This window comes from Macrotis lagotis, chromosome 2 (assembly GCF_037893015.1).
Source record: "Macrotis lagotis isolate mMagLag1 chromosome 2, bilby.v1.9.chrom.fasta, whole genome shotgun sequence".
NCBI classification, from domain to species: domain Eukaryota; kingdom Metazoa; phylum Chordata; class Mammalia; order Peramelemorphia; family Peramelidae; genus Macrotis; species Macrotis lagotis.
Window position 1 is genome coordinate 189,708,999 of NC_133659.1, and position 120,112 is coordinate 189,829,110.

The 120,112-nt window shown below is 40.2% G+C and overlaps 1 protein-coding gene across 7 annotated transcripts; it reads right to left on the reverse strand.

The window, feature by feature from the left end:
- Positions 1–23,292: 23,292 nt before the first annotated feature.
- CDK12 (cyclin dependent kinase 12) lies at positions 23,293–118,839 on the reverse strand. Of its 7 annotated transcripts, none has more exons than XM_074224038.1 (18): positions 117,655–118,839; positions 111,574–112,461; positions 101,235–101,411; positions 96,003–96,142; positions 95,077–95,247; positions 93,491–93,680; positions 87,673–87,729; positions 86,990–87,091; positions 82,748–82,825; positions 81,631–81,747; positions 80,918–81,049; positions 78,423–78,634; positions 76,941–77,393; positions 72,480–73,283; positions 59,267–59,392; positions 57,919–57,949; positions 34,332–34,452; positions 23,293–30,330 (listed from the first exon to the last, which is right to left on the reverse strand). In XM_074224038.1, the coding sequence occupies exons 1-14, from the start codon at positions 118,722–118,724 to the stop codon at positions 72,571–72,573; spliced, it is 4,500 nt and encodes a 1,499-aa protein (XP_074080139.1). In that variant the 5' UTR covers positions 118,725–118,839; the 3' UTR covers positions 23,293–30,330; positions 34,332–34,452; positions 57,919–57,949; positions 59,267–59,392; positions 72,480–72,570. The 7 variants fall into 7 exon arrangements, with proteins under 7 accessions (XP_074080139.1, XP_074080141.1, XP_074080142.1 ...); XM_074224040.1 differs by having other exon boundaries at positions 23,296–27,469; XM_074224041.1 differs by lacking the exons at positions 23,293–30,330; positions 34,332–34,452 and adding an exon at positions 44,774–44,999 and having other exon boundaries at positions 72,480–73,256.
- Positions 118,840–120,112: the final 1,273 nt, after the last annotated feature.

Consider the following 120,112-nt stretch of genomic DNA (forward strand, 5'->3'; position numbering starts at 1 on the left):
AGGTCTGATTGTCCAAGAACTAATATCGATTCTCTAGCCGTATTATAAACCCTGACTTAGACGCCAGTTTGAAAGCCGTGTGGCATGTTCTACTGTTGGGGACATCGCCATAGCATATGAAACTAATGTAATATCCTTGAAATAATTCGACGTGGCTCAGTCTCTCCAGCTCTCTTTTCCGGAGAGCTCCGGGGCTCCCAACCGTGGCTACCCTGCGCTCCGAGTGAGTAACTGAGATAGCAGGTTGGGTCCTGGCCGGAGCTTGGATTGGGCACCCCATCCTTCTCCACGACCATCCCCTTTGGGGACCCTCGTGCCAGTTCCTATCCTGAGCCAAGTCACCGCCAAGGGCACAGCTGGGCGGGTCTGGGCAGCCAGCCCGACTCCGGGACATCTGTTCTCGCCAGAGCCGCATTAAAGAGAAAGCGGACTGCGTTGGGAATGGGGAGGGGGGTGCGGGGAGTGGGGGGAACGGTGAACCAAGACCCAGAAACTCCCAACTTCAACCCCAATCCCCCAATCTATACATCGCGGAATAAGGAGAGAAACGGGGTGACTTATATTTACTTTCATTCCTCAGTCACCCCCTGGGGAAGGGGGGAGAGAGAACTGAGGTGGGGAGGGCTTGTGAACCATATCTTCTCACACCCCCAAACCCCATGACCGGTAGTTTCCCAGACTTAGTCTATCCTTCAAGGGGAAGTCAGCTTTATCCTGTTTTGGACTAGGTTGCAGCTTGAAGCAAATTCCCGAGGGAATTAAGGGAGCCGGCAGACCGAGCTGGGGACCTGGCCCTGCTGGGCAATGAATGAAACCCGCTTTCAGCGAACTCAGGCTCTTGCAGGGGCTAATAAACAGAGGGGGGAACCAAAGAAAGAATTGGGATGGTAGTGATAAGGGGAGTCGATCGATCAGTATCAGCTCAGTTACCATCACTGAAATCTTGGCTTTCAAGTTCCGAGGTGATGAGGTACGTGAATTGGAGTGTGTCTGTGAGCACGTGTTTTTGTCGGTACTGACCTAGGAAGAAAGCTCTCAAATCCTGAGTCACTTTGTAGAAAATAAAAATCTCTCATACCCTCTTCACCCTGCAGCGCCTTCCCCTGACTATCGCCCCCCCCATGCCCCACCCCAGAACCCTGGCGAGAAGCCTGGGTGCCCCGTGCCCACCCTTCGTCTCGGTGGCTGTGCCAATTGATGCCACTCAGCCGGTGCCCAGTGGCCGGTGCCAGGCGCAGGGGGAAGGCGGGGAGGAGCCGAAGCTCCAGCTTAAATTCCATGGCATCTGTTCATTATTATACAGTGAGGATTTTTATATGGACAGCTAAATTAAAGACAGATTTTTGCCAGAATTGCAGATCCCATAAAAATGATGACACAGGATAGGGGGGTTTAATCTAAAAAAACAAAAAAACAAAAACTGAACATCAAACAAACAAAAAATAAAAACAAAACAAAAAACCATCATAAGGAACTGTGAACCCAGAACCCTTTCGTTTCCATCATGCATCCTTAGAGATATCACCTCTATATAACATCCTACACCTCTCCCAGAATACTAAGGGTTGTATGATAGGGACCAGACCCCCTTTGGAGGAGACAGCTACCTTCTCCAAGAAATGCATAAGAAGTCAGACTGGAAAGCAGTGTACTAAACCTCCTGGCAAAGGGTAAGAGAAAAGCGATGGGAGGACAGAGATAAGGAAGGTCTTTGGCGAAAAAGGGTTTGGGAGTAGTGAAATTGACCTCCTCTTGTTTTTAATTTAAGGGATGATTTTTATTGACAATCCTACTCATACTCAGGCTCCCATTGGACAGCACTTGAGATCCAGGAACCTAAGGCCCTCAGCTCTTATGATTCTTTGCAAAGATGTCTCTGCTCTCCACCGGTACAAGAAAATAGAGGATTCGGCTATACCGCAATTCTGATCTCACACGGTTCCCCCGTACTCTCCAATTGTCAATTAGAGTTCTCAAATAAAGAAATTTTAGAATCCTAAAATCATCTGGTTCAGACTTCCTGGAATTTGCATTTTCAAATGAGGAAATTCTAGGAATTCTGATATTCTTGAATCCCGAAATTCTCCAGGTCGGGAATTTGTACACTTTGAAATTCCAGAGTTTTGTGCGTTTGTGGAATTGTGTGATTTCACTGTTCTCCGATGTTGATATTATGGAATTATGGGCTTTGAATGAGGAGGAGGAGGAAGTAGAGTGATGCTGGTAAAAGTCTCTGGAAGTGGATGAGAGAAGCAAGATTTAAGTGGAAAGAAGAGGAAAAAAAGATCAGAATGTTAATGATCTACACCAAGAGTCTGAAGAGACTTTTTTCTTTCTTGGGGAGAAGGGGGTAGGAGAGAGGAAATCCGTCTGGTCCTGTTTTCTTCAGGCAATTGTTCTATTTCATTCCGTTTCTCTGTCTCTATCTCTGTCTATCTCTGAGTCTCTCCCCTCTTCGTTTCAGAGCTGACAGAATTCATATCACAAGAGTTAACGCAGGGACATCTGTGTGCGGAATGACTGTGCCTATCCGAATCTGCCAATCGCTGCTGGCACCAGCCGGGGAACAAATGCCTTTTACCTCGGAATGCGGGGGCAGGGGGTGGGAGGGGGTGGCCAAGCCCGGCCGGCCGAGCTCCTGCCCGGGGCTGGGCATCGGTCTCCTCCGGTTCGCAAACCGGAGTTCAACTGGATTGGATTATTAATTAACTAACTAACGCTGATTAGGTAAATGCGGTGTTTCTTTTCCCGGCCTCATTCTCTTGTCCCCTCCAGTTCTCTTTATCCTCTTCTCTCCCCACTCGCACTCACACCTCAGTCTTTTCAGTCCTTTAGAGCCAGTAATGGATTGTATCCGAGGAGGTAAGGGACACCAATCCCCTAGTACCAAGGTAAAAGGGGGGGGGGGGTTAGGAGAAATTTTAGATTAAAGGAGAAGGGGAAGGTATATGGAAAGAGGAGATCGGCTGCTGCTCAACTGCCTGGAGGTGAGGGCCCTACACTGTCGCATTTGGAGAAATCTGACTTCTCTCCGCTACTATCTGGGCACAAGGGTGGAAGCAGAGAAAAGGAAAGACAGAGAGAACCACCTGGGTAGGAGAAAAAGAGACCGAGAGACAGAGAATCAGGGGAAGACTAAAAGAGACAGAAACCTAGAGGTAACAGAGACATTCAGAGAGAAATAGACAGAGAAACAGCCATGTACAGAGACCGAGACCTACAGAGTTCGCGTAGCTGTCTGGATCCGCCCAGAGGCCTATCTCCAGTTCATTCCCTCCCTCCTGGTCTAGCTGAGCCCTGCAGCTACTTCGACCCCGCCCCCGGGTCCCTCCCCGCCTCTGGCCGGAGTTCCTGCCCCAGCCCCGCCCGATCCCCTCTGCCTGCCCTCAGCCAGCCCAGCTAGCCCGGCCGCCTACTCCGTCCGTCAGCCAGTTCGGCTGCCAGGGCTCCGGGGGGAAGCAGAAAGGGGGGGGGGGGAGTGCCACGCCGCAGCCGGTGCCAGCTGGGGGGGGTTATAGCGAGGAGGAGCGGGGAGCGCATCTAAAATTCCGAGACATCTGTTCACCCAGAGAGGAGACACAGAGCGGGAGAAGGCTCCGACAGTTTCCATACACCCCCCCACACCCCAGCCCTTTTTTCCACCTTTGAAGGCCAGGGACCCTCACCCAAATTCTCCACGCCAGTCCACAGACACAGGAGTCTTACACTTTTTGCCCTAGCCAGGCACGTTTGGTTTAGGGAACAGAGAAGGTGTGGAACAGGGAATTGTGAAGGTAACCTGGACTGGGGAGGGAAGGGACTCTTTCCTGAACTGGGGAGAAACAGGATGCCCTCCCTCATCCATGCTAAGGGTCACTTTTGCCTCCCAGACCAATGCGGAGAAAGAAGGCTACTAAGGGAAAATGGTTGACTTTGAGGAGCTGAAACGGAGGTTGGGGAGTGGGCAGATAAGGGGGGAGGAGGGATGACGGGTTGTGACAGAACAGGGTTCCCAGCCCTTCACACACACACACACACACACACACACACACACACACACACACACATACACCTCATACATCCATATAGACAGTTATCCCTATTCCCACACAGTGCTATACTTCATAGGATTACACAGGTGCCCCCCATAGATATAATGAGATATATATGCAAACAGAAAAACAAATTTATTATCACATAAATCCCTCCCCAGTCCATAATATAGAAATTTCAGCTACAGTGGTACATTCTCCTCCCTACAACCATGTGTTCAGGAATCACTGGCATGTCTCATTTTAAATGTTCATGTAATCAATATCCCCCCCCCAACAAACGCATAGACCTGCACACATACCCTCCTTTCCCTAGGCACATACAATATATATATATATATATATATATATATAATATATATATATATATGTTATGCACAGTGGCATATAATCTCACATTACTACTCTATCTCTAAATCAAAGACATACAGACGTGAAATACTACTCTCTCCCCCTGCTCCCTTCTTCAAGTATCTAATACCACAAGGTCTTTCCCAGTTCCAGACAGGTATAAACTTACACACACAAACACACACAATCATACAAATTTCCTCACCTGGTCTATACAACCCTCTCCTCAAATATGGGCACACCTATACACAAACAACCCTCTCATGCCTATTTCCAATCTGGAGGGGCAGTAGGATGGAGGAGCTGAAGGAAAACAATACCTCTGAGCCAATTTACTAGAATTCTTTATTTTTCAACAGTGGCCTCTGGAATAGTTGAATTTGAGCCAAAAGTTCAGGAATAAGAAGGGTCTGTGGATTCAGGGTTTCTGAAGTTCAGATTGAGAGGTTCTTTCGCCTTCTTTCATACACCTGTTGCCCCACCTTTTTCCTGCCTACTTATAGAAGTCCCTAAATCACCTTTAGCTCAAGCTTGAAATCAGCTTCCCTACCTTCCTGATGGAGCTGGGCAACTCCCTCTCTTAGGAAGCCCCTGGCCTTGGAACTGCATCCCCCTCCCCCAAACTTCTGCCAGGCTTGCTCCTGCATAGGGCCGGCAGAGGCTTGGGCTCTCAGCTGGGAAATGTCCATTTGGTTGCTACTTAAAAACTGATTTATGAGGCCGCCGCGGCTGTGGAGGTTTGGCCTGCGGTCCTGGTAGTAATCAAGGGCATATGCCCATCTCGACTGGCACTGCCCAGCTCATGTGCCCAGCTCTGGCCTCTCCTCTCCTGTTGGGAAGACAGGGTGATAAAGAAATATCAAGTCTCCTTTCTATTCAATTTATCCCTCTCCTCTTTCATCTCCTGTTCTTCCTCCTCCCTTTTTCTCCCTCTTTTCCTTCCTCTGTTTCTCTCCCTCCTTCTCTCCCTCCCTCCCTTTCTTTTCCTTCTCTCCCAAGTGGCATGGACCAGCCTGTGTGCCGTGCTGGCGCTCACAGCTGCAACCCATCTGCTATGATTGAATGGTGACAGTGATGAGACAGGAGCTGGAGAGAATGTTGGAAATATGAGGGGGGTGCCTTTGCCCCCATGGCCCCCCTTACTTTTCAATTGCTGAACCAGGACACCCATTTCATCTGAGATCTCTCCCTTATAGTATGTGAACACTCCCTCTCCCCCTCCACCACCCCAAAGTCTAGAATTCAAAGGGGAAAAGATAGAGAAAACAGGGTGATAGGAGACATTTGGGGAAAAGAAGAGAAAGGGGAGAAGAGAAAGACGGTAATTGGGAGGTTGGAAGGAGTCTGGGGGTGAATACCAAGTCAACAAAATTTCCATTAAAAAGTTGAGGTGTTGGCTTCAAACTGGGAATTTGAACTCTGGTTGAAATATGATAAAGTGTAGACCAGTTGAAAGTCAAAGACTGAAAATCTTCATTAATCATGGGGCACACACATAAGCAAACATACAAACACACACACACACACACACCTCTTCCCAAAAACATCCTAGATCTCAGTGGCAATTCTTGCTCCTCTATGTTGGTTTCCCTCTTGCCTCCTTCTTCCTTTCCTCCCACCAGACAGTCCCCATTGACCCAGGGTTGAAAGAGAAGTGTGGTAGCATGAGTTACATTAGGAAGTCATGACCTCCATGATCACAGCAAGCTGAAAAAAGTGATGGGTTGGGACTCAAATAAGAGGGTGAGAGGTTAGATAAAAATTTACAAGTCATGAAAAGTGTGATATGTAGACTAGGTCTAATGCTGACCTGCATACTTTTAGAAATACAGGCATACACATTAAGAAAGTTTCATTCTCATGTATTTGAACATGTGCCCACATATGTACTTATGCACATGAAAAAATACTTTCAGATAAGTTCACAATTTGCCACATAAAGGTATTCATACTATGAGATGAACCTATTGTCACACATGCCCACATGATCACAGAGAGTTATAATCATGCCCCATCTTAGCCCAGGGCAGCTGCTCCTTTACACCCTTGACCACTAAAACTGGCTGGGTCAACTAATATCATATGAGAACCTGGCAACACCATGTGTCCACCACATATCTGACTGATGGAGGGTGTGGTCCCAGTCTTCTAGTTCATAGATTTCCCAATGCATTAGAATCTCCTCTCAGCTCTCCCCTTTCTCTTTTCTCTCTATTTCTCTCATTTGCTCTTTCCCTCCTACCCCTTTTCTTCTATACTTTTCTCTTTACTCCTCTAATCTTCCTCTCTATCCCAATTTTCCCCCTTTCTTCTGTCTTCCTTTTTCCCACCTTTTTTCTTTCCCCCCCATCTTTTTTTCCTTTTCCCCTCTCTGCATCTTCCCTTCTCTCTTTTCCTTGTCAGAAGAGCTCCGAGGCACATTCTCTCTCTACTCTCTAAAGTGTTAAAAAAAACAAACCCAAATGTCTCCTTTCCTCTTTTACAAGACCAGGAGAATTCACATTTCCCTATTCTCAGAAGGTTAGAAATTTTTGTTTTGGAATTTTTACAAGGCAATGGGGCTAAGTGATGTGTCCAAGGTCACACAACTAAGTAAGTATTCAGTGTCTATGGCAGAATTAGAACTCAGGTCCTCCTGACTCCAGGGTTGGTGTTCTATCTACTTTGCCACCTAGCTGCCCTACATTGAGGATTTTGATATAGGTTGATTGGTTGTTAATTGATAGATAGATGACAGACAGACAGATAGATAGATAGATGATAGATAGATAGATAGATAGATAGACAGCTAATTCCAACACAAGAAGAGTAAATCAACTAACAAGTCAGTATTGTATAACTAATTAGCTTAACTCCTTAATCCTCTACAAAACAAATCTATATCTATAGTCTTTCTTATTTAGCTGTTATAAATGAGAATAAGGAGCACCTCTTTGCAAGATTTGTCTTATCAGACCTCAAAATTTGCCCCTTCAAGGTAGCACTGGTGGAGAGGAATGGTTTTGGAAACAGCATATAAGTAGGCTGTCTTTGAAATTACATCCTTTTGATTAAATTGGACCAGTATTTACTGATTCCTTAGTATGTTTTGGATATTGTGCTAGACACTATTGGGGGATATAAGCATGGATGAGACAGTCCCTGTAAGACTCCAACCTCTGGATATGGGATGGGAAAAGACAAGACAAGGACACAAATGGTTATAATTAGAGTCAGAATGTGAAAACCTCTGTAAAAAAAGTAAATGTGAAACGTAAATTTCTTTCAGAGAAAGAGAAATCCTATCTAGTTGAGTTGGGTTCTGAAGTATGGGTGCTCATTGACAATACCATATGCAATAGACCCTTCTAATCTCTGGCAACATAGAGTTCCCCTACTCGCCAACCCCAGACTTTCTCCCAGAATCTCATAGAATTGTTCATTCCTATTTTCTATATTTACCCCTTTGTCCCTTCCTCCATCTATTCCTTCTTCCAAATATTTTTTCTTGTCATCTTATCACACATCACTCATTTATTCTCTTCTCTTCCTTTTCTTTTGCCTTTCATTTCTCTCTCTCTCTCTCTCTCTCTCTCTCTCTCTCTCTCTCTCTCTCTCTCTCTCTCTCTCTCTCTCTCTCTCTCTCTCTCTCTCTCTCTCTCTCTCTCTCTCTCTCTCTCTCTCTCTCTCTCTCTCCTCTCCTCTCCTCTCCTCTCCTCTCCTCTCCTCTCCCCTCACCCTTTTCTGGAGAGAGCAGTCTGGCGCTCCGTTTTCAGCACAACGGACAGCGACAGAGTAGGCGTCTGCTTGGTCGTGGGAGCCAGTAGTATCTGTGTTTTGCTCTGTGCATGCTTTTGGGGTGTGTGTGTGTGTGTGTGTGTGTGTGTGTGTGTGTGTGTGTGTGTGTGAGAGAGAGAGAGAGAGAGAGAGAGAGAGAGAGAGAGAAACAGACAGACAGACAGAGACAGAGATGACAGAGAGACAGAGACAGAAAAAAGAGACAGACAGAGGGAGAGACAGAGAGAGAAAGAGACAGAGACAGAGAGAGCCAGAAAGAAAAATAGAAGGAGAGAGAGAGAGAGAGAGAGAGAGAGAGAGAGAGAGAGAGAGCATGTGTGTCTGTCTGGTTCTCTGTGTGTACAAGCACGTGTTTCTGTGTGTGTGTGTGTGTGTGTGTGTGTGTGTGTGTGTGTGTGTGTATGTTGGTGTTTGTGCTAGTGTCTCAGCTTGCTTCCCCCACATATCTGGCTTAGGGAGAGATCAGGAATGGGGACACTCAGTTCTGGAGCTGGGAGAGGCATGAGTCCCCTAGCCAGGGTCTGGGGGCGTCGTCCTTGCACAGACGCTTCACAGGAGCAATGTGGCATGTGGTGCCAAGTGCACAGACTGAGGGCATCTTGCCCGGCTCTGGGGGTTTGGGTGGAATAAGGGAGGAAGCACCGAGTGAAGGCCAAGAGAACTGTGTGGATGAGTCTGGAACTCAAAGTCAGAGCTAGTTATTCTCTCCTTTTCACCCCTGATTTTATGAGCAAACACACATTGTACACACTTCATTATACATACTTCATGCATAAATCCAAGTGTACTTAGTGAGCATGACTCATCCAAATACCTCTATCCTTTCTCCATCAAATACATGTGGAATGCACATGCAACTATGAAAATAAACAAAGATCACAGGATTTAGAGATGGAAGACACTTTAGAGGTCAGCTGGTTCTACCCCCTCATTCTGTAGATAAAAAGATTGTTTCCAGAGATATTGGATTTTGTCAAAATCATATAAGTAGTAAGACTTAACTCAGGGCTACTGACTCTGAATCTGGGGTTGTTCACTACACTGTTCAGAATACATCAGTCTCCAGATGGATATGATCTTATCCATAAGAACATCAACACCCATGTATCACATGGGTGCTCAGTCATCAAATATTCACAATTGAATAGGTGCCTTTAAAAAAAAACCCAAACTATCATTAGGAGTTGAAGGATTTGAGTCACCCCTCCCACTTCTCTTCCACACATTTTGTAATCCAGACTAGGGTCACACTTGTGGGAACTATTCATTCCCCCCTGCCATAATTTCCAGGTCAACACTAACAAGAGTATTTTGGGGTTCAATTCATTCCTGTTCACATTCCTTGAAGAGGTATTATAGTAGAGTGAAGAAACTGGTGGATTTGGAGTCAGAAAACCTTGGTTGAAATCCCAGCTTTGCCACTTACTACTATGTGAATATGGATGTCATTTAACCTCTCTGAACCTCAAAATATAAAGTGAGGGGTTTGGACTCCAAGACTCTAAGGTCCCTTCAAGCTTGAAATCAGATCCTGACAAATCTTGAGCAAAGGAAAACAGGACAGATTTTGCCCAAGGCCTTACCACTGTGGCCATATAGGGGTTGGGAATTTTTTATAATTGAAAGCTGGGAAGGAACCTTAGAGATCATCTACTCAAGTTTCATTTTACAGAAGATGATGATGCTGAGGCTCAGTGAGCTCAAATCATTTAGAAATTAGTAGTAGAGCCAGGATTTTAATTCTGATCTTCTGATTTCAAATTCACTGAATTCCCATTGCACTATGAAGCCTTCTAAGTGATAGTGCCTCATGAGAGTAGAGATTAGAAACTCCTTTCCCCCACCCCCTTCAACCAACAAATATTTATTAAGCTCCTGTTATATTCCAGGAATTGTGTTAGGCCGTGGGGAATATAAGTAAAAATAATTAAATGATTCCTAATCACAAAGAATTTATATCCCAGGGATCCAGAATAACTGAAAATGGTCTTATAGAGCTCTGGAAACTGCTTTCTTAAGTCAAGTCCCTCTTTATCCTCTGGAAAATGGGAAAGAGAGAAAGACAGGAAGACAGAACTAGTCAGAATTAGAGAATGGTAAGAAATACAGTTGGGGGGGCAGCTAGGTGGCACAGTGGATAAAGCACTGGCCCTGGAGTCAGAAGTACCTGGGTTCAAATCTGGCCTCAGACACTTAACAATTACCTAGCTGTGTGGCCTTGGGAAAGACACAACCCCATTTGCCTTGGAAAAAACCTAAAAAAAAAAAAAAAAAAAAAGAAATACAGTTTGGGAAAACTCCCCATACCACATACCCAACCGAAGTGATTTTTACAATGACACCAAAGATCACAACTCCTTAGCCTCAAAGAAGTGGAAGGTGAAGGAGCATATAGGACAAGGAAAGCATATAAGATAAGAGGGCTCCATGGAGTAAAGCAGAGTCAATGGTAGACTGTGAAGAATCAGGGAGAGACTTGGATCTCTGCTCACAGAGAGGATAGTTGACAAGATGATAAACAACAATGATGCCTTATCAGCTGAATGCCAGTTTTCAGCATTGTGAGGGTTTTTCTAAAGTATTTCCACATTGATGATCCCATTTATGTCTCACAAACCTTGAAGTAAACAGAGCAAGAATTTTTTTTTCCTTTTTCTCCTATTTTACTTATAAGGGAACTGAAAATCAGAAATGTTAAATAGCTTGTCCCAGAGTCAAAGCTAGAAGATAGCAGGGAATGGCCTGGAATTCAGGTTTTCTTAAAATCTGAATCCAATATGATCTTTCCACCAGACCATACTTCATTTCTCATGAAGCTACCTGAGCACAGAAAAGAGATAGTTGGGATCTGGATGAAGTGGGGTTTTGCATGTGATTTCTTTGGCATAGAGGGACTCCCAGTGAGGAAGCTCTCTGTCAATGTACTTTGGGACCTTCTCTTCAATTTATAATCTTAGGGAGCACGGAAAGGTTAGATGACTTAACCAGGATCACACATGTAGGATGTGTTGGAAGCCGAACTTCAAATTCTGGCCTTCCTGATTCCCTGGTCAAGTTTCTTCTCTATCCACTGAACCATATTGCCTCTGCAAGCATTGTTGTTTCTAAAGTACAGAAAAAAACCCCAAACTTACAGATGTTAAGTGATTTGTCCAGGACCACAGGCTACTTTAACTTTAGAAGTGTTCAAATTTGAAGTTTCATGATAAAACCTTGCCACTAACTATATTTACAATTTCAGGGTATCAACTTCTTTATCTGTAAAAATGAGAGGGCTTGATTAGATGATCTCTAAAGTCGATCCTTCCTTACTCTAAATTTAAGCTCCTTCAACCTTAAGGAGGTATATCTATTTTTGTGAAGACTCCACCCATCATGGCCAGGCGAGTACCAGCTGCTTCTCTGTTCAAGTTCTGAGATGTACTGTGAGATCACAGAAAATAGGTGGGGGACATTTGAGGCTAGTTGTTAGTTGAGCTAAGTAGCGCAGTGGATAAAGCACCGGCCCTGGAGTCAGGAGTACCTGAGTTCAAATCCGGTCTCATGCACTTAATAATTACCTAGCTGTGTGGCCTTGGGCAAGCCACTTAACCCCATTTGCCTTGCAAAAACCTAAAAAACCCCAAAACAAAAAAAAAAACTAAAGAAGGGGGTCAGTGTGGTTTTCTCCATCCCACTCCCCTCATCCCCTGCAGAACTGTGTGTCTCAAGAGCTCTGTCCTCTGGCAATCTCCTAATTAAATTTCACTTGACTGTAAATCTTTTCGTTAAATATAATTGAAACACACACCTTTCATATCATCGAATTAACCCAGCAGCCACTTTATGGCAGTAATTAGGGGCTTTCCAAAGTTCCTTGATGGTTTGGGAAGGATGGAAATCTAGTTAATCTTCACCACCTCCTTAAGGCATAATAATGCCCTCTCCCCCAGAACCTGGGAGAAGAATATTGACCTGGACAAGACTAAAGTGGGGTGGTGAGGAAAAAGTGGGCAGGAAGGTGGAAGGGTCTTGTGGGTTGATATATTCTCCATCAGAATCTCTCCTGCCTCCATTACTATGGAACCCAGGGAATAGAAAATAAGGTTCCCCACTAGTTGCCCAAGGAAGATCACAGTTAGTGATCTATATCTCTCTTCACAAGCCAAGTCCCATTCCTTGGTTTTTCTGTTCTAATCCTCTGAACTCAGTAGAATGGAGGAAAGAGCAGTAGATGTAGAATTAAAGAGATTTGACTTCTACTCTGTCTGTATGTTAGTCAGTCATTAAACATTTATTAAGTGCATAAAATTTATTAAGTATAAAATAACACTAAGGATACAAAAGTAGGCAAAAAATAATCCCTTTCCTCAAGGAAGTAACAATCTAATGGGAGAGACAACAAGCAAATAAATATTTATAAACAAGTTACGTACAAGATATTTGAGAAATAATTAACAGGGGGGTAGGCACTGGAATTGAGAGGTGATTGAAGAAGATGGGATTTTTAGTTGGGACTTAAAGGAAATCATAGGAGCCAGTAGGCAGAGAAGAGGAAGAATATTCCAGATATGAGGGACAACCAGAAAAAATGTCCATAACCATAGTATCTTGCTTATGCATCGAAAAGTTCAGTATCACTAAATCAAAGGGTATAAGAAGGGTATATGGTGTAAGAAGTCTGGAAAGGCTGGAGAGGGCTAGGGTATGAAGGGCATCAGATTCTATCAGGATTTTATATTCGATCCTAAAGGTGATAGGGAGCTACAGAAGTTTATTGATGTGTGTGTGTGTGTGTGTGTGTGTGTGTGTGTGTGTGTGACATAGTCAGACATATATTTTAGGAAAATCACTTTTATGGCTAAATGGATGATGGATCAGAGTTCAGAGAGACTCAAGAAAGGCAGAATCCCCCAGCAAGCTACTTCAATGGTCCAGGCATGAGATGATAAAGGTCTGGACCAGGGTTGTAAAAGACTCAGAGGAGAGAAGGGAGCATATTAGACACATGTTGCTGAATTGAAATTAACAGGCCTTGGCAATGGATTGGATATGGGGACTGAGAGACAGGAGTTTAGGATAAGACCTAGGTTATCCCTGGAGTATGGAGCAACTTTGGTTGCTCTAATCAAGCCCATTTACTGTGCCACCTAGCCACCCCATTTCTTATCCCCTGAATTATCTTGGGTAAGTCTTTACTTTCAGAGAATTCCATTTTCTTATCTATAAAATGAGGGGTTTGGGGGTGTCTAGGTGGCGCAGTGAATAGAGCACTGTCCCTGGAGTCAGTAGTACCTGAGTTCAAATCCAGCCTCAGACACTTAATAATTACCTAGCTGTGTGGCCTTGGGCAAGCCACTTAAACCCATTGCCTTGCAAAAAGAAAACCTAAAAAATATATATATATAAAATGAGGGGTTTAGACTAGATGTCTAAGAACTCTTTCAGTAGTAACATTCTATGTTCTCTTCAGCTTCCTATTTTTTTCTTTCCTCTTCCTAAATCCATCCCTTATCTCACTCTAAGTTCCTGCTCCTAGACTATCCATCACTGCTTCCTTAATCTATAAGAAAGGATAGAACAAGAATTCTTTTGAATGCTTTGCAAGGTCATAGTCTCACCAGCCTTCCTTCAGGCAACACTCTGCTCTGAGCTCAACTTTGGGATGTTTGTGTGTGTGTGTGTGTGTGTGTAGGGAGGGGACCAGTCAAGAATCCACTAAGACGTGGGATTTATTTATTGACCTTTTTGATCTCCTCTCTCTCTTTTTTTTTGATGGGGGGGATTTTGCAAGGCAATAGGATTAAGTAACTTGTCCAAGGTCACACAGTTAAGTAATTATTGTCTGAGGCTGGATTTGGATTCAGGTCATCCTGACTTCAGGGCTGGTGAGCTATCCATTGTGCCACCTAGTTTTGCCCCCTTTATGATCTCTCTTGAGGAATCTGGTTCCATAGACAAAATAGACCACCTTCAGAATACTTAGGAAGACTGAGGAAAATCTCCCTTAACAGGGTGTTCCCAGCTAATAAAGTAGAAGGAAAAAACTGATAGAAGAAATCATAGACTCATAGATTTGGATTTGGAAGGGAGAAGAAATGTCTTGCCCTTTAGACCAGAACCAGAGAGTTACATTAGAAAGAGTGCTGAACTTGGAGTTGAAAGAATTGAGTTTGGTCACATCTCTGTGTGTTTCAAGTCCTTTCTTTTTCTGAATCAGACCTTAAAACATCTAATTCTATTTAATTAGGGGCAGCTAAGTGGTGCAGTGGATAGAGCACTGGTCCTGGAGTTAGAAGGACCTGAGTTCAAATCCAGTCTCAGACAATTAATTCCCAGCTGTGTGACCTAGAGCAAATCACTTAACCCCATTACTTTAAGTAAATTTTAAAAATTTAAGGAAAGAAAATTTGTTTAAATAAATAAATTAAATTGATAGGTATATAGTTAGAAAGAAAGAATTGGGGGTGGCTAGGTGGCGCAGTGGATAAAGCACTGGCCCTGGAGTCAGGAGTACCTGGGTTCAAATCCGGTCTCAGACACTTAATAATTACCTAGCTGTGTGGCCTTGGGCAAGCCACTTAACCCCATTTGCCTTGCAAAAAAAAAAACCCAAGAAAGAAAGAATTGTTGCCAAGGTCTGTTGATCTTATCTTTATAAACATATGTCCCACACATTGCCACCACCCTGGTACAAGCCTTCACCATTTCATGTCTAAACTGTAACAATAGCAAGTTGATTGATTTCCTTGCCTTAATTGCCCACTCCAATCTATCTTCTACTCAGCTATCAAGTGGCTCATCCTAAAGCACAGTTCTGGCCATCTCATCCTCCAGTCAATGAACTCCAGTGGCCCCCTATACCTCAAGGATCTCATATCTAATATTTAGGGGGTGTGTGAAGTGTTCAAAAATGACCTGCACCTCTGGTGTTAGGGCTTGTCAAATCCTTTTCAGGGCTAGTCATCCCCCTTTAGTGTCTACCTGGCACTCAACTTTCACCTGTGGCTCTAAGAAGCTGTAGCATGCACAGTGACCACACCCCGTAAATCATCTTGACAGCTGGCTTAAACCAAGTAGAGGATAACTGTAGAGCTTCTAATCCGTCAGTGAGTATCTATCTCAAGCATATGAAGACTATCCCTGGTGGAATGGGAGAATGGGGACAATTTGTTCCAATGACCATGAAAGCAACTGAAGGAGGAGCTATGGAACATTTAAGGCTTGGTCAGACATCAAAGACACTGGAGTCATTCACTGTATCACTGAGCATTACCAGTCATTCTGACTTTTGTCTGCCACTGGACTTCCATGACTTTGGAGGAAGAAGCAAAGCTGATGACTTTGTGCAACCTGCCTCACTTAAACACAATTCACAAGCAAGTCAAGACATCATCCTGTGATTTCATTGGTCTTCTTCAAAAACAAAGACAACAACAACAACAATATATAAAACCTTCTATTTGACATTCCAAGCCTTTCATAACCTGGCCCTTTCCTAATTTTCCAGTCCTCTTATACCTTACTCTATGCCACATAATCTGTGATTAGTGATACATTTTAATCTGGTTCTGGACACATTAGGGAGTGTTGTGGACAGCTTGCTGCCTGAAGGCCATATGTTTGACACTTCTGCTTTACAGGTTCAGAGGATTTTGCCCTTCCTTTCTCAGAAAGTGCCCCAAAGGGCTAAGAGTAGCATTCACACTCTGAACACTGGTAATCTGGACAGTTGCAACTCATCTCAGCAATGACTTCTATCCTTCAATAAATCTCCCTAGAATACATAGGAGTTGTATACTGGATTTTGCTTTTACCATTTAATGATTATCACTTATCTATTCATTTAAAGAGATGCTACATATTAAGGAATGAGCAGGAGGAAGCTGGATGTTTCAATGGATAGAGCGCTGGAATCAGGAAAACCTGAATTCAAATTTGGCCTCAAACAATCACTAGCTCTGTTTTCTCATCCATAAAATGGAGAAAGAAATGGCAAACCACTCTAGTAACTTTGCCAAGAAAACCTGAAGTGGGGTCACAAAGAGTCAGACACAATTTTTTTTTTTTAGGTTTTTGCAAGGCAGTGGGGCTAAGTGGCTTTCCCAGGGCCACACAGCTAGGTAATTATTAAGTGTCTGAGACTGGATTTGAACCCAGGTACTCCTGACTCCAAGGCCAGTGCTTTATCCACTATGCCCCCTAGCCACCCCTAGAGTCAAACACAATTGAAAATGACTGAACAATAAGGAAAGCCTGTTTCATGGTTCAACTCTTGGAATTGGGTTGAACCTAGAACACAGGTTCATTGTCAGTATGCATTGTCTATCCAAGATATATTTTGATTATGGCTCAGTGAGCTCTCTTTTGAACCCTTATATATTATCAGGACAATAGGTATTCTTCATCTGCTTGCTCTGTGCAAATTGTAACCTAATGGTATTGAATTGACTCTGATTTAAGGACTTGATATAATCAGCACAAAGAAATCTGCAAAGAGGAGCACCTGGATCTGGGAAACAAAATATTCAAGGAAGCTAGAGCACTGAACTTGGACTCAGGAAGACCCAAGTTCAAATGGAGCCTCAGATCCTTATTAACTGTGTGATCTTAGGCAAGTCACTTAATCTCTGTCTGTCTCAGTTTTACCAAGCATAAAATTGGGATAATAACAGTACCTACCTCCTTGGGTTGTTGTAAGAATGATCCTCACAAATATTTGTAAAATGCTTGACACAGTTCTGGGAATATGAATCAACACTTCCTTTCTTCTTCCATGAAATCTTCTGATTCTCTTATTTGTTACCACTCTCTCCTACCACTGGGTGGCGCAGGAAAAGAATGTTGCATTTGGAGTCAGAGCCTGCCTGTGTGATGTTAGCAAATCACATAACCTCTCTGGGCCTATCTTTGAGCTCCCCTATAGCTATCTCTATGGGCCTTAAGAGTATCTATTTTTTTTAAAAAAGAATGCTTTATCGGTGTACATGTATCCATCTGTTCCAAAGTAGAATATAAGCTTCATGAGGGCAGGCATCGTTTCATTTTTGTCCAGGAAACAGGGTATGACCTAATAAAGATTTGAAAATTAAATTGAAGGACTGTTGCAAGCATCAGGTTATAGGTCTCATGCTGGATTTCTTTTAAGTCTTTGTACTTGATTGTTTTTTCAGCCCCCAGTCAGGATAAGGGAAGAACTAGTGGCATTCTGAAGCCTACCCTAAGAGTCCTGTTCTCTGATGGAATGTCACAGCCACCAATTTTAGAGGGGCTTAATTGATTTTGTCTCCATGACTTTGTCATCTGACCTCCATGCTTAGGATGCTATCCTTTCTCATCTTCCAGATCCCCAGATTCATTCATGGCTTAGCTCAAGTAGAAGTTCCAATATAGAATATTTCCCAGTTGCTAGCCCTGCCCTTCCTCCATCATTTTGTACATAGATTGTAATTATTATCAGTATACTTGTCATTTCCCTGAGGCAAAATAAAATGCATGCTTTCTGAAGGTAGGAACACTTTGCCTCTTATCTTTGTATCCTGAGGATCTAGCATAGTGCCTGGCAGGTAGTAGTCACTGAGGAAATGCTTGTTGAGTTCAATTCCTTTTTCTAAGCAGGTCTTCTTTTCTTTAACTCCGGGCTGTCTTGGAAAATCCAGGACAGATGGTCTGTTCGTTGTAGGTATGGGGAATGAAAAGACAGCCTTTATGGGCCTGAGGAGGAAGGGAGGGAGGTAGAGAGGGAGAGAGGAGTCACCCAGATGACCCTTCCTCTTCCCTCCTTCCTCCCTCAGACTGGTAATGAAGGGGATGTTTTTGTGGTCTGAGGATGGAGAAAAGGTGAACCTTGAAGTGCCCAAATCTCCAATCATTTTTACACCCTAGGGGCCAATTCACTATTCCTATGCCACCCCCCTTTCCTGGGCCCTTTGCCAACCCCTCCCTCCCTCTTCTCCACTGCCCCATTGTCGAAAGAAGACAATGGCCAAGGACCCAGGCCATTGTGAGCAGGGTTAGGCCAATTAATCTCTGGGCTGGGCTACCAGGCAGAGGGGATGAAGAGGACAAGGCTGCGGGTGGGGGTGGGAGGAACTGGGGAGCAAAGTCTCCAAGCAGGCCTTGGGGAACATTTCCTCCGAATGTAGATTTGAGCTTCTATTAAACTTGCCAAAAATTTGTGTTAGCTAATGGATTCTTAATTCTGTCTAAAATGAGAGGGGGAAAATTATGCTATTCATCTTGTATTGGTTTGAAATTACATCTGACATCTAATCGATCATACTGTGGAACATTAACTCTTTGGAAAGGACCCAACTTTTCCCTCTCTCTCCAGTGCTCTCTTCTGCACCCAGCCCCCCCCCCCATTCCTTCTTTTGTATTCTATTAACTAAGCAAAGCTCTGGACTTGCTAGCTGGGGGCTTGGGGAGCAAGGGGGGGCCTGGGAGTAGGCATGTTTGGTCGAATTAAGGTGTGTGTGTATGGGGGTGATATGCTCCCTCTGTTTATTACCTATTTCCAACATAAACCTGATCACCCTTCTAACCTTCATGTGACCTCACTGACTCTGTCTTCCCTCTTCCCAGGACAGACAGATTTCAAGAAAGGCAGAGTGGAAGATCTGGGAGTGGTAGTAACATGGGATGATGGAGGGGGATTTTTTCCAACCAGGGAAATGGGGAGAGGGAGGAGTAAGCCTGGCAGTGGGGCATGAGACACAGTGGCATGTGAGGGTATATCAGCTTGGTGCCTGCGAGCCTCCATCTTGCCTGGCAGATGGGTGAGAGAGTGATGGGGACAATTCATTGTGGTTTGGCGAATCTCTGTGAACTCTTCTTGAAAAGTCAGCCCCAATTCTTTTATTTCCAGGAAGGTTGTGGGTTTTTTTTTCCTTTAAACAAGGTATTTCCCCTTAGTCCTGTGAACCCTTTCTCAATGCTCCCTCCACAGTAAAAAGCAGAAGCTAGAGCACTGGACTGGAGGGTGCAAGACCTGAACTCAAATGCTATCTCAGGCATTTATTAATTATGTGACCCCAGGCAAGTTTCAGTCCACCTCAGTTTCCTTATCTGGAAAACGGGGACAAAAATAATACCAGCCTCCCAATGAGAATAAAAGTGTTGTTATATGGAACATGAAGATTTGTAAAACTGTACTTGAGTGAATTTATGCCTTAGAACAATTCCAAAAGGAGACCAAAATTATGCTCATTTTAGAGAGTAGGAAGCTTAAGCTCAGAAAGGTAAAGTGATCAACCTATGTCCCATCGCTAGATCCCAGGTCTCTTGACTTCAGTTTCATCTTCTCTCCACTCCCTAGTGCTCTGACAATGAGTGTTAGGGTTCCTCCTGGCCTCAAGTCCTCTCTCTATGATCTCCTTATCTAGGGATCCCCCTTAGGGTCTCTCTTCTCTGTGGGATTTATCTGGGTCTTAGGTCCATTTTGGGGCCCACTCTATTTGGATGACTTATGTGAGGTTGCTACATTCAGGGCTCTTTGTGTTTGTTTTTTCTCTGAGTCTAGGGCCCCTTAGTAGTGTGTCTGTCAGGGACAATAAAGAATCAGAGTCAACACTTCTATGCTTTGTTCCATCTCAAGTTTTCCTTTATTTTTCCTCTCTCATGGACCATATCACAGACATGCAGCCACCACAATCCCAGTCTGCTTTTTTTTTTAATCTTCCAGGGCCCAGAGGCCTCCTGTGGGTTGTTCCTATCCTTCTCTATTTAGGTCTCTCCCTGGAAACCCAACTACTTCCCTTCCTCCTCCAAGTGGCAAGATTGCCAGCCTGAGTATTGGCAGGAGAAAAGCTGGTGCCCCAAGAAAATCAAATCCTGTGCCTGCTGAATTTATGAGAGGTTCCCACCATTCACCTCAAGCTTTGTCAGTCTGTCTATTTTGCCTGAGCCAGGGGTCTAGAGGAACTGAGGAAGGCAAGCAGAATCTTTTGTGAGCTAAGATACATAGGTGATGATTTCTAGATATGACAAAGCAGGTTGGGAAGAGGTAAAATCTGACTCAAATTCTTATTTTTGACTATGGGAAAGTCATTTACCTCTCTAAGCCTCAATTTTTTTCCATCTATAAAATGGGAATAATATCTGTATTACTTAGCTTCCAGAGCCACTAAGAAAGTTATATGCCCCAAAAGTATTACCATAAATGTCATCTTGAGGCTAATTCTGTTGAAGATGTAGGTCTTGGCATAAGAGATAGGGATGAGATTATAAACAAAGGATAGTTCCTATCTTCAAGTAACTCACAATCTAAAGGGGAAGACAACATGTAAAAAGAGATGAAAAGTCAAGGATGGAAGGCCTCCTGAGAGGGAAGTTGATGAAGTTCAATAACCAGCTGAGAAATGACTAAACTGTCATGGCCCTCTGTAAACACAGGATCGGGGAAGACTCTTTGAAGTCCACTTTTTTCCAGTTAGAGAGAAGATGGAGCTGCAGGAGAAGGATCAGTATTACTCTACTAGTTTGAAGCAGAAGGGTATGGTAGAGTCAGGAAACAAAAGAGGAAGAGAGGAGGCAACCAAGGACAGAGTTGTAAAGGAAAAGGAGTTGCCTGAAATCCATCAGAGTATCACTATAGTTCCAGTCTTGTAGTGGCATGGGTTGGGTGTTAGAGAGCTGGAGAAAAGAAGTTGTCAGGGACCACTAGCTCATAGACAGGAATTCTCCATAGAAGAGATGGAACTCTTTTGGGAGTGGAAATAGTTCAGATTGTACACTGCTAGGACTGGTTGAGAAGAACTTCAATGAACTCTTTGAATTTACTTTTGTACACATCTTGTATTTATTTATCTCTGTACATATTATCTCTCCCCTACTTCCAGAGGGTAGAGAATGATTCATAAGGCAAGTAGATGGCACAATGGCTAGCAGTCTGAGACTGGGTTCAGGAAGATCTGAGTTCAAGCATGCCTCCAGACACTAGTTGTGTGAACCTGGGCAAGTCACTAACCTCACTTTCCTCAACTGGAAAATGGAGAAAATAACAGCTCCACCTCCCAAGGTTATTGTGAGGAGCAAATGAGATAATATTTGCAAAGTGTTTGACAGTTTAATGATTGTTTTCTTCCTTCTCAGAACCTATCACTATCCCAGTACATTGAACATAGTAGGTGCTTAATGAGTTGAACTGAAGCCACTGCCTCATTGAAGGAATTGGGGAATTAATTTTCTACAAATCTTCAGCCCCTTGTAAGCACATAGAAAAGTCTTAATAAGTACTAATTGAAAGTCAGAATTAATTGATAAGGAAACTTAATCCCAGGAGCAATTCTCAATTATCCAAGGTCAAATTTTTTTAAATCCCCAGCACATTACCTAGCAGATAATAGGTGCTTAAAAGAAGCATTTTGAGTAACAATGCTTTCATTTTCAACATTAAGAAAACTTTTAAGTGGGGAGAGTCTGGAGTTGAAGAATGCAATAGGGAAAGATGGGTGGGTATGGGGGGGTCATATAGGGAAAGGGAGGGGTTTGGGGTTGATTGCTTAACCCTTTTACTCCTATTCCTCTCCCCACTGGCAAGCATCCTATTTCTAAATGCACTGCTGTATCCCCCCCACCCCAACAAGTCCTATTCCCCCAAGGACTAGGGACTAGAATCTTGCCCTTGCCAGGATGCTCAACAACCACTAGGTGGCTATTGCTGCTTCCCAAACAGAGACGGTTTTCTGCCTGGAGACCGGCCCCAGAAAGAGTCCCACGTGGTTTGTATTAATAGGAAGCAGAGCCTCCGCCAAGAGACACTGGGAACTGGGGATGGGCTGGCAGGGGCGGGGGAGAGGTGGGTGGCTGAGGAGGTGGTGGTGGTTGTGCTGGTGGTGGTGGAGAAGATAGATGGGGGTTGGAGGAGGGTCAAGGAAAGAGGATGACAGAAGTAGGGCCCAGGTCATGCCCTAGATTTCTTAGTTCCCCTCCCTCTCCACCAAGATGCTTTGAAACCACTTTCAATGACACAACAGACGTCTGAGGGGAACCCCCCACCACTACCACATTTTAAAAATTCTTAGCCCCAGGATTAACAGCACCCCTCCCCTTCCACCTTCACCCTGCTTTCACTTCTTAATACACAAGGCAATTAGCCTGTGGACTGGTGATGTCCTAGAATCCACAGAATGTCAGAGTTGGAAGATGAGCTGGACCAACCCCCTCCCATATGGCACTACCTTGTCTGGAAGTTATTTTGTCTTAACCTTCCAGCTGGACTGGAAGCTCCCTGAGGGCAAGGACTATGCCATTCATTTCTGTATCTTCTCCACTACTATATGCATAAAAAGAGGAAGAGAAAAAAAGTTTCTATGACCAGACTCAGAACTAAGCACTTTAAAAAAATCTTATTGGATCATTCAATAACTATATATTGCATGAATGATTTTATAGATTGTAAAATTTGTTACCCCAAAGTACCTTTATTTCTCCCTTGTAGCTCATGGTCTCACCTATGACTGTTTAGAGATACAGTAACCTAGGCACCAAAAATTTCAAAGTTGGACAGGAATTAAATTCATAGGTAAAAAGAAACTTGATCTCTAATTAGTTCAAGCTTCTCATTTTACTGATGACAGAACTGAGACTGAGAGAAGTTAAATGACTTGTCCAGGCCACAGAGAAGAAGCCTGAACTGGTACTGAAATCCTCTAGCCTCAAATGAATTCTGCCTTTAATATTACCAATAAATGTATTTCTAATACCCTCTTGAATAGTCACCATTGATGAGGAGCTCACTATCTTCTGAAAACAAACATTAAGAAAGTTTTTCCTTATATTGTGTTGAAACTCTCCTGAACCAGTTTAATTGAATTCAACAAACATTTATTATGGATCTATTAGGTACAAGACACTGTACTGGACTCCTGGGATACAAGGACAGAAAACTCCCTGCCCTTTAGGTCCTTATTTAATCCCAAAATAAATCTAATTCCTCTTATATGTGATTCTTTTTTTTTTTTTTTGCAAGGCAAATGGGGTTAAGTGGCTTGCCCAAGGCCACACAACTAGGTAATTATTAAGTGTCTGAGGCCAGATTTGAACCCAGGTACTTCTGACTCCAGGGCCAGTGTTTTATCCACTGCACCACCTAGCCCCCCCCCCCATTACATGTGATTCTTGATCAAATATTGAAACTTTTATTTCTCTCCCTTTCTCCCGGTCTTCTCTGCTCCAGCCTAAAAATTCTTGAACCTGTAGTACACTGTCTTTGGTCCCCTCACATTCCTGCAGGTAATTGCCTCAAGTTTTTCTCCAGTTTGTCAACATCCCTTCTAAAATATGGCACTCAGAAGTCCCTATAGATTTTATTTGATCATGACAGAGTGAAGGAAGATTCTATCCTCTCTCCAACTGTTCACTATACTTCTGATAATACAGCCCAAGGTTGAGTGAACTTTTCTGACTTAAACTGTTTGTAGTCCCCTAAGATCCTTAGATTTCTTCTAGGTCTAACATCCTAGATGTATCCCCTTCATCTTTTACTTGTACAGTAGAATTTTTTTCTAAATCCAAACTATAAGAATTAACATTCAGCACACAGCAAAATTCTCCTTAACTTTGGCTCATATGTCTTAGAATACAAGAATGGTTAGCCAATCAGTTCCAAAACTACATATCCACTATATCCCAGTCCACATCTATCCATCTTGTCAACAATGATGGCTGAAATCAAAGCTATCTGTAGTCAGATGAAAAATTGCTCGAAATTATTTCTGATATAAGAAATGCAAATTAAAGCATCTCTGAGATACCACCTCACACCTCTCAGATTGGCCAATGTGACTAGAAAGGATAATGATCAAAGTTGAAGGGGATGTGGGAAATCTGGAACACTAATGCATTATTGATGGAGCTGTGAACTAATCCAGCCTTTCTGGAGAGCAATTAGGAATTATGCCCAAAGGGCAATAAAAATGTGCATACACCCTTGGATCCAGCAATACCACTACTGGGTCTATATTCTGAAGAGATCATGAAAAGGGTAAAAACCTCACATGAACAAAAATATTTATAGCAGCTCTGTTTGCAGTGGCAAAGAATTGGAAATTGAGGGGATGTCCATTAACTGGGGAATGACTGAACAAAATGTGGTATATGTATGTGATGGAACACTATTGTTCTATTAGAAACCAGGAGGAATGGGATTACAGAGAAGCCTGGAAAAACCTGCATGAATTGCTGCTGAAATGATAAGCAGAACCAGAACATTGTACACCTTAACAACAAGATGGGGTGATGATCAAATTCCATGGACTTGCTTACTCCATCAGTGCAAACATCAGGGACAATTTTAGGGGTCTGTGATGGAGAATACTTTGTGTATCCAGAGAAGGAACTATGGAGTTTAAAAGATTTAAAATTATTTTAAAAAATTTTTTAAATCATCTTATATATTATATAATTTTGCTGTCTCTAATATTTTCTTTTTTCCTTAAGACATGTTTTTTTCTCTCAACACATTCAATTTTGATGTATGCGTATCATGGAAACAAATGTAAAGGCTATCAGATTAGGGGCGGCTAGGTGGCATAGTGGATAAAGCACTGGTCTTAGAGTCAGGAGTACCTGGGTTCCAGTCTGGTCTCAGACACTTAATAATTACCTAGCTGTGTGGCCTTGAGCAAGCCACTTAACCCCGTTGGCCTGGCAAAAACCTAAAAAAAAAAAAATTAAAAATGATGGCTGAAATGATTTTTTTTCAAAAACTTTTCATGTACCCACTCCAATCCCACTTCCTCTAAGAAACTTGCTCTGATTCCCTTGACCAGAAGTGTTATTACCTCTTTTCTCAAATGCCTCATAAGACTTTGTTTCTCTTCTATGCATTTGTTATATTGTAATTTGTATTATAGCTTCTCACTCCAATTATATATTTTTTTGATAGGTTTCTTATCTCATTCATCTTTGTATATCCTCACACTATACCTTTCTCATAAATGGTAAGCTGCATTTGAATTTGTCCCAAACTGGTATCCCAATCAAGTTATATTTGTCCCTAAATTCCAGGAGTAGGTGCAGTAGAACTCATAGGCTCTATAAAATTGAATGAGCTGGATAAGACTTGGTCTAACCAGTCTAATTTAGAGGTGAGTTAACTGAGGCCCAGTATGATTAATTTATTCAGGGTTACAGAGACAAAGAATTTGAGCTAAGATTCACATCTAGGCTCCTGGATTCCAAATCTAGCTTTTCCACTCTATCAGATGGCCTAATACATCCCATCCTCCTCCATTCCTCTCAATCAGTTGGTCAACAAACATTTATTTGTTTACTAAACATCTGTGCTAAATGCTGGAGATAAAAGGAAAAGTAAAAACATGATCCTTGTCTTCAAGGAACTCCTTTTCTTATTGGGGAGACAACAGGAAAACAAACAAACATACAAGCACAAGAAATATACAGTGTAGTCATTCAAAGGTGCAGGTTGTATGCAGCTTCAGGATCTTTGTAGGTCTAAAGGGGAAAACTTCTGTGGGTAGTAAAGGTAGAGATGATTTAAGCTTATTATATAACTGCAGCTCTGTTTCTTATTACCTGTGGTATCTTAATACCTCTGGGACTCATTTAGTCTCTCTGAATCTGGAGGGAGGGAGTTGAGAGTGTGTGTATGTAAGGAAGTGATGGGTAGAAAGATTTAGGGAATAGGGTATAGGACCTTGGAAGGTCCTGAGGATAGAAGAGTGCAGTCTGTACCTTAACAGGCACCCCATGCAAATAAACCACAAAATAAACCAGTCTGGTATAATGGGAAGATTACTGAGTTTGGAGGCAGAAGACATAGGTTTTGTATCCTTTATTTATTTAACATTCATTTTCAAACTGTTGAGTTCTAACTTCTCATCCTCTTTCCCATCTACTACTATTGAGATTACTTGGTCTGGAATCAGTCGTCTTTCCTTCCCTCTTCCCCATCTCCCAATTAAGAAGACAAACAATATGATATTCATTATATGTGTGAAGTCACGTAGAACATATTTCTATACCTAGATTTGAATCCTGAGCCTATCATTTACTAGCTTCAAGACTTTGTATTTAAAAAAATGTAAGTAATTTCTCTAATATTTCATTTTCTTCTTTAATAAAATAGAGATAGCAACATTTGTAGCAGAGATAGAAGAGATAGTGAATTGAAGTAGCCCTATGAGGGCTATAGAGAAATGTTGGCTATTATTGTTATGAGTTATGATTTGCTGCCAGACAATGCTTCAAGCACTTTTGGTGACAATTTTTGTTGTTCAGTCTTGTCTGACTCTTCATGACCCAATTTGGGATTTTCTTGGCAAAGAAACTAGACTGGTTTGCCATTTCCTTCTCCAATTCATTTTACAGATGAGGAAACTGAGATAGAGTTAAATGGCTTGCTCAGGGTCACATAGTAGTAAGTATCTGAGGCCAGATTTGAATTCACCTCTATCCATTTTGTCACCTAGATAGTGACATAATATATTTTTATCCCTGCCTTTAGGACCCAAGAACCTTGAATTTGGAGTCAGAGGCACATGGGTTCACATACTTTATCACTAAATTGTATGACTTTGTCTCTCTCTTAATCTCCTCTTCTGTAAAAGGAGAGGGTTGGTTGGTTGGTTGCTGTTTTCATTTTCAAAGAGGACCAAAACAACATTGCTATGTTGGAGTAAAGGTTTAATGTGCCTAACTGTGGCTGATCAGACCACAGACCAGATCAAAATGAGGACAGAAAACCCTACCACAGGTCAGGTACAAATGTTCTTTTCTCCATTTTGGGTATGTCATACTGAGCACGTTCTGTACCAGCATCTCCTGTGTCTCACAGTCAATACTAATGCTCTTCAGAAGACTTTGAGAGTGTCTTTGTATTGATTCTTTGACCTTGTGTGAGTTCTCTGGAAAATAGTTTTAGGCAACTGTACATTTGGCATTTGAACAATGTGGCCAGCTCATTGGAGTTGAGCTCTCTCCAGAAGAGTTTGAATGCTAGGAATTATATAACCTTTAAGGTCCCTTCCAGTGCTAAATAAATGATTTTAGAGTGAGAGATAGGGCATCTGATATTTCTCTTGAGAACACAGAAGGTATGCAGAATTATGGCAGGAGGGATTAGTTTAGTCACAAGTCAAAGAACTTTCTATTACTGAAACAGAAAAAAAATGACCAGGAATAATCAAGGTGGGGGGGGGGTGGTATCTCTTACTCCAAGGGTCTTTAAACAATGAAAAGACACTAAAAATCCTAGGATTTAGACCAGGAAGGGACCTTAGAAATCATCCAGTGGTGAGTGGAATGCTCCAATGATAAGCTCCTTGAGGGCAGGAACTATATAATTTTTGTTCCTTTATCTCCTGCTCCTAGAAAATTGACACAGAGAAGGTGATTAATAAATACTGAATACTTGTAATAAATATGAATAAATAAAATTGAATTGAATACAACTCCCCCTCATTGTACCTTGTTCTAAGTCACATTGTAGCCAGCCAAAAGGAAAAGTTTAGATGTGGTCATCCTTTGAGATAGGGACATAAAAATAATGATTTCCCAGGCCCTGGATTTTTTTCTCTTTTTTTAAAGCTCAATTCCCTGGCCTCTTCTATAAGGCCCTGGGAGAAGTCATTTCCTTGGCCTGGCTGGTGGCTATCTTACCTCCTTGCTTCTATTTTTAGGAGTCTTCTTGTAAATAAGATTGAGTGATCTTGTATAAGAAATGAGAACACCTCAGTCCTTGCTTCTCCCCAGTACTGGAAATACTGCACCCAGGAGATACCCTACCAAAGATACATGAGGCTCACAACAGCAAAGTGGTAAATCATTTCCCAGGAATAGAGGTAAAGGGATACATTAAAGAAGGGATTTGGAGTTGGATAGACTTAGGTTTGAATCCTGACTCTGTTGCTATCCTGATGTGATCTGGGGCAATTCATTTTTCTTCCAAGCTCAGTGTTCACTGAAACAGATGACTGCAGATCTTTTTTCAGTTCCAGACCTTGATGCTTTATCAAGTTTTAAATTTTGTTTGAAAGTCTGATCAATACCACCATGCAGGAATGTATTGGAGCCTGTCAGCTGATCATTCAATTTTCAGTGTGAGCATTTACACATTGTAAAGAGGCAAACAGTACAAATCAAGACTTGATTTATTATTCTGTTGATTGTGTAGGCTTAAGAAAGTGATGAAGAAAATGTTCATAATGCAGATTAAATTTAAAAAGTTTGTCTAGAATCCATTTCCACATACCCACCCCACCCCCAGAATCAGTTGGGAAACCTTTAACAGCACATCACTACCACCATGTAAATTCAACAATCAGCCTGTGGTCTTTCCTTTGACCTTGGATCTGACTCCCTCTTTTCTCCATTAGTCACATTTTTGACTCAATTTAGAGTTTGGACAATGCTTTCCTCATCACAAGTATTACAGTGCCCATTTTACAGAAGAACAAACTAAAGCCTAACAAAATGAAATGATTTTCCCAAGGGTACAGAGCTAACTAAATGGAAGAATCAAGATTTGAACCTAGGTGGGCAGAATTGGAGGACAAAGTGGGTCCCTGCTCACCCTATTAGCCATACCTGTTCTTCAGACAGAAGCTATTACTTTAGTACCTCACTTAACCGAAAAAAAAAAAGCCCCAGGCCAAGGCATTTCTCTGATGAAAAGATGGGTACATCAGGTTCAGAATAGGGTGAGGGTCGTGGGCAAAGTGGGCAGACCCTCTTTTTCCCTCTACTCGATGTCACCAGCACATGGCCCGTCTACCCTCTGCTCAGGTAGAGGGGGAGCCTGAGCGAAGCCAAGCCTGGGGAAGGTGGGGAAGGGAGGAGCCCACAGATGCCACCTCCTTTTCCTCCATCGTCCCCCTCCCCACCCAGACCATAGCCCCCATGGAGGGCGAGGAGCAGGAGGAATCAATCAGGGTAATGAAGCCACAGCCTGCCATGCACCGCGGGGGCACCGAGGAGCCGGGGACGGTGCCAACTCTGCCAGACGGTTTGGAGGAGCTGGCCCAGGCTTGGGCGGCGGCGGCGGCGGCGGCGGCGGCAGCGGCGGATGCAAAGCAGCCCCGTGCTGGTGGCGGCTCTGCTGAATGTGGATACCTTGATGGGCCCCCTAGCAACTGCACCTTGACAACACCGAGACTCCAAAGGGGATGATCTTAAAGGTGCAGGACTCGCTTTCTTTGCTTCCACTGCCCCCCATCCCCATACCGCCTCCAACCACTGGAGGAAGAAAATGGGATTGGAGTAGAAGGACTGGTGTCAGAGGGGCAAGGGGATGGGGGATCAATACAGACTCACTGTCTGCCCTCCTAGGAACAGAATGGCACTGGACAGTCAACTCAGCAGCATCAAGGGATGATGAGTTTAACTGTCCACCATCCCCTCTTATTTCAGCTTCCACGAGAGTCTAAAGAAAAAGTAGTGAGCTAGGCTCCCTCTTAGAAGACTGGAAGGGAAGCAACAAGAGGTTTAGGGGATTAGTCCTAAGAAGGAACTCCTCACTTCAGATGGTGGACAGGATGAGGGGGAAGCAGTCCCTGTATCAAAGTGAGATGCTTCTCTCCATTCTTCACTTCCAGCATCATCTTTGACAGGACTGTGGTGTAAGAATAACAATTCTCATTGTTAAATAGACCTGCCACTGAGCTAACTGTGTGGCCTTGAGCAAGTCACTTCACTTTGTTGGGCCTCAGTTTACTCACCTATAAAATGGGTTCACACTTACATATTTGTTTACAAAACAAAAAACACGTGAGGTAGGAAATAAAAGCATCATCACACTATTTTATAGAGCAGGGAATCAACCCTTGAAGAAGTTAAGTTGCTTGCCCAGAGTCAGGTCAGGAAGCTAGTGTTAAAGACAGAGATTTAAACCCAAGCATTTTAATTTTAAATCTAGCAATCTATCCTTTGCACTGGGGAGGCTGACATACAATACTTGAGGACCAAATTCATCTCAAGTTCTTCAAATAAGAATGATTTTTATATTTTAAAATACTTGTACAGTATGTTGCAAAAATATAGATAGCAGGTCAGATTAAGTCCAAGAGTCATAGTTATTGGACTTCTGCTTTACACTATGAAGAGATGACTTTTTGGATGTCCCTGGAAGTTTTGTGACTCTGCAGTCCTTTCCCATGGTTTCATCATGGCATCATAGTTTCCAGGCTTCAGAGGTTAACAGGGGATGTATTATTTAGGTATCTTCCAAGCACTGGAACAGGAAAAGAGGGTAGGGTGGGAATGGAAGGAAGCAGTGCTGCCAAGTGGTATTATGGGCATACTAATTTCAGAAAGGACAAATGGAGGGAAAGAAGCAGGCAAGGGTGGCTCTCACCACCAGCATCACCTCCTATGAGAGGTACCTTTGTGCCCTTCACTCTCTACCTTTCTTTCACCTAACTCCTCCACAAACTAGAGGTGAATTCTTTAGAAATTCCCCAAGGGGCTAGCTGGGGGGCCAGCTGGGGGGAGAAATACTGACCTTTCTGGCATCTCCCCAGGATTATGTGTCCAGTATCTCAGAGAGCCTGGCTCACAGCCTTGTTCAAAAAAAGTGCCAACACTATTGACTCCACCTAAAGAAAAGCTGATTTGCATACTGTTTGCACATTGCTAATTAAATGTGAAAGGCAGTTATTTCACCAGATCTGCCCCCACCATCTCTCAGTGTTCCCTCAAGCCCAAGCTCTTCTCCTCCAAGTCCCCATCACACTCTCCTTAGGGTCTGCTTAGACCCTGCCTCTCCTCTCTTTTGGAATTCCCTCAGCTTTAGCTCTTGTCCCCTAAATAATCCCCTAACTCCTTTCCCCTTCTCTGGTTCCCCTTACTCCCTACTGCACCAAAGGAAGTCTTTTCCCAATGAGCTTTGTGACCATGCATGGTTTGCTCCCATGGTTGAGAATTAACAGAAAAATGCAAATGTACATTAATTTGGGCATACATATATGTACATGAATGTGCATACATGCACAGAATCAAGTGTTCATACACAAACCTTCTCAAACCATTACACATACATGTAGTCAAAAATGAAGAAATAGTCCTGGGTGTATCCATGTCACTCAGCACTCCTACTTGCATCTAAACAAGTTGGGGCCTCTAGTGACCCAATGGTCCTTCACAATGATCATACACAACCTACTCCCCCTCAGCTGCCCCTGTTCCTTCTCTGGGACAGGCAAATCACATCAGGATAAATGCCCTAGCTGCTACCCAGTCGGAGCAACATCTAAGCTTCTAGACATATAATAATAGCAATAGCTATCATTTATATAGTGCTTACTGTGTAAGCCACTATATAAATGGGTGATATATATAAATACACACACACACACACACACACACACACACACACACACACACACACACAAACGAGTGAGCCAGCCACTAAGTTAGTGCTAAGGGCTTTATAATTATAGGCATCAGACCTGAGATTACTGTGATTCTCTGAACAAACTTCTGGCTAGTCTGTATCTCCTAGTGTTTGGTCTAGATTGAGATTAAAGAATTCTGGAGGCAGTTTTTGGAATGAGGAGGACAGAGATGGAGTGTGGGTTAGATTTTTAACTGTCCCTCTGCCTTCTTCTAGAGATTCTCTTCTTCCTAGCAGGGAAGATGGAAAGGGTGAATGTGTAGGGGAAGTGGGGGGGGGAGGTTGTTAGTGGGTAGTGTGGGAAAGAGGCCACCCTTTGGACCTCACCAACTCTAGCTTCCAGCTGGGCACGGTGAGGACCTATTCTCCTGGCTCTATCCTCCCACAACCAGGAGTCATTTGGGTGGGTGGGGGGGTCATCAGAGGGGGGAGGGTAATGGGGATGTCTGGGGGATCTGGCCAGCAAGTGCCAGCTGCACGCCCCAGGCCTGCCCCGAGCCTCTTGGCTGGCAGCCACACCAACCCCCAAAGGAACTGGCTTGTTTTTTGAGGGAGGGGGTATGGTGGGAGGGAGGTCAAGGGGGACATTTCCTGGCATGGCAGTCAGTAAGGTAAAGTGAAGGTCACCAAGTCAAAGGGTCTTTGCCTTTGCCTCTAGGGAATTGATGGGTACATTGCAATATGTCCCCCCCACAGTAACTATTGAGTACCTGTTTCTAAGTGATGATGACAATGTGGAAAGAAGCAGAGGATTTCATGGAAAGACAGGCCCAGATTCCCCATCCCCTGAACCTGAGGCCTGTTCTTCCCTGAGATGGTTGCAGGGACAGGAAGGAATTTGAGCCAGCTAGTTACCAGCTAGGGAAATCACACTAGGTTCAGGACTGATACCCAGGTCTGAATATATTTAGGAGCTCAGGTGCCACCTTACCCTGACAGGACCAGAGTACTGATCCTTATTTGCTCAGTCTTACCCAGAGAGGGAAAGGGGTAGCTGATGAACCTTGGGGAACAGAGCAGACTATGAACGGTCATCATGGAGATTCATTGGAAATAACTTTGGGTTGGGTTGGGCACATAGATGTATCGGCTTGTCTAGATACAAGCAGAGGTGGTGTGCAACATGGACACACCCAGGTCTGGTTTCTTTTTTTTTTTTTTCATTTTGACTATAGGCATGTTTGAGGATGTTTGTGCATGCATTGTAACCACTGATTCTTCCCATGCATGGAAATTCATGTGGATCTACATTTATGTACCTTAGATTCTTAACCATCCCTCTACCTTTTAGGGACTCTCTTTTTCCTCACAAGGAAGATGCAAAGGGTATATATAAGGGGAGATAGGGGAGGAGGAGTTTGATGGTAGGTTTGGCAGCAAAGACCTTTGGCAGCTGGACTACCAGCCTCCAATTCCCTCTTTAGGGCTGGATATTTGCCACAGCCATGGATCCCTTAACCCCAGCAGATCCCTTCTCCTGAGAGGAGGGGGTTCTAGATGTATTGGACCAATAGATCATATGCCCATGCCCCCTTTCCCCATAACAGATTCCCTCTCTCCCTTACAGGTCCCTCCTCCTTAGTTGCCCTTCCTCCCTCCAAGTTCTTCCAGAGCCTCCCAATCTTGTTAGGATGCACCCTTCCCATATAAGAAAGGAGAAGAGGCTTGAGGGGTGTGGGGTTGTTGGGGGTGGGAAGGGCAGGGTCAGATATTGTTCAGCTTTTGCTTGAGTCCCCCTGGAGCATGGCTGCTCATTTGAAATTCCGATTTAAAACCGAGCAAGCAAGCAGCTCTTTAAATTTCTGCATTAGCATGCCGCCCGGATGCCAGGCCAAGATGTTGGGATGGATTTGGCAGGAACGCCTCCAACAGTGGCAGGCGGTGGTGTTTGCCAGCAATAAAACAACGAATGAATAAAAGAAGGCTCGATTGGCAGTGACTGAGGCCCAGGTAGCTTGGTGAGGGAGGGGTGGGGGAGGGGGCACTAGCATGTACTGACACATGTATGTCTCTGTGTGTGCAGGGAGGGCTTCTGTCTCTGCCTCTGGTCGACTCCTGTTTGCTCACTATCTAATCTAGGGCTGCAGTGGAATGTGGGGTGAGGGCACCGGTTGGCTTGGGGCCCCTTCCAATTGGTTTCTTCCCTCCCCCGGGGGGAGGGGGTTGCGATCTGGATTGGAGGGGACAGATGCTGCTTTTGATGAGGACGTGGAAACTTGGCTAATGGCCTGGGCTGCCCCACTTCATTAGGGACCCAAGAACAGGTGAGGTCAGAGGGAGAGGAACATTCTGCCCATCACCCCCCTCACTCTCCCTACCCCAGTGGTTCCCAAACAAATAGCTCCAGAGATTGGTAGAGGCAGGCAGGGCAGTATGGAAGGGACATGATGGGGGAGGAGAGAGAGGTGATGATTGGAGGAGAAAGGCAACACCTTCACTAAACAGCCTCCATACCCCATAGAATTGATTCTTCTCTTTTGGGTTTTGGGAGGCCAAAGCTAGGGTTCAGAAGAATGAGAGAGACAGAGAATAGGGAGAGGTGGTAAAGTTGGTTGGAGAGAGGGTGGTATATCTGAGAAAAGAGGGAAAATAAAAGTGCCCACTGAGAAGGGGAAGATATAGACTAATCTGTCCCATCCCTCTCCATCTCACTGCACTCACCCTCCTCCCTACCCCGAGAGCCCACTCTTAATTGAAGGGTGTGTGAATGGGCGGGGGAGGCAGTTTGGGTTGACGGAGCTCAGACTATAGGAGCAGCAAGGCCTTGACAGAAGACTGGATGCCCTCCAGAGGTCATCTGATCTGTCACTGTGAAGGCAGCGCAGATTTCTAGTACTTACCTCCTTACTGATTCTCTATATTCCCTTGGCCTTCCTTCCGCTGCCCAGCTTGGGACTCAGTTCTCATCTTCCCAAACATCTCTGAGGCAACAGAGACAACTTGGAAGGGGGTGAGGCAAGGCTGAGAGAAAGAGTGAAATCTATAAGGCTCTGGCTTCTAGAGACCTCTCTCAGAGACCTCCCCTAGCATAGAGAGCCCTTACCCCCTACATAAGAAATAAAATTTGATTCAAATAAAAAATAAATAAAATTTGATAAGAAATCAAATGATTTGAGGGTTGAGATAGAAGGATTGATTAATTAACCTCAAAGATTTATCCCAGCTGAAGTTGCTTGGATCTCAGATTGTGCTCTCAGGATAGTCAGAGGGTATGGAGAGGAAAGAGAGATCCAGACTTTCCCCAATGGAGAGTGACACCTTTACTTTTTGAGAGAGAAGGGGGATTTGAAAGGAATTCATCTTATCTTTTCTTGGGAAAATGACAGATTCTTGATATCCTGCCCAAAGGCCTAGCCATCAAAGGTCCATTGAGTGGCCAGGTACACCTTGAGAGGCAGGAAAATGTGTATGTGGGGAGGGTGGGGTAGAGTAAAGGTGTAGGTTTAGGTCAGAGAGACATCTTTGTTCTTCACTTTATCTGACTGTTCCTGATATATATTATCCTCCAAAATATGGGAAAGATGGAATAAAAAAGGTAGTCACTGCTCTGAACTCCTCTCCACCCTAGACCCCAGGCTTAGGTCTCCAGTGTGATGGCCCTGCAGGAGGTGAGGTGAAGCTCTTGTTTCTTGCTGCCTCCCTGCATTAGTCACGAGGCATTGGGCACCATTGTCTCCTAACCTAGTTCCTGGCCCTGCAGGAGTTCCCTGCCTGAGTGTGGCACTGCCTCCAACTGGGGCCTAGTCCATCACAGACCCTCACCAGTGGAGAGCTAGTCCTCCCCTTCTCTGGGTGCTAGCTGGGGTGGAGAGCTGGATTTGAAAGCTGCTTCTAGTATGACTAGTAGGTCCCATGTGGATTTCAGTGCTTTGGGTGAGGAGAAGGAGTAGCAGGAAGATGGAGGGGAGCCCTCCCCACCCCAGGCGGCAAGGAGCCCAGAGCTTGTTCCATCACAGACACCCCATCTGTCTCCCACAGAAGGCTCAGCTTGGGGGAGGGGGTCAGACAGAGGAGGGGCATTGGGGGTATACACAGTTCTACAGACTGAGTGAACATAACAGTCTTGTTGCTGGCAAGGGAGAAGAACTTGATGGGTCGGGACCACCTCTGTCCTAAGTAAAGGTAAATGGATAAATACCAATTAGAGGCTAACAACCAGGATTCCAGAGAGTCAATGATGAAGCATGTTCTCTCACAGAGAGGCAATGCACTTAGGGTGTAGAATGAGACATATTTTGAAGCTATGGCCAGTGGGAGAATTTATTTGGTTTGGCTCTTCATGCTTGTTACAAGGGTTTTGTTTTTCTTGTTACAAAGGAGAAAAAGATTTTTGTTCATTAAAAAAAGTGAATTAAATTCTGAAAAAAATCAAATATCAAAAGCTGAGGAAGGAATTATTGTTGGGCATTACCAGGACCCTTCACTTACCAAGTAACCGTATGCTTGATTTGTTTCTCTCTGTACTCCTCAACCCCCATACACCCTGCTCCACATGTAAGTGGAAAATCCCTGCTCCCCATTTGCCAACAATTCTGATATACATTTGGCAAGAAGGGCCCAAAGTTTGAGCTTAAGAATGTTTGAGTTCAGGTCAGTGCTAGATTGATGTGGTCCTACCTCTCTTAGGATTCTATCCTCATTCATCATTTTTAGCCACCTCCTCCAGGCCAGCCCCAAAGGGCACAGGTTTTTAACCTAGCCCTAAGGGGTACAAGAATATATTTTAAGAGGTATGAACTTGGATAGGGAAAAAAATTATACTCTCATTTCAAAATAATTGGTTTCCTTTATAATCCTATATATTTTATTTGATGCATTTAAAACTATTATCAAGAGAAGGATTCCATGGGCTTCATCAGAATGATAAAGGGCTCTCTGAATAGAAAAAAATTAAGGACCCCAGCTTCAGGAGTTTTCTACAAAGGGCTCAGGAGAAATCTTAACCCATATTATATTCAGTAGAGAAAGACCACTGAAAGTATCAGAGAAATTGTGGAAAAACAGCCAATAATGTACTGTCTGGTAGAACTAGCAACCATTTCTGACCTTTCTGGGAAACAATTTTCTTTCTTTCTTTTTTTAAATTTATTCTCCCCCACCCCCCACAGAAGGCAGTCTGTTATTTTCAACTGTGCTAGAAAAGTCATTGAATTGTACAACCCCTTGATCCATGACATCACTTCAGGCTTTATATCCCAAGGAGGTCAAGGAAAGAGGAAAAGGTCCAAAATATAACAAAAATATGCATAATAGCACCTTTTATGATAGCACATAATTGGCAATAAAATGAATGCCAACTAGGGAATTGCCAAATTGTGGTATATGAATGTAATGTAATATTATTGTGCCTTACAAAACAAACAGTATAAAGGTGTGGCAGTGTGGTGTAATGGTTCAAGGGCTAACTGCAGAGCCACGATAATCCAATGATTTTAAGGTACTAAGGTTGTTTGATCCTGGGCAAGCTATATAACTTCTCAGTGTCCTGGGCAACTCTCTAAGACAAAAACTACAGAAGATTTGTTCAGCCTCATTGGTAAGGGGCGTTTCTTCCCTGGGACTTCCTTTTTACTTAGGAAAATCATAGGATCAGACAAAGGGGGAAGAAGACATTTACCAATATGAAAAATTGTAAAAAGTTTATAAAGACTTGTATGACCTGGAGCAGTAATCTATCCTGAGACCACAATGATGTCAAGGAAAACAATGTAGAAAGCTATCCAGAATCTGATCACTGCCATGACACAACTGTGACTTCAGAGGACTGAAACATGAAGAATTCTTTTCTCTTCTCTGCAGAAAGATGGTGGCCTATAAGTAAAGAATGAGGTATAAGTATTGCCAGTGTCCTGATTTGTTTTGTTTAATCATTTGTTATTATAATGGAGGATTCTCTTCAGTGGTAGAAGAGCAGGCAGTCATTGTGAAGCAACATCGATTAAAAAATGATAGCATTCATCATTTTTTTAAATGGTCATGACTCAAAGCCAGAAAACCCAGGTTTTAGTTCCAGCTTTGTCATTGTGTGATCTCTTAAGCAAGTTAGTTCTCCTTTATGGCAATAATTTTTTCATTTATAAAATAAGGTGGTTGGACTGAATAACCTCTAAGATACTTTCTGGATTTAAGAATCTAGATTTAATTCAGCTGCATCTTTCCACTGTAGGTACCCAATGACCATTTGATTCTTTGAACATAGCTTTGCTCCCTCATTTCTCTTAAGATTCTTGGAGGTCAGTGGGGAAGAGGTGGTCTCTATAGAAACAGATCAAAGATTAGGTGGTAGATTAGGTGGAAACAGAAGGGGAGAAGTGAAGGAAAAGAGAGAATAAAGAGGAAAGTACCTGATGCCTAGAACTGGTCTCCCTGTGGAGGTCAAATATTCCTCTACCACTTTGACTGAAGCATTCTCTCTTTGTTGTACACCAACTACCAGAGATAGAACCAGCTTTGTTGAATATTAGAGGACAAGGAGGAGCTACCAGAAGGACCTGAGTTTCCTCATTGTAGTCAAGTAAGGCCCTCAGCTCTTTATTGGGGATTCCCTTTTCAATGAAAACTATAGATTCAGACAGACAATTACAAATATGAAGGATGCAGAGAAATTTATGAAGATTGGTATGTACTGTAGTTCATTTGAAGACTACCCTAAGAAGAAGAATCTAGTTTTTCCCATTATCTCTTTCTTCAGTGTTTCCCACCATACCATTTTGGAAAGTTCTTAGTTTTAGACTCATTCCTTCATGCTAAAGCTTGAGCTCACCTTTGGGGGCACACAAGCAGATGCCTGTCAATACCTTCTGAAAAAAGTGCCATGTAAACCTGGAACAGGGACTTTATTAAAAATAGGTGGGGGTGGGGAGCAGAGTGGGTATAAAGAGATAGATATATCTCATGGTCCCTGTGAGTTATTAGAAAGAAGGCACTGGTGGTTGCTAAGCAACAGGTCTCTGAAGAGGACGAGGCACACTGTGTGGAACAAGGCACCATCAAATGAACATTAGAAAAATGGGGAAGGGGCAGGGGCACCTACTGGGACCAGGTAAAAGGACAGAATCGGTCAGGTCACTCTCAAGGCTAATCATTCCTAGACTTTAGGGGCTAGGGAGAAAATACCTAACAAGCTTTATCCCTACTATCCTTCAAGGATGATGGTGGAGGTGGTGGTGGTGGTGGTGGTGGTGGTAACCTGGTTTCCATAGATACTCAGATTCTCTCCAACATTGGCCTGTGGGGTGCTTATGGGTCTTTCCTATCCAATTCTGGGGTATGCATTTTTAGGATTACCCTTCCCTATATTTCCTAAATAGGAAAGGGAGGAGTCAGACTTCAATTGGGCTTGAAGGATCCTAAGGGGACCTATCTTTTAGAGGATGGAGGATGCTTTGTTAGAGGGGATATGAAGAGTTCCTTACAGAGACACCAGCAGTGGAGGTGGGGTGGGGAGGAAAGCAAGAGCAGGACCAAATGGTAGCATCAGATGTAAAGACAGATCTGATGGCTTTTCTTCTAGGGTGGTGTTTTAGGAGGCAAAGAGTAGGGGAGGGCATCGGGCAGCTTCTTCTGTGCCCCTTTGGCCCATCTAGCTCCAGTCCCCTGAACCCAAAGTCCAGCATTGTGGAGACCAGAGAATGAAGATATAGAACATTAACGTATGTCAAATATAAGTGAGTGGCACCGAGGGGCATAATCTGTTTTTCTAATATGACCACAAGCAGAGTGTTAGAAGAATTAGGCCGACAGCTGCTGTGGTTTTTTTTTTCCCCTTTCTCTCTCACTCTCCCTTCCTCCTCGGCGTTTGCACACACCAATGGCAGCAGAGCCCTGCTCGCGATTTCTCTTAATCTTCCTCCTCCATCCTGCGCTCTTTCCGCAGGCGGTGCTGCGAAGCCGGCAGAGCCCAGCGTCACACCTTACTGCTCCTCAAGATTGCTCCACAGAGAGCTGAGGGAGATGGCAATTCGGCGCTGACGCCGGCTGGCAGCAGTTGGGAGGGGGAAAGAGTGGGAGAGGAGGAGGGAGGGAAGGGGGAAGAAAGTTGGCACAGATACCAAGTTTTTCCCTAGAGAGAGATGGGGGGGGAAGGGGAAAGGAAAAGGGGAGGGAGGGAGTGGAAGGAGAGGGAGAGAGGGGAGAGAGAGAGAGAGAGAGAGAGAGAGAGAGAGAGAGAGAGAGAGAGAGAGAGAGAAAGTTCCCTCTTGATCTCTCACACACAAATGCATGCGAACACCCACCTACCTCCCCCCTCCCAACCCCAGGCTCCCTCAACAATGACTCTCCCTAGACCAAACTCTCTCAGGGTTCCATTCTATCCCCTGCCAGGTGCCTGGACACCCTCCCACATTCCCAATCACCCTGGAGTCTAGACTGACTCACACATGTTGTGTGTGTGCCCCTACTTGTGTGTGTGTGTATGTGTGTGCATGCGCGAGCGTGTGTGCGCCTGTATGTTGTCTCTGTTTTGGATCGCAGTAGAATGCAGTATGTAAATGAGATGGTTATTACCGCAATGTTCATCAAGCTGAGCCGAGAAGACATTAATAGCCTGATGAATATGCATGTGAATTTGTTAATTAAGTTAATTATTCTGCTGAAAATGCATTCGTCTTCCAAGGACATTTTCCCAATGATTTTTACATGCTCTAGCCATTAGTCATGCTATATTTTATCAGGGAAATGAGTTTGCTTAAGTTGTTAAAAAAAAAAAAGAGAGAGAGAGAGAGGGAGAAAGAGAAAGAAAAGAGGAAAAAATGGTAAAGGCCGAGTGCTGTTGGAGTTGAGCGTGGGAAGGTGGCAGAGAAGGCCAGCCCCAAGTCTGAGGCCCAGCTGGGCCTTTGAAGCCTGCCCTAGATTTTTATGGGCATTTCATTCTACATTTTTTGCTTTTTTTTTTTGATGACAAACTTTTTTTTTCCAGTGCCAAATTTCCAACACATTAATTAATTGTTGTAGCCAATTAACTGTAGTTGTGCAAATGAGTTTAGCACTAATTACCATGCAGTGCCTGTAATCACATAAAAAACTTGCTGAGAGAGAGGGAGAAAGGGAGGAGAAGATAAAGGGGGAATAGAAAAAAGGGGGTAGTGACATGAAAGGAGAGAACCAGGAAGAGATGTCAAGGAATGGGGTGGAAGTGGAGAGGGGAGAAAGGCTTGTCCTAAGAACATCTTGCCACTATTTAGAGTCACTGAAGTCTTTTCCAAGGAAATGACATTATTCTTGCCTTCCTCAAGATCAAGATTGCCTCTTTGGCTGGGGGAGGGGGATGTTGGAAAAACTCAAGGTGTACCGAGAAGGGGGTCTTTCCTTATTGATGAATATCTATTCAAAGAAATTCAGATTGGAGCTCTCTAGTTATGAAAATAAAGTGTCCTTTTTAAGGACTCTAGAAATCTCAACCCTTAATCCCCCAACCCCCCCCCTTTCTTGAGCAGGAATTAGAAACTATCAGGTTAAAGAATAATCATATTTATACCAATTGTTCCCTTCGTTTTATTGAGTAATGGCCATATCATCATTCTACATTGTCCCAGAATGATGCAAAGGGCTGGAGGTAAAATGATGTAATAACACTTAAGGCCTGGCTTCTGAGGCTACAAGTAATTTGGCAAAATTGGATTATCAAGTCTCCTTTGAGATTAAGGTGGTCCTCTTTTAGGCAAGGGGCAGACAGTTAATTCTAATGGTTAGAGTTCTGAGCCTAGAGTCAGCCTCAGATAATGTTTTAGCTATGTGACCCTGAACAAGTCACTTAACCCTTTTTTACCTCAGTTTCTTGATCTGCAAATGAGCTAGCAAACCACTACAATGTCTTTGACAAGAAAATTTCAAATGAAGTCATGAAAAATCAGAAACAAATGAATAACTTTTAGGAAAATTCAGAATGGATCTGTTATCTTTACTGATAAAACACCAGTCAATTAGGAATGCTCAAAAAGAATAGTGAAGCTATTCTACTTAGGATCTAACTCTATAAGAGTGTGGGAAGCAATGGTATCCGGACAACTAAAGATCAGGAGATAACTAGAATATGGTATCTCCATTTCCTAAGACACCAATGTCAATTCTAGGTTTTTCCCTATCAACTTCAAGCTATTCTCAGAGGCTTGGGGATGGACATGATGGTTTTCCTATTCCCTTGTAGCTTGACTAGCTTGCTTAAGACTCCATTTGTCATGGAAATTGGGGGGGAAGTCATAAATAGTAGAGCTAGATGTTGTGTTGGATGGTATGCCATTCACAACATTTAGGAATGAACAAGAATCTTCAACCTTAGGTTCCTTCTTAGTAAAGAGCTCCTCTTATCTTCAGAACCTACTCTAAATCACAAGTGAGTGGAATACTCAGGGATTTCTTCCTTCTTCCCTAGAAAAGAAAAAGGATTTTCTTCCACATTTTTAGATGTTTCTAATTGTCTTTTGCCTCTAATATAAGGCTATCTTTGCAGGGAGGGTCTGAAGATGTTCTATATTAGCCTATGCTATTCTCTGCTTATTTTGCTTGTGCCTACACATTCACTTCCCTTTCATCCTAGACAATAGGGAAAATGCTTATCCTCTAACTTGTCTTACAATCTTTATGGGACCGACTGGTCTGGAGGTATAGGAAAGGATAAGCTTATATTCTGAGCGAGTACATGTAAATAAGGTGCCTAAGGCATCTCTCAGTAGGGAGAATGAAGTTCTGAATGAGTGGGTAGGTAGGATTCTAAGCTACTAAAATCAGGGACTCACTGGGCTACTCCACCCCCTAGGGAGCTTTAAAAAATGACCAAAGGAAGCCACACTTATATGGGAGCTCTGTGCATTTGGGAAGGTTCTGGAAAGATCATCTCTATCCAGATAGTTCTATAACTAACCTATACCAGATAAAGAATCTAGAGAATGGAAAGCCACAGAATTCCATCAGTCTCTGATTCCCTGTATCTCATAACTGCTTGAGGCAATTAGAAGCAATTAAGTGGCACTGAAAATAAAACAATAGACCTAGAGCTAGAGTAGACCTGAGTTCACATCTAGCCTTGGATACTTGCTAGTTGTTTGACCTTGGACAAGTCACTTAACCCCTGTTCACCTTAGTTTCTTGCCCTTTTAAATAGGGGAAACAATGGCACTTACCTTCCAGATGTTTTTTTATTTTTATTTTTATTTATTTTTAGGTTTTTGCAAGGCAAATGGGGTTAAGTAGCTTGCCCAAGGCCACACAGCTAGGTAATTATTGAGTGTCTGAGACCAGATTTGAACCCAGGTACTCCTGACTCCAAGGCTGGTGTTTTATCCACTGCGCCACCTAGCCGCCCCCCAGATTTGTTGTAATGATAAAATGAGTTATATTTAGAAATGTGTTTCTTTATCTGCATATGAGCTAGCAAACCACTGCAGTCTCTTTGACAAGAAAATCCCAAATGAAGTCATGAAGAGTCAGAAAATTCAGAATGGAGATGTTATCTTTACTAATGAAACACCAGTCAATTAGGAATGCTCAAAAAGAATAGTGAAGCTATTCTACTTAGGATCTAACTCTATAGGAGTGTGGGAAGCAACTCTGGCCAGCTAAAGATCAGGAGAGAACTAGAATATGGCATTATAGTGCCATGTAAATCCTAGCTAGCTATCTACACATCTACCTAACTTGCTGTAATCTTACTATATTTCTTCTTTCTCTGTAGTGGAGGTAAGGGAGCAAGATAGCAGGTCATGATCTTTATCAAGATCCTAGAACTCAGTGTTAAGAGGAATGACTTCTTCCTCCCTTCTGAGAAGGCCATCTCCAAGGCTATAGGGCCTTCTTGTTTGCCAAGAGCATTAAAAACTCAAAATCTGTTCAAAATAGATTAGAGATGAGAGGTCCTCAGGTGATGATGGACCCAGAGGGATACAGAGAGTACACACCTTTTCCCCTAACCTAAAAGAAACAGTTGGGTAATGGCCTTAGATCAGCTCTCTCTTCACTGTTTTTATTTGGCCATCCCCCACAGTCCTGACATCAGACTTGGAAGAAGCATGAGTATAGAAAGGTCCAGTCTTGTCTGCCATGCTTGGCAGCAGGCCTTATCCATTCACTCTTTGTATTTAGCTAGCACTCTATGAGCCTGGTCCCTCCCCTTGGCCACAGGACCCTGGGGTAAAATGGTATCTCTAACCATTTCTGTGTTAGATTAAACCAAATTTAGATCATAGCCCATTTTATTCTTTAGATGCTTCTGGCTGGTTGTACCAGTCTCTGTTCATCCCTCCAGTTCTAACTGTATCCTGCCCAGGCTCACCTGGGCCCAGTGTTAAAGCCAGTCAGCCAAATTCAGATTGTTAAAGAGATTTCCCAGGGAGGTGACTAACCTTGTGAGGAGGACACTTGGGTCCTTTGCCCATTTAGTTTTCAAAGGAGCTAAGGAAGTTATTGGGAAAACCCTGGTTTCATCATTATGAAAACCTAAAAGAATGGAGAGTAGGCTTCCAAATACTAGAAACAGTATGAGGTTTAAGAGGATGTCCTTATTGCATCTCATCCCATTCTACCCAGGCTCAAGTGTTCCTACTGCTCACCTTAGCTTTCTTCTACAGACAAGAGAGGGTTAAAGGTATGGTATGGGCAAGCTATAAATTTCCCATCAGAGTGTGAGGAGAGCAGGACTTGGGGGGGGGGGTTGTTTGGGGTGGGGGTGGGGGGAACTGGGAAAAAGCCAGGAGGTTGTCTCTAGGTAACAATAAACACTGCGAGCTAGGAGCAGCTGTTACACTTACTCTCTCTGCATCACAATGCTGAAATAACACTAATAAACCAGTGTGCCCCAACGCATGGGCATACACGCAGACACTCAGTGCTCACTCTAGACCCAGGAATCTGCCCTCGGTCCCAGTTCTCTGGAGTCCCAGTTCAAGGCACACCAACAGCTAGACCACTCACTATCCTAAGTGATCTTCTGGGAATGAGAACAGACAGATCCCCTAGGACTGGAGTTCCCTTAGATGGGGGAAGGGAGAAGCTGCAAATTCTGTGTAGAGATCTTAGGGGCAAATGTTTGAGGGAAAAAGAAACAGGAGAGGTGGGGACAGAAGACAACGTATCTGTGTCCTGGGGTTGGGGAGTATGTGTATATAAGGTGAACTGGATGGGAATAGGATGAAAAAAGAATCAAAGAGAATTTGGACACTGGGTAGGGAGAAGGGTGGCATCCAGGAGTGTGAGTTCAATGCATTCCTGAGACTCAGGTTCTTCACTGCTGCCCTGATCCTACCTTGTTTCCTAGCAGCACTCTTTTTGATATTTAATGTTAAGTCTGAGGTTAGTTTAGGGCTGAACTTTATTCTGAAACCTCCACCCAGGGTTTGTGATCCTGCCAAGCCAAGTCTGGCAGCTGGCAGGGAGAGAGGAGATGGTGAGGGCTAGCCCCACTGTTGTGCACAGACAGGGAGTGGCTGGTCTGTTCTTCTCTCCACACTGAAGCCACCTCTGGATTTCTAGGAATGGCCACAGGCAGAAGTGCCCCTTGCCTCAGTTGGAGAGCAGAGCTGTTGACACAGAAAGGAACAAGAAGAGAAAAATGAAGAAGTAGGGTCATTGGCTGACTTAGCATCTTACCCACACAGTCTTCCCTTCCCAAAGCCCTCCCCTCTTCCTAGTTCACAAAGAACAGTCTCATGGACCAAGATGGGATTCCTAATTATTGTGAATATTTGGGGTAAATAATCAACGGGCTGGCTATATTTCCCTACATTAGCTCTCCATCAAAGAAAGCTAATAGCACAGAAAGGCAAATGGGGGAACTAGGCTTCATCATGGATGGGTATCTCCTGAATGGGCACTCAATTTGTCTTTTCTCTGATCAGACAAGCAGTCAAGGCCCTTTGAGCCTATGGACATCTAGATGGTGTAGTGGATAGAGCACTAGGGCTGAATTCAGGAAGATCTGGGTTCAAATCTGACCTCAAATGCTAAGTGACCAGAGGCAAATCATTTAACCTTATTTGCCTGAGTCTCCTCATCTGTAAAATAAGTTGGAGAACAACATGGCAAATCACTTCAGTGTCTCTGCCAAGGAAAAAATGGGGTCATAGAGAGTCAGACATAACTGAAATGAATAAACAATAACAAGGTCCTAACTTCTTAGCTACTTTCTCCTCTCAGTATCAGGGACCCTCATCTTGTACATAAATAAAAAAAAATAGCATAGATAAAAGTATTAAACCTGGGGTCAAGAAGACCTGGGTTCAAATTCTAATTTATTTACTAGCTGTGCAACCCTGGGTAAATCATTTAACCTCTCTGTCTCATCTGTAAAACAGGGATAATAGAAACTGCCTCACAGTGTTGTGAAGATCAAATGAGATGATATGTAAAGGGTTTTGAAAACCTTAAAGGGTCATCTAAATGATATTGGCAGCAGCAGCCTAATTATTAATGAGGGTAGTGTTTCTGAAAATGGAAAAGACCATTTCAGTCCTTAGAACACTGCCTAGGACATAGTAGTCACTTAATAAATGACAGTTGACTGGCTCACATTCGCAGGCTGTGCCATGAAGAGTCAGGTGGGAAGTGACAGGACTTTTTAAGAAAATACTCACTCATTTCTTCCTATTCTTAACTCTGCTGACTCTCACTACCTCTTTTTCTTCCATCTTTACCCTGAACCACTTAACCCCTCTAATTTGGGCACAGATAAACAGCCACCTTCACCCTCTTAGCCCTCCCCCTTGCTTTGGAGGACCCATTATATCTGTGTGAACCTTTCTCTACTTTTCCAGTCCCAATTCTGCCTCCTTTGGTGTTTATTTCCAGATAATAGACTGGCAAACTTGCTGGTAAACACTTTAAAAGCTGCCTTCTCTTTGGGAAGCCACCTCACCCTTCACCCAGCAGTCACAGTTCAGAATGGATGCACAGAAGGGAGCAGTTGCTACTCTTGTGGTAACCTTTTGTGAAAGATACTCTGGGGCCATAAGGCCCCAGAGTTGGAAGATATCTGGTGACCTCTATAATGAGATTTAAAAAAGAGCACACAAGTTCAGTCCTTCTCCTCCTGTACACTGTTCTCTCACTTCATGCAAGAATTTTCCTTTATGACATATCATCCTAATTCATATCCACCTTCCCTAACAATAAGGAGCTAGGGTACTGGATCAGGCCTCATCTTTTGGTGGTTTATGTTCACATGCTGCTTCTGCTGCTCTAAGTCATCAAAACCTTAAATACCATGGAACTACTGGCACCTTCATGGTCAATGGGCAGACAAGTACCTTACTAAAGAATCCTAGCCCCTAAAAAGACTTCCATTCCCAGGAATCTGTAATGCAGAAGCACCAAATGAGAATGAACAAGCAAGAGATTGTGAGAATGAGAGAGACACCCCAGCATGTGTTCTGTATTGGAGCAAAGCAAAACTCGGCTTGCTGGTGCTGTTTAGAGGGATAGCCAGAAAAGCTGGCAGAGGAGGGCACACAGCTTTGTTGGCATGAGAGAAGCACAGGGATGAGAGGGTGGAATAGGCTGCTCCAGGAGCAGGCGTCTCCTTCTGGCTCTTTCTGGTGGCTGTTTCTCCCTCTACCTTGGTCTTTCTCCCTGGGTGCTGGTGTGCAGAGTCATTTTGTTATTTCTACTCTCCTCTTCTCAGGCCTCTCTATCTCTACCACCTGCCTTCCTTTCCTTTCCTTAACTCTAGGAGTCAGTTGGAATGAGGAGTTGAGGAGAGGGGAAGGTTTCAACATTAGAAAGTTTCATAAATTCACTAGCATCTGGGAGTGAGGCTAAACTGAGGTAACAGGGAGGTTCATCATAATGGATAGGTCAGTAGGTTCCTTAGCTAATTCTGGGTCATCCAGGTGTCATCCAGTCTGGTCCTGAGGAAACTGCTTACTTCTCTGGCCATCAGGTTCCTTCTCTGTAAAATGAGGGTCTTGGACTATGAATGATATTTAAGATCCTTTCTAGTTTAGTATAAGATTGGGAGGGCATCATGGTTAAACAAAAATTGTTTGCAAAAAAAAAAAAAGGTCTTGGTAATCCAAACATTCTGGAAAGCAATCTGGAATTATGCCCAAAAGGCTATTAAACCATGCATATTTGACCTAGCAATACTGCTACTAGGGCTATACCCCAAGGAGTTTTTTTTTTAAGAAGGAAAAGGACCCATATGTACAAAAATATTTATAGCAGCTCTTTTTGTGGTGGCAAAGAATTGAAAACTGAGGGGATATCCATCCACTGGGGAATGACTGAACAAATTGTGATATATGAATGTGATGGAATATTGTCATGCTGTAAGAAAAGATGAAAAGAATGATTTCAGAAAAACCTGGAAAGACTTGTATAAACTGATGCAAAGTGAATTAAGCCTGAACTAAAAGAACTAAAAGATTATACACAGTAATAGCTCTGAAACTTAGTAACTCTAATGACCACAATGAATCACAATTCCAAAGGACTCTTGAAGAAACATTCTGTCCACCTTCAGAAAAGAATTGATGGGCTCAGAGTGCAGATGGAAGCATCTTTTTTTTTCTCTTTCTTGATTTTTTTTTGGGGGGAGGGAACATAGCTAGTATAGAAATTTGTTTTACACATCTTTACATTGTTTGTAATAGGTTTTGTTTTTCTTGCCTTCTCATTGGGGTGGAGCAGAAGAAAATTTGGAATTGGGGGGAAAAACCAAAAGGAATAAAAAATGTCTACTTAAAAGAAAAAAGATCTGGGATTTTTGTTGGAACTGTAAACTCAATATGGCAGGCAAAAATTAGCTAATTTGACTTTGAGCTTAATTAAGAGAGGTATAACTTCTAGGAATGAGGAGATTGCACCACTGTAGTCATATGTATCACAGAACTCTACTTTGATCTCTTATCAAAGATAATGTGTCCAGTTCTGGACATCATAATTCAGGAAGGACATTGATAAGCTATAGAATGTCCAAAGGAAAAACCCTGAGATGGTGATGGGCTTTAATTTCATATATATATATGTCTCACCAAGATAGAAGAAACTGGCAGTGTTTAGTTTGGAGAAAAGAAGATTTGGAATAAGAAAACTGTCTCCTAGTATTTGTAGGGCTGTCACATGAAAGGGATTAAAATTTGCTCTGTTTGGGCCCAGAATTAAGAAATAAGTGCAACTAACAGAAATGACAGAGGTAGATTCAAGCTTAATGTTAGGAAATAATTTCCCGACAATTACAGTTAAAAAAAAAAAGAACTGGTCAGTAATCAAGGGCTATTCTAAAATACTTGTGATGGAACATGCCATCCACATCCAGAGGAAAAAACTATGGAGTTTGAATGCAGACCAAAGCATATTATTTTCACTTTTTAAAACTTGTTTTATGTTTTTCCTTTTTCTCATGTTTTTCCCCTTTAGTTCTCATTCTTCTTTTATTACATGACTAATATGGAAATATGTTAAACATATTTAAAACATATATAAACATGTATAGCCTACATCTGATTACTCATCTTGGGGAAAGGAGGAGGGAAGGGATAGAGGTAGAAAAATGTGGAAAAGCTTATAAAAAGATGAATGCTAAAAACTTATCTTTGCATGGAATTGAGAAAATAAATTAACATTAAAAAAAGAACTGGCTACATTAAGGCACAGAAGTCTTATTAGAAGTCTACAAGAATGAACACGTCTATATATATATATATATTTTTTTTTTTTAGGCAAGGGTTAGACTAGACTGTCAATGAGGTTCCCTAAAAATTATGAAATTTTGAGATTCTCTTCTCTGAGAAAAAGCCATTCTGGCAGAATGTTTAGACCACTGAGTTTCAATCCCTACCTTGGTCTCCTGCTTACCCCCAAGGCTAGACTCCCCCTATAGTAGTCTTTCTTCCTGATGGTGACAGTCCCCTTATCTGAGTGGTAATCTCTGCTTACACAGTCTTTGTACAAACCAGGGAATCCAGTCAGGGTTGGGAAAGGATAAGGTTTGATTCTTAAAAGGAATGTGAGGAACTCAAATTGAAGTGATTTGGGTGCTTAGGGAATCTTTTTTGATAATTTCAAATATCTCTATGAAGGGTCAGGATATGAAGATGGTAGATGAAAGGGAGGGTGGTCTAGTGAAAATTTACTTTTCCCCTAGCCCCAACCTGTTCCTCCCACTAAGTCCTCTTCCCCCTTCATTCCAGAGCAGGAATCAGGCATTACCACCAAATAAATTCCCCAACCAACACTAATTATTAATGTTTTGCCCTACATTGAATGGCCAGCCCCTGATGGAAGCCTCAGGCTAAATAGCTCTCTCAGTCCTACTGGATGGAGTAGCTTTCACTCTTCCAATCTCATCCTGGTTTCCCTAGATGACAGCATTTCCCCCTGCCCACAACTCCTGGCAAGATTTTTCCTGCTGGCCACTGTCAACAGGCTGGAAGTGGGTGAGAGGGTACTTACACCCCTAAGTGGGTAGAGGTGGAGGGGAGGATGGGGCTTGTTGGTCTTGGTTTCTGATGGGCATTTCTTGAAGGCAGATTCTAGATAATCAAGGATAAGAAGGATTTAATAGGCAAAATTCTACTGCCAGGTAATAGTATGGTTGCTGGGGGGGGGGGGGGAGCCAGGACCTTGGAGCAGAAGGGCACATGGGATGTTGGGTCAGGAGACAAGGTTAGATTGGGGCAGGAAAGGGTTTTGGTGGATAGGTCAGAAACACGTGGTTAGAACTTCTGTCCAAGTAACCCCTGACTCAACACCCTGCTACCTGCCTACCTTATTTATTACTCTGACACCAACATGGCCTAATGAAGCAAAGAATGGAGAATGCTAATTATGTGTGGAGAGGTGGGATGATGTCAGGAAATGCCTCCCTCAGATTTCTGGCACTGATGGCTGGCCCCCCAAGGTGCCCTAGTAGACTGTTGCCAGAACCTGGTGGGCAAGCCCCCTTCTGTCCAGCTGGTAAAGGAGGCAAAGGATGGGCAATATTCTGTACTTTGCAAAATGCTACCTTGACAGTGCCAATAATGACACAGAGGACATTAACAGAGGGGTCAGAGCAAAGAGTGGGAGTGGGGGGGTACAGAGAGAATAAAGGTATTGATTTAGGATAAAACTTAACTAACTTTGAATTTGGACTCAAGGTGAGGGGCTGGAGGGTAGGGGCATGGGAGATACCCTGAGAGACAAGTTCTTTTCTTTCTTTCTCTCTCTCTTTCTCTCTCTGTCTCTCTGTCTCTCTGTCTCTCTCTCTCTCTCTCTTTCCTTCCTTCCTTCCTTCCTTCCTTCCTTCCTTCCTTTGCAAGACAATGGGGTTAAGTGACTTCCCCAAGGTCACATAGCCAGGTAATTATTAAGTGTCTGAGGTTGGATTTGAACTCAGGTCTTCCTGACTCCAGGGCTGGTGCTCTATCCACTTTGCCACCCAGCTGTCCCTAGACCAGTTCTTAACCCATAGTTTACTCTGGTTTCCTCAGATTCTTGTGTCGAAGCAGACTGGCTTATTGTGATATTTCAAGGACTTCTTAACTTAAGGTCATGAGGCATGAATGAACAATGGTAGCACTATGGACCACCCATAAGTGGTCAATATCAAAGTCAAGATTTGAACTTAGCTCTCTCCTGATGCCAAGCCTAGTACTCTTTCCACTGTGCCATGATATACTTCTAAGATTTCTCTTGGGGCTAGAATTAGGGTTCTTAACTTTTTTTTTTGGTAAAGTAGACCCCCCCCCTCTTCCTTTAGCAGTCTAGAGAAGTCTATGAACCCCTTCTCAGAATATTTTCTTCTTCAAATTCATAATTGAAGGAAATGTAGAATTTTAATTAGATGTTAGTGAAAATAAATATGCAATAATTTTCCCAATCAGATTCATATACCCCTTGAAATCTATCCATGGATCTCAGGTAAAGAAGCCCTGATGTAAGTTTTAGTAATAAATGTAGGGAAAAAGTGAATGACATCTGGAAATTGGCAGATGAGAGAAATGCCAATATCCTATAAGGTGTTCCACCATCCCTTTCCTTCTCTTCCCATCTCCATCTCTCCATCTCCTAATGCTTTTTAGACATTTTCAACTTGATGTCCCATTGGTCTGAAAGGTAAGATGTGCAAAATGGAACTCTTTTATCTTCCCTCCCCCCAAATCCAGACTTCTTATCTTACCAATTTCTTTCAAGGGCATCACTATTCTTCTAGACAGGTATTTTCACATTTTGAAACATCTTTAACTACTCACTTCTTTTTAAATGGCAGCATTGCATAAGATATAGAGGGATGTGGGAGTCACAAAGACCTAAGTTCAAATTTCATCTCAGATACTAGCTGAATGATCTTGAACACATCATTTAACTTTCCTTGGTCTTGGTTTCTCAAGTATAAAATGCTGGGGTTGGCCTAGATGGTTATCTCAGTTCTAAATCTATGACCTTATATCCAACCAGTCATGAAAGCTGAGTGATTTTCCCTCCATAAAACTTTTCTAATCTGCCCCTTTCTTTCTATTCACTTGGCTATAGTTTTAGTTCAGGTTGTTATCTCTTGCCTGGATGATTATAATAGTCTCCCAGCTCTCCAACTACCAAAATAATATTCTTAAAGCACCAGTCTATGTCTTTCACTTACTCAGGAAGCTCCAGTGGCTCCCTATTGTTTCTAAGATCAAATAAAAAATAACTGTTTGGCATTCAAAGCCCTTTACTATATAAGTTTATCTTTTGGGACATATATTACTCCTCTTCAAACATGCTATCTTCCAGTCAGACTGATTTACTTCTTGTCCCTCAGATAAAAAATTCCATTTCCCACCCCCATACTGTCCTGAACATCTGAAGCACATTCCATCCTCAATACTACCTCTTAGATTCATAAGACTGTAGATTCAGGTCTGGAAGGGACTACAAAAGTCATCTAGTTCAACTCACTCATTTTATAGATAAGGAATTCCAATTCTCCATCAAGTTTTTATATCCTACATGAGGGCTCTCATGATTCCTTCAGAGGCTGTACCTTCCCTTCCCAAAATTACTTTTATTTATATTTTGTGGGCAGCTAGGTGGCTCAGTGGATAAAATACCTGGCCTGGAGTCAGGAAGAATCATCTTTCTAGTTCAAAGCTGGCCTCAGATACTTACTAGCTATTAGTGTTTGAGTAAATCCCTAAATTCTGTTTGCCTCCACTTCCTCTTCTGAAAAATGAGCTGGAGAAGAAAATGGCAAACCACTCAAGTATCTCTTTCAAGAAAACCCCAAATGAGGTCACAGAGAATCAAACAGGACAGAACACTGAACAACAACAAAATATATTTTACACTTACTTAGATGTGTCTTTGTTGTTTAAACTAATAGAATGAAAGTAAGCTCCTTGAGGGAAGGGACTGTCTCCTTTTATAATACACAGCTAAATCTAAAAAATGCTTGTTGGTTGAGGGTTTGTGTGAGGAAGGGGGTGGGGCACTATAGGGAAGAAAATCTGCTCCCTCTCCTCTACCCCTTCTTCAATACACCCTCCATGAACATGTTCACTCTAACAGTACATAGGGCAATACTTTCATACCTTTTGTAGAAGGTTTAATGAGTAACTGTGGCCAAAAAAAGCTCATTACCTGGGGGTCAGCCTCTCTGAACTTGGCTGGTCAGGCCTGCTGATGACAGTGCATTGCTAAGTATGGACTTAGAGCCTTTCCAGCTTGGTAGGATCTGCCAGGACTCATCCTCCTCTGGCACAGCCTTCTAGAAGCCTGGGGTCACCTCCATGCCCCAGGAAGGCACTGGAGGACATTAGTGAGGAAGCTTCCCCTTGTATTTCTGAAAATGCCAGCAGCAGGGACTCAAAGCAGGCCCCAGGGACAGGATTTGCACCAAAAATGCCCATGTTGTAAAGTAAAAATGAATTGGGTTGGCCTCATTTGCATAGTGTTTTGCATTTAATCTCCATGGTACTCATTTCATGTCAAAATGCAACGAAATGTCCCCAGGCATCAAACCTCTCCCTCTAGAACCCTTCTTTCTCCAAATGCCCTTTCACCCTTCCCCGATGTCCCTGGACCTCAAAATTTTCATAACCTCCTTCAGGTCAGACTGGAAAGGCCCAACTTGACAGAACTCCTGACTGGGCTCTGTCCAGAAACTTGAACCCTGGATAACTTTCCTCCTTATCACTGTTCTGACTCAACGCATGAGATTCCTCCTGGGCCTAAACAAGCTGATACTCTCCCATCCTGACTGGAAAGGGGGTGGTGGGAATCCTGGCACCTCCTCCACCTCTTTGCTTTTGGTGCCAGAGCGCAAAGTGGCCGGTGATTGATGGGCCAGAGCTCCCGGTAACCGCACCCAGTGGCCCAATCCTCCTCCCTTCTCCAATCCCTCCCCTGTCCCTATTCAGAGATCAGATTGTCTCATGTCGGTCCCTAAGGTCCCATTAATTAAAAATACATCCAATTAAATGGCAGGTGAAAACGTGCTATTGGAGCTCTCCCCCCCCCCCAACATCTAGCCTAGGCTCCCCCCCCACAACCCCCCCCTTTAAGGCTCAGCTGTGCTTTGAGCTGAGAAAAAAAAATACAGAGATAGAAGGAAAGTGTGTGTGCATGTGGGGGGGGGAGTGTTTGAACCTCTGCCAGGGTAGCATGTGCCAGCCTGGGAGGGTGGCATCATGCCCTGGTGTCTAATTTCTGTGGGTGTGAGGAGGTCTCATCAGCTGGGCACCTACCTATTCATCTCTTAAAGGGGCAGGGGGGCACTAAAATTTAGAGTTTCCTTTAACTTGGTCATGGGCAACTAGGGGTGATGTGAATAGTGGGAGGGTTTGGAGGAACTGGGAAGGAACTGAGCATCATATCTTTGGCAAGTTCCCCTCTATTCCTTGTCGCACTCCACAATCTGGGAAGGAAATAATGAGGAGCCACCTAGGGACCCAGGTGGCAGAGTATGGTGCTGTTCCCATGTCCAGCTGTGCCTGGCCCCTGCCCTCTGAAAAGATGGGCAAGGAATGGGGGTGGGGGGAAGAATGTCAGGCATTGATCAGATAGCAGCACAAGACAAACAGAAAGCAGATGGATGGGGCAGGCAAAGTGGCTGGATGTGTGAACAGAACGTGGCTAGGGCTTCTTATCCCTACCCCAAGGGTAATGGGCTTTGTTCTTATTGGGGAATTTGCCCTTTTATTTGCCCTTTCCCCTGGGAGAAGGAAGCAACAGGGTCCTGAGCTTCTAGTCACTATGGATAGTGGCCTGGAATCCTGGAAACATATCAGGAAGGGTCTGGAGAAGGCGTCTCATAGTGATAAGCACTGCCTACCACATTATCCTTATTTTCTCACCCTGGTGAGTACCCTGACTCCACCTCTTGAGCACTATTAGCCTTCAGATGCCAGTTTCAAAGTCACATGGATGGTGAGGCAATAGACTTGAGGAAGGCTATCACCCTCTGGGCTCTACAAAATTGATGTGTCCTCTAGGACCACTGAGAGACCTTAGAGAGACTGATGGAGAAAGAGGCTGAGTAATGAAGATTCTCAGATTACAGGCTGGGGTTCCTGACATTTGAACCTATAGTCAAAGTCTGAAGCTTCTAGATCAAGAGATGGGTTGGAGAAAAGAGGGAACCCCAACAGCCTAGGGTTCCCCACCTAGCTTCCTTGGCATCCACAGTGCCTCTTCACTTTAACACTAATTGGAGATTTTAATCTGTGCTGCTGCTCTGCTCAGGGTGCTGGGGGGGGGGGGGGAAGAAGCGCCAGCTGTGCAGTAATTCCAACTGCACCGACTGTTTAATCAAGCTGTCCACCTGGGGAGGGGGCCATAGGTCTGGAAATGAGATAGGGATGGGGGGGTGGAACCTCTGTCCTCTCTACCTCCTGCTGCCTGGCAAAGCTCCACGGGTGTCTGGGGTCAAATGCAGGGTCCTTCCTCTATAAAGGCCCCATCTCTTGCCCAAGTCACAGCACAAAGAACTACCCAGAGTCATGCTTGGGCCTACTTTTTCTGGTGCTTTGTGGTGGGGCTAGTGAGGATGGGAGTTTCACGGTCAGTTAAGAAGTGGTTGGCTCCTTTCTCTCACTGTTATTTTTGTGGTTTGATCCCTGGAGATGCCCCCTTAAAATTGCTGAGCTCACAGATCAAGACCTAAGAGGAACCTTAGAGGCCACTGAGGTCAATACCCTTATTCGTGTTGAGAAAACTTGTGACACAGTCACTAGTGCAGGGTCTCCCAGCTAGCTAAACATCTGAAGTCAGAATTGAACCCAGTTTTCCTGACCTGGTTCAGCAGCAGCAGGTTTGAGCTGAGAGAGAATGAGATGGAGGATCACAAGACCCCTCCTCCCAATCTTCTCTCATTATAGTGCACATAGTATATAAGTGAAAATCCCTGGTCTCTCTCTCCCTACCAGGCCCCTTGACTAAGAAATGATCATTTAGGAAGTCTTTAGAAATCACTTTCAACATAGCCCTGTGAAGTAGGCTGTGTGTGTGTGTGTGTGTGTGTGTGTGTATAGATACATTATATGTATGTTGTATGCATATACACATATGTACATGGTATGGGTATGAATGTGTAAATCTCTCCATATATTCATATGCATGTATACATATACATGTGAAATTAGGCCTATTTTAGGGATATCATTAAGTCAGCTTGCCTAAAATTGGCTCTAAGGAAGAAACCACAGGAGTACAGTTATCTCCTAGAGAAGTAAAGCTCCACAACTGTCAAAGAGAAGACATTTGGGAGTCTCTTGGACAGAAAGGAGACCAAGTCAACCACTACGTAAAGAAATTAATTCAAACTATTTGGTTGGAAGTCAAATGCTGAAGTTTAAATATTTTGGCCACAAACTGAAAAACAGGACTTGGTAGGAAAGATTGAAGGGAAAAGGAAAAGGGGATAGCAGAAGATGAGATAGATAGGCAGGGTCATGGAAACCACAAACATGCACTTGGACGGATTCCACGAGTCACTGGAAGATAGAAGGGCCTGGCGTGCTATATGGTCAGTCCCAAAGAGCCAGACATTACTGAACAAAGCAACAAAGGTTGCTCTGTTCAGATGGGGTGCTCTCTGAAAGATCATGCTAATGAATTAATCTTAACGTACTGGCTTCAGGGAGGTTCAAGGCACTTGGGACCTGGAGTCAGAGGCAAGAGGAAGAAGAGTCTTTGATGCCAGGCTTTTGGAAAGTATCCAGGGACTCCACCTACTAATACTGTTTTTTCATGGAAAGGACAAACAGTGCTGACTATTCCTTTGGTTTTCTAAGAAGTGTTATATTTCTCTATGGGGGAATTCAAGTTGAAGTCCTCAAAAAAAGATATCCCCACCCCCCCCACTGCCCAGGTTCTGCCCTCTAAGTTCTGCCTGTGAGGAAGGCTTTTAAATTGGTAGGCAGTGCCCTCGTGTGGCAGAAATCACAACTGCATCCACCCCCACTTAATACTTACATCCCTTGTCCTAACCACCCAAGGCAGCAGCTCAGAGGTGACAGCTGGTCAGATTGCTTGGGCTGACAGGTGGTGCCAGAGGTGGGCAGAGAAATGAATTCTTTGTCCCTTGTGCCCCTTGGCACTCTGTATATAACTGCTGCTTTTCAAGCTCCAAGGATATCTTCTGACCCTTCAGCACCTGCCTTAGCACTCCATTAGGCCTGGCAGGTTCAAGATAGGATGCTACCTGAGAAGAATTTAGTCCACATGTGTGACACACACTCAGGACTGAAGCCCATATTGTAGGGATTGGTGGTTAACTAGAGAGGAATCAGAGAAGGAGGAAGTCTAGAACAAAGAATAATGACTGCTCTCCAACATATTCAAAAAAGGGGGAAATGCCCTGAACCTTTCCTGCCAGCTCTCCATAGGCCCTGGGCCCAGGTTGGCACCTGAGCTCTGATAGAGGGTGACATCTGGTGGCTGATTCCTCCTTATGGCCAACATACTCTCTAGTCCCTGGGGAAGTTCTGGGAATTAGTGGAATCTCACAGCCTCAATTCCTTCTCCATGGGGGCTTAGCCAAAGTCCCTTCTCCAAGCTGGTCATTCACAATCTCAAACTGGTAAAATGAATCCCTATGGATTCAGACCATTGATGCTTTCTCATCCACTGGAAAAGGGCAAATAGGGCAGGTTCATTACAGTCAGACCTTTTCTTCCCAACTTTCTTCCATCATCTTGTTTTACTAGCACCTTCTTCTCATAACCATCAAATGAGAGAACTGACTCTTTTCTATTTGTGGGATATAAAGCTGTAGCAGGAAGATTTTCTCAGTAATCAGGGCTGAAAGTCACTGAGGTATGGAATAGTCAAAGAGAAAAAGGCCTTTTTTTTCTCTTTGGAAATATTGAAGGAGGAAGAGAAAGATACTTTTACCATCATACTATTCTGAACTAGTTGACAGGTAATCCTGTTTGGAGGCAGGCAAGTTGATTTTTGTAAGGCACTTTGACTTGCCTGGGTCAGGAACTGGGAAGATAGTTGGCAAGTCTGTATAAATACTGGAACAGGATTTGAACTTACCACACAGGATGTACTGGATCTTCATCAAGACCTGAAAGGGAAGTCAAAATGTAAATTAGTTAAGAAGATGAGGATAGCTCTTCCCTACCAACTGATTTTCTATCTACTACATCAAGCTGCCTTTCTCCTGAATAGGAACATCCCTACCCCTTCTTCCTGGTATGAGGTATCTACATTTCAATTCTTCACCTAGAATAAATGGTCACATTCTGAGAAGTCTTCATTCAAAATGCCCCTCTGAATACCAAAGGGTACCCAAGGGAAATGTTGGTTTTAGAAGTTAAGTGATTTATCCAAGGTCACACTGTTAGATAATGAAAAAATGGTGATAAGACACCAAGTCTTTAAATTCCCAGCCCAGCATCCTTTCTTTCTTTTTAAAATTTTTTTTTTTATTTATTTAAGGCAATAGAGTTAAGTACTTGCCCAAGGTCACACAGATAGGTAATTAAGTGTCTGAGGCCAGATTTGAACTGAGGTTCTCCTGACTTCAGGGCCAGTTCTCTATCCACTGTGCTACCTAGCTGCCCCCATGTATCCTTTCTCTTAACCACTGTATGATGTCTCTATGGGGATGGTATCTAAATGGCAAAGACAGGCTATAGGTACCCAAAATGTGACCAAATGAAGGCTAAGCCCTGAGAGTTGGGGCTATTTCCAGTTGAATTTCCTAAGGCAGTTGTTCAGCTGTTTTGTATCACTAACCCCTTTGAAAGTCAGGAGAGGGAGAGGGAGAGGGAGAGGGAGAGGGAGAGAATGAGGAAGAGGGAAAGGGAGAGTTTGCCTTGGACACAGGAAGACCTGATCCAAATGTTATCTATATGACTATAAGCAAAATATTTAAATCCCTCAGTCTCCTGAACAATTCTAGAAGTTAATTTATTGCTCATCTGCATTTCCCAGCAATGAAATCCCAGACCTAACCAATCCCCTGCCCTTCCCACCAAACAAAAATGTGGAAGGCAGAAGGGGCAGAGGGCAAAGGATAGTAGGGTATGTGAAGTATGGGAACCTAGTATGGAGAAAAGAAAACTGAAGATTAATGATTGCTTAGTTGCTAACCCTTGATGGGTATCCAGAAGATGGTAAACAGTTCACTGATGGTGAGAATAGAACAATGAAAAGGAAATGGATTGCTTCATGGAAGTAGTTGTGAGACTTTCTAACTAGAAGTATCTGTGGTATCAGAACTAATGACCAAATTGGGGCTTCATCATCTCTTTCTCCAAAGATATAGGGAAAAAATTTAAAAAAAATCAGCATGTTAAGTCCAGTTCGACTAAGACACTGAGGCAAGACAAAGGAGAAAGTGAGGGGTATCCCACTAAGCTGTGAAACTCTCTCTTACCTGATTTCAGAATCCCAGAAACTTGTAGAAGGATGCCAAGAGGTTTGTCAGGGCTTTAAATGTGGTATTATTCTGTAGGCATGATGCCCATTCCTCAAGAGCCTTCCTTCCAATTATTAATTTGCTCTATAAAGAAAGAAAAGAAGGCAGGTCAGTATTATAAGCAAGAATCAAAGAACCTCAGATCAGAGAAGTTATTCCCAGCAGGGAACACTTAATTAATATGTGCCATCATTAGAAATTATGACAATCTTCCTATCTCCTTAAATACTATCTCCTAACACATGGAAAAACTGGAACTAGGTAGGCAAGTCTTTATTGATCTCCTGGTGAATAGTTTTAAACCAGAGAGGGTAGATACAGGAGCCAGTATATGCTGGGCAAGGTCACAATTGCTACCTTTGGAGTGAAGGAAAAAAAATCCAGGACCCTGAACCCAAGACCCTTGGGAATGGTAATGCCTCCAGCTCTGTGCCTCCAGTCATCATCCTAGGAAGTAGCCCCTATCCAGATGCAGCCTGGCAACTGGCTTATAGCCAGGACTACTGAAATTCCAGAAAACAAAGTTCTAGTCAACAAAAACTTTGACATAGTTATATGGTCCAATATCAGAAACAGATTATGATTTTTATCAGTGGAAATGATGCTAAGGAAGAGGAATTCATATCTGCTTTGCCCCATGCCCTTAGTAGCATAGGGACCTTTCCCACTGATGTAAAGTCGTTTTCCACATTAGAATGTACATGCTTTAAGAGGATAGTTTTTCTTTTCCACTTGTATCCTCAGCACTTAGCACTGTGCTTTATACTAAGTATGCCAATAAATTTTACATTCATTCACTCAAAGCAAACATTTAAGAGTACCGATGAAAGAATAGACACCATTCCCTAGAGGCATTGTGATATAGAGGAGAAAGAATACTGGCCTAGGAGTTCGATCACCTGGAGTATAGTCCTTATTCCATTACTGACTTGCTGTATGACCTCAGATAAGTCATAGTCTCTTACTGCCTGCTTCACAGGGTGAGGGTGAGACTCAGTTGAATTATTTATTATATGTGAAAATGTAAAGTGTTACACAAATGCAAGGTATTATTATTCCTAACCCTAGATAGCAACAGACACAGATTTTTTTTTGAAAGCACTAGTCTGATGGAGACAAGACAGACATGAATCAAAAGTAATAAAAAAAAACCCAATAAACCACAAAATTATACATGCAAATTTTGCAGGAAAAGTGAGTCATATATTGAGTTGGTGGGTGTGACTGTTGTGTGGACATATGGATCACAATCCTTTAAGAAGTGGGCTCTAACTTCTCTCAAAGATGGTTTAGTGGATAAGAAAAGGCTTTGAATATGTGGCAATTTATTTGCAGTGATTTAGGTGAATAAGAGATAAATTCTTTGTCACCAAGTTAGGGACCAAGTTGCATAGAGTCCAGTCCTATATTGTACCTCTTGCCTCACTCCCATCAACCTTGGGGTTGATAGGCCCAGATGATAAATATAAGGAAAAAAGACAGAACAACTGGATTCCACTTTATCAGAAGCCTTAGTGTTCACACTGTTATCTCCTTATACTCCTAAACTTAATTAATGACATTGCTATATAAACTCTTTAGCTGACTCTTCCTCACTTTTTTCTTTCATGGTTTAGTCCTATCTTGGAAAAAAAAAGCTAGAAATAAGGAGTCTCCCACTTTATCATGTTGGCACTTCTAAACTATGCATCCAAAGCAAAGTACTGGTCCAAAACCACAGTATTGAAAGGCTTTATCTACCACCAGGTGGAGGCTACCCCCTCCCCTAGGCACATGCATCAGAATACCCTCAAAAGGAGTCCTATCAAGCTGAGGGCTTACATTCTTTTTGCAAGCTTCAGAGACTATTTTGACTTTGGTTCCCTATCTGTTAAGTGTGTCTATTACCTTTTTTACCTTCTCCCTCCTTTAAATTTCAATGTGTCTGTATTATGGCTCAAAGAATTCAAACTTAGCAAGCTATCTCCTGATACTAATAATCTTTTTTTTTTTTTTGCCATGCTACTCCTCCATTGGAGGATGATGGTTGTCCTAAGACCACCACAACTTACAGATGAATAAGAATGGAGAATATCAGAATTCCCAGCCATGACCATAACTAGTCATATTCCCAAGTGCACTGGAGCTTGACTGTAAAAATGCCTTTCTCTCAATTTGGATGGCACTTGCATGTTATTCATTTAATGACAAAATGCATTAAAGCTTCTCAATGTCTTTTCCCTATTATTTCTCCACTCCCTAGACAACTGGTGTCTTATTCTCCTCTATTCTTCTCTCCCTCTCTCCCTCCATAAGTATGTATGCACATATATACATACACACATATATGTAGGTAATATGAAAAAAAGTGGTATAGTAGAAAGAACACTGGTCTTAGCACTCTGTCCTGATTCTTGGTCCTAGTTCCTCCAACTACATAGCTAGGATATCTGGACAAATCATCCCTTTCACTAATGGCTGAGAGGAATTCCCTTATCTTTTATACAACTAGAAGGCTGTAACAGATGATCTCTACAGATCCTTTATTTTCCAATATTCCCTGATTCTATACCTTGGCATAACTCAATTTGGAGAATACTCAGTAGGTGAAGCATCTAAGCCACTTGAAAATGACAAACCCCACCACTGCATCTCTTTGCTTGGGCTTAGCCAAATGGGACACCTGAACACTTAACCAAAGTGAGCCCTGTATAAAAGCCTTTCTAGAGCCTCTTTTCCTATCCAGAGAGTGAAATCTAAGAAAGCATATCCATTCGCTCCAACTCAAACTCTACTGAAGAAGAGTATAGACTAAGGTCACTTGGATGGAGAAAAGAAATGAGAAATTAATCTCAACACCCTATTCTACCTTCAATACTATTAGTAACCACCTAGTCTTTGTTCTTAGGCAGAAGAAGGGCATGTGATTATATCCACAGTATAAATATTTATACACTACTCCCTTAACAAGAGATACATTTTTTTGGCCTTGTTCATATTGTTTAAGGAGGCCCTTCAGAAGTATGTGTTTAGGGAATGAGACTACAATGACCCAGCCCTCAACTCTCTCCAAAGTCAGATGAGGAGAGAAAGACAGGAGCCACTTGGCTTCCTATAAATTGTTCTGTCCTTCCTCACAGCTGCAATCAGGAGCTAAGGGCTCCCGCAGGCCTTGTTCTGATCTGCTGCGGGCAAAGGAGAGTTTTTTGAAACAGAGAGGACTTGGCTGCAGCCCCGTTTCAGCTGCCGGTGGGGTTGGCTAATGGGCTCGTTCAGCAAGACCCCCGCCCGATTCACTAAAGAGTCCCCTGCTGGTCCCCTCCCCATTCCCAACCCAATTAATAAACAGCTCCCCCCCACTCTTTATGGCTGTGGGAGCAAAAAAGATGGAGATACAAATGACCCCAAGGGAGAGAGAGAGAGAGAGAGAGAGAGAGAGAGAGAGAGAGAGAGACCTACCAAGCATTGAGTAAGAATGTGCTGTATCCATAGACAGATGCTGTCACAGACTGGATACACCCTACTTTCAAAGCTCTAAGGAAAAAAAGAAAGAATTGGCAAAACTTCACATTTTTCTTTCCCACACCCAGGACAAATTGACCAAAACCTGTCAGGCATAATTTCCAAAAAGCAAGGCTATTGGGATAAAGGACACAAAAGCTACTACTGCTAATTCCTTTCTCTCATTTTCCCCTAGTTCACTCTTCAGGATTCCAATTGAGTCCTATAGTCTTTAGTGGGAGGATTGGGGCAAAAAACAAATAAACAAAAAAATGGTTTACAGATTTAGAGCTGGAAGGGATGGATCAAGTTAGTCCAAATTCTTCATTTAAATATGAGGGAAAATGAAGCTTAGAATGAGGAAGTGACCTGCCCAAGGTGACACAGATAGTAAGAGCCAGGACTTAGAACCTACTTCTTTCACCTTCAGATCCCAGGCTCTTGTCACTTGTGCTTAGCTTATGGAGCCTCACACCACATATGTTCCCCAATATTGAAGATGTAATGCCCTTTCCCCCTAAAAAATAAAACATACTGCAAAATCACCACAAAATCAGTTTCTGAAGTTGACAACATTGAGTTACCACCTTCATTTTTCCCATTAAAATTAGCACGTCTTTCTAGGTTTTCCTGATTCTGTCCTTTAGTCTCACCAGAACTTACTTTAATGTAGGTTCTCATCATCTACCTCATGGTTTGACAATGGCAATAGTTAATCACCAATCCCTCTCTGTTTCAACTCATGCTAGAATCATCTTCCTCAAATGCCATTTTCATTGTCATGCCTCTGCTCAAGACATATGGAACCCCTAAGTTGTCAACCAAACTTAATTTGAATTTGAAGCATTTCAAGGCTACTCTAACTCACCAACCTCAATCCTCATAATTTTGTTCTAATAATTTTACTTGTACAGGCCAGACTCATTCTTATTCACATGCCTTTGGCTATGCCAGACCAAGTATCCAGAAGGCTCTACTTTCTCTTAGCTCCCCCCTTCACTCTTTTTCTTCCAATTGTCTCAGAGCATGCTTCCCCTAAGAAGCCTATCCTACTTACTCTCACTTCCTTAGTTTTTTAATGTATACTCATTAACATGTCTGCTGAGAGGCATTGTGTCAGGGTTATATTTTAGAGTCAGGAAGATTAGGGTTTAAGTCCTGCCTTACTGGCTGTAACAATGGGATAACTTCGTAGTCCCAGGAAATTCTCTAAGAATATAAATTACTAAGACTAACACTGATTTTTATAAGTGGAGGGAGATTCCACACTGGGAGTACCCTCTCCCCCACATCAGTGAAATCACAGGCCTCATCTAAAAGCAAAACTATACATTTACTTATAAGTGTTGATGGGAGTTTCTTTTCATTGTTGTTAAGATTCTTGTCTGCCTCCCACAACCTTCCCCAGTAGGATGCAGTTCTTAAAAACTAGAACCATCTTTGATTTCTCTACAGAACGCTATTCAAATCTGTGGATAGTAGGCACTCAATGTTGAATTATTGCTTGTCCATTGAAATTCTAAAAACAACTAAGTCCAGAGTCCAGGAGAACTTTTAGTCTAATGTCCATTCTACCATATCATACTGCCTTTTCCCAGAGAGACTAGTTTCTTGCATCTGAGATCACCAGCTCAGGGGCCTCAAGGACTCTAAGTATCTTCCAAGAACTACTCTAGGGAGGAAAAGGAAGGAAGGAGAGGCACAGAGGTTAGTGTGTCTTCAGTATGCATGTGAATGTATGCACATGTGTATTCTCCAAATAACCAGGGTCATACATATATGCTAAGCCACCTATCAGACTATTCTCCTCACCAATATGGAATTGGATATAATCTTCAAAACCACAAATTCAATTGTCTGATTTCAAAGCAAGCTACAAAAAGAAAAAAAAATGCTACCCACCTATAAGCTATGTGCTTCAACTTTCAAATAAGCCCCAAAATATGTGAAGGTTCAGCTTCCTCACTTTGGTTGAGGAAGAGGTAGAATGCAGATTATTTCATTCCTTGTACTCATGATCAACCCTTGCATTCACAATCCTTGACCTGAATCCTTAGAATCTAAATCACAATCCCAGAGCCTTCATATCCTGGACTTCAGGTAAATCTGTGCCCATTTTTAAAGGTCTCTAAAGATAGAGATCTCACAACAACCCCTCACAAAGTTCCCCTTTTCAGTGTTTACTACTGGTAAGGCCTTCCTAATGTTTAATTTTTACCTTCTCAAGGTTGGTCCTCTATAGTAATAAAAATGCACATTTCACCATCTTCCACAATTCTTTTTAAATGTATAATTAAAGACAGTAAAAATAATTATGTGTAGAGGGTGAGCCACTCTTCCATTTCCTCTAGGACAATGATATCTTCAACCTTTTCTTTGAGTATTTGTATTGTCTACTCTTCTCTCCCCTAATCAGGTATTCAGAGCTACCCAAAGAAGAAAAAACCCACTGGACAGGTTAGGGATAACATAGTAAAACTTAACTTCTCCTTCCTTCTTATTCCTGAATTACTCACTTGGGATGCATAAAGAGGTTTAACCAGGATCATTACATGAGTTATGCCTTCTCCAGCAGGAATCTCTTAACCCTGACATCCAGCTGCGGCATGCCAGTCCTATACTTCTAACCTTAGGGGAATAACTATTGATCACTGAAACAGTGAATACCTAGAAAGTAGGAGCCAACCTATAATCTATGAACTTTTAAGAAACATCTTTTGATAATTATTTCAACATAGTAGATTTCTTAGTAATCATACACGTATATATATATATATATATATATATATATATATATATATTTAATGACAGTACTTTAAGTGGGGTCCATTGATTTTACCACAAGGAGATCCAAGACACACAAAAAGGTTAAGAACCTCTGCTTTGAAATGAGTCATTCAGTTCTCCCCAGTTCTCATCTACTCTAGAGATATCTGAATATCCCAAATTCTTTCTTTTATTCTATAGCTCTTACTCTCTCCTTCAACTTCTTTACCTTCAATCCTCTTTTAGCACTTCTGTCACCTAGCAGGAATTAATGGTTCTAATACCGTGTTGGTTAGATTCAAGTATTCTGAAGTTGGAAACAGTCTGGACTTTGGAGCTCACACTTTCTCATTCGCATTTGACTGCCCCTTTCACAGGGCTAAACACTAACAATTGCTTTTTCTAGAGAAGTGAAAGTTGAGGAAAAAAATTCTTGCTCCCATTCTAAATATCCACAGCAATGAGTCTCTCCTGAGTTAATAATGAGCTGATTTATGTTAAAGGCTAGCTACATAAGCAGGGTCCCCTCCTACTTTGCCTATCAACTCTTTCAACTTTACCTCATTCCTCTAACTCCTCTTTGGTCTCACATGTTAATGGGGCATAAGAATCCACTCCTGGAAAAAGTTCAAAAGACTTCTTGAGTCTCACTTAGAAGCCAAGGTCTTTTCACCCACCCTAGCCTTAAAACTTTTTCTCATCCTTTTGTAGCCTCTCAAGAGATGGAGAAACAAAAAAGTACTTCCTGACTCCCTGGGAAATGGTATGCTTTGAATAAAAAGTCTCTGGTTTCTCCTTAACTACTAGACAGGAAGGAACTTTGAGAAATCACTTTAACCATCCTTTTGTCTTCAAACCAAAGTCCACTTAAACCAATCCAAAGCAAAATTTCCAAAGAAAGGGATTCCTCCAAAAAAAGGGGGGGGGTCCTCAATTCCAGAGTCTTAACTATCTTGGGAAAGTTCTTTGTATTTTAACATAATTTTCCTATCATGAGTCATGCCCATGTATTCTTTTCCCAAAAGAATAAACTACAGTACAGATCTGAAGCTGACATAGGAAAGGTAAGGAAAGTCCCACTGAGAGAACACCCACCCCAAAGGAACCCTGCCTAGAGAGTAACTGTTCAACTCAAGCTAGCTTCTAACTTCCCTTTTTCATCTCCAGAACATTATCTCTGAGTCAGGCACATGAGAGAAATCAAGTGTCCAGGTACAGATGAAGGTGGCCCAGGGATCAATCACCTGGACACTGGAGTAGCCCTCCTATGCCTTATCATGTTCAATATGTTCCTTTCATGCCTTCCCCTTCAGTCAAAGGCAACAAGACCATCTACATCATTTAAAATGATAGGAAAGCCTCAGAGTTGGCTGGGGCTGACACAGGAAGACTCCCAGTTCCCTTCTTGCCCAGCTGGTGGGCACTCAGCAAACCAGATTTATCTTTTCTTCCACTCTACCTCTTCAAAAAATAAACAAAACTTCCTATACCCACCAGTAAAACCAAAGGCCATTTAAGATAATGGTCTCTTCTGGCTTCCTCTTCTCTATCCTACAAATCCCCTACTTCAAATGGCTGAAAATCTGTATATTGATCTATGGACAACCTTTTTAAGACCCTGATGTGCGCCTATGGAACCCCAGGGGCAACCTCTTGAATCAGAGGTGCCCAACAGGAAAATAGCACATGGAAAGTCTAAGGCATAGGCTGAAAGGGAAGGGGTGGATACAGATGTGGATATATGATAGTGTCAAAAGCTGTCACTTAAGTGGTACACATACCAAAGACTGCCTCTCCTTAGAAATATAAAACAAGAATTGAAAAGAATCTTAGAGATCATCTAATTTTCTCATTTCACAGATGGGGAAACTGAGGCCCAGGGATGTTAAGAGACTTGCTTGAGATCATGAAGATCTTTAGTAGATCCAACTCATTCCAAAACCTTTGTTCTTTCCTATTTTCTATGCCATGTGCCTTCCCTGATTTGGAGTAAACTAATCTTATCTGGAGAAGATTCTTAAGGCCATAAGCAATAGGGGAGAGAAAAATTCTGTACCTGGGACCAGCACCCAATTCTGGTGCTCTTAGACCCAATGCTGCCCTGCTTATCTCCATAATAAATTCTGAATAGAGGGGTCTCAGTCTCTCCTGGGGAAGAGGTCAAAGCATTTCATCACTCTCCTTACGCTCTTTAGAAAAACAGAAATGAAGCAGAACCAAAAAATGTATGCTAGAATTTTTTTTGAAAAAAAGGACCCAATTCATCCTCAATATCTTAGGCTAAACAATTCTTCTGACTACACTAGAGAAAAATCCCTATCACACAGGGAAAAGTCTAAGTTGTGGAAAATAAACGTCAAAGTGGCAGGGGAACTTGTGGAATTGAGTTGCAAGGTTCTATTATATAGAAAAATGAGGAATGGACTTATGAGTGGAAGTCTTGGAGAAAGGACCATAGAGCTGGAAGGGACCTTAGAGATCACCTAGTGGTCTTTTTATAGATGAGGAAACTGAAAATGAGAGGTTTGGGGACTTGAAATTGGTTAAATATGGGTTGGAGTACTCAGTTAAAGATCACAATTTTCTGACTTTCTGCTAATAGGATCAATGCTCACTGCTGTGGACAGGAGTGCCTTACTTTTACCCCAGCTTGCAACATAAACAGGTTATCTACAACTTCCCTGGGGTTTGGCCATCAGAATAAGGTAGGACAGTATTAGCAAATACGTCCCAAGAAACAGCTAGTAAAACGTCTCATTCTCCTCAAACACTTTTGCATTAGGGGACGACTGGGGTTATGGGCTAAACAGCAATGGGTCTTTAAGACTTGAAAGTTAAAAAAGGCAACCTTGTACAAGCTATATTAATTTCCTGATCTTCAACTCATGTTTTCATTCCTCATGTCCATGTCTACCTACCAATTCTTCACTGGCCAACAAGCATTTGTCTTCCTCATCCCAATTTCCTCAAACTTTCTGTTAACTACATCTTCTTTCCCTTCTTTTTGAATCTTATCTTTGTCATTAGATTCACAGGTTGGAAATGAACTTATTAGAAGGAAGAACTTTAACCTATAACCTTCTATTCCATGGGGAATGGGGATAGATTTACTCAAGTGGTTATATAAGAGAAGAATCTGACACTAACACAGCTTTCATACAGTGAAAATCTCTGATTTGCTTCCTGGAGCAAACTAGGAAAAATGAACAATATAGCAACTGTTCATACCTAATCCCTCTGATGGAGACATCACAGGAACTGGAGGTGTTTGGTTTGAGACCTATGCTATTTCTTCACTTCAAAGGATTTTCTACTTTATTTTCACTTTAGCTGCAGCTGAGCTCAAACCCACTTACCTCTCCTGCATGGAGGAGTCAGGGTACATGAAGCTCAACTTTTGTGGTTTGGCAGTGCTACAATTTGCATAATCATTTATTTGCATAACCTTGCATGGTTATGTTTCAACTGTGTTCTTCACAGACTTCAACTTCATTTTCTCTTTAAAATCACATCTCAATTCCAAATTTCCCCATCTTTGTTCTCACTCCCAAATTCTCAAACATCATTTGCTTCTGATTACCCCTTAAGTGAAGAACACCCAATTTTGTAGTTTCAAGTCTACAGTGCACTAGATTGAGAATACCTGATTTCAAATAAGAAAATGACTTTTGCATATTACCACACCTGAGTAGAGGCTACAGAAGAAGGAAATGCAATGGAGCAAAAGTGGTACAGTAACAAGGAAATATTTAATTTTCCAATCTCCACTTTCCATTTTTATAAACTGAAAGGAAAAAAAATTTAATATATTACAAAATATCTGTACATAGACAAAGGTACACCCGGGGGTGGGGCAGGGAGGGAAGAAGAAGGAACAAAAAATGAGAAAGAGGGAGTTTATGGTGTCAGAAACCCAACTCAAAGAATAAAATGGTCACTGACACTTCTCTGCTATAGCAATCTCTGTCAAAACCTGTTAACCATTTCAGCACTGTAATTTTATATGTATATTACATATATATACACACACACATATATATGTATACACATATATTTATATATTTATATGGAGGGGATGTTTAAGGTGGAAGCAGCCTAATGAGACCTACTCAACTTGGTGTTAACTGTCCTGTTTTAAGCACATATCCCTCATTTAAAAAAAAATCATTTTTTCCTATGGACAGAGCAACTTAAGAAATCTGGGTCAAATCTTCCCAAAACAACAAAAAACATTCTTGTCAAAACAGTTTTAACCCCTCCCCCCATCCCTTATTCATGACATGGATTTCTCATCTGCTCAAAATAATGTTTAATATGTTTCTCTTCTTCATGGTACCAAAAAAAAAAAAAACCAACAACTCATTTCCCATTTTCAATGAGGTTAAACTATGTTTTGTAATTTTTCTTTTATCAGCGAAAGTGAAATTCTATCCAACTTTAGTTTCTACCATGTTTAAATACAGCTGAACAATTCATAAGTTATTTTTTCCTCCACTTGAATGCAGGGTATTTAAGAGATTTTTCCCCCTTGAAAAATTCAAAAATCCCCAATGCCTGTTTTTCTTTATAAAGTTTAGACAATGAATGGAGTGAAGGGAAATCACACGTACATACACACATGCTAATACACCTGTTCCCTTGCCTCAGAAGGGGTACAGGTTACAACAGGAAAGAAGCACAATGCTTAGAATATTTGGCATAATTTTTTTTTTAAATGGCAATGGTGGTGGTGGTGGGGAGTTGAGGAAAAATACACACCAAAAAACTGTGATAGATGACAGTTGACAACCAAAATACAATGAAAATGTAGAGAGAATTTTATTCAGACTGGGTGGGGCAACCAATTCTATTTCATTTCAGATACTTGTGAAAGTATCCCAAGCTCAAGTTCTTTATCAAAGGCAGAGCAGATTGAAGCTAAGTGCTTCAAATTCAGATAATAATCCCAAGTATAAAGGCCCATATATGAGGACTCCAAAGTCAACAGACCAAGAAGCTCAAGTGACTTTTAATGCAGGTCACCAACACTGTGTTGATGAGGTTAGCTAATTCAGCAGGACATCTTGGTACTGAAATATGTCAGGACCAGAATAGTTTTAGAAGATTCTCTTTTCCAATCACTGTTGTGTCACCATGGGCAAAAATTAGACCAAAAACCAAAATAAAATAAACACACACACACACACACTAGAACTCTGCCATTTGCAATAAAGGAAAAACCAATAAGCATTATGTATGTCTTTGGAGGTTTCTTCTTTCTTTAAAAAAAATAGTGTATTTTTCTCTTATGGTACTGCTTTCATATTCTTTCATTTGAATTCTGCAAATCCTCTCCCAGACTGCTAAAACCAACAGCCAATGTTTGCCTTTATTCATAAAAGGGGTCTAACTTTTTAGAAATCATATATATATATATATATATATATATATATATGTATATGTATATATAATCTATGCAGATAAAGACTCATGTGAATGTATGTACCTTTCTGAAATACTACATAGGCTGGTACTCATATCTGTCCTTCAATATGAAGCGCATACAGGTATATATACCTTCATATGTATCCCTCTCCCTCCCCTACTTCGGAACATTTACCTTTTTGAATTCTTGTGATAAGGCAAGGTTCTAACCAGGCAATCACAATACAACCTGCTTTAGCAAAACCAAAATAAACATGAAATTTCTCTGCAGGAACCTTCAAAAAGGATTGGCAGGGCATAAGTATGTGTACATAGCAAATATGACTCCTTCCCCCCAGTTCCTTAATTTTAAACTTAATAACAGTAAGAAAGTACCAGGTATTGATACATCTCCAGGAAAAAACACCTATTCTACACCCTTTTACTTAGTCTGTCCCCCCCCCCATCTTTTTTTTCCTCTGACAATATTTCAATGCTCTGTGGGAACCAGAAAGATCTTTAAATACTTTCTGACATCAAAAATATATATGTGTAAACAGTACACTAACTGCTATATCTTTAGCTAAGTACAGAGGCACTGTCTGTAACCCCAGTCCAGCAGCAATATCCAGGGCTGTCCCCATTTACAAACCAAAAAACTCCAGTATGTAGCACCTTCCCCACTTGAGTAGGGTTTTATGAACATTTTTTAAACCTTTTTTTTGGAATTGAAGAGTTACAGAGAACAATGTTGGGGTTTCAATTTCCTTTCCTTTATTTCAAAAAAAGTAAAGAATCATCCTGGGCTCTTGAGCTTCTAAAAGGTTCAATTTCCCCACACATGTCTTGAAAGGTTTAAAAAAAAAAAAGCCCTTCCAAAATGGGGCAAAAAAGGAAGGGAGGAAAAAAGTCCATGTTTGCCCAAAACAATCACATTCTGCAACCTGTTTCAGATGCAGAGAGAAGGCATACATGGAACAAACTTTGGGGACAGGAAATTTATCAGAAAAAGAGATATGTCTAGCAGCTTAACAGAAAAAGAGATTCACTTAAAAGCAAAAAGTTGGGGTGGCAGATGGGGGGGGGGTGCATTTTCTTAAACCAGCCAATGCATTCACAATTCTGTTCAATGCAGAAGGCTGAATGTTCTGAACTTTATTTTTTAAAATTATAAAATAGAAGTGGGGGGGATCAATTAAGAGGTAGAAGGGTGGAGGGAACAAAAACAAAAGAGCCTCCTCTCTGATTTTTGACTCAGAGCTGTAACTATTTTTTCTTTCCTGTCCAAATAGGGCAGATTCTGAGCTGCTAAACATTTAGTTTCCAATTTAATGACCCTCCCCAAACCCTGTCACCAGCATCTGCCAGCTAGGGCTAAAGTTGTTCCTGCTCTGGCCTCAGCCCAGTGAAGGGGGTCTGGCTAGCAAAATGCCCACATCAGTACTATGTAGAAATCCCACTAGTAGCAACTGAGCAAGAAATAAGACAAATAGCTTTGTAGTAGCCAAATGCAGACAATTACCTCAATCTGGCAAACGATTTCATTAAAAGGTTCATAGGAGAGAAAGAAGGGATGGAAAGGGAAGGAGTCTTTCAGGAAACCAGTCTCTTGGTTAATAAGGAACTCCTCTCCCTCTTCCCCCTCTTGGTGGGACTCTCCCAGACCCCCGATAGAGCTTTCCATAAGCAGTAGCCTGTGCTTGGGCTCCCCAGTTAAGGCTGGCTCCTGAACCACTGGCCCCAGTGGCCCCTGGCCCAAGTTCCCCATAGTTTTGCAATTTGGCCTCTGTGTGGACCACTGTATTGTTGCTTCCCTCGGCTTTCAGGAATGGCTGCCCGACCACTGAATGTAATGCTAAGGGGACCCTGGCAAATCGGAGGTCCTGGTCCCCTGGGAACTGCACTGACCCTGTGCCCTGGTAACTGCTCGACTCCCCAAGGTGGCTCACAGAGCCTGAGAAAGTCCTGCTCTTCGCCAGGGTCTGGGCCAAAGGTTCTGACAAGGCTGGGCCGGAATTGCGCTCATCAGTGTCAGTAGCACTGAACCCTGTTTCAGGCACCTCAGTGCCTCCGTAAGTCCTGCTTGGATGGGGTCTGGTAGAATATTCCATAGGTCTCAATGCCTGGTGCTCATGTGGCAGGTGGCCAGAAGGTTCCGTTTCAGGCTGGGATAAAAGCTGTAGTAGAGCGGCTGTCATAGCTGGGTTCAACTCTTGGGGGGCGCTGGAAAGATCGCCTTCAATCAGAGGGGGTGGAGGTGGCGGCGGTGGAGGTCCAGGGGGTTCAGGGGGTCTCTTCTCTGGTGGAAGAATGTGAGGAGGACATGCTGTGGAAGGGTTACTTCTTTTAAACACCATCTTTAAAATCACGTGATTACACACACATGCGTGCACACATACACACATAGACAACCACACACCTATACAAACAACCCAGAAGTGGAAAAAAAAATCAACTCTTAAGATTAGACAAATTAAACTTGTATGGAAAATTTAAAAAGTAAGTAAAACAGTCGCATGCTACATCTACCAAAAAGACATAAATTATTAAACTTCAAGGCATTTTTCTGGTTCTCCTTTGGGAGGAGGCCCTCTCTCCCCCTTTGTTCTCAAGAGATCATTCTTCTACCTTGAGGGCCCTTGGTAGCCCATTTAAGCTGTTGAATCAAATGTTATTTTTTTTTAAAGCAAGAATAGATAAAGTGGGGAGAGAAAACACATTTGATGTTCAAATTTGGGCAAGAATATTTTGTACAGAAATTGAAGATACAATATTAACCTGAAATAGATCTTAAGAGTACACAGGTTAGATGTAGCAAACTGGCAAACCTTTTATTTTTGTAAATCAGGAAATCCATACCTGTATCCCCAACTTTATGCATTTTCAGTTTTAAAAGTATGGTATATTCTAAAGATTTATTGTCCCATTCCCAATTCAACATCCTATTTTATGATAGAATTTGACAGATATTTTTAAAGGCAAGTTATGAAGAATCTGTTTTCCTACTTGCACCACTTTTCCACTGAAAGCAGAATTTGACAGTGCCATGTACAGTCATGCACCCATTGGGCTCTTGAAAAAAATTTATTTACCACAATGATGATGAAAATTAAGTGTATACAGATGAGTTAATACCATAGGCTTACAGCTCTAAATATCATTATATTCCTTAGAATAGTCCCTATATACCTTCCCCCCACCCCCTTCCAACATTAGCCCAGTTGGCTTAGCCATAGCAATTAATTTCTGATAATGAATTTCTTTTGGATCTAGTGTAGGGTGATAGATCAGCCTATAAAATTCTGGGGGGTCACCATGCTGAAGAGAAAGGTTTAATGCTTTGTAATGGTGTATTATTCAAATGACCAAATGTTCCTGTCTGTTACCACTTTATGTATGGATTCTTATACAGTCAACTCTTGTTATCTGAGCTACTTAGAGGACAGCAGTTGCACAGATAAACCAAAAAGTTTTTATTTGGCTTTAGAATACAGCATGGGTTTTATTTATATTTGGCAAGGCTACTATTAAAATAAATATGAATTCCCTGAGCACACATGTGAAAGCACTTTAAAAAGTTAAAAACACTATACATATACAAGTTTGTGTTGGGCAAATGGAAAGAGTAGAATTAGCATGAGGTTTAGATACCAAACACAGAGTAGGAACTTTATAAATACTCAATGATTGGCTAATTGCTAGGTGGCAGGGATTAAAAATAATAATAATAAAATAAAATCCAAACCCAAAAAAAACACATCTTGCCATGGAAAAGTCACAAATTAAATAAGTATACCCCTAGATAACTGAGAGCTATTAACATAAGCACCTTTGTACAAAAATTTCAGAGGATTTCCCCATCAACCCTTTATCATTCTCTCTCTCTCTCTCTCTCTCTCTCTCTCTCTCTCTCTCTCTCTCTCCCCATCCATCCATCCATCCATCCATCCATCCATCCATTCATCTATGAAAATCCACAGTGCCAGTTATAAACATTTTTTGGACCATATATATTAAAAATAAAATATTTTAATTCAGGGAGCAAACTACTTTAAAAACTCATAACTGTAAAGGAGGCAAAACTAAATTCATATTCTCTCAGTTGTATTTCCTTTCACAATAAATTTTATCTTTCCTTTCACAATAAATTTTATCTTTCATGCAAATGAGCCAGTATCTTATACTATATCTTGAGAGGAATCACTTTTTTCTGTTTTTCACGTGTATGAAGAAAACACCCTACTGAGAAATAGCAAAGTGGCTGCATTGTAAATAATCATTAGTATGGTTAATAATATTCCTTGCAAGAATCAAAAATAAAGATAACATTTTCATCTAATATACTCTTATATGGCTAAAGAATTTGAGGGATTAGTAGCACTGTCAATTCTTGGTGATCTGTGCAGTAACAAAATACACAGATGATTTAAAAAGTTTACTCAGCAATTACATAGCAGCTCAACAATAGTTAACAGTCTTTCACCATCTCTGACATCCCCAGCTTGCCCTCTGCTGGAAATGCTAAAAACAGCAAAATAACTCAAATCAAAGGCAGCAGGAAGGAGACAAGAAGGGAGAGACATGGTTAAGACACCAACTGGATTATCCAGTGGTAGGTACAGTAATGAGCAAAGAGGCATTTACAGTCACTCTGAAAGCAAATCCATCAAGTCATAGCTATAAGCCAAATTTAATCTTAACTTACAATTTCATCATTTGGTGGATTACTTGTTGGTTTTGTTATCAGGTGGGATTTCTTCACTGTGTGTTATTTAAAATGGAACATACTTCCCTTTTCAACAATTTTAATTAATAGTTGAGGGAATGTGTGTATTAGTAAGCCAAGTACTTAATTAGCTTTCTTTACTTTCCATGAAGTAGAGCCCTCTTAATTTCCTTTTGATTAAAGCAACACTGGAATCACTAGTTCTTATCTTGGCTCTGCTACTAACTAGCTGTGTGATCTTGGGCAAGTCACTCTAGATGTTTTCTCCACTATAAAATGAGGGGGGATGGACTTCACTTTATAGTCACTTTTTAAGTCAAAAAATTTCTAATTGGCTTATGCTGGTGCTTTTCTATAGTGCATGTATATGCATGTGGAGAGCAAGTACACACATTCCAAATCACACCACATGAAATTTGAAATCAGGAGCCTAAAATAGGAAGGCTAGTGAATTGAATCCTTATGCTTCTTCACATTCTGGGGTCTAAATGTATAACTGCAACTGCTAGAGAGTTGAAGACATTATCAGATATGTTTGCATTTTTACAAAATAAATTCAAACATCTTCCTCCATTACCCAAAATCACATTCAAGGTCTATCTGAGTGAGTGAAAGAGTGTTAGATTTCTTTACTTTTTATCTTGAAAAAGGCTTACTTCCTTCTAGGAACCCTTTGCATTATCCATTGTAAAGGTAGAAGCTTAAAAGAATGAAGTTTATATGCTACTATTTTTGGTAAAGGAAATGCATGGTATAAATTGTCTAATTAGGAAACATTCCAAAATGCCTCTGATTTTCCTTGTTCTTTTATCTTACAGGTACATATAGCAACTTAAAAGTCCAATATGTTACAGGCATAGAAATATGAAATATGAAATATGAAAAGGCCCAGAGATTTGGAAGTCAGATTTTTCATGTGCTAGGTCTGATTTGGCAACTACATATGTATATGGTTGTAACAAGATGAATCATCAGCCACAGTTGCCATTTCAATGCTTAAACACAGCTTAAGGATCCTACTTACCTACTTCCTGGGGGTTTGAAAAATGTACAAAGTATTTTTTGAGAGGCTTTGAAAGTTTGGGATGAAAATGGACAGGGAAGCAGAATGCCATTGGTGCTAGACTCTTCTGTAGATAAAGTTACAGAAAAAACAAACCCAAAGCCATTGATGTAAAAAAGAAAATGGTAAGAGATTTTTTTTTTTAGAGGGCAACAGCACCTGAGCTCAATGAGATTCATGACTGGTCTGTTTACCTGCTGCCTCCTCCTGTGGCATTGTGGGAGTTCTTCGAGGCCCCTGTGGCCCACTGCTCTTTTCTCCATTGCTTTCCTCCAGGTTGCCTGTTGGTTCCTGGGTTTTCATCAGCTGACTCAGGAGGACTGCCAGCACATTCTGCACGTCACCTGGTGTGCCAGATGCTTCAGGGGTTGTCTGCTCTGCTGAGGGTTGGGCTACTATGGCAGGGGGGGGTTCCTTCACAGTCTCCTCCAGGGTCACATGCTCAGAGTCCTGATGTTGGGAAGTGGCTTCATTAAGGGCATTGATGGATTGGTTTAGGGCCTCTAGCTGCTGTTGCATCTCTGGGTTGGAATGGACATTGAGCAGCTGTGCCATCTGAGGGATGCTCAGGTCAGTCTGGCTCTGCAGTAGGTTCAGTAACACTGCCAATTCACTTTGATTCAGCTGCTGTGTGATATCACCAAGGCCTGTGAAGAGACAGTGGAACCATCACAGAAGGAGGAGACAGAAAAGAGGGGTTAAACCCTCCTGAAATAGCAAAACCAAAAATCTTCCATTCCAGTAGACACTTTGAATTGAAAAAGTCTCACTCTATATACCCATTTCCCATGATAACTGTTATTTGATAAACTGGGAAGCATCTAGACACACTTAAGTAATTTTAAAAAAAAATCTACTTACTGTGAATTACAATTTTTATGCCAAATGAATAGTTAGATAAAAATGCTGATTTAATTTACTTTATAAACTGTATGATTCCAGGTAGAGATGAAATTGGTTAAGAAGACTGAGGAAATATTTGTTGTCTAAGAAAAGTTACTATATAAGCAAGACCTTGTTAAAATAACTCATCATACATATGTAGATATACTCAATTCAGAGAATATCTTTGATACAAACAGCCAAAAGAAACCCACGGTTATTCCTTGTAAGAACTATTCACCTGACATCAAGGTTTCACAGTGTGTGGGTACATTATGTTAAAGACAGAACTAGTACTAGGCCAAATTTGGTTTACCTAGTTTGATTTATGAAAAATTAATTATCTAGCATTTAGCTAATAGTTTGCTCAGTTTCTTTAAATTCAGTAAAGAAAAATGATATTTTAGCTTTGCCTGACCTAAATGCACAAGGCTATGTATCACTCTCTCCTCTTTCACTAAGATAGATACCACAGTTTTTACTAATTTTTTTTTTAGGCTTTGTTTTTTTTTGTTTTTTGTTTTTTTTTGCAAGGCAAATGGGGTTAAGTGGCTTGCCCAAGGCCACACAGTTAGGTAATTATTAAGTGTCTGAGACCAGATTTGAACCCAGGTACTCCTGACTCCAGGGCCAGTGCTTTATCCACTGAGCCACTTAGCCACCCTTACTAATGGTTTAATGGAAGAGGTTTAAAGGTCAAGTATACCATGTGATTTTTATATGATCTTTTAATAGCGACTCTCATCAGAATGGGACCTGTAACAAACACAAAAGTCTCAATTCCCACTACTGACCTATTGCATCCCCAGCCCCAGGTTCCACCTTGACAGGAGCAGGCTGGGGTGGTACTGGGCTGTTGTTCTTCACAGACTCCACATTTGCTCCTGAGGTAGTTTCTTTTCGAGCAGTTTTGGACAAAGGTGGTTCCTCCACCACAATGCCACTCTGCCTCTGACGTCGCCGTTTCTTGCTCCATAGTTCATGGCAATCCTGCCAGTGAGGAAGGCTGGAAAAGACAAGGGGAAATGTGTGTGGGAGTGTGGTAGGAATGAGGGTAACATACGAGAGAAAAAAAAACACAAATATTGACCAGGAAAATGAATGGAACAAATTAAGGCTACACTTTGGATAGACAAGCAAGTAAAATAAGATTTAGAGTTGGAATGGACCTTACTTCATTTACTTCAAATTCTTTTTTTTACAGATAAATATTCTGAGACCCAAAGAAGTGAAGTAATTTTCTCAAAGTTGCAAAGATAGTAAGTGGTAGAGTCATGATTCAAGCATAAGTATTCATTCCAAATCCAGTGCTCTTGGCACAATCCATGCTGCCTCCAATTAAAATGACTAGGTCTTATGATAAACCTTGGTTAATGAAAACAAAAAAAAGGAGAACTTCCTAAAATCAGGCTTGAAAGTCTTCCTAATATTAAAGATCAAACTTTCCATTTCAACTTAGAAATTCCATTCAAAGTTTTATAACATATGATTTCCCTTACTTGGTTAAGAACTTCTACTACTCTAAAAGAATATCTGCTCAGTTTCAGTATAATCAAAGAAGACTGACCTGTTACTATTTGCAAAGATATCAAAAATCCAGTAATATATTCTTTTGGAAACATTTCTCAATGTTGATTTGGTGAGGGGGAAAAAACAGAAAGATAAGGTACTTTGCTGTTTTTACCCATGTTCTATCTCCTCAACAATATACCATCAATTTCTTTATCTGTGAGATTCAGCATTTTATAATTTGGGGTATTTTCAGTCACCTTTTTATACAACATTGCAAATAGCTTCTATGTTGAGTCTCATTAAGACATGACAAAAAATTCTTTGTAAAACAAAAAAAAATTTCAGTAAAAGAAATGAGCAAATCTCACTATATAATCCACTTATCTCAAAAAATATTCAAAATTACAAAATTCTAGAATGAGAAAACAATCTGTGGTCTCTTAGAGATCAAAGTTAAAAGAACCTAATATATTAATTACTGACCATATACATCTTTTTTTTAGGGTTTTTTTTTTTTTTTTAGCAAGGCAAATGAGGTTAAGTGGTTTGCCCAAGGCCACACAGCTAGGTAATTATTAAGTGTCTGAGATCGGATTTGAACCCAGGTGCTCCTGACTCCAAGGCTGGTGCTTTATCCACTACGCCACCTAGCCGCCCCAGAACATATACATCTTAGACATTTCTTTCCCTAAACATATTTCTCTACTGTACTCATGGCAGGGAAATACTAAAAAAAACTGGGTTTTTTTTGTTGTTGTTTTTTTAGATTTTGCAAAGCAATGGGGTTAAGTGGCTTGCCCAAAGGCCACATGGCTAGGTAATTATTAAGTGTCTGAGGTCGGATTTGAACCCAGGTAACTCCTGACTCCAAGGCCAGTGCTCTATTCACTGCGCCACCTAGCCACCCCGAAATACTAAAAAAATTTGAAGAAATTCTGTGACATGTCCAAACACCAGAGGACTTGCTATCTGTCTGTCACCTCTATGGGTTAACTGAATATCTATCACCATTCGGTGTATTATAAGAGCCTCTGGGTTTTCTCTACAATTGAAAGCATTATATATTAAGAGCTGGAAGAGGTATCAGAGGCCATTTTTGTCCAACCTATTCATTTTACAGATTAAGGAACCGAGGCCTAGAAAGGTTACAGGACTTGCCCAAGGTCACACAGGTTATGTTATATGTTAAAGGTGGGATTTGAACCCAAGTTCTCTGACTCCAGAACCAATCATGTTGAGGTTCTCAGAAGATACTAGAGAAGAGACATTTATAAATTAAAATGGGGAAAGAGTTAAATTGTTACATCAAGGATCTGTGATTTCTTCAGTGGCATCCCAATACAGGTTGCCATCCTTCTATAACTTAGTAGATAAAGTCCTAAAGAGTATCTTGAAGCTCAAGGAAGGTATATGACTTGCCCATAGTCATAAGGCAGGTGAGCTCCAGAGGCAGAGTGCAGAGTGAGAACTTGGTGCTTCCTGACTCTAAGCCTTTCACTCTATAGTGTCTAACTCCTTCTTAGATTGAGGATGGGGGGGGGGGGGGAGAAGGGAAAAAGGGGAGGGGTAGTAATTAAGAAGAAAAAATGAAAGCAGATACTAAGAAGAGAAAAAAAATCAGATAATATGCTGGGATCTATCAGGAAATAAGTCAAATTTAGCTTTGTAATTTTTGAGTTTAGTTATCTTTCATGTTGGGACACTGTAAGCTAGTTGAATTCTCCAAGAACTGGCTTGACATGTTCAGGGGTGTAGGGAAAGGACTAAGGATACTTACTCTGGAGGAGCCATTTTGCTGAGATCAACATCCCTAAGAAAGTCGCTTTGCAGGGCCTGCTCAGCAGTGCAGCGCTTGTTAGGATCCAGTGTCAGCATGTGGTCGAGCAAGTCTAGAGCAGCCAAAGGAATACTGTAGAAGCAGGAGAAAAAAAAGGGGGGGGTCATTCTAAAGTGACCAGACTGTTTTTCAAAGCTGCAGTCTTCTACTAGAAGGTCTAGGAATTATTAGTTCCATATACCTTGGACAAAACAGTAATACTAACATACTTCCTGGACTCAAGGAATAGTTAAGAACAGTAAAGGTAACAGAGACATGACTGCATAAAATATTTTTAATATCCTATAATACAGAAATACATATAAAATATGTGTCAAGAACAAAAGTGAATTTAAGAATTTCAAAATAGTGTTTATTCACAAACAAAATACTACCAATTTTATATTATAGAAATGACTGAATGATGACAGTAGTGCTAATATAGTAATAAGTTCATTAAATGTGAAAATACACATTAATAACTGAATCCCTTGAAATTTCAAAAAAGCTATATGGCTCAAAGAAAATTTTTATATGACACTGGACAGTATGAAATCACTGAGGAGGCAGATAGTTATATATTAAAAAATGCAGAATACTATAATACATACTAAGAGTAGCCAAGACTATGCTACCAATATAAGACACAAGTTGTCTACTTCTGTCAAACTCACAAAGAGAATTCCTCACGCAGACGCCTACGGTATTGCTTTTTCGGTTTCATTGTATTGAAGTAGGGTAGTTTAATAACATCAGGCCACACAGCTGGACAGGGGCTGCCGCAGAGTCGACTAGAAGCAAAAAAGAAAACGTGTAAAGGAATGAGTCAGCCATATGCTTTTTGAAAAATCCAGACACATAACTACCACCTCCTGAGGTTCTGGGATAAGATTAAATTCAAGGGCAAACTGGAAAGATGAGATTTTGAGATCTCCTTCACTTTCTGAAATATTTAAGAGGATGGGAGAAAGAAGTATCTGTTTCTGTTTTGTTTAGATATCAATAACTTAATTTACATTTCCTAACCTACAACCAATAGGCAGCTAGTGTAACAGTGGCTAGAGAGGCAAGACTCATCTTCCTGAGTTTAAATCTGGCCTCAGACACATTAGCTATGTGACCTGGGTAAGTCACTTAACTCTATTTGCCTCAGTTTCCTCATCTGTCAAATGCGTTGGAGAAAGAAAAGGCACACTTCTCTGGTATCTTTGCCAAGAAAACTCTAAATGGATTCATGAAGAATCAGTCATAACTGGAACAATTAACAATAACGTACAACCAATGTCAACCTAAAATAAACTAGATACCAGGAAGTCAATTTACGGCAGAGGAAAAAAGTGGTTCTGGACAACCAGGAATGCTATCACAAATATGCAGAGTAGAACTAGATGAAGACTGATACTTCAATCAGCTTTTTGTTGGAGATAAAAACTTAGTTCCCTTAATCATATTAATGTTATTTTAAATTTAGCCTGTACAGAATCTTACTTCCATCCACAAAGTCAGCATAAGATCATCTGTTCAAGAAATCATCTGTGTAAAACAGATCTCCTAAACCACAAAGCTTAATAAAACATATTTATTTATACTACCATAACAGTGTATTTTACAAAACTACACACTTTGTGTAGAATGTCCTAAAGACTGACATGCAGCAAGACGTAATTATTAATGATGTGGTTAAAACAACTGCATTTTTGACACAAATGGATTTTAGAAGGACAGATTGTCACATCAAGAAATGCATAGGCACAATACACTTTCCTTCCTTCCCTCCCTCTACAGTTTTACCTGATTAGTTCAAGCTGAGCCAGTTCCAGATTAGCTTGAAAAATAGGTTTCTTTGTAAACAGTTCTCCAAGGATGCAACTGGGAAGAATAAAAGTAAGAAGTCAGGAGAGTAAATGCTGAAACCAATTTAAATAGTATCTTTGCTTTATGGGACAACCTGGGTTTCCTAATGGAATGATAACTTTCTGGTAGCTAGGAGCATGATCAAGACAAATTAACCAATTCATCTAATCCTGTTTAGTCCTATTGTCCTAGTGCTCTGCATAGTTTAAATGAAATCAACTATTACTGGAACATTTTTTTATTTAATCTAACATTTAGTAAATAACAAGTATATGCAAAGCACACTGCTAAAAAGAGTGTTACTATTTAAATGAATAAGACTTGGCTCTAACTGTCCAGTACTTTACAATTTAAGAGAATAGATAAGAAGTATACAAGTATTTTTAATACAAAACAGAATGTGTCAAAAGTGAGTAAGAAAAAAGCCTCTATTAGGTTGAACTTAATTCTATAGATCCTCCACTAAAGGATTTGAGAAGTTATCAAAAAAGATTAATCCAGTAGAAAAATAAAGGATGAACTAGAAGAATGGCAAATAATGTCAGAAAAACCAATTGGAAAACTAGTAGTCCACATAATAAAAGATCTTAATATATAAGCGCCCCCCCATAGGGACAGTTTCATCCTTTGCGCATTTCCATTTCCATTTAATGGCATAAAGACAGTGCTTTAAAAAAATGCTTGTTGACTGAACCAAAGTACTAGCAGAGAGAATGAAAAAGATGCTTTAAGCAAGAGATATTGCAAAGGAGGAATCAATAAGTCTTGGTAAAAGGGGAATAGTAAAGAAAATGCCAAGGTTTTATGGAAAACAATGATGCCATAAATGAAAACAGGGAAGTTGGAGTGAGAGTAGATTTGGGAGCAGTTCAAGGTGGGTAAGAGCAGATAAATCTGTTTGAAGCATAGTTGGAAATGCTCATGAAATATTCACATGATTTTTAGTATGCAGCTGGAAATGGGAAACTGGCACTTAGAAAAGTATTGTAGATAGAGATTTGATAGCAGCCTACATAGAAGTGATCATTTCAGTCAAAGAAATTAATGAGATCAAGGAAGAGTATATGGAGGAAACAGGATTAAGGACAGTTTTGAGCACACCTATACTGGGGAAATGAGGAAGACAATACAGAGACAGAGGACCAACAGTCAAAATGGGAAGAAAACTAATTACTAAAGAGCCATGTATAAGAGAAGTCAATGAAGGCAACTTTATCAAGTGGGGACTAGTTAATGATTCAAATATAGGGGCAGCTAGGTGGCGCAGTAGATAGAGCACTGGCCTTGAAGTCAGGAGTACCTGAGTTCAAATCCGGCCTCAAACACTTAATAATTACCTAGCTGTGTGGCCTTGGGAAGCCACTTAACCCCATTGACTTGCAAAAAAGATTCAAATATAACAGGGAGGTCAAGAAAATTAAGAAAAGGTCTCTGGCTTTATAGGTTGGGGAAGTCAATCACTGATAAATTATAAAGAGCAGAGGTGAAAGTCAAATTGCAAGTTCAGACTCAAATGGATAGTAAGGAAGTAGGCCAGAAGTAATAGATTATAGGAATAGAATATTTTCAAATGTTATTCCTATATTTTTTTTGTATTTTTTTTTAGGTTTTTTGTAAGGCAATGGGGTTAAGTGGCTTGCTCAAGGCCACACAGCTAGGTAATTATTAAGTGTTTGAGACCGGATTTGAACTCAGGTCCTCCTGACTCCAAGGCCAGTGCTCTATACACTGCACCACCTAGCCACCCCTGTATTTTTTTTTAAATAAAAGATGTTTTTAATAGTGAGTGGGGCATATTGGGAATCTCTCAAAAAGTTCCAGCAAAATATCTTTTTTTTTAAAAAAGGTTGATATAGGGATGATGAAGAAAGCCCTCTCCCCACCACTGACTGAGCAGGCAGCCAGATTCCTCCTGAGCCTCCTGCCAAGATGGTAATCCCATCTCGCCTCCCACCCACCTCAACAGTGTTTGGAGAGTGGAAGAACCAACCAGGTGTGTCACTAGCACTCCAGCATAATAGTATTCTTTCACTGTTTGGCCACTGGATTTGGGCCTCCCATTCTCTGGATCTGCTTAGAGATCCCTACAAGCTAAAAAGCTTTTATGAACTCTTCTGTTCCACCCCATGCTCCTCTGTGAGGAACAAGAGCATGTAATAAATATATCTATGCTTTAAAAAAAAAGGTTGATCCAGCTCTTTTCATTCATACACTGCAGCTATACTTGCAAATAAAATGTTTTCTTTTCATCAGCTGGTAGTGGTTTAATCAAAAGTTTTCAAATGAGGTGTGCTAATAAAAACTGCCATTTTCCTATAGAGAAGAAAAGTTTCTGTTCTAGTCTGAGCTTTAGCAAAGTTGCATGAAAGTGATGATGCAAAACTAAAACTTAAAAAGGTTTTATTTTTAAATTCTGCATTTCTATGGCCTCATCATATTTGAGAAGGAAAATGTTGACAGCTTAAACAGTACTTTTCTATTTAGTATAGTATATTTAGTGTGTTTCTAAAGTGTGCTAGCAGATTTCAAATGATAAACAAATTCTTATTTTCAAATCATCTGATCTTGCTCTAGGTCTCCAAAGCTGAATTTAATTCTAAATCTTGTAGTAACTATCAAATTAACTAAGTTCTGGGCAGCTAGGTAGCACGGTGGTTAGAGCACTGGCCCTGGAGTCCAGAGGGCCTGACATCAAATCCTATCTCAATAATTACCTAGCTGTGTGACCTTGGCCAAGTCATTTAACCCCATTGCCTTACAAAAACAAAAAACAAAAAGACTGACTAAGTTCTAAATTAAACTTCAGTATTGTAATGGGAAGTGACATAAAAGGCAGAAAGAACACAGCTGGATTTTCAGACTCCAGGTGGATTTTGCTGTGCCAGCCATTCATGTTCTCCTGTCAATTGCAAACTGCAGAGCTCTAGTTCAGAAATCTCTGAAGGGAAGTCCTCCAATGATGCCCTCTTCATCTACAGATACTATGGGTGACAAAATTTTCAGTATGGAAAAATACACTGAAACTGCGAAGAGTCAAGTAAAATTTAAACTCACTGATTCAGAAATTCTAGTTTACTGTGGTGTCTAGGTATTTGTATTATATTCTTTTTAACTGTTGCTTCCAGTCCCTTGGTAGGGAAGACATCTTCATTATGTAATCAACACTCTGCTACAGAATTGAAAATGCAGGTTGCACAGACTGAAATAACAGTAGCAGAAGAGCTATGAACTTCCCCCATGCATCTTAATGGGGTGTTAACTTTAGAGCCTAGTTGTGTCAATTTAAATGCTAATATTATTAAAGCAAATAGTCCAGAACATAAACACACCCAGCTTGAGTCACTAAAACTTAACTAAAGCTACATTTGATTTTGGTAGGCTACAACAGTTGCTGTGTTTTGTTTTGTTTTGTTTTTCATCATCCCTCTTGAATCTGGAGAGCAAATGCTGTAATACATCTTTTTAAGATAGTGGTATTTTCAGTGAGGTGAAATAGGGCAAGTTGTTATACCATGTTGGAAACTGTATGGAAGCAGGGTAACATGGTAGCTTATAAGAAATTATATACTGAAATTCTATATTATTTAGTTAAAACCTTAGGAAACAATACAGGAAGAATATGACCTGTATAGGTTTAAGAATTAGAAAAATCACTTAAATGATCAGCCAAATTTTCTGGGATTGGGCTAGGTGGCAAAAGGATAGAATACCAGCACTGAAGTCAGGGGGGGGACCTGAGTTCAAATCTGCCCTCAGACACTTAATAATTATCTAGCTGTGTGACCGTGGACAGTTCTGCCTTAAATAAATTTAAAAAAAAATTTAGGGGTGGCTGGGTGGCGCAGTGGATAAAAGCACCTGCCCTGGAGTCAGGAGTACCTGGGTTCAAATCTGATCTCAGACACTTAATAATTACCTAGCTGTGTGGCCTTGAGCAAGCCATTTAACCCCATTTACCTTGCAAAAAACCTAAAAAAAAAATTTTTTTTTAAATTATCTGGGATTTTGCCAACAATTTTATATTCATTTTTCCTTATCCTTGGAAAACCAGACAAATGGGAAATAAGGATCTAACTCAACAATAAATATTCAGAACAAGATGAATACCTTAAATTTGAGGTGATAAGAGAAAATAATTAAAGATTATTTGATTCTTTAGAGTACAGGATTAGTCCTTACCCACAACTCCAAACATCAATGGCTGGTGTGTAGCGTTCCTCTCCTAGCAGCAGTTCTGGTGGTCGATACCATAATGTAATGACTTTATTTGTGTAAGGACGACTGAAACATAAAAAGCAACTATGATATAAATTTTTATACCAGCAACAAATTTAAACTATTTGGACAAATAAAGGAAAATATTTAATAACTACTCTTGTTACTCTACTGCATTTGGGAATATTAAAGTAGCTTCTTAAAAGCATAACAATGGATGAATACAAAATAATATAAACATGATGGAAGGCAGAAGAAAGCCGGGAAGGTGATAATTTCCATTCCAACTCAAATCTCTGGCTGAGTTCTTTAAATAAAGAAAAGTGTTAATTAATATATCACCTTATCGCATTTAAATTGCCTAACCACAACTATAACACTTAATAGAAGAACTCAGAGTTTCTGAAATTTATAGATAAAGTATCAAGAGGTAAGGATTGGGGCGGCTAGGTGGCACAGTTGATAGAGTACCGGCCCTGGAGTCAGGAGTAACTGAGTTCAAATCTGGCCTCAGACACATAATAATTACCTAGCTGTGTGGCCTTGGGCAAGCCACTTAACCCCATTGCCTTGCAAAAACTAAAAAAAAAAAAATAGTTAAGGATTAATTTATAGTTCTGTACAATTTTACTTGATTGGTACCTCACCTTTCTTCAGAGTTATAGAGTCGAGCAAGTCCAAAATCTGCCAGCTTGATCTGTCCACTGGAAAATAAAGAAACAATTATTTTCATCTTCAGGAAGTGGCAGCCATGAATCTCATGTCATATCTGAAATATCATCACTATTGAAAGCCAGATAGCCTACAATGCAGATACAATGTCAACTATGTAAGATACACGCTTAACTCTATTTAGAAGTTCTGAGGGAGTAGAGGGGACAGGAAGAATAATGATGAATGTCACCTTGAGTGCTTCTTAAGGAGTCATCTTTTTAGACTAAAGCTGTTTTCACTATTTCAGGCCACACCGATCAACTGTATCTTTTGGAGTTTTTTTTATTTGATTGATAGTTTATTTTTATATCACTTATATTTTTCTATATCTCACTCTTTATATAAAAAATTAATGTTCAGCAAAACTAACCAACACACTGAAAAAGACTGCTAATGTATACCTTGTTCCACGTGCATAGTCCCCTACTTCTGTAGTAGATGTCTTCTTATATTTCTTCTTAGGGACTATGCTTGGGTCATTATAACCTAATATTATTTTCTTAGTTCTGCTTAAAGCATCAGTTCATAAGTCTTTCAATGCTTCTCTATCTTTGTCTGCAGCCACTGTCAGAGGGCAGCCTTATTCTATTACAATCATGCATCACATCTTGTTCAACTATTTGCTCAACTGGGGAAGGGTATTATATTAAGGTTTATGTTATATGGGCAACATGTGAAGGATTATTTATAGTTTATTACTACCACAAAAAGTGCTCATCAATACTTTGGTATGTAGTCTTTCTTTTTAATCACTGACTAGCCTGGGACATATAACTTAGGAAGTTATTTTTAAGTTTTCTCTAATAGCTTCATTGGTATTAGCTTTATCTCACTAATTATTATGTTCCTTGAGGGCAGAAATTATTTCTGATTTTTCTTTGCACCCCCCCCCCCAAGGTTCCTTCCAGCTCTAGATCTACGATTCCATAAGTCCCTCTTGTTTGCTGATTAGAGCCTTCTAGGCTTTAACAGTCATTTACTATTACCTACTGAGACTTAGTGTGGTTTAGTTGACAAGAGAACAGAACTCAGAACTAAGAAGGCTTAGGTTCAAGTACTGCTTTGGATACATACTGGCTGTGACCCTAGGTGAGCCATTTAATCTTTCAGTACTAAGAATCTCTCTGACACTTAGATCTAAGTTGCAAAAAAAAGGTTCTAATCTGTACTGGTAGCAATACCCCACTGGGAGCTCCTAATGCCAATGAAATCAAAGGTCCAGTCTCTAATTCAATGAAATTCTTTTGTCAAATTAAAATAACAAAGATTAAAAAAAAGGTTTAGAAACAGGACACCCTAAATGATCCAAGGACACTAACCCTCAATGTAATAAAGATTTAAGAATTCTGACTGATTGCAGTACCAAGGAAGTCTGTAGAGAACATGGCTGCCTCCCCTGATGTCAGCTCCAAAATATTTAACATCTTGGATCAATTCTCAACATACGTGTCTCTTTTTTTGTAGTCATACATATTTTCAATCTTTATCACTTCCTATGGCAGAACCAATATCTCATTTTTTCCTAATTCTCCACTGAGGGCAGTGCCTTCTTCCATGATCAGCCTTAAGCCGTATGACAGGTCAGACTTTACAAGTATAACAGGAAAAAAAAAAAGACTATCATAGGAAACTTCTGAAAAAATTGTAACAAGAGAAAGACCTTAAAGATACAAAGCATTTCAGAATTTCATTGGTTACAATATGAACTAGGAAGGCATGGACAGGAAATCATCTTAAATATCCCTTGATCAGACACACCTGTTCACATGGAATCAATGAGCAGAACTGTACCAATTACATTCCACCTCCTGGACACTTTCAGGTCTTACTATCTATCCTGTTACTGTGCTCTTGGAAAAAAAGAATCCTGACTCACTGTTACCCACAGAGAAACTTGAGCCCTGGTCAAGGGCTCTACCCTGCCCTTGTGATCCATCCTAAGGATTACTGCCCTACTTTGATGATCCCTCCCAGTTGTATTATATCCAATTAGAATGTGAGTTCTTTGAAAGCAGGGACTAACTGGTTTTGAGTACCTCTAATGTTCAGAATACAGAGAATATCCTTAATAAATTTTATTCATTCATCTCATATGTGATGATTCACAAATACCATATTTTTAAGAACAAGTGATCTTTATGGTTGGAATCATCTAGCCCAGAAGTTCTCAACTTTTCTGCATCTTCTCTGGCACTCTGGTGAAGCCTACAGATTCTTCCGAATGTTTTTAAAAGCATAAAATATGTGAAATTTTAAAGGAAACCAATTATACAGAAATACAATTATTTTTTTTAAGGTTTTTTGCAAGGCAAACAGGGTTGAGTGGCTTGTCCAAGGCCACACAGCTAGGTAATTATTAAGTGTCTGAGACCAGATTTGAACCCAGATACTTCTGACTCCAGGGCTGGTGCTTTATCCACTATGCCACCTAGCCACCCCTAGAAATACAACTATTAAAAAAGTGATGACAATAATGATGATGAGAGCTACCATTTATATAGTATGTGTTGAGCACTGTGCTTTACAATGATTATTTCATTTGATCCTCACAAAAATTCTGGGAGGTAGATAGGTATCATTAGCTCCCCAAATTTTCAGATGTGGAAACTGAAGCAGAGATTAAGTGACATGCCCAGGGTCACACAGTTAATAAGTAGTGGAGGTCAGATTTAAAATCTGGTCTTTTGGCCTCCATGCTCAATGTGCTAACCACTTCACCACCTGCAAAAATTTTTTAAGTTTATGGGGGCAGCTAGGTGACGCAGTGGATAAAGCACCAGCCCTGGAGTCAGGAGTACCTGAGTTCAAATGTGACCGGATTTGAACCCAGGTACTCCTGACTCCAGGGCCGGTGCTTTATCCACTATGCTGCCTAGTTGCCCCTATGGACAGGATTTTTAATGTAACCTTTAGGTAATCTAAAAATCTTTAGGTTTTTAAACCCAAACATAGGGTCACATGTTTAGGACCTCTGACAATAAGATTGGGTCCAAAAGATATTAATCTGTGGTAGAAATGACAGGAACCTAGAATACCCATTAGTACTATTATTAAGATGAGCAATTGGTGGTACAGTAGATGATAATAGCTCTTCAGTCAAGAAGACCCAAGTTCAAATTTGGCCTAAGATAGATACTAGTTGTATGACCTTGGACAAGTCATTTAACCTCCATCTCAGTTTCCTTACCTGAAAAAATGAGGATAACAGCATTTTCCTCTTAAGAGTTGTGGTGAGGATAAAATGAGAAATCTGTCAAGTGCTTTGCAAGCCCTAAAGTGTTATTTGCTTCCTTTATTTTTTAGGTTTTTGCAAGGCAAATGGGGTTAAGTGGCTTGCCCAAGGCCACACAGTTAGGTAATTATTAAGTGTCTGAGGCCACATTTGAACTCAGGTACTCCTGACTCCAGGGCTGGTGCTCTACCCACTGTGCCACCTAACCGCCCCAAGATCATTGCTTCTTTATATTTGAGCCATCATATTGATAATACCATATTGGTAAATATTTTGGTGAAATTATGAAAAGTCATATAGCTGTAGTCTTATAGAAATGCCAATAGGGTCTTATTTTTCCTTTTGAAGATAAAGTTTGGGGAGAGCAGCAAATCCTCAGGAGATTATGTTATAAAATGGAACACTAGAACAATCATTTAACTTAATTAGAATGAGATTGGTAGAATTTGTGAGGAAGAAAAATGACCATAGAGTCAAAATATTATATTGTCGACTATTATATTGTCTGTTACCTAAAGATCTTGGAACCAAATATCAAAATATATATTTTTTTCTTCAGATAGCAGATTTGCTGCCACTTAACTCTGTGTGTGTGTGTGTGTGTGTGTGTGTGTGTGTGTGTGTGTGTATGTGTAACATCTAGAAATGACTACATCTACCTTAACTTCTCTGAGAGCACAAGAATCAATCTGCAAGATTTCTTTCTTTTGAGCAATGAGGGGTTCAGAAAGAAGAGACCCTGACCCCTATAATACTGTGAAGAATGTATTTGTTGAGACTATAAGGGTCATTATATTACTTTGTCACTCCTGCAGTGATTTCTAAAAGGCACATTTTTGAGCAGTCTGATACTGAATCATAGAATTTTAAAAAGTAGAAGGGACCACAGCCTTGCTAGTCCATGCCATACCTGAACAAGATTCCCTCAACAACATATACCAGATACCACCTCACACCTAACAGATTGGCTAATATGACAAAAAAAGTAAAATGATGAGTGTTGGAGAAAATTTGGAAAAATTGGGACACTAATGTATTATTGGTAGAGTTGTGAACTAATCCAACCATTCTGGAGAGCAATCTAGAAACCATACCCAAAGGACAATTAAACCCTTTCATCCAATAATACCATTACTAAGTCTGTATCCCAAAGAGATCATAAAAAGGACATATGTGTACAAACATATTCATAGCAACTCTTTTTGTGGTCACAAAGAATTGGAAAATGAGGAAATGCCCATCAATTGGGGAATGGCTGAACAAGTTGTGGTATATGAATATAATGGTACTATAAGAAATGATGAGCAGGTGGACTTCAAAAAAACCTGGAAAATTTACATGAACTGAAGCTAAGTGAAGTGAGCAGAACAAGAACACTAAACACAGTAATAGACAACACTGTGTGGTGATTAATTGTGAGACTTCACTTTTCTCAGCATTACAGTGATTTAAGACAATTCCAAAAGACTCATAAGGGAAAATTCTATCCACATCCAGAGAAAGAACCATAGAGTCTGAATGCAGATAGAAGCCTACTATTTTCATTTTTTTTTGTTTTGAGGTTTTTTTCATGGTTTTTTTCCCTTTTGTTCTGTTTTTCCTTTCCAAACAAGACTAATAAGGAATTATGCTTGACATGATAGCATATGTATAATCTATATTGAACTGCTTGCTTTCTTATTAAAGAGGAGGGAGGAGATGGAGAAAAATTTAGAACTCAAAATCTTATAAAAAATGTAAGTTGAGGGGCAGCTAGATGGCACAGTGGACCAGAGCACCAGCCTTGGAGTCAGGAGTACCTGAGTTCAAATTCAGCCTCAGACACTTAATAATTACCTAGCTGTGTAGTCCTAGGCAAGCCACTTAACCCCACTGCCTTGCAGAAAAAAGAAAAAGAATGAAAGTTGAATATTGCCTTTACATATAACTGGAAAAATAAAATACTATTTACAAAAACAAATAAACAAAAAATACATACCAAGAATAAGCAAATTACCTTCTGGTAAGCATTTTATGATCAAGGTCATCCTCATGACCTTAACAGATAGGGGCTTAAAAAGAATTTAGATTTGGGGCTTTGCTGGTCAGAATAAATCCCTTTCAAGGTTGAATAATACTATTTCATGATATTATTTGTACTATATCAGTATATAATTTTAAATAGTTTATAAAGTGCTTTTAATATATATCTCATTTGATCTTTACCACAAACATTTGAAATTGGCAAGACAGGAATTATATTCATTTTTATAAATGAAGATATGGAGGTTAAAGAGAAATTAAACATCTGGACTAATATATAGCTACTTACTAAATGGCGAAGCCAGAACTAAAATCACTGACTTCTGACTCTCAAGTTTGTTTTTTCTACTGTTGCAACTATGCCTCCATGCCTCCAATGAACACCAGAGGTATTACCATTGCATGAAATTAGTGACATATAATTACATATCTCTTAATTTTAAATTAAAGCAGGACAGAGAAGAGAGGAAGAAGTTTAATCAAGTTACTTTTTTTACCTGTTGTTCAGTAAAATGTTGGAACATTTAATATCCCGATGAAGGAAGTTCTTTTTGTGGCAATAATCCAACCCTTCCATTAGCTGTTTCATAAAAGACTTGATATGGTCCTCAGAAAAATGTACTAATCCAGACTCTAGCAGCCCCATTAAGTCATGGTCCATGTATTCAAATACAAGGTAAAAGGCACCTAGGAAAGAAATAGGATATTTAAAAACCAGAAGTGAAACATTGCCCCCAGGCTTCCACCTCTAGCTAGAACAGAACCACAGAGTTGGTAGAAACCTTACCTAGTCTAACCCATTTATTTTATAGATGGAAAAAAAAACTGAGGCCCAGCAAGGTTGGGTAATTTGGAAAAGGCCAAATAGTGTGACCTTTAGTCTTAATGACAAAGCTGGAATTAAGAGCCTAGATTTTCTGATTCATTTCTTCTGAAAGAGTCCAATGCTCTTTCCACAATCAACTTCAATAAAACAAATGCTTTAAGGTAGGAGCTATTCAGCCTTTAATAGTAGAAGTAAAATTTCCACAATATTTATGAGAGTCGATGTATGTTACTTATTAAGATACAGAATTTTAAGCTAAAAGAGAATTGGATTATCTAGTATCAACACACAATTTTATAGATGCACAAGAATCTGGCAGGGAAGCATAGATAGTACTTGTGAAGAGTGAGAAATCCAGAACAATTTCACATCTAGTATCCTTCACATCTATAACTATAGGAAACAGAATTTAGCAGATAAAAAGTCACTGAGGGTCAGATCAGATACCTACTTAGTCCCAGATTCTATGAATGAGCCTAGCAGAATATTTTACAGGAGACATGGCTGCCCTCCATGATATCAAAAAATATGAGACAAACCCCTATAGTTTTTCTTAATCTCAATTAAAGTTATACCCCATTATGCCAACTAAATCCAATATTTTTACTAGTTGATTAGCTAATTGCCTTTAAAATATCAAGGAATGCCTCTTAAATTCTAACACTTCAGATTTTGTGGACCTCTTCACTATTCACCTTATCAATCACTTCAAGATATCATAAATTCTATTCATATTCCCTCTCAGCCTTCATCTCTCCATATGAAGAATCCAACCCACTTTTTTATGCAAGCTATCACAAGATATAAGCCACCTTTGGCTTTCTGTCCTTCTCTCCTCAAATTCCCTTTATCATTTTAGATGTCCTCTGAATCTATTCCAAGTCAACTTTGAAAGAATAACAAAAGGAACACTGGACAATGTAAAAGGATACTTCAAAAAAGAGAAGGATAAGATAAAAATTCAACCCCCCAAAAGTGACAAAAGTTGGCTAGACATAAGACTTTTCTGGTGTGGTATAAAACTGTTGTATTTTGAAAGTACACATTATAAAACTAATTAGTATAAAGTGGATAGTCTCATTCCTTTTATCTAATACCATAAGTAGCTGACTCTCAGCCCAAGACAATCATATTCATTCATATATGAATAAAGGTAGCAATTTAAATCAAGAGTTGTCCAAAACATGCCAATCAAGCAAGGTAAAGGGATAAATTCTAAATTAACCTGCTGTATTTACATATTTCTCTGCTAACTACCTTTGTCCTTCTTGAAATCCAGTGCATCTTGTTTATCTGTGACAATTTCCTTCATATTAACAACACTCCGGTGAATCAGTTGTCTAAGAATTTTGATCTCACGAATGGCTGTTATTGGAAAGCCTTCTTTTTCATTGTCTAGTCGCACCTTCTTTAGGGCTACTAGCTCTCCTGAAAAATAAAAAAATCCACCTCTATTAGACGATTATCAAGTTATACACTGAACATCATCAAAAACAAAGTAACATATTAGGCATTTCATATGTTTTAAGAACATAAAATGAAATACTTTCCCCTCAAAGAGTTTATATTCCAAATGCTATGCCTAACCTTATATTTAATAGTTTCTAAGACAGATAATTCTTGATTCTATGTGCTAAGTATATATAAGACTGGAAAAAATATAGAAAAGTGAAGTACATCAATAAATCAAGTACTTCAACTTCAAAATAACAGAGATTAGAAAATTTAAAATGGAAACAATTTTCAGCCCAAGTAGTTGAAAATGAACTCTATACTTTTGGATTCATTAAGTTCTGTTTATTTACTATCTCAGTACGGATAGTAAATGCAAAACTAAAGGTAAGATCATGAAGTTTAACAAGTTCAAGAGCTGATCTTTTAAGACAGTGTTACCAAGTTACCATGGTAAGTTTTATTTTTTCTTAGTTTTTGCAAGGCAATGGGGTTAAGTGGCTTGCCCAAGGCCACACAGGTAATTATTAAGTGTCTGAGGCTGGATCTGAACTCAGACACTCCTGATTCCAGGGCCAGTGCTCTGTCCACTGCACCACCTAGCCACTCCCACCATCGTAATTTTTAAAAAACTCCAAATGTTTACTTTTTGTTCAGCTCTAACAACCCCCCCAGGTTACTAATAAAAACATTCCAATATAAACCAAAGAGCTGGTATAGTGGTGTTTTACCTGTGTCTTTGTCCTTGGCTTTGTATACTTGTCCATATGTTCCTTCCCCAATAATTCTAATTATGTCAAACTTGTCCACACAGCGCTTGCCCCAATCACTTTCTGTTTGTCTCCTTTCCCCATAACGAGGGCAACAGATTCTATAAGCAAGAAAACTTTTTTAAAAAATAAAACACTCATACTGAAAAAAAAGGTTTGATAGACTGTTCCTTTCATACATTTTTTTGTGGAAAATTTAAACAACAGAGTACTGTGCTTTCAGAAAAAAAATTGTTTTTATTACAATTAGCTCAATAAGAAAGTTAAACAGTCTTGTTTTCCTTAAATGAAGAAAACTCTCTGACCTACCTCTATGGCAGGATTGTTCTTAATATTATGGAAATGTTTTGTCTAGTTAATATAAAAAATGACACATAATAGGGTTTTAATGATTTGCCCTAAATCACTAAATCTTTCCTTTTTCTTTTTTAGGTTTTTGCAAGGCAATAGAAATTAAGTGACTTGCCCAAGGTCACAAACTAGTAAGTTTTAGCTATTTGAGGTCAAATTTGAACTCAAATCTTCCTGACTCCAGGACTGGTGCTTTATAGTGCCACCTAGTTTCCCCCAAATTTATTACATCTTAAAAAAAAGAAAATACTGACACTTTTTGTTGTAGCAAAACACTATAAACTAAGTAGTTACCTGAAGAATGTCTGAACAATGATACAGGAATGAAACAATATCATTGTCCATAAGAAATGATAAGAGTCAGATTCAGAGAACACTAGAGAATGAACTGATACAAAGTGAAATGAGCAGAATGAGAACAATTTATATAATGATCACATCATTATGTCAGAAAATAATCAAAAACCTTAAGAATGCTGATCAGTGCAATGACTGATCATAACCTCACAAGTGATGATGAATATCTCTTTTTTAAAAAGAAATATTTTATTTTGAGTTTTACAGTTCTCCCCCTTATCTTGTTTCCCTCCTCCCACCCCCCCCACAGAAGGCAATTTGCCAGTCTTTACATTGTTTCCATGGTATACATTAATCTAAGTTGAATATGATGAGGGAGAAATCATATTCTTAAGGAAGAAAAATAAAGTATAAGAGCAAAATTACATAATAAGATAACGGGTTTTTTTCCTAAATTAAAGTTAATAGTCTTTGTTCAAAGTCCACAATTCTTTCTCTGGATACAGATGGTATTATCCATCACAGATAGCACAAGATAGCACAAAATTGTCCCTGATTGTTGGACTGATGGAATGAGTAAGTCCATCAAAGTTGATAATCACCCCCCATGTTACCATTAGGGTGTATATTGTTTTTCTGGTTCTGCTCATCTAGCTCAGCATCAGTTCATGCAAACCCTTCCAGGCTTCCCTGAATTCCCATCTCTCCTGGTTTCTAATAGAACAACAGTACTTATTTTCTATCTCTTGGCAAAGATTAGAAATACTCTCTTGACTAGAGAAGGGGTTCTTCCTGAACTTTTATGATTATTTTTACAACTCTACTTCAATATAATTGATTTCCTTTGTAATCCTCTGTATAGTATTTGATAGATTTAAACATTCTGAGGAATTCATAGGCTTCACCAAACTGCCCAAGAGGAACATCTCTCTCTGACACACAGAGACACTGACACTGACACAGACACACACAGACACACACCCTCTTCTGGAATAGAAGGATGGAATGACACATTTTCAGATACTGCCAATGTGTAGATCTGTTTTACTTGATTATACTTTTTTCTTATGAAATATTACATATTGCCATTTCAAAATCAATATTGATAGATAATACCAATACTGCTTTGGCTTGTCTATATCTGCTACTGAACTTTCTTCTGTTCTCATGTTTTGTATTTTTAAACATTTCAATGGTATTATTCTTTTTTTCTTCCATTTTTTGTATCATTATTATTCTTCATTTTAATAAAAACCTTCACTCATAATAAAGTTCCTATATAACTAAATGGATGTATTAGAAAGGAGGATTTTTATTCAGGGTAGGATGTCAGAAAGTTATTGAGAGTAGGAAGCAAGGATACTGATTAAAAAATGAACAACACATGAGAGCAGAAATAAATTTAGAAGAGCACAGAAAAAAATCTGGGTGGTGGAAACTACCAAAGTAAGTAAATTTGAAATACAAAACAAACTGTAAAGAATATAGATTCCTATTCTTAGTATTGGAAATTATAAAGGAAACCAATTTTTAAAAATCCAAAGGCCAGTTCCCTTGTTTATTAATCTTTCATTAGTCTCTATATTATACTGGTCACCCTGAACAAAAAGGCTTGTTTTACCTCAAGACTAAAAATATTACTATCTTTTTTTCCATATTTTGAATTTTACAATTTCCCTCCTAATCTTGCTTCCCTCCCCGCCCCCCACAGAAGGTAGTCTGTTAGTCTTTACATTGTTTCCATGGTATACCTTGATCTAAGTTGAATGTGATGAGAGAGAAATCATATCCTTAAGGAAGAAAAATAAAGTTTAAGAGATAGCAAAATTGGGGCGGCTAGGTGGCACAGTGGAGCACCAGCCTTGGAGTCAGAAGTACCTAAGTTTAGATCTGACCTCAGACACTTAACAATTACCTAGCCATGTGGCCTCGGGCAAGCCACTTAACCCCATTATCTTGAAAAATCTAAAAAAATTTAAAAAAATAAGAGATAGCAAAATTACATAATAAGATAATTTTTTTTAAAATTAAAGGTAACAGTCTTTGGTCTTTGTTCAAACTCCACAATTCTTTCTCTGGATACAGATGGTATTCTCCATAGCAGATACCCCAAAATTGTGCCTAATTGTTGCATTGATGGAATGAACAAGTCCATTAAGGTTGATCATCATCCCCATGTTGCTGTTACTATCTTAATATAAACACATGAAGATGTCTATAAACCTGAGAAATGGTAGATTTTTTTTCAAAAATTATGACAAGTAGAATGGAACAAAAATTTTAAGTATAATTTTCCAGGTCTTCTGTAAATATATCAGAAAGATTTACAGATTGGCCTAAATGACTAAAAAGGAAAATGATAAATGTTGGAGGAGATGTAGGAAAACTGGGACACTGATGCACTGGTAGTGGAGCTGTGAACTGATCCAAACTTTCTGGAGAACAATATGAAATTATGCCCAAAGGGCAAAAAAACTATATATACCTTTTGTTCCAGCAGTACCACTACTAGTTCTACATCCCAAAGAGATCATGAAAAAGGGTAAAAAAAAAAAAGCACAAAAATATTCATAGCAGCTCTTTTTTTAGTGGTAAAGAATTGGAAATTTAGGGGATGTCCATCAATTGGAGAATGGCTGAACAAACTGTGGTATAAGAAATCACGAGAGATGGGACTTCAGAATAGCATGGAAAGATTTGCATGAAGTGAGTCAGAACCAGAAGAACTTCATACACTAACAGCAACATTGGCTGATGAACAAGTATGATAGACTTGATCATTTTAGCAGGACAATACTAAAAGACTGGTGATGAAGAATACCTTCTATATCCAGAAAAGGAAGTGTGGAACTTAAATGTAGACCAGTTTACTATCTTCAATTAAAAAAACCTTTGTATTATGAATTGTTATTTTTTTCACTCTAATTTTCTTTTTCTTCTGCTTGGATATGATTCTTCATTCACAACATGATTAATATCGAACTATGTTTGGCAAGGTTTTAGATGTAGAGTATATTACATTGCTTTCTGTCAGGGGGAGGGGAAAGGGAGAGAGGGAGAAAAATGTAAAAAAAATGATTATTGAAAATTGTTGCATGTAATTGGAAAAAGAAATAAAATAAAAAAGAATATAAGGTACATCTCTTTAAGTTCTTTTTCATATAGAGAGATTAATAATGAAAAACATAAAAGGCAGGGTCTGTTTTATGTGTATAAACAACAAAGAATTTATATTAATTGTCAAAGAATGCATAATATTGTCACTGTTCAAGAGGAACATTTTAATACCTACCATGAATGGAAAAAGAACTTTCTTTTAATAAAAACTGCTAAAGTGATGATCAACCTTAATGGATTCGTTCATTCCAACAGTACAACAATCAGGGACAATTTGGGGTTGTCTGCAATGGAGAATACCATCTATATCCAGGGAAAGAACTGTGAAGTTTGAACAAAGACCAAGGACTATTACCTTTAATTTAGGAAAAAAACTGATATCTTATTGTCTGATCTTGCTATCTCTTATACTTTATGTTTCTTCCTTAAGGATATGATTTCTCTCTCATCACATTCAATTTGGATCAATGTATACCATGGAAACAATGTAAAGACTGGCAAATTGCCTTCTGTGGGGGGTGGGGAGAGGGAAGCAAGATAAGGGGGAAAATTGTAAAACTCAAATAAAATCTTTAAAAAAATAAAAACTACTAATCTATGTATGAGAAAAAAATTGTAAACAGTTTCATTTTTTGCTGTGCTGTCCACCATATCCAGTTCCTATCAACTTTTTTTCTTTAAATACATGATAGTTTTGACACTGCTATAAAAAAAAAAACCAGGGACTTGAAACTAATCAGAAGGGATTAATTCTACTTATTCTCTATCTTCACAAGAGTTTTAACTTATTTGATGTATATTATCTGTCATTCTTAGCTCGGATGAGCTGAGTTTGGATGGTCCAGGAACCAAATGATCAATCAACAAACATTTATTAAACTTCTATGTGCTTAGCACTGTGCTAGGTTCTGGTAATACAAATAAATGAAACAACCCCCATCAACTAGGTGTTTACAATATAACCAGGGAAACATCAAAGTCATACCTAAGCATAAATAAAATATTAAAAAAAAAAATTAGTTAACTACAAGTTAGCTTGGGTAGAAGAGCTTTGGTAGTTGAGGGGATCAGTAAAGGCATCAGATTGAAGGCAGTGCTTAAGTTGCATTTTGAAGGCAAAGAGGTATTCCATGACAGAGAAAAAGTAAGAGTGCATTCTAGGCATGGGGGGACAGTCAAGGAAATGGTATTAGGAAGAACAGAAAAAAGGCCAGTATGAACTAGAAGAGCATGTATTGAAGTTTCTAGCCTCATTTACTCAATGAGGCTTGGGAAGACAGGTTGGGGGAAGGTTGTAAGAAGCTTTAAAAGTTAGACAAAGAAGCTTATATTCAAGGCTACCAGAAATAGGAATCCACTGGAGTTGACTGAGTAACATGGTAAAAACTAAGAGAAAAACAGAGATGTATATTCCTCGAAAAAACTTACTTTGGTCTCTTCTTATATGGTTGCTGAGGTGGGGTGACAGCCTTTGGTTCTGGAGAATCTGGGGGAGAAGGATCACCACCAGGGAGCTCTGGAGGAAGAGGAAGGTCCATGAGCAAATGCCGAGTTCTTTGTTCCTTCTCCTTCTTCATAGGTTTTGGAGGAAGACTTTCTTTTGGACTAAACACAGTAAGGAGTAGAGATGACAACCATTTAAATGGATATACAAATGAGGTTTTAAAAAGAATATGAATTTGACTATGAAGCAGAATAAGAGATACTATTACAAGTTATTTCTCTTTTAAAATATGTAATTAACAAAAATCTATAGTTATGAAAGCTCAGAACATGGATGAGACATTACTTAGAATTTCTTTACCAAATTCTACTCTTATTGGCTTTCCTATTACTTATATAACAATTAATCCGCATGTATTTATTAAGTACCTACTATATATCAGGTACTTTATTAGTTGTTGAGGAAACAAGTACAAAGAAGCAAATAATCTCTACTGGCAATAAGTTTACATTCTAATGAGGGACACAATAAGTAGTTTTGCAAATATATGTAGCATATATATATATATAGGTAGATAATGTGTGTACATTTTATATCTATATCAACTTAACAAATACAAATGCACATTATTTATTTTTTGTTTTTTTGTTTTTTTTGCAAGGCAATAGGGTTAAGTGGCTTGCCCAAAGGCCACATGGCTAGGTAATTATTAAGTGTCTGAGGCCGGATTTGAACTCGGGTACCACTGACTCCAGGGCCGGTGCTCTATACACTGTGCCACCTAGCCGCCCCCAAATGTATATTATTAAAACACACACAAGGTAAATTGAGGAGGGTATTAATGGTTGAGAAAAATCCTGAAAATTATCATGAAGATAGTGCCTAAGGCACATTTTATTTATCTATTTATTTATATATATATTTTTAGGTTTTTGCAAGGCAAACAGGGTTAAGTGCCTTGCCCAAGGCCAAACAGCTAGGTAATTATTAAATGCCTGAAACCAGATTTGAACTCAGGTACTCCTGACTCCAGGGCCAGTGCTCTATCCACTGTGCAACCTAGCCGCCCCCTAAGGCATATTTTAAAGGATAAGAGTGATATTCTGAGGTGGAAATGTATTCCAGATACAGAGGATGGCCACTGAAAGGGCAAGAAAATGAGAAAACTGTTGTGTGTGTGTTTCTACATTTTCATGCACATGTGTGCGCATGTGTGGAAAAGAGACGGTTTGGCTAGATATCAGAGAACAGGAACCAGAACAACAATTAAAAAGGCTGGAAAGATAAGTTGGGGTCAAGTTATCTATAGAGCATGAAAAGCTAAATTGGGTAGTGTATATTTTATCCCAGGGGCAAAAGGAAGCTTACAATTGGTTGAATAGCTTTAGAGTTTACAAACTGCTCTCTTCACATTAACTCTCTGATCTAAGGCAGTATTATCCCTGGAGCTCAAAGAATGCCATTTAACCCTTGCCCAAGGTCACAAAACTATTAAGTGAAGGGAGTCAGAACTCAAACTCAGGCCTTCTGTTTTCTAGAGCAGCATTCCTTCCACTATATCATACTGCCTGCTCTCTGGCTCCATCATGTGCCTTTCTAGTTTTTCACAGAAATGCATCAAAATGAAGCCAACTAGAATCCTTCAGTTCTTAGATCATCAATGCAAATATTTATAAAAGTTCATTATCTCTTCTACATTTTGACTGATTCAAAAGAAATGTAACAAGACAACTGTGTACATTACCATGTGGAAAGAACTTAAAAGTGGGAATTGTGGTATTTGGGAAAGAGGAGGAAAAAAATCGTTAAAACTGGGAAACAAAAAAAGGAAAATGATTAAGTGGTTTAGTGAACTAAGGAAGTACATGGCAAATATAGGGCATATAATAAAAACTTGTTGACTAAGTTGTCAATCAGAATAATTATCTTTTTTCTGATCTTTCACATAGAGAAAAAATCTTAAAATATCTTTAGGTTCATTTTTAGGGCAGCTAGGAGAAAAATATTTTATACTAGAATCAAAAAGTTCAACAAGGGCTCTTGATAATGATAGTAAACTTAACTAAAGTAGATTGGAAAATTCATTTGATTTCCTATTCATTTCTTAATCTACCATAACACATTGTAAGATAAGCTGTATGTTATCATATACACACTAATAAAGAAATTTTTAGACATCACATAAATCTGTATCTGAAAAAAAGTTCAAGCTGAGACAGTTTACTCTATTTCTAATTTTTTTAAAGTTTTTTCCCCCCAAGAATAGCCCTGTCTTGACCTCTTACTCCCTCCCCCCCAAAGAAATCAAATCACCCATTACAAATACATAAAGCAAAACAAATTTCAACATAGGGTATGTAGGAAAAAGTCTTCATTTTGCATTCTGACTCTTACTTCTCTATTGGGAGGTGGGTGACATGTTTCATCTTTACACCTCTGGAATTCTTGTTGGTCATTACACTGATCAGAGTTCATAAATCTTTCAAAGTTGTTTGATATTATAATACTGTTGTCTTTGTATAATCTCTTTTCTTGGTTCTGTTCACTTCATTCTCCATCAGTTCATACATGTTTCCCCAGGTTTCTGAAACCACTAACCTTTACCATTTCTTTCATCACAAAAGTTTATTCCTTTTATATGCCATAATTTGTTCAACCATTCTCCAAATTTCCAGTTTCCAATTCTTTGTCACTGCAAAAAGAATTTTATTTTTGGACATCTCTAGAGGAGATGTAGGTAGTCACTTTACCTACTCTCTTTCTTCCTATTTCCCTGCTAAGTGTAATATATTTCTGTACCCCACTTTGCACATGATTGTTTTATCCCTCTGATCTGTTCAGATGACAGTGAGTTTCATGTGTCAGTCACCCAAACCTGCCTCCTTATTCATTTTGACTTTTATTTGTACAGTCTGACTATGTGTGACAATTTTCCATAATGTTTCTCTTTTTTACCAATCCCCTCTACTCTTCCTTGATATATTTTTCACCCACTTTCTATTCTTTTAAGATCATCAAGATATAATTGAACTCATGGGATTTAATTGGACATGACCAATGATGGGAATTTGTTTTACTTGACTACATAACAGTGGTTTTCTTTTTTGTGTTTTTTCAAACGGGAGAAGATTTAGGGAAGGATGGAGATGTGAAAATAAAATTTAATTTTAAAAGGACATAACAGAATTCGAATGCTAGGGAAGCCCTCAATTTCATTAAAGGTACATTCCCCATCCCTACCTCTAGAATTATATTGCACTTTTGCTGGGTTAGTTATTCTTGACCATAAGCACATATCCTTTGCCTTCTGAAATACTGTATCACAACTTCTCTGCTTCTTTCAAGTGGTGGCTGCTAAAGCATATGTGATCCAGACTGTGGTTCCTCAGTACTTGAATTTTTTCTTCCTGGTTGTATGCAATAATTTTTCTTTTACCTGGAAGCTCTGGATTTTGGCTATCAAGTTCCTGGAGTTTCACTTTGGGATTTTTTTTTAAGGTTTTTGCCAGGCAAATGGGGTTAAGTGGCTTGCCCAAGGCCACACAGCTAGGCAATTATTAAGTGTCTGAGACCAGATTTGAACCCAGGTACCCCTGACTCCAGGGCCGGTGTTTTATCCACTGCTCCACCTGGCCGCCCCTGGGATTTCTTTCAAGAAGCAAAATGCTCTCTCATCACACTCAACTGAGATCAATGCATACCATGGAAACAATGTAAAGAGTAACAGAATGCCTTCTGTGGGGAGTGGTAAATAAGAATGGAGGAAAAAAATTGTAAAACTCAAAATTAATAAAATCTTACTAAACACTGAAAAAAACCTAGTAAAATGAGGATTCTTCCTATTTCTACTTTGTCCTCTGGTACTAAGAGATCTGATCAATTTTCTTTTATGATTTCTTTTGAAATATGCCTAGGCTCTTTTTTTTGTAACTCATTGATTTCAGATAATCCAAAGAACTTCAATTTTTTCTCTCCATAATCTGTTTTCCAGGTTAGCTGCTTTTACTGTTAGAAACCTTAAATTTCCTTTATTTTTCCAATCTTTTGATTTTTTTTTTAATACTTCATATCTCGTGAAGGCATTAGCTTCTATTTGATCTAATTTTCAGGGAATTTGTTGCTTTGTGCAGTGTTTGTTACCATTGTTAATTTCCTTTTCAACTTTTTCTTCCATAGCATTTCTTTTGCTATTTTTTTTTCTGGTGCTCTTCATTTATAAAAACTTTACTCTTATTTCATTCCTTTCAATAATCCTAGTTGAATTTGTACCCAAGTTATCTTTTATTATGAGGATTTACTTGTGGATATTTTGAAATCATTCTCTTCTTCTAAGTGTGTCTTGAGTTCCCTGTCACCATATTAGCTTTTTATGGGAGGCTTCTCCTTTTTTTTTTTTAAATTTGTTCATTCTTTTAGACTTTACCTTGTGCACTTCTGGGCTGGTCCTGCTGCTGCCTTCTTGGGAAACTTAATGTTGTATTTTTCCACAATTCCACAGTGCTGGAAGCCTGCAATTTTTCAGTACATCCAAAGTGGCTGATCCAGAACAAATCTAATCACTAACTGCCTTGGGTTTGAGCTCTGCAAGTTCCTTACTTTGTTTTGAGTCTGAGTCTATGGACTTGTCACCTTTAGTGTTTCAGTACAGTGCTGCTGGATGGATTTAAGCACTATCAGGAAGCTGGAAAGTTCTGTTAGTTCAAAGTAACAAAACTACGTTTTCCTTTGTTCCTGGATTTCTACCTTAGTTATTCCTCGATAGGCTTCCGATTAAGCTGCTTATTGTTCAGTTTTGTCTGACTCTTCATGACCCCATTTGGGGTTTTCATGCAAAGAAAAATGAATGGTTTGCCATATCTTCTCCAATTCATTTAGAGTTAAGAAAACTGAGGGAAACAGGGTTAATTAAGCAGCTTTCTCAGAGTCAAACAGCAAAAGTCTGAGACTTAGGATATGTGTGGTGGGAAGTTTGCTGTATTTTTCTTCCTGATACTTCACCATCTTGGCTCTACCTCCTTCAATGTTTTTGTTTTTCTGCAAGGCAATGGGGTCAAAGTAACTTGCCCAAGGTCACCAAGCTAGTCAAATTTGAATTCAAGTCTTCAGTGCTCTGATCACCATGCCAGCTAAATGCCTCCTCTTACGTACCTTTAAAAGCTCATAGCTCTTTGTGTAGTGAATTCTAACTGCTATCCAGAAGCATCAATGAGAAAGAAAGTTTTTAATTCAATATATAAGAATCAAGCAATTAAATAAAGTTATTACTGTTGATATGAAAACTATCTTCCCCATCTTCTTCCATAATTTTAATCCATTAGAAAGACATAACAAATTAATCTAAAACAACACATTTAGCAGTGTCATATCACATCCAGCAAAGTAGGCCTAATTAAATGTGTCTAAAAAGACAATTCAAACCCTTCTCAGGAAAAATGGTTTTAGCTTGCTCAAAAATTATATTCCACAAACTAAAATGTGTGAATATGGAGATCAAAAGTATAAAAAGGACCAGAAACTATTGTATTTTTTTAAAAGACTTCTTGAAAGGGATTAACTTCTCTCACTTCATTAAATATCTACCAACCACTGAAACTAGAAATTCTATCTAGTTTAAAATTATGCTGAAAAAAATCTGTTCTTTTTCCTTCCCTCCCATCCTCAGTAAATAGGAAGAATAACTACAATGGATGAATTTTCTTGCCTTTATATATCACTCCAAATTTTATATTTATGCTTTGCCATTCCTAAGATTTTTAGATTGATGCTAATGTTATCACAGAAAAGGTTATGCACTTTTAATAGTAGCAAAGAACTAGAAACAAAATATATATATGCATTGACTGGGGAATGGCTAAACAAATTGTGACACATGAATGCACTGAAAAATTACTGTGCTCTAAGAAATGACAAAAATGACGAAAACAGAAATAAGGACTTATATAAACTGATGTAGAGTCAAGAAAAAAGGACAAGAGGGACAGCTAGGTGGCATAGTGGATAAAGCACCGGCTCTGGAGTCAGGAGCATCTGGGTTCAAATCTGGTCTCAGACACTTAATAATTACCTAGCTGTGTGGCCTTGGGCAAGCCACTTAACCCCATTTGCCTTGCAAAAACCTAAAAGAAAAAAAAGGGCAAGAATATAATTAGAAAGGATAATAATAATCACCAAAAAAAATCAAAAGTGGATGCTATAAAATTACCAAAAAAAGGCATGGCCCCCAAGATAGGAGAAGATAATTCCTCCTGCTCCTTTGTAGCAGTGGAAGGACACTGCATATATTTTCAGATTTTCTTCAATGAATTGATCATTAGATTGTTTTTCTCTTCATCTTTTTTCTCTAAAAGCTATTCTTAACTACTTAGGATAAGTCTCTCTGGAGGAAGGAGGAATATAAGGAAATTTTGGTGATAAAAACAAAGATATCAATAAAAAATTTATTTTTAAAAAATGTTTTTCTGGCAAGAAAATGTGAAATTATATTATCAACATGAAACATACTTCACTTTGTTTATTAGTATATTGACTTATTAAACCACTTAAGGTTTATAGCAACTCTACTTTATATTAAGTGTAGATCTTAGATAATTAATGTGAACATATCATTAGGGCACATGGACAAAATGATGCAGGTTGACTAATATTACAACAAAATCCACTATGGGTCTCAAGTTTGAAATCCCAACCTTGGCAATGGATGGATACAGTTTAATTAATTAGGGATCTGACCACAAAAGAGTACAGTAAAGTAAGAAAAAGTCTTTATCTGATTATATAGATACAAGAAATGCTGTTGTTAATCGAATTGAATAAGCTTTTATTAATGTCCCATAACAAATTTTGGCAACTTCTTTTTGGACTATGACGGTAGTAGTATGTTAAGAGTACCAAACAGGTTAGCTATATAAATCAGAGGATCTCCAAAGAATTTTCATATTAGTATTTTACCTAAAAGCTTTCCATTCCATGGAATCTTTATCTAGCCAAAGGCACCTTGATCTAGGTTGACAAATGTTGAATAAATCCCTCCATCCTCCAGTCAGGAGTTTGAATCTTGCCTTAAGATTACTGCCAGATATGTCACTATTACAAGTCACTTACCCTCTGGTAAGACCAGGGGAAGTCAACTTTGGCCTCTCCTGGCTTCAGCCTCCTTATCTGTCAAACAGACTTTTCAGATCTTAAAGTATCATAAATATAAGCTATAAAACACCAAGGACTTACAATTTAACCAAAATGGTGACTATGTTCATTTAATAAAACTGCCAATATTTTTCAAATCTTTACGGCATACCTTTTAAAAATGCAACCACCCACCCTTTCCTTCTCACTGAAATAAACTGATGAAAAATGATCCACTAATCAATTTTGAAGCCTTTAAAAGAAAAGCAACAAAAGTCATGACACGCATCAGCAAAATCTTCAACCAGTATATCAACAGTAAATATGTACCATCATAAGAACCAAAATCTAATCCAAAGTATAGCAATTTTTATTTCTCACAAGATATTCTTTATGTATTGAGGGATAATCCTTTTGGATACCATATAACAAACATAAACTCCAACATGGACTAGGTTGTCAGCAAAAGATAGGCTACATTGAAAGAATAATAGAGCACATGAAGAGAAAGAAAGATTCATGTGGTTAAATAAGCAGACAAAAGAATTCTTAGTAGAAGTCATAACAGACATTTCCAAGAATACTATACTTGTCAAGGGAAACCCTCAATTAATGTATCCTGACAATAAGCTAACAAAAGATTAGTGGCTATGAGTTATGTGCTTGCAGTTTCTACTTTCTGAAACCATGAATCAACAGTATTTTCTAGACATTAATCTTCAGTTTTGTTGAAGGAAGGTAACAAAATTAAATTTTAAAAATTAGTTTATTCCTTGACTCAGATCTGGATTCTTAAGTTTCTATCCAAAATAAAATGCAAATTTGAATTAAATAAAATTGCAATTTCTATTCAAAAAGAGAGCAAAATAATGTAGCTATTTAATTTACTGAACTGTTTTCATAAAAATGAGAAGGGCTAGTATACAAAAGATTAATCCTAAATTATTAAAAAAAAAACAGAAGCAAGCTCTTGAATTATAAAAAATGTTACATTCAAAAATACTTAATTACCTCATAAAAATAAAAAATTATATTGGATCTCAAGTGTTCTGAAACGTCAAAATCAAAAAAAAGTATATAATATTAATGTAGATTCCCCCTACCGCCATCCAACTCTCCTAAGTTCAGAGAAGGACCTATTTAAGCTCTGATTGCTCTGTCTCTAAAACCTATCTCAGACTCAACTTTTCCTGTGCACCTACACACAACAATTTTATTCTTTTTTCTACTTCATTACACGCCTAAAAAAATCCAACCTAGAAGCAAAGTCAAAAAGCTGGACACACTATCAAGTGATTGGAAGTCATTTAACATAATTTCAATTTGATTGAAAAGTAGCTATCCTGCTTCCAAAAGACAAGATTCTTAGTTACACTGACTGATGAAAACTAATAACTGAATCAGGGCCCTCAGGGGCCCTTTTAGATTCCTTTCCCCTTTCAATAAGACTACATTTTAAAAATGTATGTTTAAGGGCAGCTAGGTGGTATGATGTATAGAGCACCAACCCTGGAGTCAAGAAGACCTGACTTCAAATCCAATCTCAGACACTTATTAATTACCTAGCTGGATGACCTTAGGCAAGTCATTTCACCCAATTGCCTTGCAAACCCTCCCCCCCAACCCCGAATGTATGTTTAATCTATGAGAACCTTGAGCATTTTCAAGTTTCTAAAATTCCAGGCATAGTATTTCTACTGCTGTTACTGTTAAATTCTTGTACATGGCATAAGGGACTACAGTATAGTGGAGAGAGGACTGAAATTATAATTACAAAGACCTGGGTTGAATCCTGCTTCCAATAATTGATAAGCTATGTGATTCTGGGCAAGTAACAACTTCCTCATCTGGAAAAAGAGAGTTGGACTAGACGGATCTCCACAGTTCCTTTTCTAGCTTTAAAGTTAAGATCTTATGGTCATAATTACTGGCTACTACGGAGAGAAGATGACAAGTCATTAAAAAAAATTACTGAGGATTGATACAAATATAAAATGACAAAGTCTATTTTTAAAAGTCACATTTGGGGGGGTGGCTAGGTGGCGCAGTGGATTAAGCACCGGCCCTCGAGTCAGGAGTACCTGGGTTCAAATCTGGTCTCAAACACTTAATAATTACCTAGCTGTGTGGCCTTGGGCAAGCCACTTAACCCCATTTGCCTGGCAAAAAAAAAAACAACAACAACCTAAAAAAAGTCACATTTGGATTAGTTTGGGGATGATTGAAATTACACCTGAACACTTGGAAACTAGCTATCAACATATAATTTAAGATATCTGAAGTTTAAGGATCGAACTGGAAGGTGAAAAATTCACAAGTAGTAATTTTTCTGGGTTCAGAGAAAGAATGTTACAATAAAGGTCCTGGTTCAAGGGAATCAAAGAACCAATGGCAAGAAACAGTAACAAAAATTGCCATAGCACATGTAATAGTTAAAGTTATATTTGCTTGGAAGTGCCTAGAGTCAGTTATGCAGAAGACACTGGAAAACCAATTTCCAAATATCTACCATAAAATCAAATTTATGCTTCAAATGCTATCCTCCCATAACCCCATCTGACTCAATTGTTCTCATTTATGAAGATTCTGGAATTATATTCTATTCCTTACCTGTTAGAAAAAAAATTGGTAAATATATATGTATGTATGTATATGTATATGTGTGTGTGTGTGTGTGTGTGTATATATATATATATATATATTTTTTAAGCTTAAAATAAATAAATGTTTATGAAACCCTTTAGTATATTCTTTCATTTGGACCTTTTAACAACCTTGGTGAGGTAGGTTTTATGGGTATTAACTGCACTTTTATGAATGAGGAAATAAGTAACTTACTCATGATCACAAGCTAGTATAAAATGTAGATGTCTTAATGACTTGAATTTTACCTTTAAGTCACTATATCATGCAGCTTAACCTTAAAAATAGTTTTAACAACTTTTGATTTGGATCAAAAAGTCTTACTGAAAAATGAAATGAGTGATATGGTAGCATGCCTCCTTTATTACCAGAAATTTTTGTAACTAATGGAAATTCTAGATAGATATGCCCTTTTTCAATAAAAGCATAATAATGATGTTAAAAGCAGTGCTGAGATGGACACATCTAAATATAAATCTAAGGAGAATCTATACCTAATACATATATGACATGCAGAACAACAGTGTTAATTTTTAAAAAGATATATAGTAGACTTACCTATCCATATCGTCCTCCCCAAGAAGTAAGGGTGGAAGAGGAAGAGGAGGCAAAGTTGAAGTTTTCAGGTGAGGAATAGCAGCTGTCAAAGACACCTGTGTCTTCATAGAAACCTGTACAAGGGGCTGAGAGTTTGCCTGAGAGGATAGAGCAGATGTCCTTGGGTGAGTAGAAGATGACAAAGTTGGGGTGATAGAATTAGAAATCTGACTAAAAGTTGGTTGCAGAGGTGGCAGAGGTGGTTGATGTGGAACAGCAGGTAATGGAGGTAAAGGTGGAAGGGGAGGCGTCTGAGGTGGAGGGGTGGTGGTTGGTAGAGGGGGTGGAGAAGTAATTGTGGGGAGAGGTGGAAGAGCCTCTTTTTCCACTGTCTCTGATTCCTTTGGAGCCACAATATCTTCTTTCAATGCTATGGATTTAGAGTCCTTTGATCCCTGTGATTTCAAGTCCTTAGTAGAAACAAGATGCTTCTTCTCAGAGTTCTCATCCAATTTTACTTTTCCTGGATCTAAAGATGTTTTAATTTCTGTATTTGGATGTGATAAGTTTACCAGTTCAGTATCTGAAGCAGATTTTTCAGATTTTAAAACTCTAGATAACTTTTTAGACTCAAGGTTTGATTCCTTAGACTCTCCTGAGATGTTTTCTTTTTTAGGCAAAATTACAGGTGACCCCTTCACCTCTTTTCCATCCACTTTTGCAGCAGCTGCTGCAGCTGCCCTCTCCTTCTTCTTTCTGCTGAGCTCAGCTCCCAGACTGGAGTTTAATGGAAGCCTGGTAGGTGAGATACTAGAATGTCGACTGCGTGAACCCGATCGCTTCTTTTTGCTGTGGGAAGATGAATGTCTAGAATATACAGGACTTCTACTTCTGGACTTCACTGATTTCCTGTGGAAAGAAGAGACTAATGGTAAAGATGAATCGTTTACAATCATATTCAAGGAAAACAAGAATTAATAGTTTTGGCATGTGGGAACAAACATTGCTCAAATTAATATTTAGTGTGGTAAAGTAGAAGGGATTTTGCTTCTAGATTCAGAGCTGGGCTCAAACTCTGCCTGTTGTGTATCACCTGTCTGACCTCGGAAAGTCACTTGGACCTCAATTTCTTTTTCTCTTAAGGGGGGGCACAGTTGGCCCCTGAGATTCCTTCTAACTTTTGATTTATGATATACCTTAAAAATAAAGGAGATCAACTGATTCCCAACTGATTCCTATGCTTGTGACTCTTTGTGACCCTATTTGGGGTTTTCTTGGCAAAGAGATGTTTGCCATTTCCCTCTTCAGTTCACTTTACCAATGAGGAAACAGAAGCAAACAGGGGTTTAAATGTTTTGTCCAGGGCCAAACAGTTAGTAAATGTCTAAGGTCAGACTTGTAGACCTGGAATTCTATCCATTTCACTATCTAGCTGTGGGATAAAAGCATACTTAAATCTAATAACATATGTGTAAAAACTCCAGTTGTTAAACAGCATTTTGTCTATGCTTTTTTCATTTTACTTAAGAATAGTTAGTTCTCTATTCACTAGGTTAAGGAAATATAACTCTTGTACTTTTGAAGGGCAATGATAACAACAAAAAGACAAAGATTTAGAATTTTTGGTTTCAAACATTTTTAAAAACTGTGAAAATGTTAGAGATTACTGAAACTATGATCTTCTATAAGAAATATAAATAATTTGCATGTCTCAGATACCCAAATTTTCTGACTAGATAACTGTTTACTTTTCAAACTTCAGTCAAATCCTTTAGGATAAAACAATCGACTTTTTTTTAAATTGGCTTAAATATAACAGGTATTTTCCTACTATATCCAAATGTAAAGAAAATATGAATTTTTTAAAATGCAGAAAAATCCAGAGTGATTGTTTTACAATAAGATTAAACCCAGGATTTATGAGAGAGAGAGAGAGATCGAGATCGACCCTCACCCTTGTCCCCTTTTTAAGATATTCTGATTTATATTATACTTTTCAGGAACTCAGGTCATGTAAGGGCAGGGTACTTTTTTACTTCTAAAAACCCTCCCTCCCTCCCTTCCTTGAAGGAAACTATGAAGAAACAGAAATAAAACTTAACACGGATATAAGAGAAATCTAAATCAAATATGAACTACCACTAATTCCATTTAATTCAAGTGTCTATGAAGTCCTGGAAGAACAGCAAGAAGCACACCTTGCTACAAATCATGCTGGACAAACCACAAATCCTTCCAAAGTCTATTCATATTCATCATCATCATCATCATCATCATCATCATTATCATCTACAGTAATTAGCAAGTTTGCTCCAGAAAATCACTGATAAAAACTTAACTTGGCCATCATATTCCATAGTATTTAACACAAATCCACTGTTAAATTATGCACAAATATTGAAGCAAAATGTTTTTAGGTGGATTTATCAAATGTAGGTATCCTTGAGGAATATTAAGTTCTTCTTACAAATACCTAACTGACAGAAGGGATTTTCTTTATGTCATTATAACAGTGCTAAAATGAAATTCCCTCCTTTTTCCAAGGAAAACTTTGGAAACATTCCAAAAGCTCAACTTCTTTGACACTTGCTGAAGGCTATTCACTATAGCCATATCTTTAGTCTTTCATCAATATAATAGAATTAAGTCAAATTAAGGAAATGCTACATATTAAATATTAGGGCTAATTCTATCAGTTTATCTTAAGTAGGTAGTACTTTACAATTTTCTAATTGTTTTTCACATATTTCATTCAACTTAAATACTAGGTTGTAAATTGTTTAAGAACAGGAACTGTGTCTGTCCTATCTTCCACAATGCTTTCTATATAAGCACTTAAAATGCTTGATGAATAGATTTTCATAACTATTCTATGATACAGACAAGCTAGTTGTTATAATTCCTGTTGCCAGAAAAGGAAATCAAAACCCAGAGATTAAATGACTTAACTCAAATCACACAGTTACTGTGTGAATGAAACTAGGGTTAAACCCAGACTTTGATTCCTAGTTCCATCCCCTATTACACCCCTATGTTTGGTTAGTCATATAGTGAAAGTAACATAGAATACTCAGCATCATAATTATGTTAGATATGAATCCTAGCTCTCTCCACCAAAAAAGGGAGGTCTATTGAAGACTGAAGTGAGGCATTTAAGTCTCTACCTCTCCTCTTTTATGAAAAAGGAAACCTTTAGCTTCTTGGAAAAGCAGCATAGTACAGTGGATTGACTCTGGAATCAGAAGCACTGGGTTCAAATTCTGCCTCTAATGCTTTACTACCTGTGTGATCTTGGAAAAGTTACATAATCTCACTGGATCTGTTTTATCAAATGAAAAATAAGGAGGTTATGGGGCAGCTAGGTGGCACAGTGGATAGAATACCGGCCTTGGGAGTCAGGAGTACCTGGGTTCAAATCTGACCTCAGACACTTAATAATTACCTAGCTAGCTGTGTGGCCTTGGGCAAGCCACTTAACCCCACTGCCTTGAAAAAAAATTATATATATATATATATGAATAAGGAGGTTGAAATAGATGGTATTTGGGGCTCCTTAAATCTATAATAAGAGATTAGTTCAATCTCACCTGAACTTGAAGTATCATTATTATGGTAACAACATAATAATTTCTTTTTTTTTAAAGTTTTTTTTCCCCCAAGGCAATGGGGTTAAGTGGCTTGCCCAAGGCCACACAGCTAGGTAATTATTAAGTGTCTGAGGCTGCACTTGAACTCAGGTACTCCTGACTCCAGGGCCGGTGCTCTATCCACTGTGCCACCTAGCCACCCCCTACGTAGTAATTTCTAATGCAGAATTTCTGGGTTCTTTAATAGTGTTTTCAGTCTAAATTAAATTAAAAAAATATTTGAGTGCCTATTATGCCTGCTTTCTTCTGAAAATGTAAAAAAGGAAAAACACAGGGGCGGCTAGGTGGCACAGTGGATAGAGCACCGGCCCTGGAGTCAGGAGTACCTGGGTTCAAATCCGGCCTCAGACACTTAATAATTACCTGTGTGGCCTTGGACAAGCCACTTAATCCCATTTGCCTTGCAAAAAAAAAACCTAAAAAAAAAAAGGAAAAACACAGAATATGTTTGTGTTCAATCCACTCTGACAAGTATGGATTGAACCATTTAGACTGCCAATGAAATGGAGGAAAAAATGCACTCACATGACAAAACCAAACACTGATGTTCTGTGTAAAGGCAAAGCTCTTTTAGGGAAAAAAAAAACCTACATAAATTAAATAAATATATCAAATTTGCATCCTGTCCTTCAATTAAAAAAAATATATCACTATAAGACAAGCTTCAACAAAGTTGAGGAAACAGAGAATGAGATGGAGTGTTTTCTATCATTATCTAAAACAACTCCGCCCCCCCCCCCCAAAAAATAAACAACAGTTATTGCTGGCACTTCTTCAAATCCAAATCAACATTTATTGAGCACTTATTATACACTAGGAACTCTACCAGGTTTTGAAGGAACAAGACCAAAAATGAAAACAATCTCAGACCCAAGAAGTAGTGGGAGAAAGCAGCATATACACAGAAAAGTTAATTCAAAATGTATACAAAAACACAAAGTAATTCCAGGAGGACTGAAATGGAACTGAACCACATGGATCCTGAAAAGCCATTAAGTGATCATTTAGGAAGTGGTTCTTGTGCTTTGAGCTTTGCATGAAGCTAGAGATTTCAAAAAAAGTCACAGAATGGGATTGAAATGGAGCTTAGAGACTATGTAATACAGATCCCTAATTTTACAGATTAATGAATTTCTGTAGCCCTAAACCCAATGGACTAATGATATTTTTAGAAAACTAGTTAATAACCACTAGAAAATTCTCAATAAAATTTATCCTTATATGCAAACTGTCAATACTCGGTGGAACAAAACCACTAATTCTTTAAAAATTACTTCAGTTCCCTTAAAAAAAGGAGCTATACAGAGTTGGAAAGGATAATTTATAAATCGCCTAGTTAACACCCTTAGAGATTTAGCAAAAATTTCCTTAAGAATGATGCTAGATTCTTCCATGCTCCATTCCTAAGAGTAGCACTGCCACATAGAGGGAGAAAGGTAGTTTAATGTCTCCACTAAATGAATTTTTTAAAATGGAATAGTTAAACATAATTACAGCATGTAAAAGTATGTTTGAGGGCAGCTAGGTGGCGCAGTGGATAGAGCACTGGCCCTGGAGTCAGGAATACCTGAGCTCAAATACGGCCTCAGCCACTTAATAATTGCCTAGCTGTGTGACCTTGGGCAAGTCACTTAACCCCACTGTCTCAAATTTAAAAAAAATTTAACATATGCCTGAAAAAAAGGATGCTGTTTTCTATTCCTTGAAAATAAAACCACAGAGCAATAAAAACTTTTTATAAGTAGTTAATGCCAAGTTTTGAATCTCAAACTCCTAAAGAAAACATCAAGTTAGGCATTAATTCAATCTATTGAAAGGAAAAGACTGGTCACAAGGGAAATTGATAATGTTGGTAAAAAGCCTATTTATCTTGATCATTATTTTCTGCCTTACCAGGCTGTCAAAAGGGAAAGAACTGAAATAAACATTAGCTAGAAGAAAATGGTTTAGATTAACATTAAAAGAGAATGGGGATGATGAACAACAGAATGCTATGTTTGTAAAAGAACCTGCCTAAATATCAAGTTAACAGAAAACATTTTTTTTAAAAATTAAGAATTGGTTGACAATTTCAGGATATCTGGTCCATAATTATAAATATAGCAGATAGTGAATATGGATTTTCCCATAGAGCCTCATACTTTTTTGGTGGAGCCACCTTTGGGAATGGAACAGGTGGTTTTTCACATTGCACCTTACAGATTAAAGTCTCATCAAAGATAGGTATTGGGGCCAACTATGGTCACCAACATGGTAAAAACTACCATGTAAACTTTGTACTTTTGAACTAGGACTGGTAGAGACTAGAAAATTCCAACAGGTAGCCAACAAAAGTTTTTGGTCATCAATGGTCCTGACTACTTACTAAAGTAGCAAAGGCCCTTCAATGCATTCCAGTCCTCCCCCACAACCTATCTTCTCCCGAGTTAAGGAATTGAAAGGAAAGATCACATACCTGGGAAGAGGACTCCGACTCACGGATCTCTTGGTCACAAATGGGCTGCTAGAGCGTCTTCGGCTATATGGACTAGGGGATCGACCACCATACGAACCACTCCCTCTCTCGTAACTGGAAGACCGCCTCCTGTTGTACGGACTCACTGATCTCTGACGTCTACTGTAAGGACTGGGTGAACGTGTGCTGGATTGGTAGGCTGATGGCTCTCTGTAAGGTGGACTGATCGACTGTCTTCGAGAGGACCCACCTGGGCTCTTCTTGTAGGAATCATAGTTGCTGGAGGTATGAGATCTTGGAGGACTAACATCATATTCTTGGCTGTAAGATGCTCCAGAAGGGCTGTCATCCTGTTTAGGGCTGTCAGACCATTTTCTGTGAGGGCTCCTGGATCTCCGTTTGGGGCTATCTACTGATTTGTAGCTTTTGGGTGGGTCTCTTTTCCGATGACTTTTAGAACGGTCTTTGTGTCCAGACTTTAACTCTCGTTCTTTTCGAGTCTTCTCCTTATGGAATTTGGCTGACCTCGACTCCTTGTTACTGCTACTCTTAGATACCAGGGCCTTCCCGTATTCGTCGTTGTCTTCGTTCAGTCGTTTTGAAGTCCCGGATACTCGGTCCTTCGTGGACCCTGACTTACTGGAGACTTCCTGGTTTTTTTCTACCTTCTTTTCCTTCTCTATCTGCTTGGTTTTCAATAGCTCTCTGATGCGTCTGTGCTGATGATGGCGATGTTTGTGGAGCCGGTCACTTCTGTCAGTACCCCGACGATCATCATTCTCTCTCCTCTCCAGCTTGAAGGCCATGTCATCGGAGAAGGTGTCTGAATCCGAGCTGATGTCGTCGTACTCCACCAGGGGCTTGATCATGGTGCTCAGCGGGGCTGCTTCAGGGGCCAGAGAGCCTATGTCTTTGGAGTGCTTGGACTTGTGCCTCTTGTGTTTGGACACAAGTCTGTGCCGCTCTCTGCTGTTGGAGCTGCCGCCGCCACCCAGGGATGATGGATGCATGGCCCCAGAACTCCCTCCACCCCCATCCTTCTTGCTCCCATGTCTCTCTGAATTGGGCATTCCCCTGCCCCTAACTTCAAGAGGGGAGAGGAATCCCCCAGAATTCCCAAAGTCAATCCCCCCCTCCCCCCAACTCACGTCCAGCAAAGAGTCCCCTTCCGAAGAGGGGCGGGGGGGAAGGCGCCCGCCCCGGCCCCCCCCTCCCTCCCTCCACCTCAGTCCCCTCCTACATGAGGCGGCGGAAAGCCCGCCCGGGGAGGGGGACGCAGGAAAAAAAAAAAAAAAGCTCCTCAAAAGCCGGCGAGGCAGAGGCTCCCGCCCCGCAGGGGGTGGGAGAGCCGGGCCCGGCCCCCCGAGCTGTGGGGCCGCCTCGGGCTCCGGGCGGGCCTGTCTGGGAGGGCTGCGCGGGCCCTCCCCCAGCCGGCGGCTAGGCTCGCCCCGAGGCCTCCTGACGCTGGGGGCCCGAAGCCCGGGCGCCCCCCGCTCCCTTTGTCCCTCGTTCCTGGGGAAGTCAGTGCCCGCTCCCCTCGCCTCAGACCTCCCCCACGCACACCCGCTCCCGCACACACACGCTCTCACACTCACACACACTAGCTTAAACCGAAACGGCACTTAGCTGAGGCTGGGGGTGGGGGTGGGAAACGCAGCCCAAACCTCGCGAGAGGAGCGCGGCTCTCGCGAGAGACACACCGGCCTCTGGCCGCTTTTCCCTTCCCTACTTCCTTACTCCCTCCTCTCCGGGCGCAACCAAACTACGCGAGAACCAGTTACACAGGTGACGAACCAGTCATCGACCTCTCGCGAGAATATTGATAACTTTTTTTTTCAATAAAACAAACCTTTATTGGTAAGCTACATTCTGATTTTTTTTTTTAAACAAGACTTTATCGGGAGCTTGCTTAGCTAGCAGCTTCCTTAGTAACCTTACACGGTGTGCTTGACTGCAACTTTACTAATACACTTTCAGGCACCTGAGAAGACCACTACAAGATCTAGCAAGGACTCTTACTCTTATAAAAGTCTAAAATATATTGCCATTATCCCATAGTATCTCTCCCTCAATACCCTTCCCACTTCCAAACTTTTCTTGTTACTGTGGACAGTAACTTCCCTATTTGACTTGCAGTTAAAATATTCTTACAGTTATTATCTCTTCCAATAGAAAGTAAGCACTTTGAGAGAAAGGTTCATCTTTTATGCTTATATTCTCAGTGCTTTGTCCATAGTAAACTCTTTGTCTAGTCACATGGTTTTTAACCTTGGAAAAATGATTACTTAATATTGTATATATAATTTACTTTGTATATGTTATTTACATTGTATATATAATAACTTTATATTACTTTACATTTATCTTATATTTATTGTGTTTAAAGGTGGTTGCCCCATAAAATATAAACTTCTTTTGGTGTTCCTATTACAAGAAAGCTCAGGCAGTTAACCTGTCT

What these genes read in the sequence shown, in the direction of transcription:
- CDK12 (XM_074224038.1), bottom strand. Translation starts at nt 118,724, where the DNA reads ATGCCCAATTCAGAGAGACATGGGAGCAAGAAGGATGGGGGTGGAGGG. An exon ending in GGATTTCAAGAAGGACAAAG is followed by an intron (nt 93,681 to 95,076) that starts GTAGTTAGCAGA and finishes TTTCTTTCCTAG; the next exon opens with GTGCCTTTTACCTTGTATTT. An exon ending in ATTGATGTTTGGAGTTGTGG is followed by an intron (nt 82,826 to 86,989) that starts GTAAGGACTAAT and finishes TATTCTTCCCAG; the next exon opens with TTGCATCCTTGGAGAACTGT.